The sequence below is a fragment of the Benincasa hispida genome, chromosome 6 (assembly GCF_027475165.1).
Source record: "Benincasa hispida cultivar pf3 chromosome 6, pf3_genome.v1.1, whole genome shotgun sequence".
NCBI classification, from domain to species: domain Eukaryota; kingdom Viridiplantae; phylum Streptophyta; class Magnoliopsida; order Cucurbitales; family Cucurbitaceae; genus Benincasa; species Benincasa hispida.
In genome coordinates this window covers 42,446,103-42,590,281 of record NC_143483.1, presented here as the reverse complement: position 1 = coordinate 42,590,281, position 144,179 = coordinate 42,446,103, and the positions used below count along the sequence as shown (strand labels likewise).

Below are 144,179 nucleotides of genomic sequence, written 5' to 3'. Positions count from 1 at the left end.
GTCAAAGAAGTCTATACAAACGAAGCGTACAAGATAGTTGATCAAGATAGGCTAAGAATTGGCCCAATCAACGTCAAGTTTCTTAAGAGGTTTTACGCTTAACAATTTTTTTTTAAAAAAAAACACTTTGTACGAACTACGTGGCGACTTGGTCCCTGTCATTATAAAGGGTACGTAGGCAACTTAAAGAAATTTAAGTTCAGTCGCACATAAAAAAAAAGCATTCTTTTTTAACTACGGTATGACTTGATCCCTATCATTACAAAGGGTACGTAGGCAGCTTAAAAGAATTTAAGTTCAATCATATGATAAAATATATATGTGTGTGTGTGTGTGTGCATGTACATGAGTCCAATGAGAGATAAGCAAATAGGAGAAGTAGAATTTTAAAGGAGGCGATAAAACGGCAGAAAACATCACTGAGGAAAAATACCAAAAAAAACTTTCATATAAGAGACTTCAGTGCTACAATAGTCGACTCCAATAGTTTAAAAAAAACCCTCCAAGGCCACTGCAACTGAGGTATGCCTAGTCCAATAAGATAAACAATGTCAAGTCAGGGTACCTAGTTGTAGCTCCCCAGCTCTAGTTGCATGGCTTCTAACACATGACGTAGAGCATCCAAAGCTTTGACATCATTGTTAGAAATGTGGGTTAGTCTCGATCTCATTTATCACCTCTCGCATCTCCAAGGCCTCAAGCTTATACTGAGTCAAAAGGCCTTCACTCTGAAAACCAGCCACGATATTTCAGCCCGTTCGGCCCTTATGGCCTCCAACTTGGCTAACAATTTCTCTTCTTCTTGTAACGCCCAAGAGTCACGTTTAAGGACCGCCTTTCGTTTAACAAAAGCACTACTCTCATCGTACAATATCTTCTCCATATTAGACTTGGCCTCCTCCAAACGTTGATTCTTACTTGTCTGAGCCAACTGAGAGGAATAGGATAACTGGAACTGATCATACTTCTCCACGTTTCGGAAGTACTCATCTACAAGTGTTTTGAGAGAAGGGGGGTTGGCACCACAAATGTCAGAAATATCTCATGCGTTTCTTTCTCCAGACTAAGAACTTTCTCAAAAGGAGTATGCATGATCTTCTTGTGCATAGTCTCCCATATGGTCGAGGCTGCGTGGCGTCGAACGTCGGAAACCACAGTGATAACACAAAATTCAGAAATCTTGGGAACGGTCAGAGATGGTGCCCTATTTGCTCACCTTTAGAGCTCATTGTCGCTTAGACTCGCCAAGACCCTCGACGCTTCTCCGGGTTGGAGAACCCTTCCTGCCGCAAACGCCAAGGAGCAACTAGTTTCCTTGGCTACTAAATCTGACATTTCGATGTTCTCGACAACCACCGCCTCCTTGGTATGAGGGATGTCTCCGGGGATAGCACGCGCTTGACAGGGCCTTAGCACGGGATCCACTGGCAGCGCTTTATAGGTATCAACTCTCTCAACGACTGAGTCAACGACAAAAGAGCTCACCAAAAAGGAGACTAAATGTAAATTGTAAAAAAAAATAAAAAAATGAGACTAAAAGTAAATCGTACAAAAAAAATGACGTACCAATGAGTTGAGAGCGTTAGGAGCCACCGGATCATTTTGAGCACGCTAAGGAAAATTGGCATCTGATGCCCTGTGTTTTTTGGAGCATCGCTTCCAATAATGGTCGTCGGTACTACTTCGACTATCCTCTTCAATCGGTTTGGAAGTGTCTTTTTATGCGATCGCTTCCGCCCCCTCAGTCAGGCGAAGCTGCTTCCCTTGGGGGAGGGATAACACTGGTCACTAACAAATGAAGATTCTCTTCGAAGTAGTTCACATGCTTCGTTAACCACCAGTCCTTGAACTGCGGGGTAACATGGTGTGCAGATCCAATGTACGGGCCGACAGGAATACCTGAGACAAGGGCTTGCGTCTCATACATACTTTCCAGTAATATAAAACGTTCTTCGGCGTAGGGGTGGGGGGGTATTCTTCCTATATTATTTGGAATGTTCTGATGGATGCCAAATTGTCAATCGAAGCGAAAAGGACTATATGACTCTATAATTCGGACATCCCTACACTGGGAGAATAAGTAACCTGATCGCATGATGGAAAAATAACTGAACTTTGGGAAAGGTAGGTCTCTATTGTGAATGCTTTCATGCCACTGAATACTTGCGCCGCTAAGGATCAGTTCCCATGCCTCGTACTCGTCGAAGTAAATCGAGCCACCTTCACCAGAAAAGTGGGCCATCTTAGGACCTCGAACATATGCAGGAACAGGGTAATGTGTGTCGAAGTAATGGGCCAACCATCCATGGACATAATGCATGAGGAAGTGAAAGTCCATACGCCAGATGGGGTTCGAAGTCTTTGCTATCAACCCTAGGCCATGATAGATGTTGGCCAGGACCGGAACAACGAGACTATAAACAGTTGCAATTCTAAAGACCCCAGGGCAAAGATAACCTCCCTTCGGGGAAATACAAAAAGACATAACCAGCAAGATAGAAAGGAGGCCATATAGGTTTTGTCCTTCAACTCGTCTCCTACCTCTAGCTCCGCGAATAGCATGTTCTCCCTGTCGACCAATCTCGAAACGCGATCTGCGTACCATAAGGATTTTGCGTGGACTAAGACCGAGAGGCTTTCTTTTGCTTTCGTGTAACGAGCTTGTCATATTTGCGAGCCCCCAAGAACCAAAAAGAGATCCATGAGCTGATAGACACTGAGGAATCTTCTTCGTGGGAGTCATGTGATTTTCTCTCTACGAGCACACTATAAAAAAAAAATACGCTAAAGGTGTTCGCACTTTTTCGACAAGTACTTTTTTCTGTCACGGTGACCAGTTAGCTCTTTGAGGGATGGAATCACTTCTTCGTAAATGCTTCATTTGATCGGAAGGTCCCCAAACAACCAGAGGTCCCATAAGGAAATTACCACTTTGCTCGTCGCAGTATGAAGAGTTTGGTTGAAGGGCATCAAGCTTAACAGAAAGCTCGAACTATGACACCATTGCGATCATATGTGTACAGAGAGGCCATCACTGCGCCAAGCAAATTAATGTCACGAAGGAATCACTCGTTTCGACCTACTACAACCTCAAGCCACTCCCAGTAACAGTCAACGAAGCCGAATTCTCCAGGAACTTTTGTCACAACGGTTCAACGAACCTGACTCTCAATTATGCGACGTCCGAGAGTTAGCACTCGATCTGGGTTAGGGGTTTCTCATGAATAGAAGACCGCAGGATCCATGCACACTCTCTTCAGGTCAAGGGTACTTCTTTCGATAATTTGGAAAGGATCATGTTATCATTTAAACTTAGCTAGCGATCAGCGAAAGGACCGTCTAATGATTTTACCACAGAAAGGTTGAGACCTTCCTTCATGAGCTAACTTCGGTTTTTAAGAATCACGAGGTGCCTCTCATCAGATAAGACGTGCTCGGTGAAGTAAACCATTGTTCTGCAAAAAAAAAAAAAAAGAAAAGAAAAAGAACAAGAGTTATAGGGGAATAAGCTTCATAGGGTTAAAAAAACAAAGAAAAAAAAATCAAATTATCCCTAAGGCGATCAGGATGCTCCCATGACGATCAGGATGCACGAACGGTGCCACAAGACAGACCTTTTCAGGATCCTCCCTAGGGTGATAGCATAGAAGAGCTATAAGCCTTGGCGGAGCCCTTCCCACGACGATCAAGATATGCGAACAGTGCTACAATGTAGACCTTTTTGAGATCCTCCCTAGGGTGATAGTATGAGAGAGCTGTAAGCCTTGGCAGGGCCCCTCCTATGACGATCAAGATGCACGAAGGTGCCACAGGACAGACCTTATCGGGATCCTCCCTAGGGTGATATCATAGCGGGGCCCCTTCCACGACGATCAAGATATCCAAACAGTGCTACAAGGTAGACCTTTTCGGGATCTTCCGTAAGGTGATAACATGGGAGAGCTGTAAGCCTTGGCGAGGACCCCTCCCATGACGATCAGGATGCACAAATAGTACTACAAGATAGACTTTATCGGGATCCTCCCTAGAGTGATAGCATGGGAGAGCTGTAAGCCTTGGCGGGGCCCTTCCCACGATGATCAGGATATATGAACGGTGCTACAAGGTAGACCTTTTTGGGATCCTCCCTAGGGTGATAGTATGGGAGAGCTGTAAGCCTTAGCGGGGCCCCTCCTAAAAACTTGGTGACGGGACATTGGAAGACAATTTTTACTCGACAACTAAAATCCCGTGGACGCATTATGCGATGCATGTTCCTAAGATATGTGTTGATAGTCATGCATCGATGGTCATGTGTTGGAATAAAAATTGCGTTAACGAATGTATGCGATGACCATGCGTTCTGCCACAAGTTTTCTTGCGTTAATGCGAAGTATAACATGAACGCAAGTTTCTCGGGTAATCCGAGGTCGAACACAGAGACTTGTAACTATATGTTTGCGGTGATATGCATGCGGTGGTTGAATAAAAGAATAAAGGGTATGTTGCTAAGTTAATCCTACTCCTACTCCTATCTATCAGACAACGCAATGAGAATATGCATGAATGGTAGAGATGCGACAAACCTTGACATGAAATAAATGTATGAAAAAGTAGATATGAAAACATGAGGCTTATGAGAGATTGACACTGAATGAACTCTTATACGAGCGTACCTATGAGCGAAAACATGTCTTTCCAATTCATTGTGATAGAATTTCTACATATACATTCACACACATAGATATGCATCAAACAACTAAATTACCAACATGCTTTAAGTTAATTAACAAGAGAACGAGGACTTACCAATTGAAGACTTTCTTTAGAACAAATCTCGCTCTCTCCACGAACGGGCTCCTTACGCTCTCACTAGAACAGCAGGCTATCGTTCAGCAACACCTCGGTCGTCTACCACTAATGGCTTCACATGCACATCAGAAAAAGGGAACGACACCACCACTTGGAACCCTTAGTATTCTCGGAGTGAGAATCCAAAGAGTGAGCTCTGTATGGATTTGGTAGAGGGGAGGAGGAAAAGGTATTGTGTACAACGATCAAGCAAGTGGGAGAAGGCAACAACTATCGTATAGTAAAGATGCTTGATCGTTTAGGCGAGGTACATGATTGTATAGAAAAAGCTAGGTGATCGTCTATACGATCGTTTAGTAAAGCTCGGGCCTTAAATGGTCGTTTAGTAAAATGTAAGCGATCGTTTAGAGAAGCGCGCGTGGGTGTAAGCGATCGTCTAGTAAACTTGTGCTCAAAACACTCTGTGAGCTAATTTTCGATCTCTTTCAATATCTTTTCAAAATGAAAACAAATTTCATTTTATTATTCAGTTAAAAACCAAATTGAACTTCCCACTATTGTATAGTTACGAAGGAAACATGGGCAATTATCCCTTAACTGTCCAAATAATAAAATAATAAATATAATCATATTATATTCATAACCTATAGTTTGATATCATATATCAACCATAGTGTTTTCTCCTCTACTTGATATAAATCATATCTATATCCGATTTCCTTCAATTTAATGTATCTCATACATTTAGTCAATCATCACATATAATTAACCAATTCAATTATATCATATATAATCGAACTCCTTCTTGTCAATTTGAACATTTCAAACTAACCCAAAAATTGATTCTCAACTTGTATCCAAGCTACCAAGGGGACCTTATGGACCTATGGCTCAAAGCTCCAATGGTACGTGAATAGCTTATTAAACTCTTTAGTCACGAGATCCACCATCTGTTAACTGTCGGGCATTCTACTAAAGACCGACAGCTGAACTCTTCTTACCACAGATATATTTCTGTGTCCATCGGATATAACCAATCATGACTACGATAACCCTTGACAAATGTGTTAGGATTGGTGTCCTAATTCTCCCGAAGTCTCGTTGTTTGTAATGTTACACATTGTTTGATGAATAAAATAAATGTTATTTCATTTTGGAATTTACTCATATCCAATAAACAAAGCTCCTTGATTATCTTATGTGAACTTAAGTATGTATATGTGATATACTAGTGGATCATGCCTTAAGTGATAACCTAAATAGGTCTATAGTATAAGGACTAAGGTGGGATACCTGATCTTGGTGACACTACAGATACGACCCGCTTTGTAGAGATTTGCAAGTGTTGTAAACTACTATAGATGGTAGATCATGAAGATTCATGTAGAGACATTCAAGCGGGGGTGTCCTATACAAAGAGTTTATATAAGACCGGACCACGAGATGATTAGACTCTATATATAACGTCGTTCATACTAGAAACTTACATCTCACCTAAACAACCATAGGTGACACGACCTCAATCCTGAGTGTTTTGGGAGCTTCTGCCTTTGAGGGCGGCCCTTTGATTAGTATGGGCGATAGTGGCCAGATTACCAACTCAACGTGCCTACCTTATTAAGGACTTGTCTGATCTGGGAGCTAGAAACTTAATCCACAAGATGGAATTCACTCCTTTCCCGAAGTAGGGATAAGTAGAGAGATTGATCCCTTAAGGGCTAATTCTGGGGCTTGAACATAGTGGGCACAACTTCTCTTTGGAAGAGAGGACTCAGTCATAGTAGGACTATGATTTATGTTCATTAGAGGGATCAGTGGTACATAAAAGGTTAGATGTAACTACAGGGGCATAACGGTTATTGGTCGAGCTATACTTACGTGTGATCTGTGAAGGGTTGTTGCACTACTGATTGGTTCAGATGGACACATGATATATTTGTGGTAAGGAGAGTTCAGCTGTCGATCTTTAGTGGAGTGCCCGACAGTTAACGGATGGTGGATCCCGTGACTAAAGAGTTTAGTAAGTTATTCATGTACCGTTGGAATTTCGAGCTAGGGGTCCATAAGGTCCCGTTGGTAGCTCAATGGATTCAATTGAGGATCAGTTCTTGGTGTTGATTTGAAATGTTCAAATTGACAATAGGTAATTCGATTATTTATGATATGATCGGTATGATGTATGAGATATATCTACTAGAGGATTAATATAAATGAAATTTACATTAAGTACCATGGAATAGAAAAATAACTATGGTTTATGTATTTCATTAGATGAAATATTAAAACTATAAGTTATAAATATAGTATGATAAGTTGGTTATCATTTATATTTATAATAATATTAATTATTGGATAATTAAATCTTTTTCTCTAATAACCAATTGAGTGGGAGGTTATTGGTGGTTTTATGATAACCGTGAGATAAAAGGAAAATTGTTTTCCTAATTTTAGTAAGTTTTTGTCAAAAATTGATTTTGAGATTTTCTCTCAGAAAAAAAATCTCACGGAAGTTGTCAAGTAAATAGAATTTACTAAACGACAACTTGAAGCGAGCTAAACGATCGTTTAGTGTTTTGTAAGCGACAGACACGGAACTAAGCGATGAGCTAAACGATTGCTTAGCTCTTGCTAAACGATTGGGCATCGATCTATACGATAGATTTCAGCCATCTCCCACTTTCTAAATCGTTTACACGATTATTGATTCCTCCGTCTTCTGCCTCAAACCAAGTCCACACAGAGACCACCCTTTGGATTCTCACACCGAGAATTCCAAGGTAGCCTTCTTGGTGGTGTCATACTCAATTCAACACCATCAAGGTTCTGTGGAGGCCGTTCATGCTATTGGGGTGTTCGTGACCGAGGCGATCACTGAGTTCGAGTTTGTGGTGTTCGTGTTGCGCAGCAGTCGTGTTGTTGAAGCGATCGAGGTTGCTGTGTTCAAGCGTTTGTGATCAAGGAGTATTGGCGATGAGTCTACCAACGTGCGTAGAGTTTCTCCTTGATTCTTTTTATTATCATGTTGTAATTTTTGTAATGAATGCATAACCGTTTGTTTCTGTTTTGACTGTAATTCTAATGTTCATACATGATTGTAATTTGGAATGATCTTTCTACTGCTGATGGAAATTCTCGTGATCGATTTCCTTTAATTGGTATCAGAGTCAGGTTGTTCTGAGATTCCAAATTTCAAGTCTGTGTTGAACTTCATTTTACAATCACGGTGGGCTTCTGCATTTGTATTTAATCGTTAAGTGCTTTTGTGGATGGAGTTGATGAATGTTTCGAGTTTAATTACCTTTAGTTAAAGCTTTCTTTAAATTATAAAGTGTTCATTTGTAAGGGCCCCTATTTTTTTTATTTTTTATTTTTTTTGCGTAATTAACTTGCAATCGAGTCTATAATTCAAAGAGTTTGAGTTAGTCAAGTCGTTCATGATGAAGTTTTGAAGTATGAAGATGCGGTTCTCAACGAGGAAGAAAACCAAACGTTGGTCGTATCATGTAGCCTAAGGTAAACGATCGTTGAGATTTAACTAAGCGATTATTTAGATTTTTCTAAACGATCGAGTAGTATTTACTAAACGATGGGGTAAATCGTTTACTCTATCGCATACCGTTGGTTGCCCGATCGCATAGGCGCTAGAGGTAGACGATTGTAGTGGGAGCATATAATGCTCATCATTTAGTAAAAGGTACGCGCTAGACAATCGTGTAGTTAGCAAGCCTCATTGTTTAGTTACTACCTATATGATTTCTTGTATACGATATGGAGGCGTTAGCTAAGCGATCGCTTAGGCGATGATGCTTTGCGGCATGGTAGTCGTTTGACCTTAATATTGAGCTAACTATGAACTCATTTTTGTTCGGGATTTTCCTTTGATCTGCAAACGTTGAGAGTAGTTCAACGTCACAGCTCAATAAGCCTCCCATTGTGGGGATAAGACCGGATGAATAGTTGAGGACATAGCTCTGCAAGATGGAATTCACTCCTACCCGATTAGGGTTAGAATAGAGGTTGTTCCCTTTAAGTGTTGATTATGGGTCTTGTACAAGAGGCATCACCCTTTCATTGGCCCAAGAGGGACTCGATTTGTTGATTGGATCACAAATTAAATGTTCATTAGAGGATCAGTGAGACTTAAGGAACAAGAGATAATTTCGAGGGTAAAACAGATATTTGACCCAGCTGTTATTACGAACAACCTATGAAGGGTTAACTTACTAATTATGGTTATATCGAGTGGACAAAATATATCTACAGTGAGGGAAGTTCAGCTATGAGCTTTAGTGGAGTGACCCATTAGTTAACGAATGAGGGTTAATTCGGTCTAATGAGTTTAGCCAATTAATCTCGAATCGTTGGAGTCGATGATCTGTAGGTCCGCGAGGTCCCCCTACAAGCTCATAAATGGATTAGTTATAGAGTAGCATGATAAGTTAATTTAAAACGTTCAAATTAGAATTAAACGAAATTGGAGAATTAATATTTAAATATGATTTAAATATTTGAAGATGGAATTATGTAAAATTAATTTATTATTTAGAATTATTTAAATTGTTTAAATAGTTATTTATTAATTTTATTAAGAAAATTAATTTTGTAAAATTAATAATATTTTCAATTTTATAAAATAAAATTGATTTATGAAATCAATTTATGAAAAGTTGAAAAAGACGGGGAAAAAAAAACACAAAATGGAAAGTTGGCATTTTCCATTACTTCTTCAAGTTGCTCACACTAAACCCACATCTTTTAGTCTTCAATTACTCCAAGCATGAGCTGCATCTCATGCAATTATTCTCATTGCATGATGGTCTACAATATATTGAAGAGATTGGAGTGAATTTGAGGCAATGCAACCAATAGAATTTTGTTGAAAAATTCGTGAGAAGAATGAGTTCTTCATTGGGTTGCTGCTATGAGCTTATCTCCATATTCCCTTAATTCAGACTTATTTTGAGTCCCACGACTCAATTTAGAGCACCAGGATCGTAGGGAAGATCTTGAGGTGGTCTACAATAAGAATTCAGAGAGATTGTAGTTGGAATCAAACTTTGAAGAAGTTCTACAAAGGTATGATTTGAAATTCATTCATTTCTGCCATAGCATGCTTTAGTTTCTACCAAAATTAATGAATTAGAGTGCTTATCATTTTTTGTCGCTTCCGCTGCATGCTAATACGTTCCAACAACTATGTGTGAACTCAAGCCATGAGAAGGTGTATGGCGCCACATCGTTCAAGCCCCAGGATCAGCCCTTAAGGGAGCAATTTATCTACTTACCCCTGCTTCGGGAAATGAGTGAATTCCATCTTGTGTAGCTGAGTTCCTAACTCCCAAATCAGACGAATTCCCAATGTGGTAGGTTTGAGTCGGCGACCTGGCCACTCGCACCCATGCAAATCAAAGGACCGCCATCAATGGCAGGAATTCCCAACCCACTCAGGATTGAGGTCATGTTACCTATGGTCATCCTAGTGAAGTGAAGTCTCTGTAATGAATGGCGTTATATAATGAGACATTAACATTTATTGGTCAGGTTTTATACAAACTCTTTTGGATAGGACGTCCCCGCTTACACGTCCCCACATGAATGATCAGGATCAGACCATCTGTAGTAAGTCACAATACTTGTAACTTGTTCCACAAAGCAGGCCGTATCCGTAGCATTACCAGGATAAGGTTTCCCTCCTGTATCCATATACTACAGACTATTTTGGTTATCACTTAAGACATGATCCACTTGTATGTCACCACATACATGCTTAAGCTACATAAAGACAACTAGAGATTTTAGTTTATTAGTTTGTGGTAAAGCAAATAAAACATCCAATGTGCAAAGTCAAGAAATGAAGAAAATATCATATATTATACATCATAAGCGTTCGTACAAAATGTGTTTACAAACTACAGGACACGAGACTTTAGGGAATCATGCCCAACAGACACGGGTGAATAAGAATGCCCGAGCTTACATCTCGGCCAGTCTAAACAATATTTTGGCCAAGAAGCATGAGCCTATGTTCTCGGCGCGTGAGATCATAAAGTCCCTGCAAGGAATGTTCGGACAACCGTCTGGACAGCTCAAACATGAAGCTCTGAAAAGCATCTTCGACTCCAAAATGGAGGAGGGTACATCTGTTCGTGAACACGTTCTGAACATGATGGTCCACTTCAATGTGGCGGAGATGAATGGGTCATGTATCGATGAGGGCAGCCAGGTTAGCATAATTCTACACTTGTTGTCAGATAGCTTCCTACACTTTGTCAGCAATGTTGTGCTGAACAAAGTAGACTATACCTTTACAACTCTCCTCAACGAGTTGCAGACATTCCAATCCTTACTGAAAAGTAAGGAGAAGAAGTTTGATAGGGCAAATGTTGCTTCATCATTAAAGAAGTTTCATCGAGGTTTGACCTCAAGAACAAAGTTTGCACCTTCTACTTCTAACACTTCTAAGTGGAAGAAGAAGAAGGGTAGTAAAGGGAAGGGGAAGACACCTGCTAACCCACAACCTGTCGCACAGCGAGGTAGGCGACCAGCGCCAGTTGACAAAGGAAAGTGTTTCCATTGCAACCAGGATGGGCACTGGAAGCGGAACTGTCCTCACTGTTTAAAGGAGAAGAATAAGTCTAAGGCCAAGACAAAACAAGGTAAATATGATTTACTAGTTTTGAAACTTGTTTAGTAGAGAATGATGATTATGCTAGGACTATTGACTTTAGGGCCACTAATCACGTTTGTTCTTCTTTTCAGGGGATTAGATTCTGGCGGAAGCTTGAGGCCAGTGAAATGACGATGTGAGTAGGCATCGGGCACGTCATCTCAGCTGTGGCAGTGGGAGGACTCCAATTGACTTTACAAAATAAATTTACCATTTTGAATGATGTAAATGTTGTTCCTGAGTTAAAAAGGAACTTAATTTCTGTAAAGTGTCTGATAGAATGTAAATACACTCTCAACTTTTTGGTGAATAAAGTGTTTATTCTGAAAGATGGTGTTGAGATTTGTTCAGCAAAACTGAAAAATAATTTGTATGTGCTAAAGCCGTTAGCAACAAATTTCCTCCCTAACATAAAGATGTTTAAAACTGTCATAACTCAAAATAAACAACCTCAAGAGTTGAGGGAACCTCGACGTAGTGGGAGGGTTGCGAACCAACTTGTTCGCTATATGGGTTTCAAGGAAATCTTTGAAGGAACTTTTATCAAATAGAACCCATGAGCGGAAGCATGATCGATCCAAATTCATTGTGACGGAATTACAAGCATTCACAAACATACAAATTAGTTATGCATTATCTAACAAATTACGACATGCTTTTATAAATAAATACAAAGGGAACGAGAGACTTACCTTTTTAAGAACATTTCTTCTATCTTTCTCTCGCTCTCGTGGAGTCTGGAACAGCAACCTCTCACTGTCTCTACGATCGTCTAGTCAATCACGAACAACGTTCTCCACGAACAAGTAACCTCTCGAACACCACCAACCACTCAGTAACCTTGGTGTTCTCGGAGTGAGAATCCAGGAGGTGTAGGCTTTGTTGAATTTGGTAGAGGTTTGAAGGAAACAACGATTGAACTCAACGACCAAGCAAGTGGGAGAGTGTAGTACCTATCGTATAGACTTTGTGCTTGATCGTTTTGTAAAATTTCCAGTAGGTACACGATCGTTTAGGAAATTAGGTGTGATCGTTTACATGATCGTTTAGTGAAGCTCGCTTGCCACATAATTGTTTAGTTAAAAGCTACATGATCGTTTAGAGAATGGCGTGTGTACACGATCGTTTAGACAAACACTTGAAGCTGTCGTGTAGTCTCTCGTGAGCTAAATGATAGGCTGTGTACTTAATTATGCGATTATGTGATTCTCTTCCAAAATGAAAACATTTTTCATTTTATCCTTCAGTTATGAAAATTGAATAAAACCTCTCACTTTCACGCACGGTTAAAGTAAAAACTACCCACAATTATCTCATATTTAATTATAAATAAATATAATAACTAACTTATCATATTATATTTATAACCTATAGTTTTAATATCATATGTAATATTTAAACCATAGTCCTTTTCTTTTTTACTTGATATAGATCATATTTATATCATTTTCCACCAATTAATGTATCTCGTACATCATGTCAACTATATCGTATATAATTGATCCAGTTTAATCATATCATATATAATCAAACTCCCTCTTGTCAATTTGAACACTTCAAATTGATCCAAAAATTGATTCTCAACTTGAATCCATTGAGCTACCAAGGGGACCTTATGGACCTGTAGCTTGAAGCTCCAACGGTACGTGAATAGCTGACTGAACTCTTTAATCACGAGATTCACCATTCGTTAACTGTCGGGTACTCCACTAAAGACCGAAACTGCACTCTTCTCACTACAGATATATTTCTGTGTCCATCGGATATAATCAATCAATAGTACAATAACCCTTCACCGATTGCTTGTAAGTACAACTGAGCCAATTTACCGTTTTGCCCCTGTAGTTGCGTCTAACTTCTTAAGTGCCATTGATTCCTCTAATGAACAATATATCATAGTTCTACTATGCATGGACACCTCTCAGGCCATGAGAATGTGTGTGGCGCCACATCGTTCAAGCCTCAGAATTAGCCCTTAAGGGAGCAATCTATCTACTTACCCTTGCTTGGGGAAGAAGTGAATTTCATCTTGTGTAGCTGAGTTCCAAGCTCCCCAATCAGACGAATCCCCAAAGTGGTAGGTTTGAGTCGGAAATCTGGCCATTCGCAGCCATGCAAATCAAAGAACCACCCTCGTAGACAGGAGATCCCAACTCATTCAGGATCAAGGTCATGTTACCTATGGTCATCCTAGTGAAATGAAAGTCTCTGTCATGAACGGCGTTAAATAACGAGACTAAACACTTCGTGGTCCGGTCTTATACAAACTCCTTTGTATAGAACACCCCCACTCGCATGTCTTCACATGAATAATCAGGATCAGACCATATGTAGCATGTCACAACACTTGTAACTATCTACAAAGCGGATCGTATCCGTAGTGTCACAAGGATGAGGTTTCTCTCCTATATCCATATACTATAGACCATTTAGGTTATCACTTAAGGTATGATCCACTTGTATGTCTCCACATACATGTTTGAGTTACAACAACAACATGGGATCTTCGTTTATTGGTTCGTGGTAAATGTAAATAAAATATCTCAAAATATCTCACATTATTACATCACAAGCGTTTGTTCATACAGGTGTTTACAAACTATAAGACCCTACGAGATTTTAGGGCATCAACCCCAACAATCCTAGCTATGGTAGCCGATGATGAGGTTGCGGATCCGTTGTCTTATCATAAGGCAATAGAGAATGTTGACCGGGATGAATGGGTCAAGCCTTGGATCTCGAGATGGAGTCAATGTACTTCAACTCAGTATGAGATCTTGTAGATCAACCTGATGGGGTAAAACCTATAGGTTGTAAATGGATCTACAAAAGGAAAGGGGGTGCTGATGGGAAGATGAAAACCTTCAAGTCTAGACTTGTGGCAAAGGGTTATACTCAGGTGGAGGGAGTTGACTATGAGGAGACTTTCTCGCCTGTTGCCATGTTGAAGTCTATCTGCATCCTCCTGTCCATTGCCTCATATTATGACTATGAGATATGACAAATGGATCTCAAGATTGCCTTTCTGGATGGTAATCTTGAGGAGACCATTTATATGGTGCAGTCCGAAAGATTCATAGCCCAAGGTCAAAAGCAAAAAGTTTGAAAACTGAATCAGTCCATTTATGGGCTGAAACAAGTGTCTCGATCTTGGAACATAAGATTTGATATTGCAATCAAATCTTACAACTTTGACCAAAACATTGATGAGCCTTGTGTCTACAAGAAAATCATCAACAGTTCAGTAGTTTTCCTAGTGTTGTATATAGATGATATCCTACTTATTGGGAATGATGTAGGTTTACTGAAATCAGTTAAGAACTGGCTAGCGACCCAATTCGAAATGAAAGATTTGGGAGAGGCTTAATTTGTTCTTAGTATTCAAATCTTTAGGGATCGAAAGAACAAAGTGCTAACATTGTCTCAGGCATCATACACTGATAATATATTGCTCAAATATTCGATGCAGAACTCCAAAAAAGGTCTACTTCATTTTCGGCACGGAGTTACATTGTCTAAGGAATAGTGTCCTAAGATACCTCAAGAGGTTGAGGAGATGAGACGGGTCCCCTATTCATCTGTCGTTGGCAGTTTGATATATGTGATGTTGTGTACTAGACCCATCTGCTACGTTGTGGGGATAGTCAGTAGATATCAGTCTAATCTAAGACAGGGTCACTGGACCGACGTCAAGAACATCCACAAGTATCTTCGAAGAACGGGGGACTACATGCTCGTGTATGAATCTAAGGATTTGATCCTGATTGGATACACAGACTTTGACTTTCAGACTGGCAAGGATTCTCGGAAATTCACTTCAAGCTCAGTGTTCACTCTTAACGGATGAGCTGTAGTGTGGTGAAGCACTGTGTAGGGGTACATCGTTGACTCCATGATGGAGGTCGAGTATGTAGCGACTTGTGAAGCTGCTAAGAAGGTCGTTTGGCTCAGGATGTTCCTGACTGATCTAGAAGTTATTCCAAACATGTCTAGGCCCATCATACTTTATTGTGATAATAGTGGTATTGTGGCGAACTCTAGGGATCCGAGAAGTCACGAGCGCGACAAACATATAAAGCGGAAGTATCATCTTATATGCGATATAAGGCATCGAGGGGACGTGATAGTCACGAAGATCGCTTTAGAGCACAACGTTGCTGACCCGTTTACGAAGGCTCTCACGACTATAGTTTTTAAGGGGTCACTTTCAGAGCATGGGTCTGGGACTGCCCGCAGCTAGACTAAGGCAAGTGGGAGATTTTTGTATTGGGCCTTATTGCCCTAGTTTATTATTTTGTACTTGTCATTATCTTGTACACCCACTCGCTTTAGAACAAGTGGGAGATTGTTGGGGTTAATGTCCTGAATCTCGTAGGGTTTTGTAGTTTGTAAACACATGTATGAACAAACACTTGTGATGTAATAATATTATGAGATATTTTCTTCATTGTCCTTTATGAAATATGAGATATTTTATTTGCATTTACCACAAACCAATAAACTAAAATTCCTGGTTATCGTTGTAACTTAAGAATGTATGTGAAGACATACAAGTGGATCATGCCTTAAGTGATAACCTAAATGGTCTGTCGTATATAAATATATGAGGAAAACCTTATCCTGGTGACACTACGGATACGACCTGCTTTGTAGATAGTTACAAGTGTTGTGACATGCAACAGATGATCTGATCCTAATCATTCATGTGGAGACATACAAGTAAGGGTGTCTTATACAAAGAAGTTTGTATAAGACTAGACCACAAAGTGTTTAGCCTCGTTATATAATGTCGTTCATGGCAGATACTTTCATTTCACTAGGATGAGCATAGGTAACATGACCTTAATCCTAAGTGAGTTGGGAACTCCTACCTATGAGGGCGGTTCTTTGATTTGCATGGGTGCGAATGGCCAGATTGTCGACTCAAACCTACCACTTTGGGGATCCGTCTGATTGGGGAGCTGGGAACTCAGCTACACAAGATGGAATTCACTCCTTACCCGAAGTAGAGGTAAGTTGATAGATTGCTTCCTTAAGGTTTGATTCCAAGGCTTGAACGATATAGCGCCACACACTTTCTCATGGCCTGAGAGGTGTCCACTCACAGTAGGACTATGATGTATTGTTCATTAGAGGAATCAGTGGTACTTAAGGAGTTAGATGTAACTACAAGAGCAAAACGGTAAATTGACCCAACTGTACTTACGAACGATCTGTGAAGGGTTATTGTACTGTTAACTGGTTATATCTAATGGATACAGAAATATATTTGTAGTGAGAAGAGTGCAATTGTCGGTCTTTAATGGAGTGTCCGAAAGTTAACGGATGGTGGATCTCGTGATTAAAGAGTTTAGTAAGCTATTCACGTACCGTTGAAGCTTCAAGTTACAGGTCCATAAGGTCCCTTTGGTAGCTCAATGGATTCAAGTTGAGAATCAGTTTTTGAGTTGGTTTGAAGTGTTCAAATTAACAAGAGGGAGTTTGATTATATATGATATAATTAAACTGGTTTAATTATATGTGATATAATTGATATAATGTATGAGATACATTAATTGGAGGATTTTGATATAAATGTGATTTATATTAGATAAAGGAGAACGAAATTATGGTTTAAATGTTACATATGATGTGATATTAAAACTATAGGTTATAAATATAATATGATAAGTTAGTTATTTTATTTATTTATAATTAAAATAATTATATGATAATTGTGGGTGGTTTCTCCTTTAACTGTGTCTCAAGTGAGAGGTTATGTTCAGTTTTCATAACTGAAAGATAAAATGAAAAATGTTTTCATTTTGAATGTAATCGTTTCATTAAGTGCTTTTACTAATCGTTTAGCTGATTAGAGACTACACGATAGCCTTCTAAGCGAGAGCCTAAATGATCGTGTAAAGTGCCTTTTACTAAACGATCGTGTAGACAATCCAGCGAGATTTACTAAGCGATCGCATGCCAAACGAGATTTACTAAACGATTGTGTAAACGATTAAGTGTGTTTTTCTAAACGATCGTGTACCCAGAGAGATTTACTAAACGATCAAGCATTTTAATCTATGCAATAGACAGTACATTCTCCCACTTGCTTGATCGTATAGTTCGATCGTTGCTTTCCTCCATCCCTCTACCAAATCCAATAAAGCCCACACCTCCTGGATTCTCACTTCGAGAATACCAAGGTTGTCGACTAGTTGTGTCTAAAGGGTTGTTTGTTCGTGATTTAAGCGACAACGAGAGATTGGCTAGATGATTATAGCGACAGCGAGAGGTTACTATCCAGTTCTTTACGAGAGCGAGAGATCTTCAAAAGAAATGTTCTTCAAAGGTAAGTCTCTCATTCCTTTTGTATTTAATTATGAAAGCATGTTGTAATTTTTTAGAAGAAACATAAACTATTCTGTGTGTTTGTGAATGTCTTTAATTCTGTCATAATGGGCTTGGAAAGATCTTGCTTTCGCTCATGGATTCTCTTGAATAAGAGTTCCTTCACCCAACTCTCCAATCAGACGAATCCCCAAAAAGGTAGGCTTATTGCGTTGGCAATCTGGTCACTCTCACCCATACTAATCAAAGGACCACCCTCATAGACATGAGTTCCCAAAACACTCAGGATTAAGGTCATGTCACGTATGGTCATTTTAGTGAACTGTAAGTCTCAATTATCAACGACGTTATATAAAGAGGCTAATCATCTCGTGGTTCGGTCTTATATAAACTCTTTGTATAGGACACCCCTGTTCGCATGTGTTCCACATGAATGGTTAGGATTAGACCATCTGTAGCACTTTAGAACACTTGTTAATATCTACAAAGCGGGTCGTATCCATAGTGTCACCAGGATAAGGTATCCCTCCTTTATCCTTATACTACAGACCATTTAGGTTATTACTTAAGGCGTGATCCACTTGTATATCTCACGTACATGCTTAAGTTATATGAAATAACTACGGATCTTAATTTATTGGATATGAGTAAATGCAAATAAAATAACATTTATTTTATTAATAACAATGTGTGTACAAAAGGTTTACAAACTACGAGACCATCGGGAGAATTAGGATACCAATCCCAACGTCTAGGTGTTTATATAAGTATAACGTTTATATTTGGATTTAACCTATGATGTCTAAATGATAAACCAATTTATTACCTCACATCACTCATATATATTCATAAAATCGGGTTAACAATACTCAAGAACCGACTAAATCCCCAGAAAGCAGGTGTTTCGTAAACCATCAACTTAAATACCTCCAGCCTTAGACAAGATTAGCTCGGGTGAATTTGTAATCAAAGTTTTACAAGATAGCTATCTATTTTAACTATTTAAAAAAAGTTATTATTTGTCAACCCTGAGTGAACATGCATTTATCTTTGTTATAGATTTTAAAAGTCTAATTCATTTTGTAACAATTATAACTTAGACAAATTTATAACATACATCAACATTCCATAATTTAATATAACAGTTTATATCAAATGTCATGAAACCCTAACCATACATATTATACATTATAACATTTATAACATACTTTCAATGCATGCAACATGCTTTCCTATGGTGGGATTTTAAATCTACATGGCATACTTTATGCACAAACAAGATTTATTTAATTTAAACATACGTTCATAATGCATAACTAATTAAACACACACTGAAACGGACAAATTTTGGCATTCTAATCAAGTAAATACCTAAATTATTACAATAATAATCCACATACTACTCCGAACCGCTCATAAACCAGCTGAATCAGACCTCCAAGGCTGCAAATAGGGCGAACTAGACCACCAGGACTTAAAACTGGCTGAACTGGACTAGAAATGGTTGAACTAGATCCTCGTGCATGCGCGCTTTTGGGTTGGATGAAAAACAACGCCTCCTTATGCACGTGCCCTTTTTGGTTGGACGAAGAACAACGTCACGACGCTGTTGAAGAGCGTCGCGGCGCCTCTTGACATAAGCATAACTAACTTCATTTTCTTGTTTCACATGCTCCATATCTTCTCCAATTATAGCCTAATTTCAACTTTAATTACTCTAACAAATTTACAGACCCTTTTTCGCACATTAAGGCCCATAAACAATGAGTCAACTACAACAATTGTAACATAAATGCCAAAACTGTAATATATCCATTTTAACAAATTGCATTCATTTCATAAAAAACACCCATCAAGCTAAAATTAACGTAAATTTAGTACTTAAATCATGCTCTAATGCCAATTGTTGGTATTAACAATTATCATATGGAAGCAATTAAGATCTTAAACACTCTAACTATATTGATTTTAGAGATCAAGCACGCATGTCCATAAGCGAATATATAGGGTTTTTGGAGCATAACCTTTGTAGAACTCCAAATTCAACAACTCCTTTGCACGAATCAGAACACAAACTCGTCGTGGACCACCGCTAGAGTCTTCCCGTTATTCTCTGATATTAGAATGGATTGTGGGATCCCAATTGTGGTGAGATTTAAGAAAATTTTGAGAGAGTTGATATTTTTTGGTGTGTGAAATGTTATGAACAAAATCACCTTCAAATGTTCAAACTGCATGAAAAAAAATTCAGTTGATTATTCTTCTATTTAAAGAAGAAACCATGCAAAATGAAAATCACCCAAATTTTACACCAAATCGCCATTAACTTAAGTGGAATTAAAAGGTGTTTTAAGGTGAAAAAGTGGGATAAACCCACTAACCCATTTTTCTTCTTTTTTAAATTAATTTCATAAGATTAATTTAAAATGAAATTTAATTTTTAAATTTTGAATTTCATACATTTAAATTTTAAATCAAATTAGTTCAAATAATTGATTTCAAATAAAATTAATTTTAAAGAAATAATTAAATAATTTAATTAATTTAAGAGGACTTTTTAAAAATAAAAAATATTTAAAAATATTTATACTAAAAAGTTTCAAAAATACAAAACACTTCTAGAACTTTTGCTATAAAGTGTAAATATTTTTAGGATTTTTCTATTGATAAGAATTTCCCTTAATTTAATATCAAATATTAAGTTAATAAAACACTTATCCTGAACATGTATCCCCATTCAAATATTTAAATCATATTTAAATATTTTGAACTCTTCCAAGTAAACTATATAAGTATGTCAATTATATCACATATAATTTAAGATGATTCCCCGAACTGAATTTGAATGTTTCAAATTATCTCATCACATTGTCCTAAGGTTTAGTCCATCATGAACTAGCATGAGGACTTAATGGATCATGAGCCCGATTATTGCTCCTTTATCCCTGTAATTATATTTATGGTCTAACCATTTTGGCCAAAGAAATGGTGGGGTCTCTTGTTTAATAAGATATTTAAGGGAACAATTTATCTGCTAGCCCTAGAAGCGAGTATGAGCGAACGAACTTGCAATAATATGTCCCAGCTATCTATCACTCAAATTGAGTTATCTTGGTCATTGAATTGATTAATCAATCTCACTCATTGCATAGGATGCCACACTCGCACGATTCAGGATCACATCCACATCCATAGTGGATGTGTTAATAATGTCCCCAACATAAGATGTCCAATCTAATCTAGACCGTTTTAGTTATTACTCGAACTTAGTATTATTTTTATGTTTGTTCAAGTATTCGTGTTATAACAAAAAGTTAATGGTTTATTGGATTTAAAGTCTAAAATGTGTCATTCGCATGTTCAATAACACCTTCACTAAAAGACTTCGATGACATGTTTATTGTAAAATAGAATATGGGTTTAGAAAGCAGGAGTTTCCGAACAGACAACCAAACATAAAGTATCTGAAATCGTCCAAAACCACCGTAGAAGCTGCTGGACAGTGTTGCTAAACGTCTTAAAACCTCGATCTAAGCTTTAAACATTAGGGGTGTGACTTAAATTAGACCAATACTCCATGGACATTCAAACCGATTCAAGAAAAATCCAATCAAGACCTTCAATCGCACGACGACCAACAACGGCGAGGCGCGGCGGTGATTTTCGATGAAAACGGGCGGCAAACGAACAAATCAGGCGGCTGGGCAGGCGCAGACACTGGCTCGAGCGGCGACATCGAATCCGATCACGGCGCGTGGTCTGAATAAGCGAGCAGCGGCGTCAACGGACCAAGCAGGGGGGAGGCGATGAGTCACGGCGGAAACGGGCGGGTGAGCGGCGGCTGAAGAAAAGACCCAGGGGATGGGTCGCGCAGCTGAAGGGGGAAGAAGAAGATGAAATTTTCTTTTTTCTTTTTTCCTTTGGCACACTTCTTGAGGGACCCCAATAAACATATATAATATCTATTCTCTTTTTCCTTTCCCTTAAAAAAGATCTCCGTAAAATCTCTCAACCAACAAATTCCAAAAAGAATCAACTTAAATTCAAGTCTCCAAAATCCTTTACCAATTAAATTTGAATTATATTTTTTTCCTCCACCCAAATTAAATTCCAACTTGAAAAATCAAAAATAAAAGTCTCAATTAATTCAAGATAATCAAATTGTGAAACTACCTTAAAATTTTGGGACGTCACATTATATCAGTGACATCCTTCTATATACTTCATGATCTACAAATATATTGATCATAATCTATCGAAGTGCATATATTTATAATTTTATCAATGACATACTTCTATATAATTTTATCACGATTTATTAGTATACAGGTGAGAGTCTATCATCATTGTATCATACCTAACTCTTCTTCTATTTCTTTTTTTTTTTTTGAAGAGGTTTCTCCTTTGATGAAGCTTATTTTCTTGTTGTTGTACATCTATTCGTGAAAGGAACATATTAATGAGTAAAAAAACAAGTAGAATAAAAAAGAAATTACGATAGATTATGATTTGAAGCATATTTTCATCGTCGCAAAATAACCACACAAGCCATATAGGAAAATGCATACAACTCCTATAAATATTCAAGAATATTGAAACCAACTCCATGAGGATATTCATAGAAAATGAATACAAGTCATGATTAAGATTCATGATTATCAGTATCCGGTTTAACCGACTTCCTTAGAAAGAAATTAAGATGAAATAAGAAATCAGTGATGAAAAAATTAGAAAGAATATTGCGAAGATGAAGTTGTGGATGTGAAGATCACTAGATTGTTGATATCTTGCAATTAAGGAAAACTTAAGAGCAATTGATTTCTGACTATCAATGAAACAAAAGATAAACTTTCGAGCAACTGATTTATTAGTAGACCTGGATTATTAAAGAAACGGAGGAATTGAGCGACTGATTTATGACTATTGAATAAACGAGGAAGAAGCAGGTTGGTTAAAAAATGTGCAAATCATGGGTCGTGGGTCATGGATTGTGATCATATTGTGGGTTTTTTTTTTGACTTTTTGTATGGGCTCAAGTTCATTTTGCTATATTTGCAAGTTTTTTTTTGGATTTTGCTATATCTGCAATTAAGGATGTGTAGCAGTCGTTCGCAAGTCGATTTTCCAATCAAACTACTACCGAACAGACTATGGTTGGTTTAGTAAATGTTCAAACCAACTTCGACCATCTAGGAGTGCATAACAGCCGCCGATTAGTCGGTTTTGGTTGATTTAATTCTTATTTTTTTAAAAAAAAAAATGTTGTTTGAATTTTTTCCAAACTGACGCCGATCGAGCCCCTCCTATTCTCCGACTGATTGCCAACGATTCAATTGACTTTGGTGGGTCGACTCAACTTTTGGTATATCATGCTCACTCTTAACTACAATTACCTTTGGCCCAAAGTATTATACTTGCAACCAACCCTAAAAACTATATGAATATTCGTTAGTCGATTTAATCTCATTTTAATTAGTTGTTTTTCGTTTCTAAATAAATTAGTAAACAAAAGTAAATTTATTGCCATTGTAATTTTGCGTTTAGGGTGGAGGGTCAAATCAGTCTTGACCTTTCGATGATAATATATATAAAAAATTAAAAAAGTAGTTTAGGTCTCGTTTGATAATCAAATTGTTTTTTTGTCTTTGTTTTTAAAAATTAAATCTATAGACACTATTTTTACCTTCAATTTTTTTTCTTTGTTATCTACTTTTCATCAATAGTTTAAAAAACTAAGCCAAATTTTGATAACTAAAAATGTAACTTGAAAAAGTTGTTTTTATTTTTGAAATTTGGCTAAGAATTCAACCATTATACTTAAGAAAGATGCGAATCATTGTAAGAAATGTGGATGAAATAGGCTTAATTTTAAAAAAAAAAATAGTGGATCTGTTTTGTAATCATTTTGTTTTTTGTTTCTGATTTTGAAAATTAAGATTATAGACACTGCTTTCACCTCTAAATTTCTTTTTTTATTAGTTACTTTTTACCAATTATTTAAAAAAACAAGCCAAAATTTGAAAACTAAACAAAATAGCTTTTAAAAAATTATTTTTATTTTTGAAATTTGGCTAAACATTTAATTATTGTAAGAAATAAAAAAGAAATATGCTTCATTTTCAAAAACCAAAACAAAACCAAAATAGTTATCAAATGGACCTAAATAGTTACCGAACGGGACCTAAATAATTGCAACATGTATGATTCACTTATTTCGATTCTTAATGGTTTTTGCTAAACGTCATTGAGTTTCTAATTTCGTTTGTAGATGACTCATAGCAAACAACATCAAACGAGTAGCATTTTTCCATTTACATTGATTTCAAAATTTTCATTCTAATTCTAGCTTTTGCCAATTTGTAGTAAGTAAACAATATTTCAACTACCAAAAAGAACATAACTCAACTACGTACGTGTTAGTAATTTAAAGATTTGTGGTTCGAATCTCTCATCTCTATTAGACTAGAAAAAAAAACTTTGGTTGCATAATTGATTTCTAGTTCAAATATCATTTTAGTCTTTGTACATAAAAGTTTGTTCAAATTTAGTCAACATACTTTTAATAAATCTTAAATTTAATCCCTATTGCTATTACTAGTTTATTTCTTAATTTTTCAAATATTTTTTTTATTTATTTATTAACATTTTACTATAATTTTGGAAACATACTCACATAATATATTTTTTGCATGAAAATTATTATTATTATTGAACCAATTTTGAAAAAGAAAATAACTTTGAGGAACTACATAGTTGGAGAAGTTCTAGCTTCCTTAAGGCTTACCAGAGCTCGAGATCAATAGCACACTACGGAAAGTAAGCTACACTCACTACTACCAGACCAGAGCTATTTTTTATTCAACCGCTACAAGATCAACAATTCATATTTATCGAAAGTACAAACACTAAAATTGAACATTTGAAAGTATGAAGATTAAAATTGTACAAACTCCAAAGTACATAGATAAAAATAGTATTTTAACATTGATTTTTTGCTTTAATTATTGGGGGCTAATAATTTGACACAAACCCAAATTTAGGGGGAAAAAACCTTTTGACTTATATAATCTCGTTTAAAAGTCATATTATTTTAGTTACAATATCAATCCTATATTTTGACGTTTGTTCAATTTTAATTAATACATTTTCAATTGTCCAATTTTAATCTATGTATTTTCAATAAATCTTAAATTTGATTCTCATTGTCAGTTTGTTGTTGATATTCACACATCGTATTTCTTTTCTTTTATTGGGAGGCTTTCAAGCCAGTTAAAGTATCGATGCTAGTTTGCTCGGAAGACGTTCCCCCCAATACCTGTTCCCGTAGAATTCCACTAAAAGAGAGAGTCTCAGGGGTGAAAAAAGTATTTGTTGAATCTGAATCTAATAAGGGAAAGGTAGATTGTGACTAACACTGTTCCGAACCGGTGCCCTTTGTCAAACTATTCATCATTGTAGATCAAGAGTCAGACGTATAAATATGAATATTTGACTTTTAGGAGAGGGGGTGGGGGAGGTCTGGTGTCATATAATCATATATCTCATATATATTAGACAAGACCAATGTCTTTAACCGAAGCATGGTATACTTGTTTTGAAGTCGTCCTTGCTTTGCCAACCGTATAGCGATATGAATCTCAACAAGTTTTCTTCTTACTGTACTCTATACTGAGACTTTTTCCTACCACCACACCCACCGGGAAAAGAGAGGTCGATATCAGGTATGAAATATTTCCATTTCATCTCGTTTTCACTAACGAACAAAACCTAAGACTACGAGAATAAACAAGGGATCCCATAACGATCAAATCGATTCATCGTCGAGAATTGAATAGTATAACATAGCAAGATCTTTTATCTATACCGAATTTAAATGAAATGGGGTCTGTGATGCAATCACGAATTTATTTACTTTTTTTATTTATAATTTATTGCATTCTTTATTTTATGTAATCTACTACCCTCCTGTTCAGTGCAATCATCCGATGAAGTCTCATCAAACTGCCTCTATCCTTACATTGTTTATAAACAAACTCAAGCAAAGAATGAGAACGAAATTCAAAAAAGGAAAAGGAGGTAGGTTCGAACTAAACTCCTTCCTTATTTCTGTACCAAACCTTCTTTTAAAAAAATAAATAAAAACGAAACTTAAACTTTAAAAAAGTAATAATTCTCTTAGTAAAAGAGATAGATGGGATCCTTGTTTGTATTAATATCCTCTTTCTTTGAATTAGTAGTGAGACGTATACTACGGGAGGCAACACTGGGGAATTTTTTGCAATGGGTGAAAGCCTGACGGAACAATGCCATGTGGAGGTAGAAGGCCTACAGGCCGTGAACTTCTTTTCCCGTAGAAGAAATAATGATGGTATCTGGGGAATAAGCATCAACTAACTCTGTGCCAGTAGCTGCGGTAATACAGAGGATGCAAGTATTAACTGAAATGATTTGGCGTAAAGCGTTCGTAGGTGGCTTTTTAAGTTTGTCGTCAAACCCCATGGCTCAACCCTGTATAGACAATAGAAACTACCAAGCTGGAGTAGCTGTAAGGCACCTTTTCGCCATAAAAGAAAGTCCAATATGGTTGGAAATGCAAAACTTTAGCTCTATGAAGACTAAAAAATGACCGGAAATGTAACAAGTTTGTGAGATTGGATTGAAGGAATGATAAAAGGAATTGGCAATCACTAGCTTTCCGCTAAGACTAGGGAAGCAGACCCTTCAGTGGTATACTTGATGGACCCAGTGGCATACATCGTAGGAAAGGAAAATACTAATCACTTGTTTGAAGCTCCTGAGTCTCGAGGCCCCTTATATCCTTTTCCAAATCTCAGAAGATCCACACTCATTGAGATATTTTTCTCTTATGGTTCCTATTTTATCTTACCTATTGAGCTTGAGCACAAGCCTTTCAAAAATCTAAAAAATCATGTGTTAAGTGAAGCAGGAAACATTCACGAAGATTCAAGGATTTTTGCCGACTCAAGCTGGCAATCCTTATTAGTCAAGCTTTGGCTCCCCAACAGGAATTGGATCTGTCCAAAGGGAAACAAATTCTCAATCTCAACCTATATTTATTTGAAGTGGTTTTGTTTTCATATATGGCCGATCTCAGTGTTTTTACCTTTTACTATATATATATATATATCAACAATACGTGGGGTGAAGAATCGACTCTCTGACTTCAAGGTTGATAGTATAAACACACTACAAATTGAGGTTTGCTCATTTTGGCTAGTTCAATAGTGCTAGTTTGTTGCTACGTGCCATGCTCGTGTTTAAATTTTTAAAATATAAGTTTATATGTGTTTATATATATATATATATATATTGATAATTATGTTATTCGTTTAATGAATTTAATCCTATATTTTATATTTGGCGGTTAATACTTTTGAAAAGTTTATTAAACTAATTTATTAAAATAATTTCCACTAATTCGAATAATATATTGAAACTTTCCATTTATTTAAATCTTTACGTTAACACTAATACAAAAAGATAAATTAAAAAACAAATCGATGTTGGTTTGCAAAAATGATTCACTACCCTCTTTCTCTTTCATTACAAAATGAAAGACAAAATAAAAATACATTTGATTTCACTGTAAATAGATAATAAAGGAAATCAATGTAAATTGTTAGCTAGTACGAAAAAAATATATAGAATTTATTTCAAATGTTTTTTGTATGTGCATCCATTATACAAAATCTAAGTCGTAGGGAAACTATATATAAATTAATAATCGTCTTTAATTTATAGATAATTAATCACACTATATTAGAGAATATGCTATCTTGTTAATATATCTAAATTTCTTATTTTCATACAAAATCTAATAATTAAGATACGGTAAAATAATCTTAAATAAACTCATTTATTTTAATTTTAATAAAGAGAAATTTTCACAAATAGAAAAAATGTCAAATTTTTTACAGAAACAACGTCTATATCGCTAATAGATACTAATATACTTCTACCAACGTCTATCAATGATAGACTTCTATTAGTTTCTATCACTAATAGACACTGATAGACTTCTATCAATGCCTTCTTCTCCACCGCTCTCTCCTCCGGCTCGTCGACCTCCACCGCCGAGAAGCTTTAGAAGGCCATCCATATCCTTGAATCACAACTTCGCCAATGAGGTCCTCTCTCGCCACAATGATCTACTCTCTCAACTTTCATCTCTCAAGCACGCTGAAAATGCCCTCTCCACTGTTTGATCCAGTGTGTCCTCCCTCAAATCCACCATATGTCACATTCGATCGAAGTTTTCAGAACCTAGCAATGTCATTTCTATCAAGACTATTTAGTTCTCCAATTTTCATCAAACTATCGAGCTTCTTCTGCATATGATATGTGCCATTTATTTGTCGAAGAAGCTCAAGGACCTTGCTTCTGCATCTGCTGATGAGTCGAAGAAGTTGGATCTTGCTAACGTCGCCCAACTGCACTACTAGATCTCGAGCCCTTGTAATGAGTTTGACCATGAGTTGAAATGGGTTAAAGAAATTGGGAATAAATTAAGAAACGAGCCTATGAAGGTTTTGGAGAGAGGAATGAAGAGTCTAAATCAAATTAAGGCGGGGACTGGTTTGTAGGTTTTGGAGAGAGGAATGAAGGGTCTAAATCCAAAGAGTCAGAGGCGGGGAAGACGAAGAAAAGGAAGAGGAAGAAGCGAGAAGATGAGTAAATTTTACTATTTTGTGTAAATATTTTCTATTTTTAAAAATATCCCTTCAATAAAATAAAATTTAGTAAAGAATTCATAAATCATTCAATTAATTTAGAGCTTATTTGCATCTCCAAACTATAACTAATTTTAATTTATTAATAACTTTTTTTTTGGTATATGTATTTCATCCTAGAAGATTAAAATTAAGGAAAATAACACAAAATATGGGAATAAGAAGTTAAAAAAAAAACTTTTTTGAAGCAAAAATACTTGAATGCTACCATTTTTTTAAAAAATATATATTTTAAAAACTATTTAAACATTTTTATAAAAATTGATGAAAATACACTCTAAAATCCATTTTGAGTGATTGTTTAACATTTCAATTTTTTAAAAATAATTTTTAAATTAAACACTTAAAAATGCATTCCAAACACATTATAACTCTAACAAGGTTGAAAATTGCGATAAAGTTAAACTACACATTGAAGAAAAAAGGAAAAAAATGAAAATCCATTGTTTTTAAATCACCATATTTAGATAAAACTTCAAAAAAAGAACCTTTCTAGGGTTTGATTTGATATTTACAAAAACGAGCCCTAAATTTTCTACGTGTCATATTTTGATTTGTTGCAATCAGATTCCAACGCAAGGGGTGATAAACAGGATGAAAATACTGTTTTCTCCTTAAACTCAACACGTGGCACTCATCCGTTGGTCAAAATCATCCAGAATTCTCCGACAGGGAGAAGCAATACTCAAGTGTGACGCGCCACCGTAATCGCACATACACCCGACAAATTAAAAAAAAGGAAAAAAGAAAAAGAAAAAGACTTCTGTAGGGTTTAATACTGGCTCCTTCGCCTCACACTCTCTTTCTCTTTCGCAGAAGCCGTGCTAACGCGCGAAGGCTCTGCAAATTAATCTCCTCCCGTCCCAATCCCTCGATCCTTCGCCTTCTCTCGAGGAATTTTCCACGATTTTGTTTCTCAAAATTCGGTTTAGAAACTGATTGTTGTTTGGATCTCTTTGGAATCGCGTTTTTCTCGGTGGCTTCCGAATGGCTGACGGGGTTGTTTTCAAACCGGGCTTTGATGATAATCAGTCGGATTGTCCTGAGACATCGACTGATTTAGTGTTTTCTCTGTTTCAGAAGAGGGTGGAATATGTTCCGGCTAGGAGAACTTTCAAGGGGTTTGATAACGGCGGCGGCGATTTTGAACTCACGACGCTAAACCCCAGTAGCTCGTTTGGTCAGAAATCTGGTTCTAATGTGGATCATACAGCTCCAAAGGGGAAAAAATTAGATGGGTCTGAGCTTTTGGAGAATGGGTTGGACCCCGAGCTCAGTTTCGAGATCACCTTTCGCCGAATTGTAAGTGGCTCCATGACTTATTTTGAGGTTGTGTCATTATGTGTTGGTTTTAAGACTTTTGGCAAATTGTTTGATTGATTGATATGTATCCATTTATTTTAATTTTATCAGTTTTTGGTTTGGAGCCAGGTTTGATGTAGGCTGGGCATTCTCTCTTCTTTTCATTGTACTCTGTTCAGTGGCTTTATGCTCTGTCTATTTGTAGTTTAGAGTATATCTTCAGAATTCTTGAAAACTGCCGTTTTGAATCTCATGCTCATTGTAATGCTAATTTCGGACAAATTGGTTTTGTTGCTGCCTTGCTTTTCTTGCTCCCTAATCTTGCTGATTACTCTATAATCTATTCCTTTTGCATTCTTCGTTATATGTATTTCTTACCAGAATTATATACCATATTCTTTAATTGCAAGTAAACGTATCATACATGTTGTTTTCTAGTTTTCATTGAATACTTTTTCCTACATAGTTGAGGAATTCATGGTCTTTCTGGATGGGCTACGGTCCAGAGCATTGTAATTAGTAGTTTACTTACCATTTTCGTTCCTATCTTTTTTTTTACTATCAACTTTTATGCAATTGGTATACTTTCCTTCTATGTTTATGTTTGTTATTAATAGCCACGAAAAATCAACATTACATTTCCACACTGCTCATTTTGCAAATACATTTTTGAACCTCGGATGTGTATGATTTGTCTCCTTAAATTTCTAAATGCATATCTTTTGTTTTGTATTTTTTGGCAAATAAGGTTATTTTCTTTTCACTTCAGTTAATTTAGGTGGCTCGTGATTCTTTATTGCGCTTGCCATGTTATTTTCTCAAGTCTGAATATCCACTTTTTACCTCCGGAATCAAACTTAAGGACTATGGGGTTACCTATCGCAGGGTGCTGGTTTGCAAAATCTTGGGAACACCTGTTTTCTCAACTCAGTGTTGCAGTGTTTGACATATACAGAGCCTCTGGCTGCATATCTTCAAAGCGGGAAGCATCAAAATTCTTGTATGTTACTCTGTTTTCACCTCGTGCTAAAATTTTGGCACAACGAATTTGCATATGATTTAAAATTTTATAGATTTGATAGAATTTTGAACAGGAAGACATTAATGACTGCTTTTTTACTAATGGCTTGTGAGGTATATTATATGCATAGTTCTATACTACTTTAAAAATCGTGGGCAGCATATAATTTAGTACAATAAATGTGGGGTGGGGATTTGAACGCCTAACTATAAGGAAAGATCTGATGGCTGAACTGCTAAGTTATGCTTATGTTGACAGTCATGCTTTAAATTTATGCTAAGGTTGTATTCCTTAATTCGATTTAGGCCATGTTTGTTTCCTTGAAAACATAATCCATCAATGGTAATCTAAAAAGTGGACCCATTTGATTACATTTGTTGTTGTTTATGTGTGTTCTGTAATCCTAATGAAATATGGGGCCCACAGTCAAATCTGTAATCAACAAATGCAATTTGATTGCGAAACTGAGGATGATCAATTTTGTTGTATTTGGAAATTACGTGGGACCTAAATACTGTTACTATTACCGTAGGAGAATTATGAATTTGTCATAATTATTGTTATCGTTAGTGATTGGCCCTAAACGTAACGATAACGGTAAGAAGACAATGATACCGGACAATGCAAAGTAAACAGTCTCAATCATAATCAAATTACTTTTGCAAAAATGCCTAAGGGCTTGTTTGGGAGGCTTGAATGTAATCAAGATTACTAGGAATCAGGATTATGATGAAATGTTAAAACCGATGTTGAAATGGGATCACGAAGTGCGAAAAGCGTGAAAACGGTGGGAAGAAGGGAATGTAATAGGGACTACAAACTATACAAACTGGGCCCAAAGCTCTCAATCCAAATGTTGACTTGGGATTACAACCCATTACAAACCCGTTACATTATAAGCTCCCAAACAGCCCTTAAACAAACGTCAACAAAAGCAATCCAATTATATTTGCGATTGAGTCCCATTACGATTGATATATCAATGGAATCCCATTATGATTACACCAATTATGATTACGGATTGGTAAACATGCCCTTGAATCCAGTTCCCAATTATCTTGAGCTGGTATGATGTATTCTCTGTAAGCTAGCGTCTAAAAGTGACAAGCAGAAATACAAATAATGCAACCTGTCCTTCTATGCAAAATTTGGACTTATACACATGGGAGGATAGGAATAGGATAACAAGCTAATATGCTCTTTTTCTTGTCTGCATTAAAATTTTTATGCTTGGTTTTACTTGTCTAATTCAGTTTCCTAATTTGTGAAGGCCATGTAGCTGGATTCTGTGCTCTATGTGCCATCCAGAAGCATGTCAGCCGTGCTTTGCAGTCGAGTGGGAGAATATTAGCACCAAAGGATCTTGTTTCTAATTTGCGATGTATCCTTATCATTCACTATACTATAGTCATTTTAATTTTTTAGTGTTTTGTTTGAGATCTTTGAAAATGGTTAACTGTATCAATAACGGATAGGGGAAAAAAAGGTTAAGAGGAACTTTTGTTATGTTCTTCACATTGGATTTGTTAATTTCTTAACCATGCTCTTAGGTATATCTCGTAACTTCAGAAATGCTAGACAAGAAGATGCTCATGAGTACATGGTAAACTTGCTGGAATCGATGCATAAGTGTTGCTTGCCTTTAGGCCTGCCAAGTGAATCTCCTAGTGCCTATGAGAAGAGTTTGGTACACAAGATTTTTGGTGGTCGCCTCCGAAGTCAGGTAACATATTATTTACGATCAGTCAATGACTTGAAATGGTGGAAAGAGGAATAATGTCTTAAGGTGGCATCGTCCTCTATGTTAACTATTCTGTGACGTGATGGCTGTACATCATTTCAGGTCAAATGCATGCAATGTTCTTTTTGCTCCAACAAATTTGATCCATTTTTAGATCTAAGTCTGGACATAGTGAAGGCTGATTCTATTTATAAAGCATTTAAAAACTTCACCACTCCTGAGCTATTGGATGGAGGGGAAAGGCAGTATCAATGTCAACGATGCAAGCAAAAAGTTAAGGCTCTTAAGCAGTTCACAGTTCACAAGGCACCTTATGTCTTAACTATTCATCTCAAACGATTTCAGTCATACAATCTCGAAGAAAAGATCCACAAAAAGATTCATTTTGGTCCTACGTTAGATCTGACACCTTTTGTCAGTGGTTCCTATGCTGTAAGCTTCTCATACATACACATTTGATCTCATTTGGCTGTTGTTGACTTGCTAGCTGTTTATTGTATTGTGCATCATTAGCTTAATAATAGTATGCTGTTGGAAGCCTAACTATTCAATTTCCAATAAAAAACTTAATCATTCAATTACTACATGATATTTGTATTTTAATTCTAACTAAGTTCAATCGTACATAATGTTCTCCAACAAAGGCTTCTGCAATTTCATGCACATTTTTATGGAAATTTATGTTTTCAGCTTCTAGTTCTAGCTGATTGCTGGATCGCTGCTAGGATAATACATCTGTAGCTAGCTTACACATGAAGAGGGAGAAAAGAGTTTATGTGGAACTTCTTGGGATAAAGAAAATGAATGAGAAGTGTGTTAGACTCTGGATTTTGGAACACATTGCCTTTTCTATTTGCCTTCTTTCATTATGACAGTGATACTCTTCTATAAGAATTTGTTCCATGCTTGTTAAACATACCTTTCCTATGATGTCTTGGTAGGTATTTTATTTTCTGAGCTTGTTGTAGTGCATTAAGGTGTTGTGTTGATGATCAAATATTTATATGACTGTATTGTTAATCATGAAAAGTTAGCATTAAAGGGGGGTTTGGTGCTGTCATAGTACAATGACTACATCAAGTTACCATTGTTTTTGTCTACTCAAATTTGGGATGTTCTAAAATGTATAATAGTCATATCCCTTGAACCTGTGCTTTATGTTTTGGCTTTCTTTATCTGTAGCTTTATGTGCTTATGCATTCTTAAGGTTTTACTGAGCTTCTTGCATTGCCAGGATGGAGCCTTGAAGTACACTCTTTATGGGGTTCTGGTCCATCATGGTGGTAGCACCCGTAGTGGTCACTATTATTGTTATGTTCGAACATCCAGTGCGATGTGGTATGCCCTTGATGACAATCGGGTATGTGATATAAAGTTAATGGTTCTACCCGAGTGAACTGTGTTGTTTTCTTTTCATGAAATGTGAATAATTAAGAGATGAAATTTCTATCTGAACTTAAATTGAATTCATTTGCGTGTCACAGGTTTCACATGTTGGTGATAGGACAGTTTATGAGCAGCAGGCATACATGTTATTTTATGTACGGGACCGAAGAAAAGTTGTTCCAAAGAAACCTGTTGATGTTGCTTTGAAAGAGAATATGAGAACATCTACCAATTTAAACAGAACTGATTCCATTGTCAACCGAGATTTGAAGGATAACCGTGTACAAAATTGTACATTTAAAAAGAAATTAAATGAACCTATCAATGATGGATTGATAAAAGAGTCAAAAGACTCATCAAACGAAGGTCCATCAAAAACAATTTCAAATAAACCATCTGTCCAGATAGAAACTGAACTAGCAAGTAAAGGGTGCTTGGTACCTGAGACAGTATCCATGGCAATATCTTCGAAGGAAGTCTCACCACAGAAAACATCTAACAAGGATATTGTTCCAAACTCAAGTTCAGCAGTAAATTTACCAATGTTACCCAGATGTATGAACAGTAACTTACATGTTACTAGTTCCGAAAGCTCTTTGGCCAAAGTAGATCATATAGATATCAACCATGTCGACAGAGGCTTGGGTGTCCAAGTTTCTACTTCTCTCAATCTAATTGATGCCAACACATCTGCCATCCTGCAGGCTGTAAGTTTATGATTCGTTTGCATTTCTTTCAGGTTGGAGTATTTGTTGCCAATTTGATTTGCAAAAAACCGATTTTGTTAAGAAGCTTTTGGTTTCACGTGCAGAATGATAATGCTGCTTCAACCCAAGAGTCTGGCTGTAAAACGTTAGAGAAATCTGACCCTGAAATATTACCAAGTCAACAAATGTTGGAAAGTAGCAAGGTGCATCTTTATATTCCATTGAAATGCCTCAGCCTTCAACACAATGTTAGTTGCCTTGTTTCTTCAACTTATTCTCGTTCATCTTTTTCCCAGTTTGGTGATTCAAATCACATTTCTGTTGGTAACTCGACTTCTGGGGATGTTTCTAATTGTAAAAAGTTGATGCCTGATGAGTCAAATAAAATATCAAGTTCAACTATGGTAGAGGGACCTTTACTTTCAAAAACTCTTGATTCCAAGCATGGCAGGAGATTGAAAAGAAAACATTTGAAGTACCATTTGGGAAGCTTGCATCTCAGCTCAAACATTCTTTTCAAGGCATCTTTAAGCCTGTGTAAGAAAAAGAAACATAGAAGGAAAAAATGCCGATCTGCAGTCTTCAAATGTCCCACTGGGGGAAGTTTGTTCAGTAGAGATGACATGTCATCTGATTTTGGCCCATCTACATCTGAGAAATCCAAATCTGTTTACTCGATCTCAACTTGCAAGGCCAGGAATAAGTCTAAGCATGGTTTTAGAGACAGTAATGGTAGTTCTGCAAGGAAAGAAGATCTTAAAGTGGAGTTGCCGACTGATATAGTTGATAAAGAAAGTGGAAAGAGAAGGACAGAGGCAGGTTCTGCCCCTGCAACCATGAATCAAATGAACTGTAGCACTGACTCTTTCATAGTGGCTAATCACAATGACTCCATCAAAGCAATTTATCCAAAAGATAGAAAAAGAAGTGTTAATCAAGATGGCTTGCATCATGTTCATACCAACGGTTTTCAAAATACAGTTGGTAAGCAATTTCCTACATGTTCCTGCATTTTCTTTTTGTTATGCTTTAGGTCTGGAAACATTTTTCTCTGACGCTTGTAATGAACCAGTTTTAATTGCATGACCTTCTTGCTATATGATATGTAAATTCTACTTCATTCGAGAAATTCTAACCTTTGCTGTGGTAATATTTCTTATATTTCAAAACATTGTAGATCTATCAGAAATGATGCCTTTTAGACTGGGTCTTAAGATATCTGTTATGCACCTTGACCTCTGGAAAGGTGTTCTTTAACCATATTCACATTTATATTGTTATACACGAGCAATCTGAATCTCATTTTAAAATAGGTTATTCAGTTGAGCACTCCCAGGTTTTGATAATTTCCCTTTTGTAACTTTCCTTTGTTATGATTGAATGACCGACCTTTATTAGACTCAATCCAAACATTGCACATTTTTTCTTCAGCAAGGGCATATTTTGCAGTAATTCAGGGCAATCTTATGAAGCGTTACTCTTCTATTTCTGATGGGAAGATCAAGTGTTGTGCTTTATAATCCTATTAATTTTTTTTCCTACGAGTAATACTATAATACTATTGATTGCAGATGCTGAGACTTTTTACAACTTATTTATATTTCTAATGAGTCAAAAATTGTTTTTATTGCAGTCGAGCAGTGGAATGGGATAGACATGCCTTCATCTGAGAATGGGTTCACTGGTACAGAGAATATTAGCATCGGCTATGTTGCAGATGAATGGTGAGTAAAAAATTTCTCATTGACCTTTTTCTTATTTACTAATGGCTTTGTCAGTTGATTATAGTCCGCTCAAGGGGAAGAAAGTTATGAAGTTGCAAGCTATAGTGACCTTTATTTCAATTTTTTTTCTTGAATATATAGGCATTTAATTAATTTAAAGGGATATCTTTAACCTGTATTTATCTGACAGATACAATAGTCTGTTACCATTTCAATATGATCAATACGAACGTTTGGATTGCTTTTCAATATTCTCATAACTAGATTTACTACTGTTTCTTTTTGTGCTTGTTTTAGAAAGAATGTGTTAACAGCCCAAAGTGGTCAAATTATACTCCCTCTTGCGAGAAAAGGAAGTTTTTGTGGTGAGAGTTTGTGCCATTTAGTGGAGGCTTTGGAAAGAAGGAACAATAGGATCTATAGGGAGCGGGAGAGATTTTTGGATGTTTGGTCTCTTGCTCGATTCTATAATTCTTTGTGGACTTCGATTACAGTACTCTTTTAGTCGGTAGGTCTTATTTTACTTGATTGGAGGCCGCATTTGTAGGTTGCCTCAGTCTTTTGTGGGCTCTCATTTTTCTTTGTTCCTTGTATTTCTTTATTTTTTCTCAATGAAAGCTTAGTTCTCGTTAAAAAGAAACTTAAACGCATGCACAAAAGATAGTATAGATGAAGAGATATTAGCAAAAGGGAAGTTAAGTTTCCAACTCCTAATTATACCGCTTTCTTATATAGAAAACTGCTAAGAAATGTAAGATATTTTGACGATGTTTCTATATGCCAAATTTTATAGGGACGAAGAATACGATCAAGGGAAGAGGAAGAAGATCCGACAATTCAAACACTCATTTGGTGGACCAAATCCTTTCCAAGAGATTGCTACCAAAAAATCACAGTTAAAGAAGCTAAAGCTGGAAAGATCTGGATCTGCAAACGAACCATTTAGGATATGAAGAAAATACGATGTGCCCCGCAGGCTGTAAGTAAGTTCTTACTTGACTTAACTTGCGGGTACTTCTACCAATTTTGATGTAGCATTCTTCTTGGGCTCCATTGATTAAGTGTTGTTATTTTCCCCTTGGGAAAAGAGGGTAGTATTTTAGATGTTTTATATGAATTTAACTCCCTGTTCCTAATATTACTGCAAGAGAATGAGCCAGATAATTGTGTAACTTGGAGATTATTCTATCAAGAATCAGTATGAGTTTTCTGTTTCATGTTTTTCCAAAACAAACTCTTATAATTTGGAAGTTCAAATCTCTATGAAACTGGCTGAAAATGATGTCTTGTTCTATTTTGAAGTATTCAGTCTGTTTTATTTTCAATTTATAACTTTGAAAGTTTTTCTGACTCTTTCTTTGCTGGCACTGTGGCACATTAGGAATTGTGCATAGACATTAAAGATAAATTTATTATCTTTATTGTCTAATGTGCTTTTGATCTAACTGACATCTTTTTAATAAAAAGAATTAAAATATTAGATTGTGGATTAATCCTAATAGTATCTTAAGTTTTCAATTTTGTTAAATAAGTTTGTGAATTTTACAAGATGTCAAATAGGTTAAAAGATTTATTAGATATAAAGTTAACATCATCATACAATTAAATTTAGAGATATATTAAATACAAAATTAAAGATTCAAAGGTCTATTAGTTACGTTCTAAAATTTAAAGGCTTATTAGTTAATATTCGGCTTATTAGTTACATGAATATTGAGTTTAGTAGACTTGAACTTGTAATTTTTTTTAAATTAAGTGGTGCTGGGACCGACCTATCTATTATATTGTAATATATATATTTGAAACTGAATATCATAAGAGCCAACCAAGACAAAGAAAAAAAGGGGAAAAGAAATTATATTATATATTATGTGTTAATTGATTTGTTAGGTTGATTGTAACTCAAGTTGAGTGCAAGGAACTTGCTGATCATTTGATAAGATTTGATAAGATCCTAAAATCAACGTTGAAAAAACAATCGATCAAGACATATATAAGCAATCATTGATTTCAGTATCACTACAAATTTTAATCTATTTGAAGAACCACATCCTACTTTTCAATTTCAATGTAATCTGTCCACTTTAATTGATGTCTTATCTCGATTTAATATCAAATGTAAATTAATTTTGATCAAATCAATTATACTAACTTAGTTTAATCGTCCTTTCAATATCAATTTATTCATTATCTTGAAAAATTGAGTTCGTATTCATATTTAGTTGATCTTTTGTTTTGTTATGATAATAATTCAATGGTAAATTATTATTTTAGTTTTCATTGGTTCACTTTTAGTACTTGCAATTTAAAATTTCAATTTTAATCTTTGCACTTTCAATAAATCGTAAATTTAGTCTGATAAATTTAAATTTTTTTATTTAAAATTTTCTAAATAATTATAATAATTTTATTCAAGGAAATATATATATATGAAAATCTTTTTAGAATTTAAAGTTAAATTGTTAATAGATATAATTTTTTTTAACCAATAATAAATTAGTGCTAGAGACTAAATTTAAGATTTATTAATCGATTGAAAGTACATAACCTAAATTAGACGATTGAAAATACAAAGAATAAAATTAACTGCAAAGTAAATGGACCAAAATTGTATTTTGGCCTAATTTTTGAGCTCATTGCATGTCATGCCCGTCCCGAGCTTACCTCTTTTACTCAGAAGAAGGCATGAAGACGACAGATACAAACCTTTTGTGATACCTACTGCTTGTCTCTATTGATTTAGCTTTAGCTCAAAATTAACCGAAGATAAAATTAACTTCAAGTTTTCATACATTAGAAATAAAAGTTCATATAGTTTAATAGATTTTACAAATCATTTGCCCAACCCATTCCTAATAACTAAATAAGACATTTAACTCATGGCAAACCTCGTCTTCACGTAGCAACCCCAGACTCTTTTACTACCTGCGAAGGAAATCATAATAGAAAAGAATGAGTTAAAAGCCCAGTGAGTGGTAATCAAATTACAAAATCTCTTTCAACCCTTAGAGCAAGGGTTCAATAACAGCATATCAACACCACGAGGTTTCTACTCAAACCTCAGGCTTGTATGTATCTGTTTCCTGTTATCCCTACACACACATAGACAATTAGCCATATTTCCCTACGTGCACATAGCTCCACCTCGTGTAGGCTCAGAAGCTAGACCCGTTGGTCCTCTAACCATCCCATATGAGGTTCTTCTCATAGACTTAGGAACTAGGTCGTTACGACCCCCTGCCCATCCCGTACGAATCCATCATAGGCTCAAAAGCTAGGCTCTAAGACCCCCTAACCATCCCGTGTGCTGTATTCTTTTATCATCATATAAATTACACAAACACAAATATGGAATATAAACACATTTATAGAAATACCACTCACAACTTGCTGGTTTTTCCCTTCTTCTTAGCCTTCTGCCTTCTTAGCATCTCATGTTTAGGGCTAGAATAACCTTAGAATACCTTCTTGGTCCTAAACTTAGCTTACTCACTCTTAATAAACGTGAAACTAGGCCTTTGAATAACCTAGGACAGTTGTGGACACAAGGTTGATCTTCCTCAGCCTAGTTGGACGCCTGGTTTGTGCTCCCAACGATTAGATGAAGACTCCAATGCCTAGATGGTTAATCTCAATGCATAGCCACTCCAGCTCAACACATGAACCTCCCTTAAAACCCTAATTCTCTCAAACTCTCCTTTTTTTAGTCTTCCTCGAGAGAACTTTGAGTTGTGTGGTGAGAGGTGACTCCTTGGGGGGTATCTATAGGCTAACTCAACCCATCCTTGTCAGCAACTCTAAGCTCTCAACTCATGGCACCTCCTTTTGCATGAAAATTCTAAGTGTCAACACCATGCAAGGTCCAATACAAAGGTTCTTGATACCTTAAACTTGCATGCAAGTCTTAGGTGTCTACACCATGCATAGGCCAATGCAACCCTCTGAGATGTCAATCCAACACTTTGCATGCTCTTTGCTTGTCTCCTAGGCGTCCACCTCCTTCTTGGCTTAGCCAAGACTTCATTTGATTAAGCCACGTGCCTCACTTTGCTGTCAACTTGACTTTACTCCTTAAGGAACTCATCTCCAACGCATAGGTTCTCCAAAAATGTCTAAAAACTTCCTTACTATGCGTCCATAGTGGTGCTCAAGCATACCTCATTTGGTTTGGGTATCCAAAGCCATTCTCTTGAGGTTTATACTTCCCAAAGTAACTTTTTCAAATGTCTAACACATTGGTCCATGCGTCCAAACATGTATGTTCTCTCAAGGTATGCATTCACCATGTATCTCCTAGGGTTTCTTGGTGCACGTCTTCCTAAGTGGTTGCCTCATGCTTAAATCTTGCTCTTCATATGCCCAAATGGTATTCACATAGCTCTCTATGCATCCATTCCACCATTAATGCGTCTAACCCTCAAGTCCTTAGGGCATCATCCACTTATTGTGCCATATGTTGTCCAACACTTAGCCAAATTCTCAACTTGAACATACCATGCATTCACCATCAGTGTCCTATGCGTCCAACCCTATTTCCTCATTTGGTTGTGCAAGTTCAACGCATGGTTGTCCAATACTTAACCAATTCTTCCCTTATGAACTAAACTACGTGTCCACTTTTGCCTCTAGCACTTAGCCAATTTTTAGACCATGCTGTGAGTTCAAACTTCCCCTCTTAAGGTTCAGACACATGGCTCCCTTTTATCCTAAGTGTTTAGGCATACTTATCCCTTTTAAATACTTAAATATGCTCCCAGCCTTCCTTCCTAATACTTAACTAAATTTTGCTCCTTTTGGACCAACTCATGCCCTCAAGCTCTTCTAGGCCCGAAACATAGTTTGAACACTTTGCCAAAATTCTGACTCCAACCTACTATGCCCCCCAACACTTAGAAATTTTCCTAAATACCAATATGCTTCTCTAAAGCATAGTTCAGACACTTAGCCAAAATTTTACTTTTAAGGCTTCAAGTATGAGTTCATCCTTCAATCTTATGGGGTTTTGTGGAAGCCTGGGTGTCACATTGCATCTATAGCAATAAAATATTGAAAAAATAGCAAAACTTAAAATTAATTGAAAATATAGCAAAATTTACTTCCAGCTCATAAAAAATGTGCAAAATGCCATTGAAGGAACAAAAAAAAAAGTTGCCGGAGATATGGAATTCTCGATTTTTGAAGTATATCATTGATAGACTCTTTATATATATATATATATATAATTGATATCACTAATAATTACCTACGTTTTATCACCGACATGACTAGTATATGATATCACTAATATCTACCTGAGTTCTATCATGGATATTACTGATATACGAATTTCATCAATATCTACCTAAGTTATATCACTGATATCTATGCAAGTCATATCACCAATATCATTAGTATATCGCTGACATTTACCTAAATTATTGAAGGAGATCCTTGAGCGGAAGCGGATCGTCCAAATTCCATTAATTATTGAAAACATAATTTACAGTAAACATACAAGATATGCATTCAAAATAAATTACACAATGCTTGATACAAGAAAAAAGGTTCAAGATACATAACCCTTGAAGAACCTTTCTCTTCACCTATCCCTCGAACAATCACGAGCCTCGAACATAAACAACTCTTGAAGACCTTCTTCAAGAACTTCTCGAACTAAACATAGTAGACGCTACCACAATGAGCCTTTAGTATTCTTGGGGTGAGAACCCAAGAGTGGTGGACTCTAACTATTTTGGTTGGGAGGGATAATTTGAGTTTGGAGGAAGAAGATTGAGAAAACACACAGAACTTTTCTGCAACTTTCAATCGTTTAGCAATTCCAATGTTAGCCGTTTAGGAAGAAGAGAAAACACTTTTCTTTATTCCTCTTACCACAAAATCAATAACCACCTACTAAGATGATTGAAGAGAAAAGGTTGGGAAGTTATTATTCAAATAATAATAAAATAATATAAATAAATATGATAATTAACTTGTCATATTATATTTATATTAAATTATATGTTATATCAAATAAAACAAATAACCTATAGTTTTAATATTGTATCACGTATAATATAAACTATAGTTTTTTTTTCTCTATTTTATGGCATTTAATATAAATCATATTTATATTAAATTTAACAACTATGAATCACATTCATAGAAAAAATATTTGAATCTCATTTAAATATTTATTTTCTCCAATTAAACTATAATGTATCAAATACATTATAATAATTATATCATATATAATTGAAACAATTTAATTATATCATATATAATTAAATCCCTCTTATTAATTTGAATAATTCAAATTAACCCAAAAACTGATTCTCAACTAAATTCTTTTGAGTTACCAAGGGGACGTTGTGGACTTGTAACTTGAAGCTCCAATTGTACATGAATAATTAATTAAACTCTTTAATTACATTATCCACCATTCGTTAGTTGTGGACAGTCCACTAAAGACCGACAACTGCACCTTTCGTACTACAGATATATTTTTGTGTCTATTGGATATAACCAATCAGCCGTACGATGACCCTTCACAAATTGCTCGTAAGTACAATTAGGCCAAATTACCGTTTTGCCCCCGTAGCCAAATTACCATTTTGCCCCTGTAGTTATATCTAACTTCTTAAGTATCACTGATCCCTCTAATTAACAATAGATCATAGTTCCATTATGACTAAACCCTTCTCGGGCTAGGAGAAGGTGTTAGGAGAAGGTGTGGCGCCAAATTGTCCAAGACTCGGAATCAGCCCTTAAAGGAACAATTTATCTACTTATCCCTGTTTCGGGGAAGGAGTGAATTCCATCTTGTGTAGTTGTGTTTCCAGCTCCCCAATCAGACGAATCCCTAAAATGGTAGGCTTGTTGAGTTGGCGATCTGACCATTCTCACCCATACAAATCAAAGGACCGCCCTCATAGGCAGGAGTTTACAACCCACTTAAGATTCAAGTCATGTTACCTATGGTCATCCTGGTGAAATGAAAGTCTCTATTATGAATGGTATTATATAATGAGACCAAACATTTTGTGGTCTGGTCTTATATAAACTTCTTTGTATAGAATATCCCTACTTGTATGTCTAATATATGAATGATCAGGATCAGATCATTTGAGGCACTTTACAACAATTGTAATACCTATAAAACGGGCAATACTCACAGTGTCACCAGGATAAGGTACCCAACCTTATCCATCTGCTACAAATCATTTAGGTTATCACTTAAACATGATCCACCTATATGTCTCCACATACATGTTTAAGTTATAAAAATAATCTTGGATGTTAGTTTATTGGTTTGTAGTTAATGTAACTAAAATATCACATATTTTATAGACAAAGTGAATAAAATATCATATATTATTAATCACATAAGAGTTTGTTCATACAATGTTTACAAACTATAAGACCCTAAGAGATATAGGGCATCAACCTCAACAATTATAACGCTAATATACAAACTATGAACCCATTTGATAACGTTCCCGTTTCTCATTTCCTTTATAAAAAAATGCCAAATTTGAGAAATTAAGAAAAGTAGTTTCTTTCAGTTTTGTTTCTATTTGGTATGTATATTTAATGTTCAAATTTTATAATCAATCTTGAAAATTAGCTTATTGGTATTGAGACATCTATCAAAATGGTGGACTCCTCAAATCTTGGGTTTGAAATTCAACCTCATTAATTTTTTTAAAAAAATATTTTTAATTAAAGAGTAAAAGTAAACAGAACTTTCATAAGAATCAAAATTAACAATGAACATATCGAAAGAAGAAGCTGAATCACCACCACCACGCATATTAATGGAGAAGAGAGATGGAGATAGAAATATTATTTTAAAGATTTGCTAAATTTGCAAATCTTTTTTTAAAATTGCTATATTGACCTATTCTAGTTTTAATGGTTTTCAACTCTGTTAGTTTTTTTTTTTTTTTTTTTTCTTAATTTAAAAAAAAGATTTTTATTGAAGAAACCTTATTAGTCCTTGAGCTTCTTTCAAATGGTTGATTTGCAAATAACATGCTTTGTTCTATTTCTGAAGTTACTTTATTCTTTCATGGTACTTTTTGAGATCCCAAACTATTTATGACTCTACTTTAATATTTAAGAAATTATCAATTCCCATGGGTTTCTTTATTATCTTCAAGAGCTAACTCATTGGGTTTAAGGAGAGCATAGAGAATTAATTTTTCTATTTGGAATAAAAATCAAATTGTTATTGTTATTATTATTATTTTCTAAAATTGCCAAATTTGTAATTTATCTATTTATTTGATTTTGAAATTTAGAGACTAAATTATAACCACTCCAAAATTCAACCTGAATAATGCATGCTATTAATTTATTATCTATTAGGCATTCAACTTTAGTGTCTTCTTTCTTTGAAGCCTGGTCAATTATTACATACATGAAATCTATTTTATTTGCTATTCATTAAATATATATGATAGCCTTTTCTAATGATTTAAAACATTATTAGATAATTATTCAAGTCCAAGATTATGGCACCCATCAAAATCTAAGATCCAATTTGACAAATGTTGAAATTAAAGTTGAGTATGAAAAATAAATAGTTAGGTAAATTATAAATTTTATCACTTAACTTTTAGGTTTGTGTGTCTAATAAATACCTAAACCTATAATTTTGTGTTTAATAAGTATGTAAGTATTGTTAATCTAAGTATAGTTCAACTCGTTAAAGTCATATATCATCCAAAAAAAAAAAAAAGTCAAAACTGTCTTAAATTTATAGATTTATTACACATAGATTTAAAAGTTATTACTTGCTTTAAAAAGTTTGATTAATTATTTAATTTATTATTTTAACAATATAGCAAAAGACTAAGGAAGGGGACTCAAAAACTATGACCATGGTTGATAAGGCTCATGTTGACTAATTAAAGCTTAGCAAATCAATTTTCATTCTTAAAAAAGGAATTCTCATGTTTGATTTTGGGAGGAAAAAAGTTTATATATACATATATATATGTATGTATGTATATAATAGAAAAATTGGAAATATAATAATCACGTCCGAAGTATTTGGATGTATAGTATAATGCAAAAAAATTTGCAAATATAGTACAGTTTAAAAGAATTTACGAATATAATAGAATTTAGATTTTGTTTTCGAAGTCTATCAATGTAGACTATATTATTGGTAAGAGTCTATTATTCATAGATTCATGACTACATTTGCAATTTTTCTATGTTATTTTATGATTCATTTTGTGAATTTAATTTCTAAATTTTGTTATGCTTTTTTTTTTTTTTTTTTTTTTTTTTTTTTGTGTTTACTTTTTCAGCGCTGTTCTGAAAATTAAGAAGCAATGTCTAATGATGATTCTTATATATCAATGGATGAAATGGACAAAAATCTGAGAAGCAAATCTCAAGCATAAAGCAAATGGCTTTAGAAACATTTAGAACAAAGCAAATCTCACATTGGATTGTTCTTACTCTAAGCAGTGTATCAATGTGGTAATATTCTCTGCTCTACCGCGTCGCTTTTGGGACCATCATCCCTCGTGTTCTTCGTACGATTCCGCTTTCTTCTTGCTAGAAATCGACTCAATGCTTCGATATTCAATGCCATTGTCATTATCACTACTGCAATTATAATGATCGGTTTGGATTCAAATTCAGATACACATGGAGACATAACTAATCAACAATACGTATCGAGTTTCGTATTGGATATATTAGCTTCTGCTGTCCATAGAAAGCTAATTTTCAATAAGTTACTCCATAGAAAGTTTAGGTAATGATGATGTTAAATGGAGGGACTAAAATGGATTATTTTCTAAAAATTGAAAATTTGATTTTCTGATTTTGAAATTTAAAGACTAAATTGACACAAATTCAAAAATTTACAGATCAAATAGATAATTTACCCTTAGTTTTAACATTACGAAACTTTAAATTATAATTTGATTAAAATTACTAAACTAGTCACCTCAACTAGTCCGATTAGTAAAATATCTCTACCTGATCACTAAATATCTCTAGATTTAAATTTATATTGTTGTACTACTTTGGAAAAAGAAATTGTTATTTAATTAGGAGAAGTGCAAACATGATGGATCTATAAATAATAATTAATTATTATTTCTGATTTTGTATGAATTGTTACTTGGATTTACGATTATTCATTACCATTCAACTATATCCGCATTTTTTTTTATCTGCAATGCATAGTATACATCAGTGCAGAGCTAGCCTATTATACTAGGCTATTTTTATATAATTTATATATAGATTTAACCAATTATATATATATTATATAATATATTTTATATAAAGGTATATAAAAGATATTTTATACTATACTATTTCTTTTTCTAATATTTTTAATTAATCTTTATAACGAAATTAAGATAATTATCTATTTTGTGTCTTCTTTCTTCGTTTAAGTCCCATCAATTATTAAATACTTGACAGCTTTTCTGTAATTCATTAAATATAAATAATAGCTTTTTGTAATGATTTAAAAAATTAGAATTTTATTCAAGTCTAAAATAAAGATGGTTGCTCTAATCAAAATCTAAGATTTGATTTGATAAAAAAGTTGATATGTAGAGTTTGAAAAATAAAGTAGTTAAATTACAAGTTTATTTTCTTAATGTTTGTGTCTAATAAATACTTAAAATTTTAATTTTATAGTTAATAAATTCATAAATATATTACCAACTTAAATATAGTTTAATTGCAAAGTTGATGAATCTATTAGATTTAAACAACATATTAGATACTTTTAAAGTTTAATTAATATATTTATTTACTAGTTCAACATCATAAGAAAAGACTAAAGAGAATGATTTAAATTCTGATTTTTTGGTTGATCATGTTTATTTTGACAATTAAGCTAAAGTTTAGTGATTAAACTTATAATTTAATTAAAAAATCGTTAATTCGAATATAACCTAGTATTGAATGGTTGAATTTTTATATTCTTCCATGGTTTATTTGTGGAGGGAAAAATATTTATAAAATTGTATGTATATTATATATAATTTTTTTTTAAAAAATCCCTCACATGGGGGATATTAATAAAATTATATATACCACTAAAAAAATCCCACCCTTGATCCAATAAAATTATTTAAAAAAAACTTAAAAAATTCCCACGTTAGATTCATGGGGGGAAATATTTTAAAATATAATTTAATTTTTTAATAAAAAAATATATATTTAATGGACATTGTTGTTTAAATCTTAATCAAAAGCTCAAAGCAGAGTGATCAGGACTCTCAACCTAATCTGGCTTCATCTTTGTAAGTTTTTTTTTTTGTTTTTGTTTTTTGTTTTTCATGTCTTGTTGTTGCATAATATATATATGACAATAGGTTGAGTTGGGTTTTTCTTATTTTTCACTTAGATGTTAGTTTTCTCTATGATTTTGTGTTTATACCTATGGATCTCATTTTCTGGGTTATTTATGGACTTTTTGATCAGTTCAACCTTTAGTGATGAATTTGATTCTTTTTCCCTCCTTTCTTTAAGGTGAAATTTGACATCTATGATATTGATGATTAGAAAATTTAATCGTCATGTTTTATGATTCATTTTGTTGGAATGCTTTGAATCGAACAACCAATTTTGTAGAAGTGTACTATATAAACTCTCTAAACTCTAAAGACATCTAAAATTATTTTCTCTAATAAAATTATTCTTCCTCTACCCGAGGACATAACTAGCATACTAAATAAAATTGTTCTTTATTTGTTGATTTCATAACACATTTTGTGGATGTTGGGTTGGTGTAATTACTCATACTCCCTTTGATTACTTACCATTTTCTTTCTAATTTTTTCAGTGTTTTTTTTTTTGTCGAAAATTAAGTAGCATGTCTTACGATGATTCGTATATATCGATGGATGAAATGGAGAACACACCACAAGAATCTGGGAATCAAATCTCAAGCATCAAGCAAATGGCTTTAGAAGCATTTAGAACAAAACAAATCTCACATTGGATTCTTCTTGCTCTAAGTAGTGTAGCAATGTTGGTGGGATTCCCTGCTTCTTCTTTACTTTCTCGTGTTTATTACAACAATGGTGGGAAGAGCAAATGGATCATTTCATGGGCAGCTGGCCTTGGCTGGCTTATTCCAGCTTTATTATTAGTACCCATCTATCTTTTATTTGATATCAATCCAACCCCTTTGAATTTGATGCTCATTATTTCTTACATTGTATTAGGCTTCTTAAATTCAGTTGATAGCCTCATGTATGCATATGCTTATGCGTACCTCCCCGCTTCTACCGCTTCGCTTTTAGCATCGTCATCTCTCGTGTTCTCCGTTCTATTCGGTTACCTTCTCGCCAAGAATCGACTCAATGCTTCGATACTTAATGCCATCGTTGTTATCACTGCTGCAGTTGTAATGATTGGTTTGGATTCAAATTCAGATACATATGGAGACATAACTAATCAACAATACATATTCGGTTTCGTATGGGATATATTAGGCTCTGCTCTTCATGGACTCATGTTTGCTTTATCTGAGCTAATTTTCATCAAGTTACTTGATAGAAAGTCTTTCCATGTTGTATTGGAACAACAAGTAATGGTTTCTTTTTTCACTTTCTTGTTTTCCACTCTTGGGGTCTTTCTAAATAATGATTTTCAAAACATGAAATCGGAGGCAGCGAGTTTCGTCGGTGGTACGTCGTCGTATTTGCTCGTGCTTATTTGGAGTGCAATTTCTTGTCAGTTAGCAGTGTTGGGAGGAACTGCAATTCTGTTTTTATCTTCAACCATTTTTGCAGGAGTTTTGAATGCTGTTAGAGTACCTATTACAAGTATTGGTGCTGTCATATTCTTAAACGATCCTATGAGTGGCTTCAAGATCCTCTCTTTAGTTATCACTTTTTGGGGATTCAGCTCCTATATTTATGGCAGTTCCTATGTAAGTAAGTCATCTTAATCTTATCATGTTCTTGTGTTTTTCGACACTCAAATTTTCTTGAGCATTGTGTAATAATATTGAATTGAAGATGTTCGAGTCCAAAAGGAAAATGTAACATTCTTGTATACTTTAGTTTGCTTATTTCACAGATGTTTTATAGTTGTAATGTTAAACTGTCATAGAAAATTTTACAATGATAGGTAATAAGTGTTAGTAATCGCTCGTTGTTAACTGTATAGAAAAATTATGAAAAAACTAAATTATGACAAATTGTAGAAGAGTCATTGATGCCCTCCTTTGATGGTGAATTCAAGGAATTAAAAAAGAGTTGAGAAAAGTGTTTGTGACATGTTTGTTTTTTTTATCCCGTTTCAAAATTTGTGTTAGAATTCTCATACGCGGTTGTCTCCAAGATTCACAATATTGATGTCGATAGAAATACCGAGGTCCCAATTTCATGGAAACATCGATAGAATTATATATATATATATATATAACTAAAAAAATTTAAAACTATTAAGTTGATTTAAATTAAAGTTTAAAATTAAGTAAATAATCAAATGATATAAATAAAATAAAAGCTTGAAACTAGGTAGATAATCAAATGGTGCCAATAAAACTAAAAATTAATAATTTGAAGGTTTAGGTTCGTCTCTTTTGCATGTTTTGTTTATATTATTTTAATAATTAATATATTTTAGTCATCGATGATTAATTTACCATGATAATTAATTACTTATAAACTAAAATCTAATCCAAAGTTATTCTCTTCAATCAGTCTAATTTAAACTCTCTTATCCAAAAATTATATTTTCAAACTTTTGTAATCAAACTTATATTTTAAAATTTACAAAACACATACAATGCACGTAGTATCAAACTAATAATATCTAAATGGATGCTAATTAATCTTATAATACCTGAAAAAAAGTTTATATGATATGGATCATCCAAATACTCATTTTTTTTTTCGAATAAGCCAATTCATTTAAGATTCTAGAAAGTTTTTACAACATTTCTTTCCAATTTTCCACTATTTTAATAGAGAAACAAACAATATGACAAGTCAAATGCAACACTCATTGAGGTAGAAACAGCCCCATATGAAAATTTCAACACAATTTTGATAAGGGATTCACCAAAATAAGCTTATGATATAAAATACAATACAAGAGATCCTACTCTGCAAAGCAAAGCATAGAAGGATGTTACATTTTCCTTTAGACTCGAACATCCTCGGTTACCTATCCATGACACTAAAGAAAATAGAGTCGAAAAACTAAAGAACATCATGACATTAGGATGACTTACTTATAGAGGAACTTCCATAAATATAGGAGCTGAATCCCCAAAAAGTGATAACTAAAGAGAGGATCTTGAAGCCACTCATAGGATCTTTTAAGAATATGACAGCACCAATGCTCGTAATAGGCACCCGAACAGCATTTAAAACTCCGGCAAGAATGGTTGAAGATAAAAACAGAACTGCAGTTCCTCCCAACACTCCTAACTGGAAAGAAATTGCACTCCAAATAAGTACGAGCAAATAAGATGAGGTACCACCAATGAAACTTACTGCCTCTGATTTCATGTTTTGGAAATCATTATTTAGAAGGACGCCGAGAGTGGTAAACAAGAAGGCCAAAAGCGAAACCATTACTTGTTGTTCCAACACAACATGGAATGACTTTCTATCGAGTAACTTAATGAAAACTAGCTCCGATAGAGCGAAGATGAGTCCATGGAGAGCAGAGCCTAGTATATCCCATACGAAGCCCAATATGTATTGTCGATCGGTTATGCCTCCATATCTATCTGAATTTGAATCCAAACCGATCATCACAACTGCAGCAGTGATAATGAAGACAGCATTCAGTATCGAAGCATTCAGTTGGTTCTTGGCAAGAAGGCAACCGAATAATACAGAGAACACGAGGGATGACGATGCCAAAAGTGAAGCGGTAGAAGCAGGGAGGTATGCATAAGCATATGCATACATGAGGTTATCAGCTGCACTCAAGAAGCCCAACACAATATAAGAAATAATGAGCTTCCAATTCAGAGGGGTAGGACGGATTCCAGATAAAAAATACATGGGAAATAATAATAAAGCTGGAATAGGCCAGCCAACGACCGATACCCAGGAAATGATCCACTTGCTCTTCCCACCATTGTTGTAATAAACACGGGAAAGTATAGATGAAGCAGGGAACGCTACGAGCATTGCTACACTGCTTAGAGCAAGAAGAATCCAGTGTGAGATTGGTTTTCTTCTGAATGCTTCTAAAGCAGTTTCCTTGATAGTTGAGATTTGCTTCCATAATGAAGTTGAAGACTCTTGCGGTGTCTGCTCCGTTACATCCATCGATATATAAGAATCATCATAAGACATGTGTTAACGAGTAATATATATTCTGTTTGTATCTCGAAGAAAGATGCAGACCTATACAAAAATAGCATAGCTTCTAAACTTTAGAAAATTGATGCAGCAAAACCGTGTAAGAGAGAGCAAGAGAGAGAGACAGCCCACCCAATCAGACACTACACGACATTCAATCAAAGTCTTCTTGTATAAACAATACAATTGAGTAAAAGATAACGAAGATTCTTTTTCTTTTTTCTCCTTTAAAAAATCATCATCATTATGTAGTTGACAAGTTTGACTTCAATGAAGAGACTAATAGTAATAAATTAAAATTCGACAACCATGAAGAACACTGGAACTTAACTTGAGGAGAGCTAAAGAAAAAACTATGTAATGCCTACTCAGATCATAATGGTAATGAGAGAAAAATTAAGAAGGGCTATTCTAAATAATTTTGTATAAATTATTGAGTTTTGACACACTATAACAAAAATGCTTTACATATCAAATGTATTCCAACTCTTTCTTCAAGGTATATCAGTTTTTACATGCTGCATAATTCAAGTGAACATATGAAAAGTCAATAAAAAAGCTAGTGATTTTCTTAAAAGTACTCCTTCAATTCTTAGGGATTTTCCAGGTTAAAGATGCAAAAATAAATAGGGTCTTTCAGTACAAGCACACCATCTCATGGATCAGAGCTTAAACTAAATATGCATATCATTAACAGCTAATATTGGGAGGGGACGTGTAAACCTTTCTGCTAGAATCGTAGCTGATTCACGACCTCTGACCACTAGAGAAGTTGATTCGATGCAGAGCGAACTCCAAATGACAATTTTTTTTTGGAAAATGCAGCTTCATGAGGTGGAATGAACAAGTGGGTGAAAAATTTAAGTTGCAGTTCAAGCCTGCAAGAAGAAAAAGCTAGGCGCAAAAGAAAACCTCTAATCAACAGGACATCTATATAGAAGCAATTTGGGACTGTTGGTAGTATGAGAACACATATGTCCATCATTTTGAGGTTTCAACGATGTAATCAACTTCAACAACATTCTTATAAAAATGTAGCTTCAATAACATGAAATGAAAATGGCTATCTGCTGTGTTGGTTCGTAAGAGAAGATGAATGATTCACTCTGAAAGGGACTGGATTCGATGAGGTCGTGAAAGTATGCTTTTGGTAATTATTCCTTCGACAATATCTTACTTAGTTGATCCCCTTTCTATAGAGGGGTTTTGGCAGACTTGGTTTTTATATGTCCTTGTATTCCTTCATTCTTTCTTGATGAAAGTAATTGTTTCTAGAAAAAGAAGATTAAAAAGAAAAAAATCGTGAGAGTCCAGAAATGTGAAGAACAGTAGGCCATCACTATAACTCACAGGACAATTCTGTCAACTAATACTTCAGTCCATGAGAAGGAATTGGTTAAATTGCTAGTTTGGTCTCTAGGGGCTTATTTGTAATTTCCTTATGGGCCTAGGTCTTCCTGTCTGTCTATTTATTTGAGCAAGTTTACCTGTATTTTTTGTATCACTTGAATAATAAAAAAGCAAGTCTAGATCGTGGTTTTTTCTCCCTGGCCTAGGGTTTTCCACGTAAACCTTTGTGTGTTTCGATTCTTCTTCCTCTTCTATTTTTATCATGGTATCAGGGCAAGACGACGAAACCCTAGCTGCCATTGATGAGTCCCCGTCGACGACCAATTCCGAGATGGCTGTCACAATTAAGGAAGCTGTCCAACAGTACCTAGAGGCTGCCTTACTGCGTCTTCTTCAACAAATGAGCACCAGACCGACAACCCAATCCATCAACAGACAGATTGGGTCGCGCCCAGCCATGGAGGATCGCACCCAGCCCAGAACCATCGACGGCGCTCCGATTGCGCGCGGAAAGAACCCTATTGACGGCGGCACCCAGACCCACTTCAGATCTGTTGAAATCCCGAGTGCCGATGACCATCAGAGTCCGATCGAAGCCCAGTCAGTCGTGCAGCTGATTGATCCGTCGGGTGCAAATGAAAATCGACGTCCGTTCGAAGCCTAGCTAGCCGCGCAGCAGACCCATTTCGCGGCGAACTCTCGGGTGCTCAGCTCGACCAGTCGTAGCTTCGGGTTTGACCAGCAGCCGCCGGTGGACCAGCCTGCCCAGTCCGACTGCAGTGGCGTGGGTCCCGTTCTTTTTCTGGCAAGTACTCCGGCAGCCGCAAGTAGGGTTTTTCCCGGAGAGATTCAGAAAAGATTTGTTTTTCTTCAGCAACAACTCATGGATTTTGGTACGATTCTTGGCACGAACTCACCAAGTGCTTAACTAGAGCCGTCCAATCTTCAATTGTACTCTGAGAACCCGGTAAACTCTTTCCATTCTTTACCTACTACAAATTTGTTGTCTGGATCAATGGGACATTCTACAGGAATTATTATTGGCGAAAAACTGAATGGCCAAAATTATTTCTCCTGGTTGCAATCCATCATAATGGCTCTGGAAGGGAGACAAAAATTTGGTTATCTTACCGAGAAAATACCAAAACCTGAACTTGGTCACCCCCAAGAACGCATCTGGAAGGCAGGAGATTCATTGCTACGGTTAGTTCTGGTGAGTAGCATGGAACCTCAAATAGGTAGACGAGTTGCTCTACATGGCAACTGCCAAAGACATTTGGGATGCAGTACAACAGCTGTATTCAAAGAAGCAGAATGCATCCCGCCTATATACCCTACGTAAGCAAGTCCATGAATGCAAGCAAGGGACTATGGACATTACGTCGTACTTCAATAAATTATCCTTGTTATGGCAAGAAATGGACTTATGCTGTGAAATTATCTGGAAGTGTGCACATGATGGGACTCAGTATTCCAAAATTGAGGAAGTTGATCGAGTGTATGATTTTTTGGCTAGGCTAAATCTGAAGTTTGACGGTATTCGCAGCAGGATATTGGGCCAACATCCTACACCTTTGCTTATGGAGGTGTGTTCTGAATTACGCTTAGAAGAAGACAGGTCTAGTGCGATGAATAATCCAGTAGTCACATCTACTGACGCTGCTGCCTTTGTCACAAAATCCTCCAGATCTGACAGTGACAAGAAACCTCCACCTGTTTGTGAGCATTGCAAAAAATTGTGGCACACGAAGGACCAGTGCTGGAAGTTGCATGGAAAACCTCCAAACTACAAACGACGACAGTCACAGGACAATTCTGGTCCTGGACGGGCTCTGGCAAGTGACTCGACAAATGACAAGGCCCAGGCTCAACCTCAAGCAGATGGTCAAAGTAACTCAAGTGCTATAGGGGACAGTGCTATTGCACACTCGAGTACAACTCAGTCTTTTGGTTTTATTAGCATTAATGGGAGAAAGCCTGGATTGTGGATTCCGGAGCAACAGATCACTTGACTGGTTCTTTTGATCATTTTATATCATATCACCCGAGTGCCATAAATGAGAAGATTAGAATCGCAAATGGGTCCTTTGCCTCTATTGCAGGAAAAGGACATCTTTCCCCTTTTGGGGGTCTAATATTGCGTGATGTGTTGCATGTTCCTAAAATTTCATACAACTTATTATCTGTCAGTAAAATTACAAGAGACCTGAACTGTCAGACCGTTTTCTTACCCGACATTGTTTTGTTTCAGGATCTGAGCTCGGGGACGACGAGTGGCACTGCCGGCACGATAGAGGGTTATATCTCCTGACTGATGAGACTTCTTTTAGGGATGGTTATAGGACTAGCTTTATTTCTTTGAATTTCTTTTATGCTGAAACTGATTTTATGTTATGGCATTACCATCTAGGACATCCTAATTTTCAATATATGAAGTATCTTTTTCCGCATTTATTTCATAATATTAATATATCGTCCTTACATTACGATGTGTGTATCCGGGCTAAACAAAGTCATGTCCCCTTTCATTCTCAGCCTTACAAACCATCTAAACCTTTCAGCCTTATCCACAGTGACGTCTGGGGTCCTTCACCAACCACTACCTCTACAGGCAAGCGTTGGTTCGTCACCTTTATTGATGATCACACCAAACTGACCTGGGTTTTTCTTTTGGCCGATAAGTCTGAGGTGTCCTCTGTTTTCCAACAATTCTATGCGACCGTAGAAATCCAGTTCAACACAAAAATTGCCATTTTGCGAAGTGACAACGGGCGTGAGTTTGTTAATAACTCGTTTCGAGACTTCCTAGCTTCTAAAGGAATTGTCCATCAAAGCTCGTGTGCCTATACTTCCCAACAGAACGGAGTAGCCAAGAGGGAAAATAGGCATCTGGTAGAGGTCGCTTGTTCCCTTATGATACCTATCTCTCTTCCTTCCTATTTGTGGGGTGAAGCTATCCTCACTGCCGCCCACCTCATCAACCGCATGCCTTCCCATGTCTTAGCTTTTCACACTCCTCTTGACTGTTTTAAAGAATCGTATCCCAACAACCGGTTAATCCCTGACGTCCCTCTACAGGTGTTTGGGTGTGTTGTCTTCGTCCATACCCACGGTCCCAACCGTACGAAGTTTACTCCTCGGGCCCAGAAATGTGTCTTTGTTTGGGTACCCTCTCCATCAACGTGGGTACAAGTGTTATCATCCCTCGTCTCGGAAATACTTTGTTTCTATGGATGTCACCTTTCTCGAAGACCAGCCTTTCTTTCCCATTAGTCCTCTCCAGGGGGAGAGTCTTAGTGAAGAGACTAACTGGTTCACATATTCTGTACCCTTAGAGATGTTGGCAGAATCTGATCATGTTAGTCCTGTTCTTCCCACCAATCAAGTCCCTTGGATAACATACTACAGGAAGAATCTTAGGAAGGAAACAGTGCCGCCTATCGTTTCTCCAACTCCAGTTCATGAGTCTAACTACGTCTCAGCTCTAGGTATGAACATTCCTGTTTGTGATACTGATGATTGTGTTGAGACCAATACTTGCAGAGTGGACAAAGATATAGGAATTGGTGACAATGATGCGAAAATAGAAGGAACTGAGGAAGATGAAGAAACTGATGGAAAGAACAACACTGAGGAAATAACTCCAGCAAACGTGAACAGTGGAAGGGAAGATGATTGTCCTTCTAAGGAAAGGCCCATAGATCAGTTGGCTAGCTGCAGTAAGAAACCTAGAGAAGAGGAAAGTCGTGATGCCTCTCGATCTTCCCATTGCCTTGAGAAAAGGGACTAGATCGTGTACGAAGTTGCCTATGCACAGTTACATGACATATAGTAACTTATCTCCCGAGTTCAAGACTCTCACTACCAGCCTAGATGCGTTAATGGTTCCAAATAGTATACATGTTTCCATGGAATCTCCTGAGTGGAAGGCTGCAGTTATGGAAGAAATGAGAGCTCTAGAAAAAAATGAGACATGGGAACAGGTTACCCTCCCTTAGGGGCACAAGACGGTAGGATGTAAATGGGTTTTTACTGTTAAGTACAAATCCGATGGCTCGATTGATAGATACAAGGCGAGACTGGTTGCCAAAGGCTTTACTCAAACCTTTGGTATTGATTACTCTGAGACATTCTCCCCTGTAGCCAAACTCAATATGATTCGGGTGCTGTTAATAAAGATTGACCTTTGTACCAATTGGATGTGAAGAATGAGTTTCTTAATGGAGAACTCAAAGAAGAAGTCTATATGAGCCCTCCAATTGGCTTCGAGAACCAATTTAAGCACCGAGTTTGTAGATTAAAGAAGTCATTGTATGGGTTGAAACAGTCTCCAAGAGTCTGGTTTGACAGATTCACCACGTTCGTTAAAGCACAGGGGTATGATCAAGGGCACTCAGACCACACGTTGTTTACAAAGAAGTCTGGTTCAGGAAAGATCTCAGTACTTATTGTTTATGTAGATGACATTGTGTTGACCGGTGATGATACTGGTGAAATTATGAGACTTAAAACAAAAATGGCCAAAGAATTTGAAATTAAAGATCTGGAAAAATTACGGTACTTTCTTGGGATGGAGGTGACTCGGTCAAAGGAAGGTATCTCAGTCTCACAACGGAAGTATACTTTGGATCTCCTCAAAGAAACAGGAATGACTGGGTGTAAACTAGTAGACACCCCTGCAGAATATAATGCCAAACTGAGCAATGTTAACAATGGAACTCTTGTCAGTAAAGAGAGATATCAACGATTAGTCGGGAAGTTGATATATTTATCTCACACGAGACCTGATATATCATATGCAGTGAGTGTTGTCAGTCAGTTCATGCAAACTCCCTACGAGGAACATATGACAACCGTCGAATGCATTCTACGATATCTGAAGGGCACTCCTGGTAAGGGCCTACTGTTCAGGAAGTCAAGTAAACGTGGCATAGAAGCATATACTGATTCGGACCGGGGCAGGGTCTGCTGTTGATAGAAAGTCTATGTCTGGGTATTGCACTTTTGTCTAGGGTAATCTGGTCACTTGGAGAAGCAAAAAACAGGGAGTGGTTGCTAGAAGTAGTGCAGAAGCCGAGTACAGGGCCATAAGTTGGGGATATGTGAAGAAATCTGGTTGAAGAAAGTGTTGACAGACCTTCGACAAGACAGTGAGCTTCCGGTGAAATTATTCTGTGACAATAAAGCAGCAATAAGTATTGCAAACAATTCGGTCCAACACGATAGGACCAAACACGTCGAAATTGACAGACATTTCATCAAAGAAGGACTGAACAATGGAAGCATATGCATTCCCTACATCCATTCTAATAAGCTGATTGCAAATGTCCTTACAAAGGGGTTGTTAAGACAGAGTTTTGATTATTGTACTAGGAAGTTGGGTCTTATTGATATTTACGCCTCAACTTGAGGGGGAGTATCGAAAAAGGGTTAGTTTGCCCTAGGGGCTTATTTGTAATTCCCTTATGGGCCTAGGGCTTCCTGTCTGTCTATTTATTTGAGCAAGTTTACCTGTATTTTTTGTATCACTTGAATAATAAAAAAGCAAGTCTAGATCGTGGTTTTTTCTCCCTGGCTTAGGGTTTTCCACGTAAACCTTTGTGTGTTTCAATTCTCCTTCCTCTTCTATTTTTATCGGTCCCTATAGTTTTCAAAGTTGGAATTTAGTCCTTATAGTTCATAAAGTTTCATAAAAAGCCCCTGTGATCAGGGACTATTAATAAAGGTTTTATCAAAATGTAGGGGGTAAATTCTAATTATAAATCGTAGGGCTAAATTCTAATTATAAATCATGGGACTAAATTCTTTCTCCAAACCGTAGGAACCAAATTTGTAATTTAACCAAAGGAATTTTACTTTATCCATTACAACTTAAACGAAGGAAATCACAAGTTGCTCCTAGGAGCAGTATGATTATCAAAGAAAACTCAAAATACTTCATAACTCCTATGATTCCCTAACTTCCAAATACCAACTACTTGGGAGAAATATTCTTCAGGTTTTCAATCCACTCAAAACTCCCCACTCCCCTCAAAGTTCATCAAGTTCATAACTCGGGAAAAACTCCACCTCCACAGTTAACAAATTGAAAAAAGTTTTTTTGTTTCTTATTCTCAACTGTAAAATCCCTTTTTGGTAGGTCAGCTTTGCTCTAAGTAATTAAACCAACACAATCATAAAAACCTCCAGAACCAAGAGTTTCTATAATTTCTAATTCTCATTTCAATTTATAACAGATAAAAAAAAAAAAGAAAAGAAAGAATAACATAGCATCCACAAAATGAATAATCAAAACATCAAGATCCTGCTCATCACTTCCATAGATATAGAATTCCACCCTAAAACAGGGGAAAATAAGCCATATCCATCACTAAACACAACTCCATAAACAACCCAGAAAATAAAATTCATAGCTACAACAAAATCATGAAGAAAACAAACATATAAGTAAAAAATAAGAAAAACCCAGTTCACCCATTATCATAATATGCAAGAATAAGACAAGAAAAACCTGAGAAAATTTGTAGGCCGCTTAGGTTGTTGAGGTTCGTCACTGAATGATTCGAGGTTTTGGCGAAGATATTTACGTGTGAAAACTGTGCAATTAAAGCATAAAAATGTATGTGTGGCTATAGAAGAATTTTGAGAAGATTCCAAGGAAGAATGTCAATTTCACTCTGGAGCTCGGTGTTTGTACCACATCCCCACAATTCAGTGTTTTATTATTATTATTATTTTATTTATTACTCCCCAAGTCAAACGTGACCAAACAAGGGTTTTTGTTAGTTTTTGAATATTGGGTTCTTGGCTAGATACTATTTTAGGTTATGGAATATAGACTATTTTAATTAAGTGAATAAGAATTTGGTAGTAAATAGTAAATACGATGATAGATTTGAAATAGTAATACCTTAGCTAATTATAAATTAGGATTATAATAGCTCCATCCACCTAACTTCTATAAAAAAAATTGAAATTTTGCTATTTTGTATAAATACTTTCCTTATTTTTCTATATTTGAAAATCCCCCAACATAGCCAACATGAATGTAGCTCCACTGACATAGTGCTTATACTATTGATCTCGAGGTTAGAGGTTTGATTCCCCACCCTACATTTTAATTACAAAACCTTTGCAAAAAAAGAACTCAAACAATACTGTAGAGTTTCCGATGTATGACCTTTTAATAGTTGAGGTGTTGTCAACATGACAAACAAAATTTTTGAGAATTCTTTTCGTTAAAATATAAACATATTCCTAAGACTTATTTGATTTTTTTTTGTTATATTATATTACAAATGTAGTTATCAACTTTGATGTTTATGTCTATTTAGTCTAAGAATTTTAAAATTACAAATTTAGTCCATGAACTTTGATATTTTTTAAAAGATTCATGGATCAATTATATATAAACTTGAAATTTCAAGGTTTTATTAAATATAAAATTCAAATTTATATTCAATGTATCAATGGATCTTTTTTATTTTTATTTTTTGAATTTATCAAACCTATTAGATACAAAATTGTAGAGGCTCATTAAACATTTTTTAAAGTTTAAGACCAAACTAAGATTCAGGAGCAAAACTTGTAATTTAACAATTTTGATTTTAGTTTCTATTTTGAAAATAGTGCTGGTTTCTCACACTTTCTTGCCTATATTTCTCACCATTTTTTTAGAAAAATAGTTGAATCTTTAGCTTCCAATAATGAATCACTCATAAATACTACTTCCACGATAAGTTTCTTGTATAAAAATATTATGTGTATTTTAATAAGTGTGTCTTTGTCATATATGTTATGTATTTCTGTATTTCTTTTTTCTCTAAAAAATGATGTGTGATTATATCCATGTTGTATTTGTGTCTCACATCCATCATTCTAAGTCTATAATTATCAGTATGCAACCTTCATGCTTACTTTTCTTCAAATTAAATTATAACATTTTTTAATAGTATTACATTTACAAATACAAAATAGAGACTCAAATCTATCATCTTTAAACAAAGTAGAGATATCTTAACCACTAAAAAATGTTGTTGTGACTCTTATTAATCAAATTATAATTCATAGCCAACTTTTGTCATAAAAAGTTCAATTATGTGCGATCAACAATAGTAGACATGTTTCTTTAAAGAGAGAGGAAAAAAAAAAAAAACAATAGTGGACATGCTTTTATGCATAATGCCAAGCTTGACTAGTAACATAATGAAAATTAGTGACTTATGAAGACCAACAACAACCATCACAATCATAGTTTAAATCACTAACTATAGTTGATATGAAAATCTAGAAATTTGTAAATTCCCAAGTCAATTTGACGCCAATCCAAAGAGAATGATTGGATTTGGATTACCTTTTGATTGAGAACCATGAAATAAGGAGAACTTGTTCCTCACTTCAAATTCGAACTAGATGAATCCAATCATCTGCCATTATACTCTCTTCCTCCCCTCCCAACGGACTTAAGTTCTAGCCATACCATCCCTTTACCAACTGATGGCAACCAAATTGATGCTTCACAAACTATTGACTAACCACAATCATTCCCCAATTCTTTTACACAGTCACAACTCCTAGCCTCACCTTCATTGCCTTTTAGCCTTCAGGATTTAGCTTCCTTATTGACTAGACATGGCTTTTGTGTTATGGTAATTCCAACCAATCCTCCTCCCTCTAAAACCAAGAAATCACAAACTACTATTGGCAAAGAGCCAAAGCTTCAAAGAGAATTATAGGGGTTATACACATTGATCCACTATGACAAATCAACCACCTTAGCTATCAAAAGAGTGCATCAAATCACCAATGAAGTTCCTAACTTGGAATGTAAGGGCCCCATTCTTTGGAGGAATCAAACCTTGGTTTTTCAGCACAACACTGACATTGTTCTCCTACTTGAGACACAACTGTCAACAGATGATTCGTTTTTAATCAATTCCATATGGAGCTTTTCTTGTATTGGACATCGTGGCTCCATTATTGGTGGGTCATTCTTTTGGTGGTACAAAGAAAACGAGTTGGTTGGCTCTGATGTGTGCTTTCTTTTCGAGTTTATGGAGCAAAAGGAATAGAAGGCTTTTTCATGACTCTTTCTCTTTTGTTTGCTTTATGAAATTTGTTTTGTCAACTATTTTTCGTGATGTAAAACAAAACACTCTTTCTCTTATATTAGCTTATCATTTTTAGTCAATAATTGGCAAGTTTCTTTTGTAATCACCTTTAGGTGTTCAGGGTTCTCCCCTAATTTCATTCATCAATAAAATGTTTCTATTACAAAAAAAAAGAAAAAAAAAATCCAAATTTGAACACTCCACAAGCAAGTTAATTAGACCTATCTACCTAAATGTTCTTGGCATGCAACCTTGACTCAAAAATTGCAAAGTGGTGATGAAACTCTATCATCTACCAGAGGATTTCCTTCAGAAATACTTAAAATCTCTAGAAACTAATCGTACTGTACCCCTACAAACCTTTGTTACCTTTCTTGCTAAAGCCAAACAAGACTTGTCCATTCTAATTCTAACTCAAAAATACATAATAAAACTAAAATCTCAAATAAGACATATATGGATCTAAAATGTCTCCCGAACATATCATATCACAATCATTCTGTTGGGGTTGATACCCTAAATCTTGTGGGTTCTATAGTTCGTAATTATATCGTACAAAAAGTTTATTTATTTAATAGAATATGAGGTATTTTATTCGACATTTAGTAACATTAACCCACAAAACCAATAAACAAACATCCAAAGTTATCTTATGTAGCTTAAACATGTATGTGGAGACATACATATAGATTGTATTTAAGTGATAACCTGAAGAGTCTGTAGTAGATAGACAAGGTTGGGTACCTTATCTTGGTGACATTACGAATATGATCCGCTTTGTAGATATTACAATTGTTGTAAAGTTCTACAAATGATATGATTATGATCATTAATGTAGAGACATGTGAGCGGGGTGTTCTATACAAAAGGGTTTGTTTAAGACCGGACCTCGTTAAATAACACCGTTAATAGTAGAACTTACATTTCACTAGGATGACCCTAGGTGACATGACCTGAATCCTGAATGAGTTGTGAACTCCTGCCTATTAAGGCAATCCTTTGATTTGCATGGGTGAGAATGGTCAGTTTGCGGACTCAATATGCCTACCATTATGGGGATTCGTCTGATTGGGAAGCTGGGAACACAGTTACATAAGACGAAATTCACTTCTCCCTAATATCGAGGTACTGGAGCCACACCTTCTCTTGGCCCGAGAGGGGTTTGGTCATAGTTGAACTATGACTTATTGTTCATTAGAGAGATCAGTGGTACTTAAGGAGTTAGATGTAACTATAGAGACAAAACAATAATTTTGGCCTAACTATACTTACGAGCAATTTGTGAAGGGTCATCGCTCTGTTGACTGGTTATATCCAATGGACACAGAAATATATTTGTAGTGTGAATATTGCAGCTGATGATCTTTAGTGAAGTGACCGACAATTAATGAAAGTTGGGTAATTTAATTAATTATTCAAGGACCATTGGAGCTTCAATCTATAGGTTCATAAGGTTCCCTTTGTAGCTCAACTGAGATTATTGAGAATTAATTTTGGATTAATTTTAATTGTGGGAATTAATTATATGTGATATGATTAATTTAAATTAATTATATGTGATATAATTAATATAATGTATTTGATACACTAAATCCCTACCTGATACATTTTCTCAAAATTTTAGCTGGTAAAGGGATCAAATGGTATATTTTATTGGTAGATTGGAGGATTAGAAACATGACTATTGCTTTCCAATTGGCTGTTTTTGCATTAATTGTTACTTCATCAATCTTACTGATTAGTGTGCCTTCCAGCGAAGGAATAGAAAATAGAGAATCTAGCAGACCCAGAGCAGTAAATGATCCAATAACCACCATTCCTTTTTGAACCCGTGACATTTTGTACCAAAAACAAATGCGCCAGGTGGGTAGGTAGAGAATACCTAGGGGCGCGAGACAACTCTCTCTAAGGAACTCGGCAAAATAGCCTCGTAACTTCGGGAGAAGGGGTGCCTCCTCACAAAGGGGGTCGAGAACATATAAATATTTGAATATTTTGAATTAGATTCATATATTTAATATAATTTTAATTTATACTTCAGAGAATTTTAACTATAGTTATATTGTATTTGAGACAATATAAAAACTACAGGCCATGTGTTATATTCGATATAACATATAATTTAATGTATAATATATGATAAGTTGGTTATCATATATACATATATATATATATACTAAGTTTTTTTTTTAAAAAAATTCATTTGAAGTAGGAAGTTATGTAACTCTCTCTCGTGATTCTCTCAACAATTTATCATGAAAGAGGAATTGGAGGAAGTTAATCTTTTTTGGTCTTCTTTCCAAACAAAAATTCACAGAACATCAGTGAATGAACAAACGCACAATTCCTAGAAAATTTCCTCTCATCTTCTGACATCTGCCAAAATTGAAGCAAAACCCACTTCTCTTGCATATTTTCAACCCTAAGGAGAATACAAAAGATTCTTTTGTAGTGGTGTTCACCATTATATTTGGGTGTTGTTGTGTTTTGGAGTTTGTGTTTCAAGGAGGGTTCGTGACAAATCCAGAGGAATTTTCGTTAAGAATTGACTCTTTAAGAGGTTAGTAATTCACATCAAAATTCCTTCTCTATGTTGATTTATAAAGCATGCTGTAATTTTCTTTGTAGAATGCATAATAGGGTTTTGAATCTTATTTTTTCTGTGTAAATTTGAAAATGGGAAACGATCTCGCTTCTGTCTACGGTTTTCACAAACCTTCACATTCGTCATTTAAAAATTATGCAAAACTTAACAACATAAAAAACCTAATTTGTAAAGAAAAGTTTCTAGTGTAAACACAAATAGTCAATACTACGAAGTATTAGAAAAGTTTTCATTCAAAAGACAATCACTTCTCATTTAGCAAACCTGAACATAACTTCATAATTAAGACATATATATTGTGATTATGATAATAAATAAAGAAGATGGGAAGAACAGCAGAGGAGTCTTTTAAAAACTATGTTGGTGGCTTTCTAAGCTGGAGACAAACAAGTAGTTAAATAAATTGGATACAGCCACCTGGAGTAGGTGAATAAAGACTTTTTGCACATGTTTGAACTTGTTTGGCAGAGAATTTGAAAACAGAAATTTAAAAACAAAGGATTAAATGAAAACAAAATTGTATTTCATGTTTTCAAATATTTTGGTAGCCTAGTTGTAGTTACCCACTAAATATTAGTTGATAAATAAACTATTATTAATTTATTTATGAACATGTTTTATGTTAAAAAAATTGTAAAACTATTATTCTATAATAATATATAATTTATATAATAAATTGGATTTTTTGTTCCTTAAGTTTGGAAGAGGTTAAAATTTAGGTCTTATGATTAATTTGAATTTACTCCCTATGATTTGATAAACGCTTCATGAATAGTCGATTATTTAAAAGAATTTAATAAACTATAGAGACTTTATGTGAAGTTCTATTAAACCATAGGAACAAAAATCTAAATTTTAGAACTATATGGACAAACTTTTAACTTTATCCTAACAGTAGGAACCGATTTTGAAATTTAACCTAATTTATAATATATTACATAATAAATATTTTATTTTTAAAAAAATTGAATTGAGTTTCTAACATGATATATACTATATTTCTAAATGTTTTTAACATTATCTAATATAATTATGCATTTTAAATTTTAAATACAATGAAAACATAAAAATATTGTTTTCAAAATAACACTGAAACAATATTAAAAACAGAATTTAGATTGTCTGCCAAAATACATATTCATTAAATCCAGTAAATCTGAAAACATATAACAAATCTAGATTGCAAGCCTGACAAGCGTTAGCTTTTGATGCATCTTTTCAATCTATCTCTTTCCACTCCTTATAATCTATAAAATCTGTTAGTTTCAAAAACAGAAAGCTCACCATTTTTGGCTTAATCTTCAAAATAAACAAGCTAAGGAAAATGAAAGCAAGAAACTATAGAACTTTTGGTTTCATTCAAGAAGAGTAACATGTTTTCTATGGTAGTTTTACCACTAAAAGCAACAAAGAAACAAGGATTGACTTCATAAGGAGCTTACACGACTAAAATTGCATAAGTGGAACTTATCCTGTTATTTCAATTTACAGAATTTCCATGCCAAATGACAAAAAAGTAGGGGTTAGGTGGGCAATCACTGGATTATAAATCCAGACTAGTTAAAGAGAAATTTGTAAACATATATGGAACCTAGAATTAAACCAGTAGATTATAGTGTAGAACAGGAGAAGAGTTGAGCAGAGAGATCAACAACCATGGCAGGTTGAACTTGTGGGTAAAGGCAGCTACATCATCCGAAAATGGCATCTGCAAACACCCAATAGTACCAATGAATTTAATTAATGGTCAGTCAATCTAGCAGATCATATTTGCCATATTTTCAAAACCATTCGAAAATGTTCTTAATAATTCAAAATCAATTTTCATAGTACAAAAAATGTGATAAAAAATGTAGAATTAAACATTGAATTGAGTCATTAAAGACGTGTTTTGGAATTCAACATGACAAAAGTGTTTTACATTTTAAAATCACTCCCAAACATGCACTTCATTTTCAAAAACTTAGTGTCAGTTGTCAATAGATGGCTATTGAAAAAAGGGCAATTTCTTCGGATTTCACAGAGCATTTTTTACATCAAGTACTAATTTAATCTTCTCAATTAAATCGAGAAATTGGGAATTAAACAAGTGTGAAAAAGGACAAGCAATGCACATACCCAAGAAGACCCCGGCCTTGCCATGATCTAGGTGTCACAGTCAAATTGACCGGAGTACCATGTCTCATAACCACAACAGCAACTGGACGACCTTGATTACTCTGTGCTTCAGAGGCAAGCCTACGCAACAGATCATCACCGCCCTCTACATCCCCAAATTTAAGAACTTGATCACCTAGTTGTAATCCATCGTCTGCTGCTGGCGATGCATTGGCTATTTCATCAACCAGTGCAAAAGGTATACCGCCATTTGCATCTATATCCATGGTAGTGGAAGAGTCGCTCTGAGAAATACCATTTGAGGATGGGGATGCAACAGTTGTGACAGATGACCCATTTGAACCCTCAGTATTTCCTAATAGATGAAAGAGATAGATAGAATCAGGATTGATCCCATGATGATTATTCAAATGGCACAAACATCTTGAGACAATTTTCATTAGGGATATCTGCAGATGATTCTAGAACAGGATGTATGTAATTGTGAAATTGGCAGGCACGTGATGGCTTTTAATATTCTGGTCATCATTATTGTTTTATTGTCACTTTTTGTTTCATAAGAAACAAAATTCTTGAAAAGGAAAACCATGAACGTGAGGGAAGATAAAAATTCTCCCACAAAGCCAGTTGTAGGCAACACAGAGGTAACAATTGGCAAGAATCAGGGAAGGAAATTAACCAACCAAAGGAATTACTCATGAAGACCAATTCCTCCTTGTAAATCGAAGCAGAATCCAAATTGTGTATGTGAATATATATTTTGATAATGAGAAACTGAACTTTAGAAGAGTATACAAAAAAAGAATCCCACAAAAAAGGAGAGTCAAGCAACAAACTATGAGCATTAAAGTGTTGAACTCTACCTGAATTAGTTAACTATGGAATAGAAATTCAAGCGCAGCTGGAACTGAGACATGTAATGATAAATGATAAGTGTCATTTAGTAGCATAACATCTACTTAACAATTACCTGCATCCCTAGAGAGTGACAAGTTAGAAGCAGGCTTTGCAGAATGCAAAACTTGTATGTTCTGATTAATCTTTTCTGTGATCTCCATGTGGTCATTCCTCAGCTCTGAAAAAATAGAATAGCAGGTCAACACTTCGAAGTGTAATAACTTATGTGAGAAATGTTATAAACTGTACACATCTTCATTTAGTGATATGCTTGAAGAAAATAAGTCGATCTTTAGCATCATGAAGACATTAATAGTGAGTTTCTGATTAATTTGAATCCCACCATCCACAATTAAGTTTTTTTACTCTTGGCTGAGAAACAGAATATCCAAAATGAAAGCGCAAGTAGATAATGGCATTACAAGGGCATTCAGAAGTAATATCTCACTATGGAAAACAACAGGAATAAGAATAACTTCCACATTTTGATTCAAATCCTTATACATCACAGCTGCAGAACAGAGAAGAACACATTTCCAACTGACGATGATCCTAAAGACAACTTAAAATTTTTTGTATTACAGTATTCAATACCTCTAAGATTAAAGAGACCTCACTGGAAAGTTTGAACCGACTCAATAAATGTTTTACTCTGCCTTGCTAAAACTTTTTGGGTCTCGCTGTTCCCCTCTAAGACAGTGAATTGTTGGAGGTCTCTGGCTTACTTCTACTTTTAAATTCTTCAGGGAAGAAGGGCGCTCCTGTACCCCGTGCCCCTCTTAGGGCTTCTCTTCCAGTTTGTTCTTCTATCTTTTGATAGTTCCCTTGCTTCTCCCTGTCACTCCCTCGTTTGTCTCACTCTGGAAGGGGAAGATTCCTGAAAAGGTTAAATTCTTTGCCTAGCAAGCAGTCTTTCATGAGAAAGTCAATATTCCCCCCTGTCACTCCTTCGTTTGTCTCACTCTGGAAGGGGAAGATTCCTAGAAAGGATAAATTCTTTGCTAGCAAGTCAATCTTTCATGAGAAAGACAATACTTCAGATTGCATGCTGGGGCACCAATCCTTTTTGAGGCCTCAGTGGTGCTCTCTACGCAGAGGAGCGTCTGAGGACCTTAACATATATTCTGTGGAGGTCCCACTAAGCTTAGTTAATTTGGTACAGATTCTTGGGGTGTTTTTGGAGTCTTATCTGGCATGAAGTAAAGACTGCCGGGTTATGATTTAGGAGAAGGCCAAAATCATATGGCAGGCTCATTTTTCTATTATTTGGGGAATTTAGCTTTAGAGGAATTCTAGAAGTTTTAGAGGGAGTGAGAGATTCGAAGGGAGTTGTGGGAAAGTATTAAATTTAATGTGTCCGTTTGGGCTTCGGCAGCGAAGGACTTTTGCAATAATCGACAAATTTTCATTCTTATGGATTGAGGTTCCTTTCTGTAGTTTGTTAGGCTACTTCATTCAGATAATTCTTTTACGTTCTTGTAGGTTCTTTCATTTCTCTCCATCAAAGCTGGGTTTATAAACAAAATTCCTTTTTTACTCTCAAAGTTACTATTAGCAAACCCAAAATTTCTTTCAGGAATTCTTTGAAAGGGGTATTCTGGATAGATTGATGACTGAAATGTATATTTGTCTCATTCCCAAAAAGGATAACGTGACTAGGGTGAAGGATTTTAAACCGATCAGCTTAATTACAAGTGTGCATAAAATTATTGCAAAAGTTGGCTTGCCACCTGAGAAGGGTACTCCCGTCGACAATCCCATAAACACAAGGTGCTTTTATAGCCAGGAGATAGATTTTTGATCAAGCTCTTGTGGCTAACGAAGCTATAGAGGAGCATAGGCTTAGTAAGAAAGAGGGAGTGTTATTTAAGATTGACTTCGAGAAGGCTTATGACCATGTGGATTGGGACTTTTTGGATAGATGGCGAAGAAAGGTTTCGATTATAAATGGAGAATGTGGATGTGGGGCTGCTTGAGAAATGTGACTTTCTCTTTTCTTATAAATGGCAGTCCTAGGGGTAAAGTGGTGGCCACAAGAGGCCTTAGGCAAGGAGACCCTTTATCTCCTTTCCTTTTCCTTCTTGTGATGGATATTATGAGTAGTTTGGTGAGGAAGTGTATTGAAGGCAGTATTTTTTTTCCCCTTTGAGGTTGGGGAGGAAAGAGTGTCTCTTTCTCATCTCCAATTTGCAGATGGCACACTTTTTTTTTTTTGCTCGGGTAATGAGAACTCGTTTTTAACTTTGAACCACATTCTAGCTGTTTTTAAAAGAAATTGTGAGGAGGAAAAGCTTAAGAGATGGTCGGAGTTGGTAGGGTGTGAGGTTGGGCTGATTCCCTCTTCCTATCTTGGTCTTCCTCTTAGGAGTAATCCCAAGGCGATTGCTCTTTGGGATCCATTGGTGGATAAAGTTGGGAAGAGATTAGCGTCTTGGAAAAAAAGGTATTTTTCTAAGGCAGGAACACTTACTTTGATAAGATTTGTTTTGTCTGGCCTTCTTGTATATTTCTTCTCCCTTTTTAGAGCCCCTAGCAAGGTTTGTAAGAGTCTAGAGAAGTTAATGTATGACTTCCTTTGGGAAGGGGTTGAGGAAAGAAAAGGAAAGGGCTCGCATTTGATTAGGTGGGAGGTCATTGAGAAGTATGTTGAAACAGGGGGTTTTGAGATTGGAAATCTTAGGTTACATAAGAAGGCCTTACTACCAAAGTGGTTGTGGCGCTTCTATTCCGAGCCCAACTCTATGGCATAAGACTATTGTAAGCAAATACGACCCCCATCCTTTTGAGTGGTTGTCCAAGGGGTCTAAAGGTTCCCATCAGAATTTATGGAAGGATATCTCGAAAGAGCTCCCGCCTTTTGTAGAGTTAATCCAGTGTGTGGTGGGGGAGGGGAGGAAAACTTATTTCTGGGAGGATCATTGGGTGGGCGAGAGGCCTCTTTGAGTCTTATATCCCAGACTTTATCATTTGTCGGATCTTAAAAACCATTTTGTTGTTGACTTTCTTGTGTGGTCAGGGAATTCTTATTCCTTCTCTTTGGGTTTCGTCGTAACCTTTCCAATAGGGAGACATTGGACATTGTCTCTCTTCTTTCTTTGCTTGAGAATTACTCTTTTAGGCTAAGGAGAAGGGATGTGAGGGTTTGGAGACCCAATCCTTTAGAAGGGTTCTCTAGTAAGACATTTTTCCAGAGTCTTGTGGACCATTCTCCTTTAGGTGTCTCGATCTTTTCGATCCTTTGGAGGATTAAGGTTCCTAAGAAGGTAAGGTTTTTCACCTGGCAAGTGTTCCGTGCGAATACGATGGTTCGTCTTTCCAGGAAGCTCTCTTCGCTTGTTGGGCCATCTATTGCATCCTTTGTCGGAAGGTGGAGGAAGATTTGGATCATATTCTTTGGTGTTGCGAGTTTGCTAGCTCTGTTTGGGAGCGTTTTGTCCAGGAGTTTGGCATTTCGTTCACTTGTCAGCGGGATGTTGTTGCTACGATCGAGGAGTTCCTTTTCAATCTACCTAGGGGGAGAGGGGTCACTTTTTGTGACTTGCAGGGGTGTGTGCTATTGTTTGGGTTTTGTGGGGGGAGCGAAATAGTAGGACGTTTTAGGGGTATGGATAAAGACCCTAGTGAGATTTGGTCGATGATTCGCTTTCATGTTTCTTTGTGAGCTTCGCTTTTGAAGACCATTTGTAATTACCCTATAGGTTTCATTTAGCATAGTTGGACTCCTTTCATATAAGGGGTTGCTTTTGTGGGCGGGGTATTTTTGTTTGCCCTTATATTCTTCCATTTTTTCTCAATGAAAGTTGTTATTCTTATAAGGGGAAAAAAAAACACACTTTTTAGCACACCAAAAACTGTGTCTATAATGAAAAGATCAGCACCCTACCAGTAAGCCGACCACGTTCAGACCGAATAACTGGAATGTCAATATCTGAACGAGGAAACCCCTGCAAAAGAAATTAAAAAATAGAGTACAAAGTAAGTTCTGAACCAACTAAATCTAATCAAGGTACTGCAACAATCAAGCTTCTGCTGGACTAAAGTTTACCAAAAACTATTATCCACTCTACAGAAAAACAAGCATTGTTTGTAATTTTGCAATCCAAACAAATTCCAACCTCATTCATGGTCAATATACCAAAGTTTTTCAACATCAATAATATACTATAAATTTTCTATTGAGCATGAACAAGTTTTCAGACAACTTTCTAGCACAGAAATTAGAAAAATAAACATGCAATTGTGGTTGTTAGCTAGAGGCTACTCCACAAAACCTCAAAAGAAAAGAGTTGTAATCGAGCATGTCAAAATATCCGAATCGAAAATTTTCACTTCAGATTTAGAATACAGAGCCTAATCAGGAAAAAGGAACACAGAGGAATTGCAATCAATTTGAATCGATCATGGAAATCGAGGGAAAAGAAGTGATTGCAATCACCTCAGAGTCGACAAGATTTCCAGAGAGTCCAGGACCGCCAGGTTGACAAAGGCGCGAAATGATGGCATTCATCTGGGCTTCGATAGCGGTCCTCTTCTGCATCAGATCCATAGTCTCCGATTTCAAATTGGAAGCCACCATTTTTCCCGATTGAAAGCTTCTTTCTTCTTCAACGATTGAGTCTTTTGAGCCGTGACTGAGAAACTGTCACGAATATATGTGCAATAAATAGATTGAGAATTTTCTTTTGTGTCATTTGGTTGGATACTTGGAAGCAGGGACACAAATATGGTTATACAATACGTCTAATATATATTTTTTTAAAAAAATCTAGAATATAGATAAATTTAATATACAAATTAATAATAACAATACAAAATAGACTACAAACACTGAAATACAATAAAGAAAAATGAACATCTAAGATGTTAAGTATAATTAACAAAATGTAATAGAAAAGTTACTCATATTACAAACAAGAAAAAGATTAGAGGGAGAAGTATGAAAGTATTGAATTGTTGAAGATATACAAATGATTTATATTTTGGTGAACTTTGTGGAGGAATCACATGTGAAGATGAAGATTAGAAGATTTTAGGGTTTGGTCTTTTATTTTTTTTTTCTTTTAGTTTTAGACTTGAGCTTTTAAAAAAAAGTACATGTAGAAATAGATAAGTCAAAATTACGTGTTAGATAAGTATCTAGGAAGTATTTGGAAGTATCGGTATCCAATACGTGTCGATTTTTTTGCCTCACATGAAGTATCTGTGTTTCATAGGTTGGATAACTATTTGAATTTTTGTTTTTGATTTTTGATTTTTTTTAGAAAATTATCTTTTTAATCTCCAAATTTTGAAGAATATGTGTATTTAGTTTTTAAGTTTTAAAAATATACTTTTTTTTAGTCCCAAGTTTATCAAAGGTCTATTTGGTTTTTCAAAATATATTCTTTTTAGTCCCAAATTTATAAAAATAAGTTTAAAAGATCTTTAAAGTATTTTTTGTTTGATTGATATTTAAAATTAGAAAAAAAATAGTTTTTAGGGATGATATGATTTTTAGAAATTATTCTTCTAATTTAAAATATAATATAATTATTTAAAATAATAGTATAAAGTTATTTGAGGAAAACCCATTTTAAAAAAACTAGGGACTAAAAAGATATATTTTGAAAACTTAAGGACCAAATGAGTCTATTATTATAAACTTGGGGGCTAAAAATGTATATTTTTAAAACTCTAAGATCAAACACACATATTCTTCAAAACTTGAGGACCAAAAGGCTAATTTTCCCAATTTTTTTTAATAGATTGATTTTTGAAAATTAAAGCTTACAAAAACCACACTCTTCTATTTTGTATATATACTTCTCATTGATACTTAAAAAAAATTAAGCTAAACTTTGAGAAGAAAAAAAAAATTCACAAACATATTTCTTTCTGTTATTAGAATTTAGGATTTTTTTTCAAATATAGAAAAATGAATCAAAATATTTACAAGATATGACAAAAATTTAGAACTATCAATCATAGACGTTGATCGACACTGATAGACTTTTCTGATAGATACTGATAGAAGTCTATCAACGCTATATCTTCTAAATATTTCAACAGCTTTACGATTTGAAATAATTTTCCTAGAATTTAACTAAAAATTTCAAGTTTGTTCAATAAATATGAGAATCATAGTATGAAATTTATGAAAAAATGAGTATAAATCTTAAAAATAGAAAACTAAAAATAAAATCATCACCAAACATGCTTATGCCAAATGGCCGATTAACCCATCGTGCAATTGAAATTTTAACTCAATAAAATATGGTGAACTAAATACATCGTCTATTTCACCTTCTGTGAAGTATCTTTAGAAAGTTAAAACTATTAAACCTATATGCTTATGACTAATCTCTAATGTGAATGTAGTTAAATAAAAACATAATAATTTGGTTTTAAAGGTTTTTCCATTAGGGTTAAAAACAAAGTCTATATGCTTATTTCTAAGTTTTATGAAAACCAAATTGTACATGACCCTTTCAGTATTAGAGTAGCTTTTGTGTACTATTTAGGTGATCAAACCAGACTAATAATTTTAGTAAAAAAAAGAAAAAAAGCTAAACTAATTATGAAAAATAAATTCAATAAAATCAAACCATGTTAGGAAAATGAGTAAAGTTACTTTATTTATTTGATAGATTTTTTTTCCCTTTTGAGCACTTATATATTTGAGTCAAGAGGTTCGTTCCCTCTTCCCAATATTGAAAAAAAAAAAGGAAAAAAGAAAAAAAATCTCCTTCACAAACTCTTCTCCATAATCAAGTTCTCTCTCTCATAAGCAAACTATTAATTAGTCTTTATCTATGTTCTAACACTTTCTTTTGAGCTAACTATGTTCTAACACTTTCTTTTGAGCTTTTGTTTGTTTAGAATTTTATCCATCGTCATCCACTTATCTCATTGGAGTTGAAAATTTAAGAGTGGACTTATAACACAGATCACATATGTTAAATAGGATGTTTAAGCACTTATTGAGACAACAAAATAATAACTAATAGTAAATCAAGGAAGAACATACAAAGATTGATAACTAATTCGGTGATCAACCACCTACATCTAGGGAGCAATGTGTTCGGAAAAAATAACTCACTAACATTAAAGAGTCAAGCATTTACAATGTAGTTATTTATCTGTAAAGTAAGAGCATTTATAGTGACACACGTAGAGCTTAACTCACTGATCACTTAGGCTCTCCCTAGACGAGAGACTCATTCTCAATTGAAAGTAGGTTCTCCTAAGTATGCTAATATAAGTGAAGCATACTTCAATTCCCCTTAGTGTATGTGACTCCCTCTCTTTTGATGTTATCTTTCCCTTTACTTGTGAATATGCTTCACTGATATAACTTAAGCTCCTCCTTATTTGGAGAACTCCTTCTCACCTAATGAAGTCCTAGGCTCCCCTTAAGATTGAGAATCCCTTCTCAAGTGAGGAATCTTAAGTTCCCCCTAAGACCATGAAAACTTCTTATTTTGAAAGCTTCAACAATGATTATGCACGATTAAATGTAAGTTCGAACAACATGGTAGTGTATTGTTACACGAATAATGCAAGGACTTACAAATATATAGGTATAGTAGAAAAAGTAGATTGACCCAAACGAATTCGACAGACCAATAAAAAAGGAAAAAATCCATATAAAATAACACTGCAAAATTTTTTAAATAAGGAAGAAATAATCTGCAGCAATGGCATATTGTTTAATGTATTTCGTGACAATTTCTGTGACAACACCTAGTCAACCACGGAACCAAAATCCTAAAACAAATATTTAGCCAACAATAGAATCTTTAACATGAGTCCAATCTATAAATTTTTTCTTTTTGTTTTTGCTAGTTTTTTTGACTTCAAGTACTCCAAAACTATCGATCATTTAGTTTCAATAAGATACTCGAACTTTTAAAAGTTCGATTTCAACTCTTGAATTTTGGAATTTGTTATAAAACAATCTTTTTAGGCTTTTATAGATGAAAAAGTTTGTGTTTGCTTATCCGAATAAATCTAAATATATTACACATACATAAAAGAAAAGTTAAGACACGTTGGCGCATATGTGAACCATACATGTTATCATCTTTCTCTTTGTTCTTTCACTAGTCCTAAACTCAAAATTTACTTGATGCACGTATTTATTTCAGAGCATTTTCAATAATTCAACTCTTTTTTTTATTTTAAATTACCCATATGTGTTCTTTCATTTGTTCTAATGAAAATTGTTTTCCTCATCATAAAAACATATTCTCAAAATCAATAAGACAGATGATAAAATAAAGTCTAAGAGTCTAACAATAGCCAATAATCATTAACAAGAGTCTTTATTGAAGTTACTTAATACAACTTTTATTCAGATTAACTATTCAATACTGACAGCCCTTGAAACTCTTAGCATCCACCTTAGAGCTATAGATTTATTGTTTAGATCCCTGGCACCCTTGGATCTCTTAAGAATTATTTCTTCAGAACCCACTCCACTAATGTGGAAACACTAAATCTAGTTGCAACACTTTTCTTGATATTCCAAACAGGACCAACATGTTAAGGTGCATCCATTGGACATTTTCCTCAACAAACTACAAAAACATATGTCCAAGTCTTAGAATTTTAAGGCATAAATCTACCCACAGTGTAATCTGTTTAAGATATCCTTTGGTTGGTAAAAACATAAATGAGGACTGAAAGAACAAAAGAGGTGAAAAATAAGACTTCTCCCATTCAGGAGTTCAATAAATAAGAAAATAATATATCAGAAACAAAGCAGCTATTGTGACACCTCCTTCATCAGGATTAGTTGTTGATCATATAAACACCACCTGACTTTATTGACTCTCAATAACTTTCCTCCCATGGCAACCTCCATAATTTCTCATCACTTCTCTCTATAGCAGCAAATACCTCTTTTGCTAGGCCTTCATTTGGTGTAAAGGCACCTAAAAACAAAAATGAAATGTGTAACAATCACATTCTTCTATTGTTGATCCATATAGAAGACTCTTTTGTTGTTCATTCTTGTGTTCTAACTCTAAATAGTAACCCACCCACCATGTTTAGTTGTAATGCATACTAAAGTGTCAACTAGCTGCATTAAGTTCTAGAGATAAGTTAAGATGCGTGACATGCATGTAATGCCTAACAAGTCAAACAATACGATATTTAACTAAGTTAATAAAACAATGCTAACGGAATGATAACAAAACCATTTCACAAGTTTAACTTAACCTTGCTATCATACAATGAAGGAGCTCAACGATTACGAATTAAGGCTTAATTTATAGTGATAAATCATGCAACTTTGTCTAGATTATTAGTCATTTACAAAGAAATGCAATTATGAGAAGAAAGTGAATCGAGTATCCTTAGATATTGAATAGACAATCAAAGTAGAAATTATCACAGAATTACAAAAGGTTCATCCAATCCTTAACTAAAACAAGATTAACCAATAATACATACCAAAAGTAGTAGTGAAGGTTCCTTGACATCGAGTCAATCCAAAGAAAACAACCATAAACTAAAGAAAACCTAAGAAGAATATAAAGAAAATAGAAGAAAACGCTTCATGCTTCGTGTAGGAACTTTACCCTCTTCTCCTTGATGCTTAAAACCTAGAAAACATTCTATATTTATAGAGGTTATGCTGGCACTGTATTGCTATAGACGACATTGCGATTCGATGGATTTTCCTTCTGAACAAGATTTTCTCCATAACTTTTGTGAAGAGATCGAATCTCGTATGGAAGCGATTGATTACCTATGCTTTTAGTTATTGTTTTAAAAAATATAGAAAATACAGAGACGATTAAACATCTAAACTAAACATGCTTTTACAGTGAAGAACTTCAAGGAAAAAGAAAATACTTTTGAAGACAACTCTTCAATTTTCTTCAATTCCTTACTTTGTTCACAACCTCTTCAATCATGAACTTAGACACCACCACCAAGTCTTCTCCGCTATTCTCTGGCAAAGACTTGGTTTGTGGGGACCTCTTTTGGAATACAAAGGGAAGAATTTTTCATAGAACTTTTTTCCAAGTGATTTGAGAGTGTGAGAGATTGGGAGAGAATTGAAAGAGTGATTGTGTAAAATGAGAATTTAATCTCTGCATAATGAGTGAGTTAAGGGGTAACTCCCCTCAACTCACTACCTCCAACTCCCCTGAAACTGTAGGATAGTTACTATTTAATTTATTAAATTAAATTAAATTAAATTTAATAATTATTAACTTATCCAATAAATTAATTTTAATTAAATATCATATATTTAATTAATATTAGATTTGAGTCATATTCAAAAATATTTTTCTCTTATAACATATAGTTTTAATGTATATCACATTCACATTAAATTTAACCTAAAGTTTTAATATGAATCTTATTCATATTAAATTAACCTATAGTTTTGATATGAATCTCATTCATATTATTTAATATTTGAATCTTATTCAAATACATTATTCTATTATAGTTTAATTTTGAATATTATTCAAAATTAACTTTACAATATAATGTATATATATACATTATATTAACTGTAACATAGACAATTAATATATATTCCCTTATAATTTGAACAATTCAAATTCTTCCAAAACTATTAATCCTTGTTTTATCCTTAGTGAACTAGCAAGGGAGTTAATGGTTACATATTAGAAGCTCCAATAATTTGGGATTAATTAATTAAGCTAATCAATACTCATTAACTATGAGTTACTTACTAAAGACCCATAGTTGAATTCTTTATACTGAGAATATTTATGTGTCAATGGATATACCATTACTAGTAAGCTGATCTTTCACGAGTTGTACGTAATTACAGCTGGATCAAATTACTGTTTTACCCTTGTAATTACCTATTGCTCCAAGTCCCACTGATCCTTTAATGAACAACCTCTTTATAGTCCAACTATAAACAAAATCCCTCTCGAGCCAATGAGAGAGAGGGGCCTTATTGCTCAAGTTCTGGAGTCAACACTTAAGAAAACAACTCATCTACTTATCCTAAAGTTGGGAAGGCGGAAATTTCATCTTGTGTAGCTATATTCTCACCCCCACTTGGTCTTATCCCCAAAATGGTAGGTTTATTTAGTCGGCGACTCGAACAACTCTCACCCATACAAATCAAATGACAAGCCTTCATAGGCAAAAGTTCATAACTCATTCAAGATTGAGATTGAGTTACATATGATCATCCTATGAAATATTAATCTCTTCAATCATCGTTGTTACAAAGAGAGATTAATTCTTTCATGGTCCGGTCTTAGAAAAACTCTTTGTTTAGGATATCCCCACTCACATACATACATGAATGAATTAGATCTAATCGTTATAACACTTACAAAGTGGGTCGTATCCATAGTATTACTAGTGTTGGGTTTTATGCCCTAAAACTCGTAGATAGAAAATGTAAATAATTGATTGTCATCAATAAAGAATTACCGATGTAATTTCAATAAGTGTTATTGATTTTGTTGAATTCGTTTTATCTTAATAACCTAAAATCTAATAAACTAACATCCTAGATGTCTTATGAGTCTTGAACTGTATGTGGAGACATACAGGGATCAATGTTCAAGATATAGCCTAAAGGGTCTATAATATAGGGATAAGGCTGGGTACTTTATCCTGGTGACACTATGGATACGATCCACTTTGTATTTGATACAAACACAATGAATTAATGCATTTGTGTAGGTGACATGCGAGTGGGGGTATCTTATACAATGAGTTTGCATAAGACTGGACCGGAAATAGTAACCACTAGATGCAACTCCATTGACTAATTAGGTTTCTATTTCAATAGGATGACCTAAGAAACTTAGTCTTAATCCTGAGTCTATATATTATGAATTCCTGTTCACGAGAGATTGCCTTTTAATTTGTATGGGTGAGAGTGGCTAGTTCGCCAACTCAATATACCTACCATTTTGAGGAAAAGACCGAGTGAGGAGGTAGGAACATAATAATACAAGATGAATTTCACTCATTCTCGACAATAGGGTAAGTAGATGAGTGTTCCCTAACGTGGCATCTCTAGAACTTGAACAAAGGGCTCTACCCTTTCATGGTCCAGGAGAGGTCTGTTTAATGGTTGGACCATAAACAGGTTGTTCATTAGAGGAGCATTGACACATAAGGATAAAGAAGTAACATGGGGGTAAAACAGTAATTTTTACCCAGTTGGTGTTACGAACCTTTGTGAAGGACTAACTTGTTGTTCTTGGTCTATATTCATAGGCACAGAAATGTATTTGCAACAAGAAGAGTGCAGCTGTGGATCTTTAGTGGATCGTACCCACAGTTAACGAATATTGGTTGATGAGGTTAATGAGTTTAGCCAATTAATTTTACATCGTTGAAGCTTCTGATTTGTAGGTCCATGAGGTCCCCCTCCTAGCTTGTAAAGAGAATTGAGATAATTATGTCTTGAATAGAGTTTGAATGTTCAAATTCACTTAGGGAAATAGTATAATGTATAATAATACATTATAATATAAAGTTTATATTTCAATTAAACTTTATAATATAAATTTGATTTTGGATATGATTCAAAATCAATTTATGGGAGAATTAAATATTTGAAGGAGTTCAATATTAATTTAATACGAATTAAATTCATATTAAAATTATAGATTAAAATTAATACGCATTACATGCACATTAAAATTGTAGATTATAAGAGAAATGCAATTGAATATGATTCACGTGTAGGTTAAATTAAATATGTAATATTTAATTTGATAATTAATTAATTATTAATTAAATTAAATTAAATTAAATTAAATTAAAATTATAGGTTATGTGAGAAATGTTTCATTTAAATATGATTTAAATGAAATCATTAATTAAATTAGTTTTAATTAATTATTAATGATTTTAAATTTAATTTGATTTAATTAAATTAATTAAATTAAAACTATAGGTTATGTGAGAAATGTTTAATTTAAATATGATTTAAATGATTAATTAAATTAGTTTTAATTAATTATTAATTATTTAAAATTAATTAATTAAATCAATTGATTTTTGTTTAACTCCCATGTAGGAGTTATAAAAAACGTGGGATAACTCCCATGTCTTCCCCTCTCTCTCTCCATTGGTTGAAATACCTGTAAAAGAATGAAGTACATAAGTTTTTCTAGAACGAAATTTTGCAGAAGAGTTCTGTGAAAAGAAAAAAATTCTCTTTTTCTTTTCCTCATTTTTTAGATTGGTTCCCATATAATCATTACCTAAATTCTCAGAGAATAGAGAGGTTTCCCAATTGGTGGTGTTCGTGAAATCCATGATAAGGAGAACTGATCTTTTCATTTGTAGAATTGAATTCCTAATTGTAATGCATGCTTAACCTAAAAATTTTACAGTAAGTTGATATTTTTTTGTCTCTGTTATATTCTGTATTTTTCCCAGTGTATTGGTATTTAAGATTTCTCAATTGATTTCGAGTTAGGTCTTGGTAATTCCATAACGTTAGGACTTTCATCCCTACAATTGGTATAGAGCCAACTCGTAGAATTAATTTAGAAAATTTGAAATTTGCACTGGTTTAGTGGGTTGCATTATGAATGTGGTTTGCGAATGAATGTTTACGGTAAATTTTGGCCTTAGATTTACATGTTTGATTTGATCAACTTGTTATGGCCCTTATGTTTTTGTGCATATTGTCATGTAATTCGAGTCTTTTGTAAGTCCATGTCTAGAATTAGAGGTATTTATAATGAAGGATCGAGACCAATTTTGGCCAAAAAAGAAGAAAAATTCGATGATTTGCCCAGAATTGCTTTTTGATATCGTAGCATTGCAAAGCTATGACATGTGTTACGCAAGGGTTTGCGTTGTGCGTGGTTCAACTGTGGTTTAGGGTGGTTCAATTTGGTTCAGCTGGTTCAAGGTGGTCTGGTCTGATTTTGTGCTGGGTTTGGTTCATGATTTTTGGGTTTGGGTCAAAGCGGTTTGGGTTGGTCTAGTCTGGTTCTGAAGCGACAAAAGGTGTTTTTAGGATAAAATTTGCAAAATTATTGTAATTTATTGCTTATTTTATCCTAGGGGCCAAATTACTAGTTCATTTGTTATTTAAATGCTTTATGGATGTTATTTAGATAAATCCCACCATAGGTCAAGCATGTTCATGCATTTTAATATATTATAAGGGTAATAATATATGGTATTAATGCATGGTATATAAAATTTCATGAGTTATTTAATATATTTTGATATGTTAAATACATGAAATTGGAAAAGCATGATGCATGACATCACTTAGGTAAATATAAAGGGTTATATTTATTAATGTTTTGTATATACTTGGTTGATTTTCATGAATTGTTTAATATAAGTGTTATATTAATAAAGTTGAAAGTCAAATTGCATTGAGCATGACACATCCATAGTTTAATATAATTGCTATATTAAAATCATGAAATGCATGTAATATGGTTTTCTTATTAATTAGAATTTGATTGTTAATTAATTAAACTATAGAAAGCATGATTATAGGCTAATAATTAATTTTGTAATAGTTATAAAATTAATTTTTAGTAACTGTCAACCTATAATAAAGAGTTGTATGCAAACTTAGGATCTTAGAGAATTGGAATTAATTTTAAATTATGTAAAATTAATTTAGACCTTAGATCACATTAATTCTAATAGGATTAGAATTAAGTCCTATCTTTTTAATAGTTTTAAAATATGACCGAATAAGACAAGTAGGACTTTAGGTTATAAGGGAACTCTATTAGTGAAGTTCTGTCCAGGTTGGGGATACTTAAGATGATAGTTTACAGAACACCTCCTACTTGGGAACTGACCTGGAATTTGAATTAAATTAACTTTAGCCCTGTTAGCATGCAATATCACCAAGTTAATTATAAGAGTTATAATAGGCATAGACTTAGATAGATTCATTAGCTAGAATTTAACTAAGTATAATAAAACCTTAAAAGGGTATAACACTCCAGTAGGAGAAAAATGGTATATGGGATACATCAATTTTTAGCTCTCACGTCCTTGAGAGTTCACATCGTGAGATCCATGCTTGATTTCGTGTTGTCCTGAGCGCGACCTCCCTATGGAAAGTATTTGCATAAGTTAATACCAAGGTGAATAGGAAAAGTGTTCATAGTAAGTGGGAGAAGAAAGTGTGTGAACATATCCTACAGTCTCCTCTATTAGGTTGCATCGTGAGATTCCTTTAATCTGCTTGTGTGTCGTCCTGAAGCGGGTACACTTTCTGAGGGTGGATCATAGGATTCGAAACAACGCAAACTTCAGTAATGAATAGGGTTTCTTAGGTTAATCTTCAACAATTGTCTTTTTTTACGGTAGCCTGTTGAAACATACCTCTGGGATCCGGTAGCCTATTGAAAAGTACCTCTAGGATCCGGTAGCCTATTGAAAAGTACCTCTGAGATCTGAAAATGGTAAGGTCACACTTATGGAATGAATTAAGCTAGTTAATGAATCTTTGACCGAAAAACAATAGCTAAAAACTATAGGAATAAGAGTTATTCTGGTATTAGTAATTAATTGAGATTGTCTCAATTCATGGGAGAGGTAGTTGATCACCATTCGGTGGCTGCTGCTCTAAACCTCTGAAGTATCGTTGCAAAAACTAAATCAATAGTTTAATTAGGGTTCTTTGATAGCTTGTTTTTGCCGAATTGATTGGTTACTGCAGTCACACAAATATATGACCCCATCTTTATTTCTATGATTTTTCCCTCATAAAATTTTTTTGCAGAAAGAACATCACTGTACATTTGGGTAATGTTAAAATCTCTTTTGCCAATTCCTCTAATCATATGGATGTAATTTCTCAAAGTTAGTACCATGTATGGTTACAGGATATGAAATGAAGGGACTATGAAGTCCGAAGCGTAAGCAGGATCATGTCCCAATTTTCAATTTTCACAGTGAATTAAAATTACAGAAGAAATAATTATGCACTTTAACAAAATTTACAGCATGCTTAACAAAGAAAAAGAGGAGAAATAGGGGTTTGGTTGACTAACCTCTTGAAGAACCAATTCTTCACGATATTCCTCTCCAATTGGTCACGAACCCGAAGGAACTCTTATTAAAGAGTACCTCTGAGCGGAAGCAAGATCATTCCAAACTTATTGTGATAGAATTACCGCATTCATAATAAAACATACAAGTTATGCATTAACAACAAATTACAGGCATGCTTTGAAACTTTAATCAACAAAAGAGAACAAGATACATACCAGATGAAGAACTCTTCTCCACAGAAATCTCGCTCTCGTCCAGAAAGCCAATCTCGCTGTCACTGAGATCCTCAAGGCTATCGTCCATCAAATCGATGTCGTCTACCCACAAATAGACTCCTTAAGAACACAGCAGTAGGGAAGACACCACCACTTGGAACTTTCGGTATTCTCGGAGTGAGAATCTGAGAGGTGTGAGCTCTATTGGATTTGGTAGAGGGAAGGAGAAAGAAACGATCGTTTACCACGACTAAGCAAGTGAGAAATATTGAGAGTCTATCGTATAGACAAATGCTTGATCGTTTAGGTAAAGGTACACGATCATGTAGTAACAGGGGCTTGATCGTATAGACATCGTTTAGTAAAATGCTCAGGCGTGCGATTACGTAGAAAAAAGCTAGACGATCGTTTAGTAAATTCTATGCGATCGTTTAGGAAAAGCGTGCGTGTATGTGATCATACGATATTTAATAAACATTAAGCTGTCGTGTATGCTCTCGGTTTGTTAGGCGATAGGCAGTATACACAATCGGTGAGCGAATGTCTGATTTCTTGCAAAATGAAAACAATTTTTATTTTATCCTTCAGTTACGAAGACTGAATGCAACCTCCCACTAACTCATTCAGTTACGAAGAAAAAGCTGGGCAACAATTATCCCATAATTATTTAATTAAAAAATAAATATAATCATATTATATTTATAACCTATGGTTTAATATCACATCATATGCAACATATGAACCATAGTTCTTTTCTCCTCCACTAGATATAAATCATGTTTATATCATTTTGCTCCAATTAATGTATCTCATATATTATGTCAACTATATCATATATAATTGACCAGTTCAATTATATCATATATAATCGAGCTCCCTCTTGTTAATTTGAACACTTCAAACTGACCCAAAAACTGATTCTCAACTTGAATCCGTTGAGCTACCAATGGGACCTTATGGACCTATGGCTCGAAGCTTCAATGGTACGTGAATAACTGACTAAACTCTTTAGCCACGAGATTCACCATCCATTAACTGCCAGACATTCGACTAAAGACCGACAATTTCACTCTTCTCACTATAGATATATTTCTGTATCCATCGGATATAACCAATCAACAGTACGATAACCCTTCACAGATGCTTGTAAGTACAGCTGGGTCAATTTACTATTTTGCCCCTGTAATTACATCTAACTCCTTAAGTACCACTGATCCTTCTAATGGACAATACAACATAGTCCTACTATGTGTGGACACCTCTTGGGCCATGAGAAGGCATGTGGTACCACATCGTTCAAGCCCCGGAATCAAGCTTTAAGGAGTAATTTCGGGGCTTGATAGATTGCTTCCTTAAATATATCTATAGTAAACCCAATGTGGCCATATATTTATGTGTCTATTGGATATAACCAGTCAACAATGCGATGACCCTTCACAAATTTCTCGTAACACCTGGGCCAAAATTATCATTTTGTCCCTACAGACCACTAATCCCTCTAATGAACAATAAGTCATAGTCTAACTTGAAGGAAATCAAGCATGAGGATTTCCATGAGCAGCGGAAGGGATCGTTCCAAATTTCATTCAAATTGAACACAAACAATTACAGTATAAGAACGAAAACTAACAGGTCATGTACAACAAGAAATTATAGCATGCTAAAGGATGATACAAGGGATAGAGGATGCATACCTTTGAAGAACCATTCTTCACGAATCACTCGATCAATCTAAAAGCATCCACAACAACTTTCGAATGCAACGAACAGACTGTTGCCAACAACACTAACACAATGAACGGCTCCTCGAACCCAATCGAGTCTAACTCGATCCACGAACTGAGTGAGGACACCACCATAATGGTTACCTTAGTATTCTCGGTGTGAGAATCCAAGAGTTGTGGGCTCTGTATGATCTTGACTTAAGGAAGAGACTGGAGGACTATGATTGAGCAGACGATCGAGCAAGTGGGAGATAAGATGCTGTTTATCGTATAGACGATGTGCTCGATCGTGTAGCAAACGGCAGCCTATCGTATAGACTTAGCCACTCAATCGTTTAGCTACGATAAGCTAAATGACTATCGTTTAATCTCTGTCAGCTATCGCTTAATGAAACTCTTTCACTTGATAGTTTATCCATGAGTTCTTTCCGAATGAAGTAACTTCCAAATTTAGGAAAACATTTTGACTTTTATCTCACGGTTACCATAAAACCACCAATAACCTTCCACTCAATCGATTGTTAGAGAAAAAGAAATTAATTATCATATAATTAATATATTATAAATAAATATGATAACCAACTTACCATGTTATATTTATTGTTAGGATTAGTGTCCTAATTCTCCCGGAGTCTCGTTGTTTGTAATGTTACACATTGTTTGATGAATAAAATAATTGTTATTTCATTCTGGCATTTACTCATATCCAATAAACAAAGCTCCTTGGTTATCTTATGTGAACTTAAGCATGTATATGTGATATACAAGTGGATCATGCCTTAAGTGATAACCTAAATAGGTCTATAGTATAAGGATTAAGGTGGAATACTTGATCCTGGTGACACTACGGATACGACCCACTTTGTAGAGGTTTGCAAGTGTTATAAACTACTACAGATGATAGATCCTGACCATTCATGTGGAGACGTGGAGCAGGGGTGTCCTATACAAAGAGTTTGTATAAGACCCGGACCACGAGATGACTAGACTCTGTATATAATACCGTTGATACTAGAGACTTACATCTCACCTAAATGACCATAGGTGACACGATCTCAATCTTGAGTGTTTTGGGAACTCCTGCCTTTGAGGGCGACCCTTTGATTAGTATAGGTGAGAGTGGCCAGATTGCCAACTCAACATGCCTACCTTTTTGGGGACTTGTCTGATCTGGGAGCTGGGAACTCAATCCACAAGATGGAATTCACTCCTTTCCCGAAGCAGGGATAAGTATAGAGATTGCTCCCTTAAGGACTGATTCCGGGACTTGAATATATTGGCTACAATTTCTCTTTGGAAGAGAGGATTCAGTCATAGTAGGACTATGACTTATGTTCATTAGAGGGATCAGCGGTACTTAAGAAGTTAGATGTAACTACAGGGGCATAACGGTTATTGGTCCAACTATACATACGAGCAATTTGTGAAGGGTTGTTGCGCTGCTGATTGGTTAAGATGGACATATAATATATTTGTGGTAAGGAGAGTTCAGCTGTCGGTCTTTAGTGGAGTGCTTGGCAGTTAACGGATGGTGGATTCTATGACTAAAGAGTTTAGTTAGTTATTCACATACCGTTGGAGCTTCGAGCTACAGGTCCATAAGGTCCCATTGGTAGCTCAATGGATTTAGTTCTGGTGTTAATTTGAAATGTTCAAATTAACAAGAGGTATTTTGATTATATATGATATGATCGGTATGATGTATAAGATACATCTAGTGAAGGATTAATGTAAATGAAATTTATATTAAGTACCATGGAATAGAAAAAGAACTGTGGTTTATATGTTTCATGAGATGAAATATTAAAACTATAGGTTATAAATATAGTATGATAAGTTGGTTATCATTTATATTTATAATAATATTAATTATTGGATAATTAAATCTTTTTCTCTAATAACCAATTGAGTGGAAGGTTATTGGTAGTTCAAGATAACCGTGAGATAAGAGGAAAATTGTTTTCCTAATTTTAGTAAGTTTTTTAATGTTGAAAAGATTGTTTTTGAGATTTTCTCTCTCGAAAGAAGAATCTCACGAAAGTTGTCAAGTAAACATAGATTTACTAAGCGATAACTTGACCAAGGTAAACAATCGTGTAGTTTTTATAGGCGACAGACACGTGGCTAAGTGATGAGCTAAATGATTGCTTAGCTTTTGTTAGACGATCGCTTAGCTTTTGCTAAACGATTGGGTATTGACCTATACGATAGGTTGTAGCCATTTCCCACTTGCTCAATCGTTTACACGATTGTTGTCTCCTCCGTCTTCTGCCTCAAACCAAGTCCACACAGAGCCCACCCTCTGGATTCTCACACTGAGAATACCAAGGTAGCCTTCTTGGTGGTGTCATACTCAACTCGACACCGTCGGGGTTTTGTGGAGGCCATTCGTGCTGTTGAGGTGTTTGTGATCGAGGAAATCGCTAAGTTTGAGTACGTGGTGTTCGTGCAGAGTAGCGGTCGTGTTGGACGAACGTTCGAGGTTGCTGTGTTTAAGCATTTATGATCAAGGAGCGTGGAGACGAGTCTACAAATGTTCGTAACATTTCTCCTTGTTCATTTGTATTTTCATGCTATAATTTCTGTAATGAATGCATAACCGTTTGTTTTTGTTTTGACTGTAATTTGTAATGTTCATACATGATTGTAATTTGGAATGATCTTTCCACTGCTCATGGAAATCCTCGTGATCGATTTCCTTCATTTATAACCTATAGTTTTAATATTTTATCTCATGAAACATACAAACCATAGTTCTTTTTCTATTTTATGGTACTTAATGTAAATCATATTTACATTAATCCTCCACTTGATGTATCTCATACATCATGCCAATTATATCATATATAATTGAATTTCCTCTTGTTAATTTGAACACTTCAAACTAACCCCAAGAACTAATTCTCAACTTGAATCCATTGAGCTACCAAGGGAACCTTATGGACTTGTAGCTTGAAGCTCCAATGATACGTGAATAAATGACTAAACTCTTTAGTCGTGAGATCCACCATCCGTTAACTATCAGGCACTCCACTAAAGACCAACAACTGCACTCTTCTCACTACAGATATATTTTTGTGTCCATATCAACCAATCAACAGTGTGATAACCCTTCACAGATTGCTCGTAAGTACAGTTGGGCCAATTTACCATTTTTTTCCTATAGTTACATCTAACTCCTTAAGTACCACTGATTTCTTTAATGAACAATAAGTTATAGTCCTACTCTGATTAGGTCCTTTCTTCCAAAGAGAGGATGTGGGCACTATGTTCAAGTCCCACAATCAGCCCTTAAGAGAGCAATCTATCTACTTACCCCTACTTCGGGGAAGGAGTGAATTCCGTCTTATCTAACTGAGTTCTCAGCTCCCAAATTAGACAAATCCCCAAAAAGGTAGGCTTGTTGAGTTGGCAATCTTACCACTCTCACCCATACTAATCAAAGGACCACCCTCAAAGGCAGGAGTTCCAAAACACTCAGGATTAAGGTCATGTCACCTATGATCGTTATAGTGAGATGTAAGTCTCAAGTATCAACGACGTTATATAAAGAGACGAATCATCTCGTGGTCCGATCTTATACAAACTCTTTGTATAGGATACCTCCGCTTGCATATCTCCACATGAATGGTTAGGATCAGACCATTTGTAGTAGTTCACAACACTTGTAAACCTTTACAAAGTGGATCGTATCCGTAGTGTCACCAAGATAAGGTATCTCTCCTTTATCCTTATACTACAGATCTTTTAGGTTATTACTTAAAACATGATCCACTTGTATATCTCATATACATGCTTAAGTTTACATACAATAACCACAGATCTTTGTTTATTGGATATGAGTAAATGCAAATAAAATAACGCTTATTTTATTAATAACAATGTGTACAACTGTTTACAAACTATGAGACTTCGGAAGAATTAAGACACCAATCCTAACAAAACTATGACCAAACCCCTCTCGAGTTAAGAGAGGGCGTGGTGCCATATTGTTTAAACTCTGACATCAATCCTTAAGGGATCAATTTATCTACTTACCCCGACATTAGAGAAGGAGTAAATTCTGTCCTGTGTAACTGTGTTCCCAACTCCCAATCAGACGAATTCCCAACATGGTAGGCATATTGAGTCGGTGAACTGACCACTCTCACCCATATAAATTAAAGGACGGTCTTCATAGTTCGGAGTTCACAACTCACTCAAAATTTAGGTCATGTCACCCATGGTCATCGGTGAAATGTAAATCTCTATTATTAATGGTGTTATATAATGAGACTATTCATTTTGTGGTCCGGTCTTATACAAACCTTTTTGTATAGAACACCCCTCTTACTTGTATTTACATGAATGTTCAGGATCAGATCATTTGTAGAACTTTACAACAATTGTAACATCTACAAAGCGGGTCGTATTCGTAGTGTCACCAGGATAAAGTACCCAGCCTTATCCATCTACTACAGACTGTTCAAGTTATCACTTAAACACAATTCACCTATATGTCTCTACATACATGTTTAAGTTACAAAAGAAAACCTTGGATGTTTGCTTATTGGTTTTGTGGGTTAATACTACTAAATGTCGAATAAAATACCTAAGATTTTATTAAATAAATAAACTGTTTGTACAATACAATTACAAACTATAGGACCCACGGGATTTAAGGCATCAACCCCAACAATATCCAAGTTGAAACTCAATATTAGTTCAAGAGTACAAATGCAAAAAAGAAAAAACTTAAAAATGTTATTGATACCATTGTCCACTAGCAAAGAAGTAAATGGCAGATAAAAATACAACATAAATAGGATCGAACCTGGTGTAAGTATATTTGTAGATGAATTTACAAGTTCTCTTAGAAACACTATCCCAGAACTGACACTTTGTGCATTTTCAACTTTTGGTCCATATCAGGTCTAGATCCAAAACCAAGAATATCTAAAGATTGAAGTGCAGTCATTTTGGGGTCTGATCTATATCTATTATCATCAAATATCCCAATGATAATTCCTGTGATGTAGAGAAAATTTAGTGTCAAATAGGACATAAACAAACCCTACTCAAGCACCAAGGTGTGTTTGTAGTTACATTTTAATAGTAATATTGGGTAAGTACATAGTTTAAAGATTATAGAACATGTACCAAGTGCAATGGCCGAGGCAATTTCAGGCTTTGATTCATCTAAAAGGTCCTCTGAGAAGGCAAGAGCTACAACAACTGAAACTGCTTGAGATGTTTTTGCAGCTGCTACAATGGTCTCACCTAGACCAACAAAGACTGTTGCACTAAAAGCTGACTTGCCAAGCCCAAATAAACTAACCCTCTTAAAGCTTAAGCCAGAAACTCTAAAAACAATAGATTGGCCTGACTTTCCAGAGAAATCTTCATCTAAGGAAGCTTCAGCTAACAATCCACCCAAGATTGCATCCAACTTATGCAAAAGTGGATTCTTAAAGTTGAAGTTTTCAGCTTTGACCACATCTTTCTCTATCACACCCACAACAAGCAAGTCTCCATTCTATTCCAACACATCAATGTCTTTTGTAGCAAAATTTATCTTTGAAATATTTTAACAAACATGTAACATACTCTATTAATACTTCATGGAAAACATACGAGCACTTTAAAGATGAAAAAGGAATGTAGTTGATTCTGATTTAAGGTGTGTTTGAGATAATTATTGGTTAGAGTATGCAACAGTTTATTAGCTATTGGAACGAAGTAATTTTCAAAATTTTGAAGTAAAGATTTTTCTTACTTCAAAGTATTTGAAAAGTGATTTAAGGAAAATCATTTAACTAGTGCTGGAAGAATTTTAGAAAGTGGTACTATTCTTAAAAAAAAAAAAAAAAAAAATGAAAAAGAAAAAATGACTAAAAAAAGAATCAGTATCAAGTGTTCAATTATTACTAGCAAAGATAAAGTTTAACTTACAAAATGCAAAATAGTTTTTTCTCTACATGCAAAAAGATCTAAGGAAAATCATTTAACTAGATGCTTCTAGAATAATATTTTAATAATGGAAATGCAATGGAAACCCATTATTACAGAGATTATGTGCATGATGCAAAGTAAGGAATGTAGTAGGAAATGTAGTTATTATGTTAAAGGATTTGTATATATTTGTTAAAGATTTATGATTTTAAATTTCACTCTTTATTAAACCTTTATTAATAAAAAAAAACTCAAAACTAAATAAAAAAGAAGAAAGAAATGGTTGGAAGATCTAATGACAAAAAGGGAATGTAAAATTAAATTGAGAAAAAAAAGTAAAAAGAACAAAGTCTATGTACAAAACACGAGGGATGTGATTTTGAGGCCAAAGTAGACATTATAGAAAGATTTAAAGGTAAAAAGAGAAGTTAAAAATTCTTATTATGATGTTTGTTTTAAGTTCATGTCCATGTAATTTTATTTTTAACTTTCACTAAAAGAACTTCATCATATTAGTAGGTACGTAATTTGGTTAATCTTGTTTATATATTTAAATATTTTTATAACTGAAAATTCAATGTAAAAAGAATCCTGAATCAAAACCAAAGATGTACATTTGACTACCATCAAATCTAAAGAAACTCAAACAAACGAAAGAGCTTCATAAAATGACAATGAAAAGAAAAATAAATAACGAATAGATGAACACTTTAAATTTGGTATATGTTCTACAAATGTTGGGGACATTACTTGAACCAAGACAAATAAGACGAAGGGTTAGAGGAAGTTTATAAGTTTTGAAGTTTTGTTCTAAGTTAGTATATCCATTTGATTCGAACATATTTTTTGTATTATAAGTTTTGAAGTTTTGTTCTAAGTAATCTTTTTTTTCCCTCATTTGGAAAGCTATTTTACGCTCTTGAATTTTGATAAGTTCCAAATTCATTGATGTGGTTCAAACCTTTAGATAATGCGATTCAATTTTTTTTTTTTATCTACAATTACCTATTCAACTTTTTTTCAGGCTAATTTTTCAAAAAGGAGAGACATCTTACTTCATTTTAATCTAGTAATTTATTTCATTTTTCTCCTTCTGTAATAATTTTTTGGCCATCTCCTAAGCTATGTTTATTTTTTGGCGTATTTCTTTATTCTCTTAAATATTGTATTAAAAAAGATGAAAATTTTATTTTGTTTTAGAAAAAGGTTTAATTTTTAATATTGATTATGCATTTTAAGTTAGAAATAATAAAATAATGATTTTAGTTGAATTTTATGAAAAACGAAAAAATAAAACATCAAACCAATTTTAGTACTTTCCAAACTTTTGTGTTTCATTTTAGGAAAGTTAGTAAAGAACCAGAAAAGAAAAATATAAATAGTTACCACATACTTATATTACTAATAAAACAATATATATATATATATAGTAAACGACACGAGAAAATTATCAGAAATAACAATTTTAAGTTTTCACCTTACAAAATTAACACTCTTTTTGAAAACTCGTTCAAATAACTTTCAGTCAATCTCGAGCGAGATCGACCACCAAGTTAAAAAATAGCTTTTTTTAGATTGTTTTGGCCATTTTGGGCCTTTCTTGGTACACCTTGTAGAGATTACACCGAGATTCTAGTAATTTTTCTAAACTATTATGCGATCTTCCTAAATCTTATACCAAATCTTATATATTTTCAAGTTTTCTCCAATTTCGATTATATTTACCAAATATTATATTAAAATCTTACGTAATTTTTTTAAAAAAATATTTAGCCAAATTTCTAATTTCCAAATCAATTTACTAATTATCCAAATGATTTTTTTAGATGGATCTAGGTGATTGATTTTAATTTTTAAATTTTTGGAAAGATTAATTTTCTTTTAAAAAAAAGTAAAATATGAAAAATATATAAAATCTCGGTATGAATCTCGGTCAGATTAACATCGAGATTGCTGAATTCTTGGGCAGATTAATCTTGAGATTTTATATATTTTTCATATATTACCTTTTTTTTTTCTTTTTGCAAAATTTAATCTTTCTCAAAATTTAAAAATCAAAATGCAATTATCCATTTGAAAAAAATCTAATCGGTAAATACATTTAGAAATTTAGAAATTCATATAATCGTGGAAACATAAATTGGCTTAAAATTATATCAGAATTGAATATAATATTCTATAAAGATAACTGATTTTAGAGAAAATTTGAAAATATATAAGATTTGGATCTAATATTTGGAAAAATTACTAAAATTTCGATAAGTTGAAAAAAGTAAAATTTTCAACTAAATCTCTGTGGTCGATCATCCATCGAGAAAAATTAATTTAACAATTTTTCGAAAAACGTGTTAGTTTTGAAAGATGAAAAGTTGATGGTATTATTTCTGATAATTTTCTCATATGCAAACATTCTTTATCAAAATTGTTTCTTAAAAATCAATCTTTCAACATCCCATCATCTAACACCTCTCAAATAACGTTATTTTTTTTTTTAAAAAAAATCATAAATAAGATATATGATTAAAATGTAAAATAACGATGGACCACCCAACAATTCATATCCATAAATTTATCTTGTTTGTCACATCTATGGGACAAATGCGAAGGAGAATGATTTTTGTATGGCTAAGTTCATGCCTCTTCTAGCCCATTCCTAAAATTTCTATTTATTCTACTTTTCAAAGTTTGAAATCTACCCTACTAAATCACATTACAATATTTGACTTAAAAAAAAGTTGAATTTGGACATAAATTGATATATATATGATGATGGATTTCAAACTGTCGTCTTTATAAATGTCACCGAGGATATGATAACTACTTAGAATTGTCACAACAAACTCCACCATCGTATATGTATGACGATGGGTAGCTATGATGGCAGTTTAAAATTGACATCAACGCCAATGACATCGTACTGATATTGTTTTGAGATGTCTACAATGATAGTTATGGCTTTCAGTAAACGACATCATTTTTACTTTAATTAGAACTCTAATTTTTATATATCTTGATGGCGGTCGAAAACCATCATTATAGCCATTTATTGGTGACACTTTTTAACTGTCGTCATTTAGGATCATTCTAGGTGACTTTTCAATTTGTTACAACGTGTCTTTTTCAACTTTTAATGGCAGTTTATAACCACCATTATAGCATTACATTCGGTGATGGGTTTTTGATGTCATTATATGTGAAATCTATAAAAGGGGCCAAGTGGGAGAATCTGTATGTTCTCATTTTGCCCCTCATATTTAGGTATATACCTACTATATCTTTGTTAGTTATTTATATGTGAACTGTTAGTTATTTATACGTGAACCTTTGCACATTGTCTATAAAACATCTTTTCATTTGGTAGAACATTCTTTTATTTGCCCCTCATGCATTAAAACTCTCACACCCCTTTCAACTATCCTTTCATTCAATATACATTTAATTTATATGATGGGGATTAGAGATATTAGGAGCAATCCATCTCTTCAAAATAAAGGTAACTCTCATGTGTGTTTTTTATTCATTTTCATTCCTTTCAAGTTATAACTCTAATCACTACCACTTTCATTGGGCCATCGGCAACATCATCAAGAAAAAGAAACATTCTCAATAGAACAATGTAAGTGCTCATATTGATTATATATTTTAAAGCATGATTTTTTTGGTCAAATGGAGGAATCTTTCCTGTGTTTTTAGTATTGAATTCAACTATTGTAGAGAGTAAAGACAATAAAGAAGAGAGAGGAGTGATTCTCAATAAAACAATGTAAATGCTTATTTTGGTTATATACTTCCATTAGATGATGACTATTATTTATTTATGTTTATGCCAAATCAAGGAGTCCTTTCTATGTTTTCAATATTGAATTCAGCTAACCAAGAGGGAATGAGGAGAGTAGAGACAACAGGGAGAGAGGAGTGAGAAATAGAGGAAAAAATCGAGACAATACGGAAAGAAAAAGATACGTAGGGAGGAGTTATAAAATAGAGAATTACTTTTCGTTTGAATTTTTCAATTTAATTATTATATCTACTATCCTTCACGTGTGAGTTTTTTAAGGGTATTTTTGTTGTTCTTCCCCTCTTATTCCAATAAAGCAACATATTTAGAAAAATAAAATATTCTCTTAAAAAATTGAAAGTGGTTATTTGGTTGTTTAAATAAACTAGAGGTTTTTTCCCCTAGATTAGTGAAAGAATAATAAGAGAAAGTTGGTTGAGAGAAAAATGTGATAGGAAGAATATGAGAGACATATAGAGAAGATTTGAGAAAATTAAGAAATAAAATGTGGACAAAGTTAGAATATGATCTTTCTAATTTAAAATTTTAAAATCTTTATTATGATAAATTATATTATATTGATTCTTTTGTCAAAAAAATTATAGTGTATTGATTCTCCCTATATTTTTTTTTTTATTTATTTTCATTCTCTAATATAAATTTTCTTGTATTCATTCTCAATAACATAAGTTTATCTTATATTTACAATATGAGTTAAAACTCTTTTTAATCTTTCTTAAATTAATAAAATCAAATCACTTTATAATTTTATTCATTTTAGATGTTTTGTTACTTAATATAGATAGAGACATTAAATTTTTCTAAAAAGATAAGGTATTAAATAATAAAAGAATGTTTTGGTGGAATGTATTATTAAAAAATTTAAAATAACAAACAAACTCTCTTTTTTTCTCTCTTTCTAGAAGTAATAAGATATTCTTTAAAATAATAACAATAATAATTAGGTTTTTCTTATACAATAAATATTAGCATAAATATTAAAAATATTAAACTTTTGAGATTTTTTAAACATTTTCTTGTTTAATTTTGTATTTATAAAATTTAATTGAAGTGTCTATTTTACCTTTTTAAACATAATACCAAATTATTGGTAAAAAGAAATATAACAATGAGATGGTTTTGTTTGTTTGAATAAAATAAAAATTTACATAATTTTAACCGATAAAACAAACAAAATCTTTGAAAAAAATACATAACTATAACTATGCAATCAAAATCTTTGAAAAAAAACTACAATCACATATAAATATCAACAAAATTAGAAGATTTATCCAATACGTAATAGGATAGCGCTATAATTTAGTTTTGAAAATATAGGAAGTTAGTATTGATTTATGTAGTTTGTAAAAAAAAAAAGGTAATATATTAACCTAATCTATGAGTTTCTATATAAGTAAATGTTAAAAATTCTCTATATAAATTTTTACTTAATTTTGTGCACTTTCCTTAACTAGTACTATATTCAAAGGGACAATAAGGGGAGAATCTTTCTCTTCCCCTTTTACCCTTATAATTTTCTACAATTTCCATTCTGTCCTTATATCTCTTCAGCTAAACCTTTTTAGCAGACACCTCGTCAATCAAACTCTTCCATCGAAACACCCTTATATGCGAAGAGACTTCATACCTTCTACGATAATTACCCTAACTTTTTTTTTAATGTCTTTGAAGGATTTTATTTTTGTCCGTTATTCATAAGTAACCATTTTATTAGAGATCGAAATGGGATCGAAGCACACATGACCCTAAAATTGATGCATTGATATGATCGAGTGACAAGTTAAAAGTTTATGATAATTACAAAAAAAAAAAAAAAAAATCACTTGGCTAAAAAAAGTACTATTTATTTTTTTAAAAAATAAAGACTACAAGATATGCACGTGTTTCTTAACTAATTTACTTAAAAGTACATCATTTCCATAAAAAAAGGCACAATTTTCTAGAACCAACATTATAAAGTCCCTCCATCATTGTTAATAAAATGTCAATTGACATCTATAGTCTAAATCGTTGTAGTGTTACTTCATATTAAAACAAGTTAATTGTTTTCTTCTAAAAATGTATAGTCATCGACAATTATTTTAGAAGTTATTAGACAATTCTAAACTAAACTTCAAACAAATTCATAACGCACTCAAATCGTATAGAGTTTGATTAGGCTATGCTAGGCGAGCTATTTTTTTTTTTAATCATAGGGTTTTGTAACGCTCCTATAAACCACAAGTCCACTAATAAATTCAAGTAAAAATGACTAGGGATCTTCCACATTCATCTTCATGGGGAAATTATCATCAAGTTGATGACATTCAATTATAATAATCCATCTCTCTTGAAAACATGCCCCACATGAATATGGTGTTTGTTTGTTTGTTCATCATTATTGTGATAAAAAAAAATACATGAGAGAATAGATGATTTCAAAAATGATAATTTGCTCTTAAAGCTGAATCATGACAACATAATTTTGTGGATTCTTTTTGTATTCAATTTGGATTCAATCTTTTAGGTTGGATCTTCACATTCAAAGACAACAATGATTTTTAAAATAGTAACATAATATCATTTTTTTTTACCTGATTTAATTAACCTAAGCAACGACTTCTAAAGTATAATAAAATATATAATGTTTTAAGTTGAGGTGATATTAACTCTTTGATTTGATTTATTTTTTAAATTTAGGAGTTTGGAAGAGCAATTCCATGTTTGCTTTATTTACGGGGATCAAATTTATTTTATGTAAACTTTGATTTTCATTAAAATTAATGAGTTATTATAAATTATCACTTTTGTTTTTGGTTAAAATTAGGTGAATTAACGTAAATTAAATATAAAATGACATTAGCAACCCACTTGTAATCGTAGACTTTTAATTGATAAAATTAAAAGTCAAAGTGAAAATTGCCCTAGCACCTAATTTGAATATGGCAATAGTTGGAATATAGATACATGTATTAAAAACATAATACCCATTGGTTAAAAATCAACAGCAAAATAATCGATTGAAAACAAAATATTTCTAAAAGTTATAGATTGCCAAAATGAATGTAGCTTAATTGAGTTTGTGCGTATATTATCAACATCGTAGTTAGAGGTTCAATTTTCCATGCTCATATTGTTAAAATAAAAAAAAAAGCTATGAATCAAAATAAATATTTTAAAATTTCATAACTAAAATAAAATCGAGGAAATAAAATATAGGGATTAATCGGTAATAACACTATTATCGGATATTTTAAAAATTTAAAAATAAAATAAAATAATCTCAAAATTCATAAACAAATGAAAATTTAAATATATACCCTTGAACAACATCTTATCGTTGGATAATTTAGTTATGTTATTTATGTTAATTTATTATTAGAAAAAAGTTTAGAATGAGTTAGTCTCATCTTCTCTCTTCTTAAAGAAAAATCAGGTTGAACTCTTTGATTCCTTTTAATCGTCTTACTCTTGAAGTAAGAGAATAAGTTTTCTTAGAGACTTTTTTAACACAACAAATTTTCCTTCCAAAAACCATTGATTCCAAAAAGGATTTTTGTGAGCATACAAGTCAATAGTTACATGTAGGAGTGTTCATAGGTTGGATTGGGTTGAAAGACTTTTTAGACTAAACCCAATTGTTCGGATTGTAAATTTTTTCAACCAAAATATTTCTTATTAAAAAATAAATCTAACTCAATCCAACCGAACCAAACCGTGGAATATTTGTTGATTTCAATGAATATTTTTGGAAAAATTATAAAATTAAAAATTAAAAAAAATAAATTTAAATTAGCAAATAAATATCATATTATTTTCAAATAAGTAAACATGTATATTATTTATATTAATGACAATTTGATTTTTTTTATATATTTCGGGGATTTTTCTATGATATCGATCCACAAATCGATGAAAATTTAATACTATGCTTTCAACAAATCTTAAAATTAGTTCTTCAAAGATAATTCTATAATCAAATTGGTTAAATAGTAGTAATAATCAGATAAGAAAAAATACGGTATATATTTCCAAAATCTATAAAGAAAATACTGTTAGAGACTAAATTTTAGAAAAAATTAACCATAAATACTACATTTAAAATTTATTGAAAATACATAGACTAAAATTACAAAAATATATTGACTAAAAATAAAACGAATCCATCAAAATAATATTTTATAGATTTACGTAACTTACTCTACTATTATTTCGGTAACATATAGTTTGGAACACGTTTTAAAAATTGAGATTGATTTTATGACCTCGTCGCCAAACATATTTCCAGAAAGAGTTAAAATTAAATATTATATTTTCAGTTAATTCCCGTTTTCAAATTGCTTATCAAATTCTTAAAATAAAAATTGAGTTAGTTTCTCTAACTAATAGAAAACTTATCAAAGATGAGCTTAGTTCATAACCATTAATTTTCGAATTTCGAATAAAGAAAAAATGGAAATGTAAATTTTAAAATATTAAAGACCAAAATTGATAAAAAACACTCAAACATTAGCACTAATCATATATTTAACCTAAATAAAAATATAATTTGAAATCACATTTAACTTAAAATCACCTAATAAAAGGATCTATGATTGTGATAATATTTTGAAAATAAATTAAAATAATAAAAATAAAAAAATATTATTTTTTAGTACAATAGGAGGGTAGAGATCTATTGATCGTTACAAAAATATGATTGAGTTGTTCAACATATAGTTATAAATCATATGATAATTAAATTAAAGATGAAAAGATGGAGCTAAAAATTAAAGAAATCAAACGAGTAAGAGGATGTTACTGCAGGTTTGGTTGGCTATATTTTTCTATCTTGTGTTGGGTTAAGCCATCTTTATCAGATTTTCAATATCGTTTCCTTCTGCTGTTCTCAGAGGGTATTTTCTCTCAAAAGTTTTCCTAAAAAGTGCCATTATATATATATATATATATATATAATGCTATGGTTTTGGTTTTTAAGTTAAGCAAGTATTGAACTTTAAATTATTGAAGAGTTGTTCGTTTTGAATATAAATTGAATAAAGCTTTTATTTAAAGGGGGCTAAGTGAGCTACCTTAAGGGAATCTCAAACATGTGCTGAAAGTAGAGTAATAGCGGAAGTGAAAGGATCTCATACTTAGGGGAGCTTAAGTTAAGATTAGAAATTGGCTATTTGTGAATCAATGTTAGGTGTGTCTAACATATAAGTCTTACGTTGTAATTGCCAACTATTTCAATTAGTATAGGTAAACTGCCTCATAGACATAGGTAACTTTGCACCGAAACTAGGTTACCAACTCTTATATCTCTTGTTTTTTATTTACTGTGCTACATCTTGTTGTTCATTATATTAAAACATTATGTCTGATATATGTTAAGCAATTTGGTATTCACACATACTTCCAGGAAGTTTATACAAAATGAGTTTGTTTGGAAAGATAGTAGGTAATGATTCAACTTACTTGACTCTTCCCCCAGTAAAATGTAATATAGATGATTTAGTTAAGTGTTTTTCAAATCTTTTTTAATGCTAATCCTTGCACACTCACGTATTAGGATTATTGATTTTATTTCATGTTAAATGAGTGTATACGAATGGAAAGCACCTAAAAAGTATTTTTATTTGTCTTTTATTTAGAATTATTTTTGTTAAATTTTATTAGATTTGATATTGTTTGGTAGTGAATTTCAAAATTTGAACACAAGAACGAGATTCGAAGCTGGAAAAGGGTTAAAAGGTCCAAATCAACTTGGGACCTATACAAAGTAGGGAAGAAAAAGAAAAGACGCCAAACTGTCCAAAAGAGGGTAGTGTTGCGACACCCAACGACATTGTGACACGATGCCAAGGACAAAATAGAAGTGTTGCGAAAGGTTGTGAAGCGCCATGACACTTTGATGTTGCAGAAAAGGAAAAAATTGCACTTTTGGAAAATTTTGCCTATTTGATCTAGGATTTTTAGCTGGCCACAATCATCAAGTTTTAGAGTTTTAAAGGCTTAGAGAGAATGTTTTGAGCAGAGTAATGAGGTCTTTGATGCTGGAATTGATTGGAGAGTGTTGGAGAGTCAATTCTACCACAGAGACGAGATCAGATAGCCAGATATCGCCTTCCTTTCATTTTACATCTTTGATTCTTTTACGTATTTTTGCATTCTAATTATGATTCTATCTATAGAAGTCATGTTAGACTAAATTCTAACTGTTCTAGCATTGGATGAATTTTGTGGAGTTTTACTAAACACTTTTCTTGATATTGAATTTAATTTACATTAATACTTTTTAGCATGACCATTCTTAATACTTTTGAATGTTTAATCAATATCTCAATGATTTCATGATTTAAATCTTGCTTATGAGTTGGGTTTAGTTTAGATCATGCTTGCTAGACTGTCGTTTGAGCACACTAGAGTAGTTGAATAACGGTAGAGATTGTTGATGTAGAGTCTTAAAGATTTTCTTAATTACTTAGTTTCAAGTGATTAATAATTAGTAATTAAGTGAAAGAAAATATTATTTTTGAAATGAATAATCCAAATAAAAGACTTCTAGATCTAAGTATTATTATGATAATTGATTTAAGAGTTAAAACATTTGAGTTTAGTAGCTCCATGAATGAAGTTTATGTTGGGGTGTATGCCCTAAAGCCTCATAGTTTTATGTTAGTTGAATCAATGATTGATTAATTTTATATTACTTGTGCAATAATCCATCAATCTAAGATCTAAGGTTATCTGATGTAACTTAAACATGTATGTGGAGACATATAGGTGGGTCATGTTTAAACGATAACCTAAATGATGTGTAGTATAGGAATTAGGTTGGGTGCCTTATCTTGGTAACACTACTGATATGACCCGCTTTGTAGTTGTTACAATTGTTGTAAAATACTACAAATAATTTGATCCTGATCATTCTTGTGGAGACATGTGAGCGACGGTATCTTCTACAAAAGAGTATATAAAGACTAGACCACGAAATGTTAAGTCTTTCTTTATAATGTCGGTGCTAGAAGAGACTTACATTTCACTAGGATGACCATAGGTGACTTTACCTTAATCCTGAGTGAGTTGTGAACTTCTGCCTATGAGGGTAATCCTTTGATTTGTATGGGTGAGAGTGGTCATATTCGCCGACTCAATAAGCTTACCATTTTGAGAATTCATCTAATTGGGAATATGGGAACACAGTTACATAAGAAGGAATTCACTCCTTCTTCATAGTTAGGGTAAAAAGATAAATTGCTCCCTTAAGGGTTGATTCTGGGGCTTGAACAATGAGGCACCTCATCCACTCCTGGTCCGAGAGGGGTTCAAACAATGCTGCGACATCATAAAAGCTAATGTCACAACACTAACATTAAAGTGTTGCAATGCTTTAGATGGTCTGCTAGTGCGTTAGGAAACCTCTAGATCGAGGGTTTGAGCATTCCTAATTGTTTGTTTGTAGTTTTTCCATTTTTCTAATTATACATATGATATATGATTTTAATTATTTATATGTCATAATGTATGTCATATAGTTTTATTTAAAATCCCACATTCAGATAAACATGTTTCGTGCATCATATTTAATATAATATGAGCATTATATATGATTGTATGAATATTTAAGCTTACTCATGCATTTTAATATAAGGGTTATATTTAAAGGCATGTTTATATAGTTTCATATATAAGAGTTATATTTATTAATGAAAAGTATGTTCATGCATCATGTTTATAATAGTTATAATATATGATGACATGACTATATAGTATGCATGTATTAATTTTAATATAAGAGTTATATTAAAGTAATGTATGTTTACTATATGATTTTCATTAATATAAGAGTTATATTATGCTTTTTAGCATTGAACATGGCATTACTTAGGAATATAAATGTTATATTTGAATGAATACTCATTAATTTTATAATGGTTATTATTAATGACTTAGACTTAAAACCTATAATGAAGAGTTGCATGCAAACATAGGTCAAAAATTGATTTTAAACAGTTTAAAATTAATTGAGATAGACTTATATGGACATATTTCTAATACGATTAGAAATAGGTTTAATCTTTTAATTCAGTTTAATATGATTAATTGGTTTAAATAAAAGATTAAAATTGTAACAAATGTATCTATAATGGACCTTTGTCTTAGTACGGTTTTGTCTAGGCTGAGGTATTTAAGCTGATAGAAACAGAATATACCTACCTAGAAACTGACATGGAAGGTGAATTAGATAAATTTGTTACAAGCATGCAAGGAGTGATTAATGTTTATTAAAATGTTTAATGAACACAAATCAACATTGTTAAACTATCTAAATTAATTGTTATATTGGGGCAAAGTTAACAAATTACTTAGATAAATTTATTAGCGTAATTTACCTAAGTTATGAACCCTCATTTGTAAAACACTCAGTGGGAGGAGATACTTAAATTTCTTTTTCATGTTTCTCCCTAATTAGTTCACACCATGAGATCTATGCTCAGCCTCGAGACACTTTTGTTTGTGTCTCCCTACAGGTAGTGTTTGCATAGGTCAATACCAAGGTGAATGGAGAAAGTGTTTATAGTAAGTGGGTGAGGAAAGTGTGTCAACACATTCCACGGTCTTCTTCATTAATTTGTAGTAAACTTTCATGCTCGACCTTGAGACACCTTACTTGTGTCCCTCTACGAGGGTGTTTGCATGAAATTAACCCAAACTCCAGAAATGGTTGTGATTGCTTTAGTTTTTGCCCTAATCGATTTTTCCTACGGTTGGCTAATTGAGGTAGAACTCTAAAATCTAAAATGAAGGGTTAACTTACAAGAAATTGTTAAGTTGATGGCTTTTTGACTAAAAGATGGTAACTAGATGTTATAAGATAAAGAGTTATTCTGGAGTGAAGGAATGATTGACTGCCTTACAGTGGCTTTTATTCTGACTCACTGGAGTATCTTAGCAATAGAAATTTTACATTTATATGACGGGTTCATCTTTAAATTTCTTTGCTGAATTAGAATGGATAATAGATTGCATATAGTCGATTAACATATTTTATATAATTCAAAGTTATGTCTTTTTCTCTAAAAGTTTTAATTACCAATATAAGTCAAAGGTTTTGATTAATATATTACATTAAAAATTTCATCAACACATAATAGAAGTGTAATTTTGTCTTTTAATTTGGAAAATATCAAAAGAATTGTTGCCATTTCATGAAGTGTTCATGAATAAACTTTGTAGCAATAGCTTATTGTAATTGTCTATGTAACATATCACGTGTCTAGATAAAAACATGACAAAATATATTATATTTTGGAGTCATGGGAAGCTAAATGACCTACAAAGTTAAGTATCATCGGGGTTCCAAGAAAATTATAATAGCTAGAGTTAATAAGGAAAAAGTTTCCTAATTAGTTTAGGATGTCAATTGATGAGAGATTTTAGAAATATTTCAAAAAGAAGAAAAATGAGAACAAGTAAATCTAATTTACTCAGTTCATGATGGAGAATACATATTCACATCTTGATAGCTGAATAACGATTCACTATCAAAATTTTTCTTCATTACAATTAGATTGTAAGTCTTGGCGAATACTTATTTAAGTGGAATAGTTCTACTAACTGGCAACATGATGCTCATCTTAGTTAAAGTAGTGGGAGATATTAAAATGTCATTTAATTTTACTGGATATGGTGCTTTTATAACCATAAGAGAAATTTCATTTCTCCAAACTTTATTACTAAATATTTCATAGTGTATGAATAGTTAGTGATAAGGCATGTTCTTCAAAAATCGTTTTTGAAAACATGTTCAACATTAACTAAATGCATTTTTGTGCATTAAAATGTAATGATGTTTATTTATGCTGAGTATGGTGCTTTTATCACCATGAAAGACATTCAATTTCTCTAAGAAAAATTACTAAAATATTTCATAACGTATTAATAGTTTTGGTAGTTAAACATGTTTTCAAAAGTTATTTTGAAAATTGTTAGAGTAAGATAACATGCAGCAGAAGTATCAAGAATCAACATTCAAATTCACTAATTTTGGCAGAGATTAAAGCATGTTCATTTAAATAAGAGGGTTTTGGACCATACCTTTGTAGAACTCTTCAAGAACTTGATTAAACAGCAGTGGTCTTCACCAAAGATCATTGTGAACCACCTCAAGATCTTCCCCACTATCCTCTTAGAGCTTAGACTGAGTTGTGGGACTCAAGAATAGTTTGAAGCAATATAGAACAGAGAAAAGCTCACAGCAGCACACTTCCGAAGAACCCTTTCTTCCAGCTGAAATTTTCTCTCAAAATTTCTGTATAATGCATGTCCTCAAATCACTCCATTCTTCTTTATTTATTGCAAAAGAACATACAAAGAAGATATATGCATGGCTTGCAGCTCATGCTTGGAATTTTAATGAAGAAGAGGAAGTGGGTTTTGTGTGAGCATGAAGAAGATGATAATGGAAAACCATGTTTTTCCATTTGTACATGCAATCCAATTTTTCTAATTTTTCTTAAAACCAAAATCTTGATTTCAAAATTCAATTTTGATTTTAAAAACTAAAAAATCAAATTTCTAAAAAAATTAATTTCATAAATTAAAATATTAATTAATTTAATATCAAATATTAAATTAATTTTTACACAAAACCATCTTCATATATTTAAATCATATTTAAATATATATTATCCTATTCTGTTTAATTTTAATTTGACCGTTTCAAATTAACTTCTCAAGCTACTCTAAAGCTTAACCATTTACGAGCTAGTAGGGGGACCTCGAGGGCCTACAGATCATGGGCTCCAACGATTCGAGATTAATCGGCTAAACTCATTAGATTGATCTAATCCCCATTCGTTAACTAATGGGACACTCCACTATAGCCCATAGTTGAACTCCCCTCACTGTAGATATATTATGTCCACTTTATAACGATAATCAGTAAGTCGATCCTTCACAGGTTGTTCGTAACCACAGCTAGGTCAAAATTATTGTTTTACCCCTGTGAATACATCGTGCTTCTTAAGTTCCTACTGACACTCTAATGAACAATTCTGATTCATAATCATTATGAATCAAATCCATTCTCTATCATGAGAAGGCAGAGTCCTAATTGTTCAAGACCTGAAATCAGTACTTAAGTGAACAACCTATCTGCTAACCCTAAATCAAGTAGGAGTGAATTCCATCTTGCAAGGCTATGTCCCCAGCTATTCATCTGGTCTTATCCCAAAATGGGAAGCTTATTGAGCAGTGTTGTTGGACTACTCTCACCGTTTGCAGATCAAAGGATAATCCCGAACAAACAGGAGTTCATAGCTAGCTCAGGATTAAGATTGAGTTAACCTAGGTTATTTGATAAATGAAATAGTCAGTTTTAATAGTAAACGGTCGTTATAAAGAAAAGTGACTATTTTCATGGTCTAGACTATATGAAAACTAATTGCATAGGATGCCCCCACTCATATGTCCCAACATGAACGATTTATGGATCACATCGTTTGTAGCACTTTACAATTTCTTGTAACAACTACAGAGTGGGCCGCATCCAATAGTGTTACCAGGATGAGATACCTAATTTCATCCATATACTTATTAGATTATTTAGGCTACATACTATCAACTTGATCCTGTTTATGTCACTACATAAAGTTACAGTATTTAGACTATAGCCAAGGATATGTTTATTGGATTTTCATAATAAGATGCAAAATCAACAAGTCATTATTATTGATAAATAAAATGTTTAACACGAACTGCGAGTTCAAGGACATTCTCAACAAAAATATGTTCAACATTAAATATATACATTTTTGTGTGTTAAAGGTTAATACATTTACTACTCAACTATGAGAATGTGAGGATTAATGAATCCAGAAATAAAGACAAATTCTATTCTCCTGAAAGATACATGACTTTGTTTTTTTAAAATGATAGTTACGAGTAATTCTCTAAGAGTTAGAGTTAAATTATTATTACCCGTCAAAAGCCTTGCTTCTCATGCAAGTGTGTCATTAAACCTTATTAGATAAGGTTATCTAGCCAATGTGAGACTTTCGTTCTTTGACCCAATTGGTCCTATGTTAGAAACCATAAGTCTGATTTCATAGATAATCTATTAATATTGTTGATGAGTACATATGAATTGAAGGAACTCTTATTCAAGAGTACCTACGAGCGGAAGTGGATCTTTACAATTCATTGTGATAAAATTACTACATATACATTCAAACATATTAAAATGCATTCATAGTGCTAAAGAGATCGAGAGGTCATACCAGTTGAAGACTTCTTTTTCATAGCAAATCTAAAACCCAATCGTCTACCGCGAATAGTCTCCACACAAACAAAAGGAAACGAAGATGACACCACCACTCAAAGCCCTCAGTATTCTTAGAGTGAGAATCCAAAGGGTGGGCTTTGTTCGGATTTGGTAGAGGGAAAGAGAAAGAGAGATCGTATACAATAATCAAGCAAGTGGGAGATAAGCTCGTCTATCGTATAGAAAAAATGCTTGATTGTTTAGGTGAAGTATACGATCGTGTAGGAAAAAGATAAGCAATCGTCTAAACGATCGTGTAGGAAAAAAAGTAAGCAATCGTCTAAACGATCGTGTAAAAAAACTAAGCGATCGTCTATACAGTCGTGTAGTAAATATCGGACGCTAAACGATCGCTTAGAAAAAGGTAAATGATAGTTTAGTAAATAGCGCGCTCGGGTGTAATCGTTAAGCGATTGCTTAGTACTATTGTATAGGTAAGCGATCGTGCAGACACTATCGTATAGGCACAAATTTTCTAAGCATTGACACATTTTTTAACACAATGTCCGTGCATCTCATGCTTGACACATCGTGAGCTATTTATGCATCTCAAAGTTATCTTTCAACTTACTCATCCATTATTAAAACAGAAGAGACGTCGTCCCATTTTCCTTTTAACCATCCAATGAATGTGATCACATCATATTCATAACTTATGAATTAATATCATATATTAATCATAGTATTTTTCCTCCACTAGATGTAAATCATATTTATATCCAATTTTCTTCAAATTAATGTATCTCATACATAAAGTTAACTATATCATATATAATTAACTAGTTCAATTATATCATATATAATAAAACTCCCTCTTGTCAATTTGAACATTTCAAATTGACTAAAAAACTGACTCTCAACTTGTATCCAAGCTACCAAGGGAACCTTATGGACCTATGGCTCGAAACTTCAACGATACGTGAATAGCTGACTAAACTCTTTAGTCACTGTAGGATTGTATCAGCAATAGCAGATGCACAAGGATCATCTAAGCACTCAAATTCACTAATTTTGGCAAAATATAAAGCATGCTCTTGCAGAAAAATAAGTGAGTTTCACGACATACCTCTTGTAGAACTTCTTCAAAGCTCCTATCTTCTTCAATCTTGTTACAGACCACCTCAAGATCTTCCCCACTATTCTCTTGGTGCTCTAGATTGAGTTGTGGGACTCAAAACAAGCTTGAACCAAGGGATAAAGGAGAAATGCTCGCTACAATAATCTTGTTGAAAAACTCTTTCTTCAAACCGAATTTTCTCTCAAATTCTATAGATTGCATCCCCGATTTTCACTCCAATCTTTTCATTATATTGCAGATCAACATGCAAAGGAGAGACTTGCATGAGTTGCAGCTCATGTTTGGAGAAGACAAGGCAAAAAAGATGCATTTTGATTGAGCAACTAAAGAGATGGATAATGGAAAATCTTCTTTTTCCATTTTGTGTGTTTTGTCTTTTCCTTTTCAATTTTATCTCAAAAATCAAAATTTGATTATATAAAATCTATTTTGATTTTAAAAATAAAAAATTTAATTAATTTCATAAATTAATTATTAAATAAAATTTAAATAATTTAATATTAAATATTAAATTAATTTTAATACATATCCATCTTTATATATTTAAATCGTATTTAAATATATAAATTCTCCTATTCCATTTAATACTCAAATAAAACATGTAATTATATCTCATATAATTACTAATTCCCTTAATTCTAATTTGAACGATTCAAATTAACTTATCACGCTATTCTAGAACTAGTCTGTTACGAGCTAGTAGGGGGACCTCGCGGACCTACAGATTATGGGCTCCAATGATCCGAGATTAATTGGTTAAACTCATTAGATCAGATTAATCAACATTCTTAACTAGTGGTTCACTCCACTAAAGCCCATAGCTGCACTTCCCTCACTGTAGATATATATTATGTCCACATGATTTAACTATAATTAGCAAGTCGACCCTTCACAGGTTGTTTGTAATAACGACTGGGTCAAATATCCGTTTTACCCCAAGATTATGTCTTATTCCTCAAGTCCCTATTAATTCTCTAATGAACAACTGGTTTGTGATCCAATCACTAAACCAAACTCTCTCAGCCCAGTGAGAGGGTGGGGCCCCTTGTCAAGACCTGGATTAGTATTAAGAGAACACCTATCCCTAAATTGGGTAGGCGTGAACTCTGTCTTGCACCCTATGTCCCCAGCTATCTATCTGGTCTTACCCCTTAAATGGGAGTCTTATTGAGCCGGCGCTATCAAGTCAACCCTCACCTATGCAAATCTAAGGGAAATCCCGAATAAACAGGAGTTCATAGTTAGCTCAGGATTAAGATCGAGTTACCTAGGTCATCTAGGTGAAATAGTCAGTCTTATACAGTAAACAGCGTTATAAAGTAAGAGTGATTTATTTCTTGATCTTGATCTTAGGCAAACTCATTGCATAGGACGCCCCCACTCCTCATGTCATAACATGTATGAATTAGAATCACATCGTATGTAGCACTTTACAACTTTTTGTAATAACTACAGAGTAGGCCTAGATCATTTTGACTATTTACTCGAACCTGATCCAATCTTATGTCTCTACATAAAGTTCAAGTACTCATACAATAGTCATGGGTCTTAGTTTATTGGATTTAGACTTTTGTACAATTTATGAAATCAATAACAAGTATATTGATTAAAGAAGATGTTTATTATTTTACAAACTGCGAGTTTTTAGGACACAAAACCCAATAGTTACGATATCCACCATCTGTTAACTATCAGACATTCCAATAAAGACCGACAGTTGAACTCTTCTTGCCATAGATATATTTCTATGTCCATTGGATATAATCAATCATCAGTACGATGACCCTTCACAGATGCTCATAATTACAGCAGACCTACTTTTTTGCCTCTGTAGATACATCTTACTCCTTAAGTATCACTGATTCTTCTAATGAATAATACAACATAGTTTTACTATGTGTGAACACCTCTGTGCCATGAGAAGGTGTGTGGTGTCACATCATTCAAGCCCTAGGATCAACCTTTAAGAGAGCAATCTATCTACTTACCCCTGCTTCGGGGAAGGAATGAACTCCATCTTGTGAAGTTGAGTTCTCAGATCCCAAATCAGACGAATCCCCAAAGTGATAGGTTTGAGTCGGTGTTCTGGCCACTCGTACCCATGCAAATCAAATAATCGCCCTCAATAGCAGGAGTTCCCAACTCACTCAGGATTGAGGTCATGTTACCTATGGTCATCCTAGTGAAATGAAGCTCAGTCATGAATGGAGTTAAATGATGAGACATTAACACTTCGAGGTCAGGTTTTATACAAACTCTTTGTATAGGACGCCCCCGCTCGCATGGCCATACACGAATGATCAGGATCAGATCATCTGTGACAAGTCACAACACTTGCAATAATTTCACAAAGCGGGCCGCGTCCGTAGGGTTACCAGGATAAGGTTTCCCTCCTATATTCATATACTACAGACTATTTTGGTTGTCACTTAAGACCTGATCTACTTGTATGTCACTACATACATGCTTAAGTTGCATAAAGACAACCAGGGATATTAAATTTATTGGTTTGTGGTAAAATTAAAAAAAACATCTAAATGTGAAAAGTCAAGAAGTGAAGTAAATATCATATATATTATACATCATAAGTGTTCTTACAAAGTTGTTTACAAACTACAGGACATGAGACTTTAGAGCATAAACCCTAACAATCTCTCACTTATCCTAAAGCGAAGTGGGGATTACAAATAAACAGGTACAAAATAATAAACTAGGGCATAAAAACCCAATGCAACAAAATCTCCCACTTGCCCTAGTCCAGCCGCGGCCGGTCCCGTAGACCCATGCTCTGAAGGTGACCCTCAAACACTGTAGCCATGATAGCCTTCATAAAAGGATAAAAAACATTTTGCTTTGAGGTGATCTTCATGACAATCACGTCTCCTTGATGCACTAACTCGCGGATCAGATGATACTTTCGCTCTATGTGTTTGCTGCGCCTGTGACTCCTGAGCTCCTTGGAGTTCGTCACAGTACCACTATTGTCACAATAGAGGGTGATGGGCCTAGACATATCTGGAACAACTTCTAGCTCTGTCAAGAACTTTCTGAGCCAAACGGTCTCTTTAGTAGTTCACAAGCTGCTACGTACTCGGCCTCCATCGTGGAGTCAGTGATACACCTCTGCTTAGTTCTCCGCCACACTATAGCTCCTCCGTTAAGAGTGTTTTTGTGAACTTGACATTTAAAAAATGTCAAGAAATTTTCTTGTGATTTTTTTTGGAAAAATCTATAATGTTGATGTTTTTACCTATAATTGCTCTTGTATTTTGATCCAACAAGCACATTTGGTATATATATGACATACATTCATCAATTAAATAAACAATATACACACATTGATAAACTTATATATCAACAAAAAGCCACCAATATCACTTTATAAAAACTTAACTTCTTTAACATTGTCAATATATACAACCTAAAGAACATAATTCTAACAGCCAACTCATATGGACACTTTCAAAACAATATAAGGAACATAATTCTAACAGTTAACCCAATATGAACAATTTCAAAAAATACATTTCCAAAACTTCTATCAACAAAACCATTCGTCTACCCACACATGTACCAATCTAAAGCTATCCCCCCCTCCCCCCCTCCCCACTCGATTTGTGAGTACGGTTTCCTTGTATCAATCTATAAACATAAAAGCCAAATATATAATGGATTCTATTTTTCTCTATGCTATTTGAAATGTCGAAATAACGATAACGTACCAAATCTGAGGTGGCAATGCTTCTTTTGGTCACAATATCTCTCATATACCTCATGATGTAGTATCCACATACGATGCTTCCAACTTGTAGAGGACACTACAGAGAAAAAACCAGTAAATAAGAATGAAGTAATCCTTACGCACTAGATGTCTACTTAAATGTTGGATGTCGTAACTCACCATCTACAATTCTTTCATCAACGTGCCAAGTCAAGTTTTTAGCATAATCAATATTTCTAAAAAGCCTTTTGAATCATGGAATTAGTGGAAAGTACCATATCACTTTCGAAGGTATTTGTTTTTTCCCACATTTTATATCCTTCTCGTTTTTCCACCTTGATTCACCACATTCAGGACATTCAATTTCATCTGCATATTCTTTTCTATATAAACAAAAATCATTAGGGCATGCATGAATCTTCTCATATTCCATTCCTAGTGCACTTAAAGTTTTCTTTGCTTCATACATTGAATTTGGGAGCTCATTGCTAGTGGGCAAAATTTTCCTTTAAGGTTTTTAGTAGTTTTGAAAAACTAGTATCACTCCATCCATATCTAACTTTTAAATTATACAATTTGACTAATGTAGACAACTTAGTGTATTTTTTGCACCATTCGTATAATGGTTTTTCAGCATCATTAAGCAACTTCTCAAATCCATTTGGATCTTTTGAATATTCGTCGTGAGTAACTTCAACCATTTCTTTTAAACTTCCAACATTAGTCTCTTCATACATATGAGTGTCAAACTTAGAAGATTCTTCACAAAATGATGAGTTAGGAAGTTTTCCCCATGCCAAAACCAATTTTTATAACTTTCATCGATCCTATTGACATATAAATGATCTCTAATATCCTTGCTACTATATTTTTTCACAATTCTCACATTTCATACAAGGACAACGAATATTGGAGCTATTTGTAATAGAAAATCCAAATTTTATGAAGTTTTCCACACCCAATTCATAATCTTTGGATAATCTACTCTTGTTCATCCATGATTTATCCATGATTATAAATTTAGTAAGAAAAGATGATAAACAATGATCAACTTCATAAAACAAGTTGTGAAAAATAAACAAGTTCCCAATACATACAACTTGTCATTTCTAGCTCAACATTCCAACCTCAAGAAAGTAAGAAAAATCAGAGAACCTCAAGGTAAATCAGAGAAAAAAGACAAACACATCTAAAAAAATTGAACCTAAGGAGTAATCGAACCTCAAAAAATTGAACCCAAGGTGTCCACATGCTCTAATGTGCTAAACATATATTAATTCCAATAACTAAAAATTGAACCCATGTTTGGCAAAGCATTACTTAGTTTATAAAGCCCTAACAAATTAAACACGTTGACATATCTAACTTTGGAAAGCATTTAATTAAAGAAAAGTGGCAAGTTCTTGGAAGTTCTCTAAAATTAAAGCCCTAACTTTGGCAAAGTGGCAATCTCAACTTTGGCAAGTTCTCTAAAATTCAATCTCATTCAAGAAAAATATAAAACAAGAGTTTATTATGAGATTCAAGAATATACATGAGAGATTAAACCCTAACTTTGAAAGTTCAAGCCGCAAACTAAAAAAATCAAGCCCTAACTTTGAAAGTTCATGCCTCAAATCAAGAAAATCAAGCCCTAACTTTGAAAATTTGCCTCAAACTAAGAAAATCAAGAATTAAACCTAATTTAAACAAGAAAATCAAGATTAAGCCTAATCAAACGAAGAAAATCAAGGCTTAAACCCAGTATAAACAAGAAAATCAAGGTTAAGCCCTAACTTTGAAAGTTCATGCCTCAAATCTACTTACCTCAATGAAAAATCTCTTCAAGATTGATAGAATAACAAAGATGCATCAAAGGGAAGTGAAAAACCAAGAAGATTTTGGGTGTATTGTGAAAAAAATCGACTAAAAGCATTGTAAAGGATAGATTGCAAATCAACTGCTTGAATTTCTTTTAAATCTATTTGATAGTGTCGCGACACTACTAAAAGAGCGTTGCAACACTATTCAAGAGGCACACAATTTTTTTGTCAAAACCCATAGCGTTGCAATGCTATTGAGAGCATTGGAACGCTTTGTGTGTGAGGCACGCGTGTTTTTCATTTTTTTCGTTAAAATACGTAGCGTTGGAACAATACTTTTTAGTGTTGCAACGCCACACTGTATATTCTACAATTCTTGACGTTCTTAAAATGTCAAGAATCCATTAATTGAACTTGACAATTTTAAAATGTCAAATACTGTATTTTTTAGGAAAAATGCACAACCCCGCTTTTAAAAATCAATTCTTGACTTTTTTTTCTCTAAAATCACATATTTCTTGACATTTTTTCATAACAACGTCAAGTATTTAAAATTGCAAGCGTCAAGAAAGGTGGTTTTTCTTGTAGTGATATGTGAAACATACTTGTTATCGTCTTCCTCCTTTCAATCTCGAGCTACTAATTTTCTGTTCTTGCATTTAAGTCTCTTTCACTAACCCTAATAAAAAAATTTACCTTCTTGTATGTATATGTTTAAATTTGTTCATTGAACCAACACATAATCATACACAATCTTTTCCATCCATGAATTTAATGAAAAAAATGTCTTCAGGTGTTGTTTGAAACAAGCTTCAAACTTCAAGGGTTAAAATAAAATCAATCCCATAGTTCAAGGTATTTTTGATAATTTAACCTTGTTTTTATTTTAAAATTCCCTAATATATTCTTTCATTTTTTTTTCTTAGTAAGAGTTGTTATTAACAAGGTATTAACCCTAATATATTTTTTGCCCTAATCACTCTTCTTGCTACATCAACTATTCAATCAAACGATTGATGAATAGAAAGTTGTCGAGACCTTCTATCAATTAAATAATATTTATAATCTCGAGCTAACGCTTCATAATTAACAAGTAGTATTAGTAAAGTGAAGTGACACGATACATTTAATTTATGAAAGTGGATTCACCCAATTATGGTTCTAGGATATAAATCAATCTACTCAAGCACATAATCTACTTAAATGGAAAAGCCGATTAACTAACAGTGAAAAGCATTTGCTAATTAATCTAAGCACATGGATTAAGGTGTAGGGCTAAGACATGACACGATTAGCTAACATAGTCGATTAACTACTCGAGATTAGTTTTAATCTTTAAGTTACTCAAGATGACCATATGTTATTATCGAAAATGCTGCGAAAACAAACATACACTATCACACCCCCTCCCAGATTATCCTCCAAATCTGAAAGAGAATGTTACAACAGCAGTTACCAACCTTTTGTAACACTTATTGCCTAATTGACATGCTTAGCCTACTTAGAAAGTCCTGGAAATACAAACTCAACATTCAATATGCTTAAAGAATTCTAAACAATTTTAGTAACACCTAGGGTTGAACAAACAACCTAATTACAACATATACACACAAACAGAGTTTAGTGGATCCCAACACTTATCACTAGTCCTTAACATGAACATACATATGTACAGACATTTATATGTAAACACCTAACACTTTTCTTTATCTTAAGCTTTAACTAGAGTCTTCGCGTGGCATAACAACAGTGCAATCAATTTATGGGGAGATGAACACTACCTGGGGAGGAGGAAAACATTTAAAACGAGTGAACTACTAGTCTAGTAAGTGACCAATTAAACATAAACATCATGCTTTAAATTGGAAACTACCAAACAAACTCATACTTAAAACATTAAAACATGAAACTGCTAGAAAACATTAAAAATTCGTATCCTTAGTTGAGAAAGAACCCTTTTTGCTCAATCCATCAACATCAATCCTTAGTTGGGTTGGACTTAACACTACCAACGTCAACTCTACCTACGTGCACATGGTAATAACTAAGTATCGTTATACCTTAGGTACTACTACCCAGATATCTTTTCATAGTCCTTCAATATCAACTCAACTCCTACATCAATAAGTTTTTATCATTAAAACATGTATACTTGGAAGCTTAGTATCGTGAAACATGAGCTTAACATCTTTATCATATAAACATGAACTTCAAACGCATGCTTGTGATCATAAAGCACATAAAAGCTTAAAACATGCTTCCATAAACTTCCTTTTAAACTAGCATGCGTTAGTAGCCCTTAAAACTTAGTTTGCTTGGAAATTATCATTTTAACATACTTTACATTAAAGCTAGCATGAAAACTAGTATTTTGGATAAACCATGCGTTTACTAAATATTTAGAAAAACACTTAGTTTGTCACTTACAGCCTTGGGCGTTCCTCCAAGGGCTGATAAGCCTTTCCTATTTCTGTTTACCTTGTGGATGTGAATAACATGTTTAGCCAATGCCTTTGGTCTCCTTGTGAGACTAACTCACCTAAATAAGCTTAACATTTAACTTAGATAATCATATTTCAGCTCAACGCACACCTTTCTTATGCGTTCAACACTTAGAATTTTTCTTGGTTTTGGATGCTAAACTATGAGGCCAACTAGCACCAATCATACGTCGGCGCCTACCTATGCACCCCTCCCACCGCACGCCCATGCACACTCTTGAAGATTTCTTCAGATTTCAACTTGAATCCTTTGGAGATTCCTTCTGACAGCCCTGCAGCTTCAACTACACTCAATACTCGTTCAAATGGCTCTAAAATTTCCCTAATAGCACGAGTAGTTTCCTCAAACCGACCCCTAGAACTGAGGCCTTCCTGTATATAGCTAAAAGTGCATGCTTCAACTTAAGGCCAATTGTGCCAGCTAGCCCACTTAGTGGGATTAATTCCCTTAATCTCGACAGCTGGCCCACTAGAGTGGGTGACTAAGCTGAGAACTTCCTCTTATCACCAACACATGGTTTCCTTTCTTCAGTACCTACCAATGCAAGGCACACCCGACACATGCAACTAATTGGGCCTACCCATAAAACTTGTCTTGCCGACGCATATACGCATAGCCTCAGCGCTTAAGGCAACTTCGCCCATCACCGCGTGCGTCAACGCCTAACTAACCTTAAGATGGGCTTGGTTAGCGCATGGCATACTCTTGGCCAATACTTAGTCACCTACTCCATGCCTCATGCCCATCATGCACTCATCTAACCTCCTTGAAACATAGCTATCGCATACCTTTCAACACATCAAGGCCTCCAATGCAAGGCTTCTACACTTAGCCAAATTTTCCTTATTAATTGCCTACATACCTTGCTACCCGAGAGTTTCATCTTCAACGCTTAGAATATTTTCTCCTTCTTTAACCATCCTCAAGCTTTTCCGTACAAACATATTATTAACTTATACTTAATCTTAATTAACATACTTAAGTAGGGAAAATAGGCTTCAGAGTATTTACTCCTCATTTTCTCTTTAGTCTTCCAGGTAGCTTTCTCAACTCTATGATTCTTCCATAACACCTTTACTAAAGGTATTGTCTTGTTCCTCAGCACCTGCTATTTCTTGTCAAAGATCCTTACTGGCTTCTCTTCATAAGTCATATTTTCCTTTAATTGTACTGGTCGCTCTGGTACACATGAGTAGAATCTGGTACATACTTCCTCAACATGGACACATGGAAGACATCATTTATATGGGATAGTTTTGGAGGTAAATCCAGCTTGTAAGCTGCTGAGCCAATTCACTCTATTATCTCATAAGTGTTAGGGTTGATGCCCTAAAGTCTCGTGTCCTATAGTTTGTAAACAGTTTGTACGAACGCTTGTGTTGTTAATATATGCTATTTTCTTCACATCTTGTATTTTTGCTCAGTTGCTTGTTTTATTTGCTTTACCACAAACCAATAAATATAAAATCTCTGGTTATCTGTATATGACTCAAGCATGTATGTGATGACATACAAGTGGATCATGTCTTCAAAATGGTCTGTAGTATATGGATATAGGAGGGAAACCTTATCCTGGTAATGCTACGGATGCGGTCCGCTTTGTGGAATGGTCACAAGTGTTATGACTTGTCACAGATGGTCTGATCTTGATAATTCGTGTTGGGGACATGCGAACGGGGGCATCCTATACAAAGAGTTTGTATAAGACCTGACCACGAAGTGTTAACGTCTCATTATATAACATCGTTCATGACAGAGATTTCACTTCACTAGGATGACCATAGGTTACATGACCTCAATTCTGAGTGAGTTGGGAACTCTTGCCATTGAGGGCGGTCCTTCGATTTGTATGCGTGCGAATGGCCAGGTCGCCGATTCAAACCTACCATTTTGGGGATTCCTCTGATTTTGGAGCTAGGAACTCAGCTACACAAGATGAAATTCACTTCTTCCCCAAGACAAGGGTAAGTAGATAGATAGCTCCCTTAAGAACTGATTTCGGGGCTTGAACGATGTGGCGCCACACACTTTCTCTTCGCCCGAGAGGTGTTCACACATAATTGGACTATATTGTATTGTTCATTAGAGGAATCAGTGGTACTTAAGGAGTGGGATATATTTACAGGGGCAAAATGATAATTTGGCCGAACTATACTTACGAGCAACTGTGAAGGGTCATCGTACTCATAATTGGTTATATCCGATGGACACATAAATATATCTGTGGTAAGAAGAGTTCAGTTATTGGTCTTTAGTGAAATGCCATATAGTTAACAGATGGTGATATCGTGGTTAAAGAGTTTAGTCAGCTATTCACGGATCGTTGGAGCTTCGAGCCACAGGTCCATTAGGTCCACTGGGTAGCTTGGATAAAGTCGAGAACCATGTTTGGGTTAATTTGAAATGTTCAAATTGACAAGAGGAAGTTCGATTATATATGATATAATTGGACTGGTAAATTATATATGATATAATTGGCTAAATGCATGAGATACATTATTTTAGAGGAAATTAGATATAAATATGATTTATATCAAGTAGAGGAGAAAATACTATAGTAGATATGTGATATCAAACTATAGGATAAAAATATAATATGATTATATTTATTAATTAATTAATTGGTTAATTATATGATAATTAATCCAAAAATCACGTTTGGACGTGGGTTAATGGGAATGAGTTGATTATTGTAATCGATGAATTAAAATGAAAATTGTTTTTCTTTTTTGAATCATTTAATTGTCGTCCAAAAGACATTAGAGAGATCGCGTTGGTGAAAGCTAAATGATCGCTCAAGCATTTCGAGAGCCTATACGATAGCTCCTCTCCGCCTAAACGATCATCCACCTCGTGCCTAAACGATCACACACTTGTTCTTACACGATCTCATAGCTTCTCTAAATGATCGTAGACTGTGCTGATTTTACTAAACGATCATATACCATTTCCTAAACGATCGTTCAGTAAAACCTACACGATCGTGTAGCTTCTTCTAAACAATAAACATCGTGCTATGTGATAGTGCCTTTTTCTCTCCCACTTGCTTATCGCCTAAACGATCCGTGTTTCCTCCTTCCTCTACCAAATTCACCAAAGACCACGCTTTGGGTTCTCACTACGGAAGTACCTGGAGCTCTTTTCTGGTGGTGTCTCCCCGCGATGTTTGTGTTCGTACGGTTGTTCGTGCTGCTGTTGTTGACGCTGCTGCTAGCCATTGGTAGATCGCTTGGACGGTTCTGTTGCGTTGATACCAGGAGATTGTCTTCAACTGGTATGACAACTCATCTCCCTTGTTTATCGTGTTCATAGGATGCTGTTAATTAAGATTTGTTTGCATGACGGTATGTTTTTAATGTATAATGTGTATTTCGGTCACAGTGAGATCGGAGCGATTCGGACGTGCTCATGGAACTCTTCGGTAAGAGATCCTTCAATAAGGTCCAATATACATTAGACTTAGTTTTCCTTTCTTATCAAACCTTAGTATTCCTTTCCAAGGGGATAACTTAAGGAATAGCTAATCACAAATCTTAAACTCCAATTCCCATCTTTACTTGCCAGCATAGCTCTTCTGCTTGTCTCGGGCTATCTTTAGATTTTCCCTAATCAGCTTAACATTATCTGATGTCTACTGTACGAGTTCTGGGCCTATCAATTTCCTTTCTCTAACCTCCTTCCAACACACAGGTGGCCCGCAAGGTCTTCCATACAGAGCTTCGTATGAAGCCATTGTAGTACTGAAATGATAGCTATTATTATACGCAAATTTGATCAACGATAAATGCGTATCCCAACATCTCTTAAACTGTAATACACAAGCTCTTAACATGTTTTCCAATGTCTGAATCGTCCACTGTGACTGGCCATTTGTCCAAAGACGGAAAGTTTTACTAAAATGTAACTTAGTACATAAAGCTTTCTGTAAACTAGGCCAAAACATCGAAATAAACCTCAAATCTTGATCAGACACTATCGACACTAGAGCTTAAAACTGGCTTACTATCTTATCAACATATAACTTGGCAAACGATCTAGGGTAAAGTTGATCTTCACTGGTAAGAACTTAGTTGTCTTAGTCAACCTAACAACAATTACCCAAATTCCATCATAACCCACTCCTAGGTAAGCCAAATAAGAAATCCATCAAAATGTGCTCCCATTTCCATTATGGCAGTGGGAGTGGGTTAAGTAATCCCGTTGGCCTTTGCCCTTTTTGCTTTACCTATTGGCATATCAAACACTTATCAATGAACTCTACTATCTCTCTTTTCATGCTAGGCCACCAGTACGATTTCTTTAATGTTCTATACATTTTTGTACTGCTTGGATGCATAACATAAGCTGAATTGTGTGCTTCATCTAGAATAGCCCGTTTTAAAGAAAACACATTTGGCATATGTACCCTGTTAGCCTTGAGTAAAACTCCATCTGCTCTTAGCTTATAGTCTGTCCTCTGATTCTTACCTACCTCCTCAACTATCTTTTGGAGACTAGAATCTCCTAACTGCTCACATATAATATCATCAACTAAAGTAGGTCATACCTGAAATGAAGCTAATAAACTGTCTGCCTGATCAACTGCTAGAACAACCTTAACATTTCTCAATTCTTGCAATACTAAACCTCGTACTGATAGAAAGTAGCTCTTGTCGTTCCTAACTTCCTGCTGGGTATCTACTAACATTCGCTTTCCGTGCATGGTACTCAATAGTACAATCATAATCCTTGATCAACTCTAACCATCTTCTTTGTCTCAAGCTCAACTCTTCCTAATCAAAGATATACTTTAAACTCTTATGATCAGTGAATACATGTCAACGTTCTCCAAACAAGTAATGCCTTCACAGTTTCATGGCTAATACTATTGTTGCTAACTCCAGATCATGAGTAGGGTAATTATATTCATGCTTCTTTAATTGTCTAGAAGCATAATCACTCTACCCTCATGCATTAAAACACATCCTAGTCCTTGTCGGGATGCATCACAATAAATATCGAACTCTTTACCTAGAGTAGGAAGTGTAAGTAATGAGGCTGATACTAGTTTTCTATTCAACTCTTGGAAACTACATGCACATTTAGGAGACCACTCAAATTTCACATCTTTCCCGGTTAAACTAGTCAATGGAAGAACTATTCTGAAAAAGCCTTCCACAAATCGTCTGTAGTAACCTACTAAACCTAGGAAACTATGTACCTCAGATACTATAGTAGGTCGCTTCTAGTTCACTATTGCTTTTGTCTTCTGGGGATCTATAGTAACTCTTACTACAGATGCTACATGCCCCAGAAATACAAGTTGATCTAGCCAAACATCACACTTGTTGAATTTAGCATACAACTTCTTTCCTCGCAGCATCTGAAACACCGTCCTTAGATGTTCCACATTTTTTCCTTGCTATCGGAGTATACTAAGATGTCATCAATAAGACAATCACAAACCGTTCCAGATAGGGATGAAATATTCTATAAGGTCCATGAATACCGCAGGGGCATTCATCAAACCAAATGGCATTACTAAAAACTCATAATGTCCATATCTAGTCCTGAAGGTAGTCTTTGGAATATTCGCTTCTTTTACCTTCAGCTAATGGTATCCTGATCTCAAATCTATCTTAGAGAACACTGTAGCTCCTTTTAACTAATAAAAAAGATAATCTATACGAGGTAAATGATACTTATTCTTGATCATTATCTTATTTAACTTCCTGTAATCTATACACAACCTGAGAGTGCCATCATTATTCTTTACAAATAAAACTGGCGCTCTCCAGGTTGACACACTAGGTTATCAACTAACTTCTGTAATTGCACCTTCAGCTCTTTTAACTCAGCTAGTGCCATTCTATATGGTGCCTGTGAAATAGGGGTTGTACCTGGAATCAGGTCAATAGTAAACTTGATTTTCTTGTTGGGTGGCAATCCTGACAACTCTTCAAGGAACACATCAAGAAACTCCTGTACAACCGGCGCCTCTACAAGCTTCAACTTCTTATCCTGTGAAACAACCACACGTGTCAGATAGGCAACACATCCTTTGCTCAATAGCTTCATAGCTTTAACTGCTGATATCAAATTGCTAGGAAGAAGTCTTTTGCTTCCCACGAACAATACCTCTTGTTCTCTTGGACTTCTAAACACTACTTCTTTCTTAAAACAATAAACAGAGGCATGATACTTAATCAGGAAATTCATGCCTAAAATAGCTTCGAACTCAAGTAATTCTAATGGAATTAGATCAACCCATAAACTTTGGCTATCAATAACTACCTCACAGTTCTTATAATACCCATGCACTACTAAAACATCTCCAATGGGCGTAGAAATAAACAAATCCTCAGGCATGCTTCCAATCATCGTATCTATATGTAATGAAAACATGCTAGATATGAATGAATGTTTAGCACCAAGATCTAGTAATACATAAGTAGACTGGTTAAAAAGAGTTACTTTACCAGTCAAAACATCTGGCTGAAGGATCTTTTACCGAAGAGTTCCATGAGCGCATTCGGATCGCTCCGATCTTGCCGTGACCGAAATACACAATATACATTCATACAAACAGTTATGCAAACAAATCTTAATTAACGGCATGCTATAAATAAGTTATAACAAGGGAGAGAGTTCCATACAAGTTGAAGACAGTCTTCGAAACTTCGAAACTCACCACAGCGGAAACCTCCATCTAATCGTCAACGTAGCAGCATGCACAACTGCAAACTCACGACAGCAACGGGGCCGACACCACCAGAAAAGAGCCCCGGGTATTCTCGGAGTGAAAACCCAAACCATGGTCTTTGGTGAATTTGGTAGAGGAACAAGGAATACCAGATCGTGTAGGCGATAAGCAAGTGGGAGGGAAAAAGGCGTTATCGCATAGCATAATCAGCAAAAACGACTACACGATCGTTTAGAGATGCTATGCGATCGTATAGGAACAAGTGTGCGATTGTTTAGGCGTGAGATGGATGATCGTCTAGATGGAGAAGAGCTATCGTATAGGCTCTTGAAATGCTTAAGCGATCGTTTAGCTTTCACCAGCGCGATCTCTCTATTTTTCTTTTGGACGGGCAATTGAACGATTCAAAAAATGAAACAATTTCATTTTTATTTCATTGGTTACAATAACCGATTCATTCCCACTAACTCACGTCCAAACGTGATTTTTGGCTAAATTATCATATAATTAACCAACTAATTAATTAATAAATATAATCATATTATATTTTTATCCTATAGTTTGATATCACATATCTACTATAGTATTTTCTTCTCTACTTGATATAAATCATTTTTTATCTAATTTTCTCCAAAATAATGTATCTCATACATTTAGCCAATTATATCATATATAATTAACCAGTCCAATTATATCATATATAATCAAACTTTCTCTTGTCAATTTGAACATTTCAAATTAACCTAAACACTAGTTTTCGACTTTATCCAAGCTACCCAGGGCGATCTAATAGACCTGTGGCTCGAAGCTCCAATGGTCCGTGAATAGCTGACTAAACTCTTTAGCCATGAGATCCACCATTTGTTAACTGTCCGACATTCCATTCAAGACCAACAACTAAACTCTTCTTACCACAGATATATTTCTGTGTCCATCGGATATAACCAATCATGAGTACAACGACCGTTCACAGATGCTCGTAAGTATAGTTGGGCCAAATTACCATTTTTCCCCTGTAGTTACATCTCACTTCTTAAGTACCACTGATTCCTATAATGAACAATACAACATAGTCCAACTATGTGTGAACACGTCTTGGGCTAAGAGAAGGTGTGTGGCGCCACATCGTTCAAGCCCCAAAATCAGCTCTTAAGGGAGCTGTCTATCTACTTACCCCTACCTCGGGGAAGAAGTGAATTCCATCTTATGTAGCTGAGTTCTCAGCTCCCAAATCAGACGAATCCTCAAAATGGTAGGTTTGAATCGGCGACCTGGCCACTGACATCCATACAAATCAAAGGACCGCCCTCAATGGCAGGAATTCCGAACTCACTCAGGATTGAGGTCATGTTACCTATGGTCATCCTAGTATAGTGAAGTCTATGTCATGATCGGTGTTATATAACGAGACGTTAACACTTTGTGGTCAGGTCTTATACAAACTCTTTTTATAGGATGCCCTCACTCGCATGTCCCCAACATAAATGATCAGGATCAGACCATTTGTGACAAGTCACAACACTTGTGACCATTCCACAAAGCAGGCCGCATCCGTAGCATTACTAAGATAAGATTTCCCTCCTATATCCATATACTACAGACTATTTTGGTTATCACTCAAGACATGATCCACTTGTATGTCACCACATACATGCTTGAGTCACGTACAGATACCCAGGATTTTATGTTTATTGGTATTTGGTAAAGAAAAAAAAAACAAGCAACTGAGTAAAAATACAAGATGTGAAGTAAATATCATATATTAACAACACAAGCGTTCGTACAAACTGTTTACAAACTACAGAACACGAAACTTTAGGGAATCAACCCCAACAATCTCCCACTTGTCCTAAAGGAAGTGGGGTATACAATAAACTAGTACAAAACAATAAACTATGGCATAAAAGTCAGTACAATAAAATCTCCCACTTGCCCTAGTTTAGCCGCGGCCGATCCTGTAGACCCATGCTTCGTAGGTGACCCTCACACACTGTAGCCGTGGGAGCCTTCATAAACGGGTCAACAACATTAAAATGGCTTGGGTTAGATTGATCTGTCTCATCTCCTTAACCTCTTGAGGCGTCTTAGGACACATGTCCTTAGACAAAGTGACTCCATGCCTGAACGACAGTAGGCCCCTCCTGAAGTCCTGCATCGAGTACTTGAGGAACATCTTATTAATGTACGATGTCTGAGACAGTGCTAGCACTTTGTTCTTACGATCTTAAAAGATCTGTATACCTAGAACAAACTGAGCCTCTCCCAAATCTTTCATTTTGAATTGGGTTGCTAGCCAGTTTTTAACTGCAGTCAGTAGACGTACATCATTCCCAATGAGTAGGATATTGTTTACATACAACATTAAGAAAACTACTGAAGTGTTGATGATCTTCTTCTAGACACAAGGCTCATCAAATTTTGGTCAAAGTCATACGACTTGATCGCAGTATCAAACCGTATATTCCAAGATCGAGACGCCTGTTTTAGTCCATAAATGGACCAATTCAGTTTGCAAACCTTTTGCTCTTGACCTTGTGCTATGAATCCCTCGGGTTGCACCATGTAAATGGTCTCCTCAAGATTGCCATTCAGAAAGGCCGTCGTGACATCCATTTTCCACATCTCATAATTATAATAAGCTACAATGGATAAGAGGATGCAGATCGACTTTAACATGGCAACAGGCAAGAAAGTCTCCTCATAGTCGACTCACTCTACCTGGATATAACCCTTTGCCACAAGTCGAGCCTTAAAGGATTTTACCTTTCCATCAGCACCTCGTTTGCGATTGTAGATCCATTTATAACGTATAGGGAGAAACCTCATTAGGCTGATCTACAAGATCCCATACTCAGTTGAAGTACATCGACTCCATCTCGAGATCCATAACTTTGACCCATTCATCCCAGTCAACATCCTTCATTGCCTTCTTATAAGACATCGGATCCTCAACGTCGCCATCTGCTTCTATAGCAAGGATTTTCATGAAACCCAGAAAGCGAACGGGCGGGTTTACAACCCTTCCACTACGTCGAGGTTCCCTCAACTCTTGAGGTAGAATCAACCTACTGGATGAACTCCCATCAACAATTCTTGCTGATGGAGTAGGCTCTTCAACAACTCTTGTTGAAATTTTAGTAGTTTCATTGTTAAGCTCACGCAACACAATTTTGCTTCGTGGACTGTGCTCTCTTATATGATCCTCCTCTAGGAAAGTAGCATTTGTTGAAACAAACACTCTATTTTTCGTCGGATCATAAAAATAACCCCTTCGTGTACCTTTGGGGTAGCCTACAAAGAGGCATAACCTCGATCGTGGTTCCAATATCTTGGGATTAGCCTCAAGCACATATGCAGGGCAACCCCAAATGCAGAAGTGACGTAAATTAGCTTTGTTGGCTATCAATAAGGCTACTACCAAGGCATAATTACGTGGTTGATGGAGAAACCTTGTCGAAAGAACTGTGAGGTCCACTGTGGAAGCGTGGATCATTCCCAATTCCCAGTTTTCATAGAATACAAAACTCAGAGAAAAATTATTCAATTCAAACACAATTTATAGCATGTTAGAAGAAGAAATTAGGGTTAGAAGATAATTTACTCTTAAAGACCAGATCTTCATGAATTTCTTCCAAATTGGTCACGAACTCTTGGTACAGAAACACGAACAAAAAAGACAACAAACCCAACTAGGACACCACCAAGAGGTAACCATTTGTATTCTCTATTAGGGTGAGAATAAGCATAAGTGTGTGGGCTCTGCTATATTTTGGGAAGAGGGAGAGAAGATATTTTAGAGTAAAAATTCATCTGAAAACAATTATGTTGGGAGAAGACTCTGTAATTTTCTGTGAACAAGATGAATGAAGATGATAAAAATGTACTACTCACCACTAACACGATTGACCTGAGAGTATTAAGGGAAGAGAAGTTGTAACTCCTTCCCTTTAATTTAAAATTAAATTAAATCTAATTTAATAAATTATTTAATGTGTGTGTGTGTGTATATATATATATAGATAGATAGATAGATAGATATAAATATAAAATAACGACCTTATCATATAGTATATATTAAGCTATATGTTATATCAAATATAACGCATAACCTATAGTCTTTGTATTCTATCAAATACAATATAATCTTTAGTTTGAATTCTCTTAATCATTTGTGGTATCTAATATAAATCACATTTATACTAAATTTAATTATATAAATCTAATCCATATAATTAGTATTTGAATCATATTCAGATATTTAATTCATCTCAAAATAAACTTTATATTATAATGTATCAAACACTGATATTAATATATATCACGTATAATTAATTCCCTTAATTAATTCTCAATAATCCCTAGTTGAGTTATAGAGAGGACCTTATGGACGTGTAGATTGAAGCTCCAATGGTACTTGAATAATTAATTAAACTTCTTTAATCAAATTACTCAACATCAATAACCGTCGATCACTTCACTAAAGACCGATAATTGCACTTTTTGCACTATAAATATATTTCTGTGTTCATTGGATATAACCAGTCAACAGTGCAATGATCTTTCATAAATTGCTCGTAAGTACAGCTGAGCCAAAATTATCATTTTGCTAATGTAGTTACATCGATCTCCCTAAGTACCAATGATCCCTCTAATGAACAATAAGTCATAGTCCAACTATGACAAAAACCTTCTCGTGCTAAGAGAGGGTGTTGCGCCACATTGTTCAAACCTCAGAATTAGTTCTTAAGGAAGCAATTTATTTACTTACCGACATTAGGAAAGAATTGAATTCCGTCTTGTGTAGCTGTGTTCCCAACTCCCCAATCAGACCAATCCTCAAAATGGTAGGCTTATTGAGTCGCGATCTGACCACTCTCACCTATACAAACCAAAGGACCGTCTTCTTAGGCAAGAGTTCACAACTCACTCAAGATTCAAGTCATGTCACCTACGGTCATCTTGGTGAAATGTAAGTCTCTATTAGTAACGGTGTTATATAATGAGAGTATTCATTTCGTAGTTCGGTCTTATACGTCCTTTGTATAAAACATCTCCACTCATATGTCTCTACATGAATAATCAGGATCAGATCATTTGTAGCACTTTACAACAATTGTAACATCTACAAAGAGGGTCGTATTCGTAGAGTCGCTAGGATAAGGGACTCAACCTTATCCATTTACTATAGACCATTTAGGTTATCACTTAAATATGATCCATCTGTATGTCTCTACATACATGTTTAAGCTACACAAGATAACTTCGAATGTTAGTTTATTGGTTTTGTGGGTTAATGCTACTAAATATCAAATAAAGTACCTCAGTTTTTATTAAATAAATAAATCATTTGTACATTACAATTACAAATTACAAGATCTATGAGATTTAGGGCATCAACCTCAACACTTACCTCATTTTCTGTGAATTCTAAGACTAGTCCATTCTCATTACTTTGTAAAGAGAATATTTGTTCACTTCTAGCTAATTCTAGGCTTCTCTAGTTTTTTCCTTCCTCTTAAGGTTGAATCTCCTCTTGCCGGTTCTTCAAATATCATCATGATATCTTTGGTGGAGTAGAGTTTTGACTAGTTGATGATCCTTCCTAGTTTCGTGGCCTTAACCTTGGCCTCCAGTACCCTTCATTAAGATATTCTTTTAGGTACCCGTTCTGGATTAAAACCTCCATCTCATCCTTTAATTGATAGCAATCCCTAATGGAATGACCATGAGCATCATGATCAACATAAAAATATTTATTCTTATCCCTTTTACCTGGCAGTGTTTTCATCTTGTCTGGCCATTTGAGCGAGTATGTATGTTGAATTTCCATTAGAATTTGCTTAGGTGGAAGCCTTGTGGTTGTATATCTTTCAAATCAATGATCATATGCAATTTGTGGCGTAATAATCATCTATTCTTATTTTGTGATTATGAGATGATCTTTCTCTCGTGTCTCTATCCTTAGATCACTCTTTAGAATAATTTGTGCAATCTTTGTTTTTTGTTAGCCACACTTTTGGATTCAATTAGCTCTTTCGCGTGCTCATATATTTTTTTGCCTTGGTAATGAGTTCCATAAAGGATGTTGGTTCCCTATATCCTATGGAGTGCAGAGCCACTCATCCTTAAATCTTGCCACAACTGCTATTAAGACTGCTGAGTCTGTGTATCCTTCAACTCGCAGGGCTTCATTGTTGAACCTAGCTACGTATTCCCTAAAATTTCTTTCTCCTCTTTCCTGATTATCAACATAAGCATTTGTAGTTTCCATTGATCTCTTCTTCCCAAGAATTGAGTGATAAATGCTCTAGTGAGCTCTTTACATGAACCAATCGATCTTCTTTTGAGCTTCCAAAACCATTTCTTAGTCGACCCTATAAGAGAGAAAGAACATGCTCTATACTTTATTGCATCAGAGAGTTCGTGCAATTCCATCCAAGATTTGTAGGTATCTAGGTACTCTATAAGATCTGATTTTCCATCATATAGCTTGGTACTTGGGACTTTACACTTTGGGGGTAGAACCTCTCTCATTATCTCATTTGAAAATGGAGGGTCCACCTACTCAATCAAAGTTTCTTAATCAAACCCTTCAGTCTCATGAGCCTTTTATATATCCTTATGTATATCATTTATCTCTCTTTGTATTTTAAGGAGTTCTTACTTCCAAGGCATTGCTTCTGGTTTGAGGTCGACCTTGGCTTCTTTATCTAGTCATTGCTTTTGCTCAAGTAATATCCGCAAATTAGTTTCTAACGTATCTTTTGTTGGAGTTTTAGCCCTCAATCCTTCAATTTGGCCTCGACTTCGACTACTATGGTTTGAGGGAGAAGTATGTCCATACCTCTCATTGGCCTTCTTTTTGCAGTCTCTTTTTAACTTTGATTTATTATACATTAACTGAAGATTCTTTTGTTATAGATTTCTTAACTCGTCGAGATCTACAATGAGAGTACATTTTTCTTTTATTGGTTCTTTTTATTATTATTTTTTTTTTGAAGACTATTTGTGCTCCCAAAAGGTCTTCCTCCAAGCCAAATTTTGATCCAACATTTCTACTCTCTCCTATAAAGCCGCAAATTTTGACTTCGTCCTTTCCTTAGGAGATTGAGGTTGAGCCATGCTAAGGGCGAATAGATATTTCGTTGATCGTTGATCTGTTGTTCTTTTATGATGTCTTTCCTGATCTGATCCATCTCCATTGTGTCCGTCCATCTCGACGTAACCTTTGCTATTTCTTTTAAGTTTTCAAAAGTTGTAAACTTGTTCCCCACAGACAGCGCCAAGTGTTGATGACAAAATTCGGGCGAGAAGATTCACTTAACCTTCACATGTCTTTGACAGTTAAATTGTAATTTTGGGAAAGGATGTTGAACTGCAAGACAAGACAAGAAAAGTTAGTATTGAGCAAGGGGTCAAAGAAAACTAAGAAGGGGTGGAAGAACTTACCTTAGGTGTTACTTACGACCCCTTATTTATAGTGGGGTAGACTTAGGTTTCTAAATCTAAGTGGGATTAGGAAATAGGGTTCTAAATCCAAGTGGGATTATGAGGCTGGCCAATGGGGCTTGGACCATAGCCTATGAGAAACAAGCCTTCAGGTATGGAAAATGGCCCACCTTGACCTCGACTTTCGAGGTAGGCCAAGGTGGGCAAATTAGGCCTTTTGGTCCAACACCTGTCATTTTCCTTGCTATTTTCCTCTCTCTGTCCATTGGCCCATTTTCTTACACTCATGTTGTTTTCATTTGATTTTCATTGTTTTGAATTTACCTTTAATGGCTTCGCTCCCTGAGCTTATGACTCTCAATCCAAAAGTGACCTATAACAATAAGTATCTCTAAAGTATTAGGTTAGTTTCAATTATACTCCCGAACTTTTAAAACTTCAATTTTAACTGTTGAATTTTGAAGTTTGTTACAAAATAACTTTTATTGGTTTTTTATGTTAAATTTATAGGGAAAAAAATTTGAATCTACTTATATAAACTGTCGAAAAACAGCTTGTAACCCTAGGGGTATTTTAGTAATTGTATGTATCCTAGGGCTTCCCACTAGTCTATTTATTTGGCCTATTTTCTTGTACTTTGTGTATCGAATCAATAATAAAAATCAGTCTCTATCGTGGTTTTTTTTCTCCCTGATCTAGGGTTTTCTATGTAAATCTTGTGTCCCTTTCTTCTCTCTTTTTTCAACATGGTATCAGAGCATGGCGACGAAACCCTAGCCATCATCGATGAGAACAGACCAGATTCTCCATCAGTAACCTCCATTGGAACTAGTGGGACAATAAACACCCACATCACTAAAGCCATTCAGGAAGTCGTGGAAATACCTCTAAGTCGCGCTACCGAAAATCATCAAATCCGTGCCGGACCTCAACCCTAGCCAACTTAGTTCCAGCCGCCCATTCCTAGCCGAACAGATCCCGTCGGATTAGCGCTTGACCATAGTGCATTCCAGCCACCCTAGCAGCACGTCTTCATCGGTCGATCCAGCCTGTGCGATGATCCAGCCGAAGCAGATCTAGCCGGTCGCGATGCTTCATGGACAGCAGCCGGCAAACTCAGCACGATTATAGACAGCGGTGCCTTCTGTGGTCGAGTCATCCCGGGAGAAGTCGGTCAGTCCCTATGTGCCAGTCTTCTACCCGAGTGGTTCAATCGACCCTTCAGTCCAGCGGTCTGCTCCGATGGCGTTGGCGGTTGGGTATGCAATCAACCTTGCCGAAGGTCTACAAATGATCTCCAACGGCGTTTTTCCATCTCCAACAGCAGATTGTAGATTTTGGAATGGTTCTTGGGACAAACTCTCAACCAGAATTATCGGCCAACATACCAATATATTCTGAAAACCCGATAAATTCTTTCCCTATTTTACCTACTACAAATATCGTCTGGATCCATGAGAATTCTGCAGGATTTATTACTAAAGAGAAACTAAATGGTCAGAACTACTTTTCCTGGTCTCAATCCATCATAATGGCCTTGGAAGAACGTCATAAAGTTGGGTACTTGACTGAAGAGATACCTAAGTCTATACCAGAAGACCCTCAGGAGCGGATTTGGAAAGGGGAAGACTCACTATTGAGATCTGTTCTGATTAATAGTATGGAACCCCAGATTGGTAGACCGTTACTCTATGCTGCAATTGCCAAAGGTATTTGGGATGCTATTCAACAACTTTATTCAAAGAGGCATAATGCATCCCGGCTCTATACGTTATGGAAAGAGGCACATGAATGCAAGCAAGGAACTATGGACGTAACGTTCTATTTCAATAAAATGTTTCTTTTGTGGCAAGAGATGGATCTTTGTAAGGAGATAGTATGGAAAGTGCACATGACGGAGCATAGTATGCAAAAAAATAAAGAAGCTGACCGTATCTATGACTTCCTTGCTAGACTAAATTCGAAGTTTGATGCCATTCGAAGTCGGATTCTGGGGCAACGCCCTACCCCCTCTCTCATGGAAGTTTGCTCAGGGATACGTCTGGAGGAAGACAGATCAAGTGCAATAAATAACCCAGTAATTATCTCTACAGATGTTGCTGTTTATGCCACTAAGTCTTCTAGCACTGACGGCGATAAAAAGCCCACTCCTGTCTATGAGCATCATAAAAAGCCATGGCATACAAAGAACCAGGGTTGGAAGCTACATGGATGGCCCCGAACAATAAACGTCGCCAGTCACATGACAAATCAACCCCTGGACGTGTCCTTGTGAGTGACTCGACAAATGAGAATCCTCAGCATCAACCCTCAGCAGACAGTACGACCAACCTAAGTACAGTTGAAGTCAGTGCCATCACCTAGTCAGGTACTGTCCAGTCTTTTGGTCTTATTAGTATTAACAGTAAAAAAAAAAAACCATGGATTGTTGACTCAGGGGCAATATATCATCTTACTGGTACTTCTAATCAGTTTCTTTCATATTATCCAAGTGCCGGCAACGAACGAATTAGGATTGCAGATGGATTGTTTGCACCTGTTGTAGGGAAAGGACATTTATCTCCGTTTGAGGATTTGGTATTGCGGGATGTATTGCATGATCCTAAAATATCATATAATTTGTTATCCATCAGTAAAATTACAAGAGATCTGAATTGTCAGGCATTTTTTCACCCGGCTCTGTTTTATTTTAGGATCTGAGCTCGGGGATGACGATTGGCACTGCCCGGCATGAACGGGGACTCTATTTCCTGACTGATGATGCTTCCTCTAGGAATGATTATAGAACTAGCCTTGTCTCTTTAAATTTTTCTAATTTTGAGAATGATTTTCTGTTATAGCATTACCGTTTAGGACATCCAAATTTTTGAATACATGAAATACTTATTTCCACATTTATTTCGTAATATTAATATGTCTTCTTTAAATTGTGATGTTTGTATTTGTGCCAAACAGAGTCGTGTCTTCTTCCACTCCCAACCCTATAAACCATCCAAACCTTTCACCTTAGTTCATAGTGATGTTTGGGGTCCCTCACCAACCACAACTTCCACAGGGAAATGCTGGTTTGTCACCTTTATAAATGATCACACTCGGCTTACTTGGGTCTTTCTTCTTACTAATAAGTCCGAGGTGTTATCTGTATTCTAGAAATTCTATGCCACTATGGAAACCCAATTTAATGTCAAGATTGGTATTTTGAGAAGTGACCATGGGCGGGAATTCTTTAATGCTTCCTTCTAGGACTTTCTTGCATCCAAAGGGATTATCCACCATAGTTCGTGTGCATACACTCCCCAGCAAAATGGGGTAGCCAAAAGAAACAATCGTCATTTGGTGGAAGTTGTCAGGTCCTTAATGCTATCCACATCACTCCCATCTTATCTATGGGGGGATGCTATCCTTACTGCCACTCACTTAATCAATCGAATGCCTTCCCGAGTCCTCAACTTTCAAAATCCATTAGAGTGTTTGAAAAAGTCCTACCAACTACTCGTTTAGTCTCAGATGTACCGCTTCGAGTTTTCGATTGTGTTACCTTTGTTCACTCTCATGGTCCAAACCGCACGAAATTCACCCCCCGTGCTAAAAAATGTATCTTTGTTTGGTATCCACTCCATCAGCGTGGGTATAAATGTTACCATCTATACTCTCGCAAATATTTTGTTTCCATGGATATCACCTTCCTTGAGGATCGACCCTTCTTTCTCGTTAGCCATCTTCAGAGGGAGACATCTAGTGAAGAGGCTAATTGGTCCACATATACAGTTCCCTTAGCGTCATCTCTAATTCTCGAACATGTCGGTTCTATCCTCTCTACCAATCAAATCCCATGGATAACATACTATAGGAAAAATCTCAGGAAGGAAAGAACGCCACATGCCGCATCTCCGGCTCTAGTTCATGAGTCAAACCTGGCATTAGGTACGTGTATTCCTAAAATTAATGAGATTGATACTTGTTCTGAGACTAACGAATATTGAGAGGAAAAAGGAGAAAAAGGTACTGACATCACTACTATAGCAAATGGGAAGATGACGGTGAATAGTGATCGTGAAACAGTTCTAGAAAATGTGAGTGATACTAGAGATGATGGTGTAAAGGGGACTTCTGAAGATGAAACTCAAGTAGAGGAGAATATTGATCACAATGGGAAATCTGACAGTCTGAAAGAGCATGATGCTTCTCTCGATCTTCCAATAGCCTTGAGGAAATGCATTTGGTCAGGTTCAAGGTACCATATGCATAGTTACATGATGTACAGTAATCTGTCATCTGAATTTAGGGTCTTTACCACTATTTTAGATACAAGGGTGATATTGAGTAGCATATAGGAAGCAATGAAAACTAAAGTTTGGAAGGTTATGGAGGAGATGAGGGCTCTTGAGAAAAACGGAACGTGAGACCAGGTGATCCTACCCAAAGGGCATAAGACAGTTGGGTGCGAATGGGTTTTCATTATAAAGTATAAATCAGATGGTACCATTGACCGGTACAAGGCCAGGTTAGTTGCCAAAGGGTTTGCTCAAAATTTTGGTGTAGATTACTCCGAGACATTCTCTTCAATAGCTAAACTCAATATTATCCGATTATTACTGTCAATTACAGTTAACAGAGATTAGCCTTTGCATTAACTAGATGTAAAGAATGCCTTTCTCAATGGAGAACTTGAAGAGGAAGTCTACATGAATCCTCCCCCTGGATTTGAAGATCAGTTCAAATAGTGAATTTGCCGGCTGAGAAAGTCATTATATGGGTTGAAACAGTCTCCGAGGGCCTGGTTTGACAGATTTGCCACCTTTGACAAAGGTCAAGGATATACCCAAGGGCACTCAGATCATATACTGTTTACAAAGAAGTCAACTTCAGGGAAGGTTACAATTCCCATTGTGTACGTTGACGATATTGTGCTCTCTGGTGATGATGATGATGAAATTGTGAAACTCAAAGCAAAGATGGCCAAAGAATTTGAGATTAAAGACCTGGGGAACTTAAGATACTTTATCGGAATGGAAGTAGCTCGGTCAAGGGATAGGATCTCGGTATCCCAATGGAAATACACTATTGACCTCCTAAAGGAGACATAAATGATTGGGTACAAATCTGTTGACACCCCAATTGAATATAATTCAAAGCTCAGCAATACTGGTAACAGTGTCCCGGTCAATAAAGAAAGGTATCAGCGGTTAGTTGGAAAATTGATATAATTATCTCACACGAGACTTGATATTTCATATGCAGTTAGTGTTGTCAGTCAATTTATGTAGGCTTCTTATGAGGAACACATGACAATAGTTGAACGCATCCTACGATATCTGAAAGGAACACCAGGTAAGGGGTTAATGTTCAAGAATTCTGATAAACGTTGCATTGAAGCCTACACTAATTTTGATTGGGCAGGGTCTGTTATTGATAGGAAATCAACATCTGGGTATTGTACATTTGTTTGGGGTAATCTAGTGACCTGGAGGAGCAAGAAACAGTGAGTTGTGGCCATAAATAATGCTGAAGCTGAGTATTGGGCCATGAGTTTAGGGATATGTGAAGAAATCTGGTTGATGAAAGTGTTGTCAGATCTTCATCAAGGCAATGAGCTCCCAATGAAACTGTTCTGTGACAATAAGGCAACAATAAGTATTGCAAATAATCCTGTTCAACATAATAGAACAAAACACGTTGAGATCGACTGGCACTTCATCAAGGAAAGACTTGACAACAGAAGTATATGCATTCCTTATGTTCCCTCAAATTAATAAATCCTAGATGTGCTCACAAAAGGTTTACTGAGACAAAGCTTTGATTATTGTGTCAGCAAGTTGAGTCTTATTGATATTTATGCCCCAACTTGAGGGGGAATGTCGAAAAATAGCTTGTAACCCTAGGGGTATTTTAGTAATTATATGTACCCTAGGGCTTCCCACTAGTCTATTTATTTGGCCTATTCTCTTGTACTTTGTGTATCAAATCAATAATAAAAACCAGTCTCTATCATGGCTTTTTCTCCCTGATCTAGGGTTTTCCACGTAAATCTTGTGTCCCTTTCTTCTCTCTTTTTCAACATAAACAAATCTAAATACATAAATGGGAAAAAAAGATACATTGGCACATATATGAACCGTATCTGTTATTGTATTCCTCCATTCAATGCCATCCACTAATTTTCCATTCTTTCGTTTATAATTCTTTTGCTAGTCCTAACCACAAAATTTACTTCCCATATGTATATGTATAGGTTTGTTCGCTTAAGCAAAACTTAAGCATACAAAAACCTTTTCATCTATGATTTTAATGGAAAAAAAAAACCTTCAAACTTTTTTTGAAAAAACTTCAAACTTCAAGGATTAAAATAAAATCAACCCCATAGTTCAAGGTATTTTTGATAATTTAACCTTGTTTTTATTGTAAAATGCCTTAATATATTCTTTTATTTTTTTCTTAGTGAGAGTTGTTTTCATCATCGTAAAATTATATTTAAATTGCAAGTGATGCAATATATAAATAGAAGTGTAAAACACCAATGAGACAAATGATAAATAAAGTAAAACTCTTAGAATAGCCAAGAATCCTTAACAAGAGTTTTTATTGAAATTATTTAATACAACTTCTATTCAGATTTGATCACTCAATGCTGACAACCCTTGAGAACTCTTAGCATCTACCTTAGAACTGTAGATTTATTATTGAGATTCTTGCCACCCTTGGACCTCTTAAGAAGCATTCTTTAGAACCCACTCCATTAATGTGGAAACACCAAATCCAGTTGCAACACTCTTCTTGGTATTCCAAACTGGCCAGCAATGTCAAGGTGCATCCATTGGACATTTTTATCAACAAACTACAAACATATAATTCCAAGTTTTAGAATTCAAGGCATAAATCTATCCAAAGGATCATCTGTTTAAAATTTCCTTTTGGTTGGTAAAAACATAAATGAAGGATGAAAGAGCAAAAGAGATGGAAGATAAAATCTTCTCGTTTTTTGTGCAGTTGAAGAAATTAGAAGATAATATCCACCTGTTTCAGAAACAAAGCAGCTGTTATTGCACCTCCTTGACTAGGACTAGTGTTGATCATATCAGCAATGCCTGGCTTCATTGACTCCCAATAACTTTCCTCTAATGGCAACCTCCATAGTTTCTCACCGCTCCTCTCTGCAGCAGTAAATACCTCTTTTGCTAGGTCTTCATTTGGTGTAAAGGCACCTGGAAACAAAAAGGAAATTTGTAACAATCACATTTTTCTATTGATGATGCATATGAGACTCTTTTGTAGTTTCCAATTCTTTGTTCATTCTTGTGTTCTAACTTTAAATAGTAACCTTCTCACTAACTATTCCAAAAGAGGGAGAAGAAAGAACTCTTCTTTTCACAAACAATGTGTCTCTAGTTATACATTTTGATTACTTCATATACATCAATTAAAACGCTTTTTTTTTCCAACTTTTCCTCGATCTATTTGTTGAGGATCACACATCAAAACGATACATGAATTAGACTCTTCTCATTGCAAATTGATTTTGAGATGAAACTCCATATATGTCTAATATGGTATCAAAGTCCATAAAATCAAAACAAGTACTCGACCTAGGAATGATGAACTCAAAGAGAGCACAATTGTAAAAGGGAATGTGTTGAGGATTCCACGTCAGAAAGGTGAACAAACCACACATCTTGTGTTACTCTTTTATTTGTCGTTACTTTAGTTTTATGTTATTATCTCTTAATTGAAAATGAAGCATAAGTTGTTGGGAAGGTTATCATACGTGCAACTGAAGGCCCAAGAGCAGTTATACAAAGCGTAGCCAAGTCAATAATCTGCAAAGCAATTTGAATTACATTAGATCTAATGTCGAAAACTATTAACAATGACATATCTAATTATTTGGCTCATAAAACTTAAAATACTAACTTATAATTATATATTTACCTTATCAACACCCAGCTTACAAGTATATATCAATGCATCAGCAAGGCTAAGTCTGCCTTCAGCATCAGTATTATTAACCTGAAAATTTTGCCACAAAAAAAGATAATAGTTTAAGTAGGTACCTTACCATGGTTGTAATGAAAGAAAAAAAGAGGGAGCAAAAATATAGTTTAAGATTAAATCCTCTTTTCTTCTTAGATCTTAACCAAAGAATATAGAGTATACCTCAATTGTCTTTCCATTTGAAGCAGTGACAATATCACTAGGTCTCATGCCAGTTGCACTTATCATATTCTCACAGGCAGCAGTAACAAAATGAATCTGTTTGGGAACAACAAACCAAGCCCTCAATTAGACCTATTAATAAAATTAATTACATGAAAATGAGTGATAGATCTGATAATGTTTTACCTCTACACCGAGAGGTTTAATTTCTGCAATGGCTTTGGCTGCACCAAAAATTGCTGCTGCCCCTCCCATGTCATTTTTCATTGTTTCAATGTTACTGTTGGCTCCTGTTTTAAGGTTGTAACCACCACTAATGGAAAAGAAAATTCAAAGAATTACTAAGAAATTTGTGATGAAGGTAGAATATAAACCACATCTCAAACCAAATATCACAGCAGTAAAGATGTTGATATGCCTAATGCACAAATGTCATTACACCAAGAATCTTATGTTGAGTATTTATGGTATGATTAAGGTCATTTTCAGCAAAAGTTCTTTGATCATGAGTATCTTTTAAAAGTATTGAGCAACAAACCACTTTGATGTTAGACTTTACACTCATAAAAATACTTTTGAAGTGCTTCTCAATTAAATTCTCAGCATGGTATGTGTATAATCACCTGTCAAAGGTAATTCCTTTACCAACTAAACCCAATTTGGCTGATACAGGTCCACTGGGAGGTTTGTAACATAAGTGGATAAACTTGGGAGGATTTGCAGTGGCTGTTGCAGTCACACCAAGATAGGACCCCATCTTCATTTCTATGATTTCTTCTTCATTGAAAATTCTTGCAGAAAGAACATCATTGTACTTTTGGGTAATCTTTAAAATCTCAGCTGCCAATTCAACTAATCATATGGATGTAATTTCACAAAGTCAGCATCATGTATGGTCTCAAACTATGACATGTTATATCAAGTTGAAACTTAATATCAGTTCAAGGGTACAAATGCAAAAATGCATTTTTGGTACCATTGTCCACTAGCAAGAAAGTATATGCATTTCTTTACAGTTGCTGCCATGGCCTCACCTAGACCAACAAAGGCTACTATATTAGAAGCTGACTTGCCAAGCCCAAATAAACCAACCCTTTTAAAGCTCAAGCCAGAAACTCTTAAAACAACAGATTGGCCTTACTTTCCAGAGAAATCTTCCTCTGAGGAAGCTTGGGCCAACAATCCACCCAAGATTGCATCCAACTTATGTAAAAGTGGATTCTTAAAGTTGGAGTTTTTATCTCTGACCACATCTTTCTCTGTCACACCCACAGCAAGCAAGTCTCCATTCCATTCCAACACATCAATGTCTTTTGCGGTAAAAGTTATCTTTGAGACATTTTAACATACAGGCAACATATTGTATTAGTACTTCATGACAAACATATGAGTACTTTAAAGATGAAAAAAGAATGTAGTCGATTCTGATTTAAGGTGTGTTTGAGATAACTCTTACTTAGAATATGCAAAAGCTTATAACGATGGAAACGTGGAAATACTTTTCAAAATTTTCAAGTAAAGATTTTTCTTACTTCAAAGTATTTGGAAACTGATTTAAGGAAAATCATTTTGCAGTGCTTGGAAGAATTTTTTTAATAATGGCTTCTTTTAGAAAGTGTGGTACTACTCTTAAAAGAAAAAGAAAAAAAAAAATGACTAAAGAAATGGAATCAGTATCAAGTGTTCAATAATTACTAGCAATAATAAAGTTCAACTTATAAAATGCAAAATAGTTTTTTTTTCTCTCTACATGCAAAAAGGACAAATAGACCAAATAAAACCCATTTACAGGGAATATGTGTACGATGCATATAGTAAGAAATTAAATGTAGTTATTATGTTAAAAGGATTTGTATATTTGTTAAAAAAACAATTGAGAGGCTCCATAAAGGGAAAAACAAAAAAAGTAGAAAAGATGTAAATAAAAATGAAAGATTATGAAGACAAAATAGGAATGGTAGAAGATCTAATGACGAAAAGATAATGTAAAACTAAAGAGAGAAAAAAAGGAACATAAGGTATGTACAAAACACAAAGGAAATGATTTTGAGAGAAAAATAGGCCTTATGAAAAGATCTGAGGGCAACGAGGGAAGTTAAAAATTCTCAAACTCTTAATTCCTTATAATATAGTATAGAGGACAAGATAAGATTTATCGAATGATATAACGGCAAAAAGGAAAGTTAAAAGTTCTCTCGTAGTCACCTTAATTTAATATAGTATATAGATATGAATTATATTGTTTTCACATTTTAATAAGTTAAAGGCCACATAATTTTTTCTTTAACTTTTCATTAAAAGAACCTTATATCAACCGTCTTACTTATATATTTAAACATCTTTACCACTAAAAACTCGAAAGTAAGTAAAAAAGCCGTGAATCAAAATGAATTAATGATGTATGTATATTTAATCCTATCAAAAAGGTCAAACAAGCAAAAGGGCTTCCAAAAATTAAGAAATGCAAAAACAAGAAATAGACGAACACATAAAATTTGGTATGTCTTACAAACCTTAGGGGCGTTGCTGGGACCAGGACGAGTAAGACCAAGAGTTGGAGGAATTATGTTGGCCATGGAAGCTCAATTCCTTCAACAAAAGAAGAGAGCAAAAGGAGGAAAATGAGCAATAAAAAGAGCTAAATCTCAAAGGAATAAGAAGAAGAAAGTGAATGTTGTGCCTTTGGTAGTGAACCAATAAGCAAAGAAGAAGAGATCAATTTGCCAAAGATGAATATTATATTTGAGATAAGGTAAGAGAGGGTGAGATGGAGAGGGAGAAATAAAATATAGGGAAGATTTAGAAATAGAAAAATTTAGGTTACTTTTGGTAATTATGTCATTTTTCGTTTTTGGTTTTTGAAAATTAAGTCTATTTTTTTTTTCAATTTTTCATAATGATTTGCATCTTTCTTAAATATAATGGTTGAATTTTTAGCCAAATTTCAAAAACAGAAACAAGTTTTTAAAAATTATTTTTTTTAGTTTTCAAAATTTGGCTTGGTTTCATAAATCATTAATAAAAAGTAATAACAAAGAAAGAAATATGGGATTCGAAGTAGTGTCTATGGATTTAATTTTGAAAAAAAAAAAAATCAAATTATTACCCAATGGAGTTTTAGAGAATTGAAGAAAGTTATAAAAATTTATAGATAGGAAGAAGAAGGTTAGTGGGTGGTGAAGATAGGTTCTTAATATGGGTGTTCAAAAAATCCGATGACCAGAAAAATCGATCAACCAAACCCAATCCGTGTGTTTTGGGTTAGTTTATCAATTTATTTGGATTGAGTTGGATTCAAATAAATAAAAAATTTATGAATTGAGTTGGATCATGGTTCACAAAAAATAACTCAAACCAACCCGAACTCAGTCCAAACTTATTATTAATTTTAAATTTTATATATTTTTCTTATCTATGATATACTTATATATACATATATTTATTTTAGTTGTATTTAATTTCATTATTTTTAGATAATTTATTCTCTAAAACCTCCTAAGAAATAGTTTTCTTAGTACTTTGGAAAGAAGATTTTTATTATATAAATTGAAATTAAGTTATTAATTTTAATTGAATGAAAATAATTAAATAAATTTTTTATGTATTAACATTTTATTGTTTTTCGGTATAAAAATTTACAAGAGCAAAACTTAGAGGATTAAATATGTTACGGAGTGAGAAATTACATAGACAAAGTTAATCTAATGGGTAAAAACATAGGCTATTATTATTATTTGAAACTTAGGTTTTTTTTTTTCTCACCATTTAATTGTAGGTAATTTTCTATTTACTTAAAAAAAATACTAATTTTGAATTCTAGGCAAAATTTAAAAAAACTAATGGAATCAATATTTTAAATGCTACTTTCTTTCTTTTTTTTTTTTCTTTTTTTTTTTTGAGTTTTCAAGATTTGGTGTACATTTTTAAAACATTTTTTTTTTTTAGAAAATCAATAATATAACAAGCAAACTATAGGTAAAAATAGTGCATGTTTGGCTTGGTTTGAGATTGTTGTAGCTTTTAAAATAATTGTTACAACTAAACTTTTTGTAAAATTAACTTTAATATGAAACGTATTAGTGTTTACTATAGGTAAATTTCAACTTTATACTTAACAAATTGGTTGCACATGTTTAGTAAATAAATACTAAATTAATGTATTTTAGGTATAATGACTAAGACGGACTTAATATTAGAAAAAAAAAAGTTAAGATTTTGTCATAATAACCCATCTTTCTCCCAAAATCAATCCTAGACATTGATTTTATATATTTAATTTTCAAAAACAAAAATGATTATCAAATAAAGTTTTAATGCAGGTTGTGTGACATAGAATAATAGACTAATTGGATAAAATACTTTTTTTAATCTCTCAATTTTGAGTATAGTTTCCATTTTTATCCTTGACTTTTGAATTTAGTTTTCTTTTTATTCTTAAATTTCTATATTTTACACTTCTACTCCTTTGTAAATTGATACTCGCTTTTAGTTATTGGCTTTAAGTTTCAATTATTTTTTTTTTGAGTATAATTGGGGATAGAGGATTCTAAACACGGATGTCGTGGTTACTAAAATACTCGTATCAATTGAACTATTTCAGATTTGGCAAATTTTTAATTAATTAATTTAAAATAATTATGATGTGATTTTTAATTAATTTTAATAATATTCAAAAAGTAATAAAAGTAATTATATAATTATGATGTGATTTTTAATTAATTATCCATTAGGTCCCTTGTAGCTCACAAGTGGATTAAACATTAGAATAGCGTGATGAGTAAATTTGAAGCGTTCAAATACAAGTTAAGGGAATCGTTATATACGATAAAATTACACGTTTAATTATCGAATTAAACAAAATTGGGTAATTGGATAATATTTAAATTTGATTTAAATATAAATTATATGAATAGATATTTATGTTTGTGGAATTGGTGTATTAATAATTTAATATTAGATATTGAATTATTTTAATTAATTAAATAAATTTAGTTAAAATTAATGGTTTGAATTAATTTTATTTAAAATTGAAAATTTG

General features: G+C 34.4%; 4 protein-coding genes and 3 pseudogenes across 11 annotated transcripts; 2 read left to right on the top strand and 5 right to left on the bottom strand.

Moving 5' to 3' along the window:
* The first annotated feature begins 29,251 nt into the window (after positions 1–29,251).
* UBP23 (ubiquitin-specific protease 23) lies at positions 29,252–37,635 on the top strand. Of its 5 annotated transcripts, XM_039033787.2 has the most exons (12): positions 29,298–29,538; positions 29,620–29,841; positions 30,727–30,841; positions 32,133–32,243; positions 32,413–32,585; positions 32,706–33,035; positions 33,838–33,963; positions 34,088–34,696; positions 34,801–34,899; positions 34,993–35,680; positions 36,330–36,420; positions 37,214–37,635. In XM_039033787.2, the coding sequence occupies exons 1-12, from the start codon at positions 29,527–29,529 to the stop codon at positions 37,371–37,373; spliced, it is 2,736 nt and encodes a 911-aa protein (XP_038889715.2). In that variant the 5' UTR covers positions 29,298–29,526; the 3' UTR covers positions 37,374–37,635. The 5 variants fall into 5 exon arrangements, with proteins under 5 accessions (XP_038889714.2, XP_090170681.1, XP_038889715.2 ...); XM_039033786.2 differs by having other exon boundaries at positions 29,252–29,841; XM_090314556.1 differs by having other exon boundaries at positions 34,801–35,680.
* A 9,941-nt stretch (positions 37,636–47,576) lies between these two features.
* Positions 47,577–51,674, top strand: LOC120080335 (putative purine permease 5 pseudogene; annotated as a pseudogene). Of its 3 annotated transcripts, none has more exons than XR_016530159.1 (2): positions 47,577–47,687; positions 48,259–51,674. The product of XR_016530159.1 is annotated as a putative purine permease 5 pseudogene, transcript variant X1 (transcript). The 3 variants fall into 3 exon arrangements; XR_016530161.1 differs by having other exon boundaries at positions 47,644–47,687; positions 48,230–51,674; XR_016530160.1 differs by having other exon boundaries at positions 47,648–47,687; positions 48,256–51,674.
* Positions 50,407–51,716, bottom strand: PUP5 (purine permease 5). Its single transcript, XM_090314785.1, has one exon. It carries the CDS (start codon positions 51,714–51,716, stop codon positions 50,622–50,624), a length of 1,095 nt encoding a protein of 364 aa, XP_090170911.1. The 3' UTR covers positions 50,407–50,621.
* Positions 51,717–66,126: 14,410 nt separating this feature from the next.
* On the bottom strand, positions 66,127–72,527 carry LOC120079010 (26S proteasome regulatory subunit). Its single transcript, XM_039033176.2, has 5 exons — positions 72,238–72,527; positions 71,686–71,746; positions 67,876–67,980; positions 66,906–67,260; positions 66,127–66,495 (listed from the first exon to the last, which is right to left on the bottom strand). The coding sequence occupies exons 1-5, from the start codon at positions 72,376–72,378 to the stop codon at positions 66,474–66,476; spliced, it is 684 nt and encodes a 227-aa protein (XP_038889104.2). The 5' UTR covers positions 72,379–72,527; the 3' UTR covers positions 66,127–66,473.
* A 10,883-nt stretch (positions 72,528–83,410) lies between these two features.
* On the bottom strand, positions 83,411–121,561 carry LOC150035671 (leucine aminopeptidase 2, chloroplastic-like; annotated as a pseudogene).
* Positions 121,562–122,610: 1,049 nt separating this feature from the next.
* LOC150035670 (uncharacterized) lies at positions 122,611–123,219 on the bottom strand. Its single transcript, XM_090314391.1, has one exon. It carries the CDS (start codon positions 123,217–123,219, stop codon positions 122,611–122,613), a length of 609 nt encoding a protein of 202 aa, XP_090170517.1.
* A 14,363-nt stretch (positions 123,220–137,582) lies between these two features.
* Positions 137,583–140,580, bottom strand: LOC150035669 (leucine aminopeptidase 2, chloroplastic-like; annotated as a pseudogene).
* Between the last annotated feature and the right edge of the window lie 3,599 nt (positions 140,581–144,179).

Coding starts and splice junctions, on each gene's coding strand:
- UBP23 (XM_090314555.1), top strand. CDS start 29,527: ATGGCTGACGGGGTTGTTTTCAAACCGGGCTTTGATGATAATCAGTCG. Junction 29,842..30,726: donor AGATCACCTTTCGCCGAATT/GTAAGTGGCTCC, acceptor TACCTATCGCAG/GGTGCTGGTTTGCAAAATCT. Junction 30,842..32,132: donor CGGGAAGCATCAAAATTCTT/GTATGTTACTCT, acceptor TAATTTGTGAAG/GCCATGTAGCTGGATTCTGT.
- PUP5 (XM_090314785.1), bottom strand. CDS start 51,716: ATGTCTTATGATGATTCTTATATATCGATGGATGTAACGGAGCAGACA.
- LOC120079010 (XM_039033176.2), bottom strand. CDS start 72,378: ATGGTGGCTTCCAATTTGAAATCGGAGACTATGGATCTGATGCAGAAG. Junction 67,261..67,875: donor GTCACTCTCTAGGGATGCAG/GTAATTGTTAAG, acceptor TTCATCTATTAG/GAAATACTGAGGGTTCAAAT. Junction 66,496..66,905: donor CAAGGCCGGGGTCTTCTTGG/GTATGTGCATTG, acceptor GGGTGTTTGCAG/ATGCCATTTTCGGATGATGT.
- LOC150035670 (XM_090314391.1), bottom strand. CDS start 123,219: ATGATTGGAAGCATGCCTGAGGATTTGTTTATTTCTACGCCCATTGGA.